The sequence below is a fragment of the Diadema setosum genome, chromosome 19 (assembly GCF_964275005.1).
Source record: "Diadema setosum chromosome 19, eeDiaSeto1, whole genome shotgun sequence".
In the NCBI taxonomy this organism is placed as follows: domain Eukaryota; kingdom Metazoa; phylum Echinodermata; class Echinoidea; order Diadematoida; family Diadematidae; genus Diadema; species Diadema setosum.
In genome coordinates this window covers 28,506,349-28,650,527 of record NC_092703.1, presented here as the reverse complement: position 1 = coordinate 28,650,527, position 144,179 = coordinate 28,506,349, and the positions used below count along the sequence as shown (strand labels likewise).

The 144,179-nt window shown below is 38.9% G+C and overlaps 5 protein-coding genes and 1 pseudogene across 6 annotated transcripts in view; 1 reads left to right on the top strand and 5 right to left on the bottom strand.

Moving 5' to 3' along the window:
• Positions 1-9,597, bottom strand: part of LOC140242681 (sorbitol dehydrogenase-like) — a 15,261-nt gene extending 5,664 nt beyond the window's left edge. Inside the window, exons 1-8 of one of the 2 annotated variants that reach the window (XM_072322439.1) lie at positions 9,464-9,597; positions 8,623-8,733; positions 7,616-7,649; positions 6,346-6,510; positions 3,558-3,717; positions 2,601-2,719; positions 1,111-1,176; positions 46-221 (exon numbers count right to left, since the gene is read on the bottom strand). In XM_072322439.1, the coding sequence (XP_072178540.1) occupies positions 46-221; positions 1,111-1,176; positions 2,601-2,719; positions 3,558-3,717; positions 6,346-6,510; positions 7,616-7,649; positions 8,623-8,682 (780 nt within the window). In that variant the 5' untranslated portion in view covers positions 8,683-8,733; positions 9,464-9,597. Of the gene's footprint in view, positions 1-45; positions 222-1,110; positions 1,177-2,600; positions 2,720-3,557; positions 3,718-6,345; positions 6,511-7,615; positions 7,650-8,622; positions 8,745-9,463 lie in introns of both variants that reach the window. The other variant, XM_072322440.1, reaches the window with a different exon arrangement.
• A 24,242-nt stretch (positions 9,598-33,839) lies between these two features.
• LOC140242397 (uncharacterized) lies at positions 33,840-39,381 on the bottom strand (annotated as a pseudogene).
• Positions 39,382-51,483: 12,102 nt separating this feature from the next.
• On the bottom strand, positions 51,484-74,529 carry LOC140242756 (xaa-Pro aminopeptidase 1-like). Its single transcript, XM_072322514.1, has 21 exons — positions 74,455-74,529; positions 73,139-73,202; positions 72,262-72,366; positions 70,796-70,939; positions 70,150-70,419; positions 69,083-69,223; positions 68,364-68,445; positions 67,473-67,567; positions 66,740-66,891; positions 65,820-65,906; positions 64,948-65,013; positions 64,428-64,498; positions 57,843-57,920; positions 57,283-57,354; positions 56,719-56,845; positions 55,872-55,941; positions 55,090-55,194; positions 53,949-54,020; positions 53,441-53,538; positions 52,541-52,657; positions 51,484-51,947 (listed from the first exon to the last, which is right to left on the bottom strand). Exons 1-21 carry the CDS (start codon positions 74,512-74,514, stop codon positions 51,738-51,740), a joined length of 2,286 nt encoding a protein of 761 aa, XP_072178615.1. The 5' UTR covers positions 74,515-74,529; the 3' UTR covers positions 51,484-51,737.
• Positions 74,530-81,749: 7,220 nt separating this feature from the next.
• LOC140243121 (uncharacterized) lies at positions 81,750-100,460 on the top strand. Its single transcript, XM_072322850.1, has 14 exons — positions 81,750-81,858; positions 85,421-85,525; positions 86,139-86,252; positions 87,381-87,497; positions 88,948-89,098; positions 89,863-89,963; positions 90,379-90,578; positions 91,285-91,399; positions 92,311-92,450; positions 94,064-94,225; positions 95,208-95,360; positions 95,831-96,001; positions 96,927-97,104; positions 98,460-100,460. The coding sequence occupies exons 1-14, from the start codon at positions 81,846-81,848 to the stop codon at positions 98,600-98,602; spliced, it is 1,863 nt and encodes a 620-aa protein (XP_072178951.1). The 5' UTR covers positions 81,750-81,845; the 3' UTR covers positions 98,603-100,460.
• Positions 100,461-101,655: 1,195 nt separating this feature from the next.
• Positions 101,656-140,554, bottom strand: LOC140242630 (tubulin alpha-3 chain-like). The gene is made up of 4 exons (XM_072322383.1): positions 140,398-140,554; positions 110,923-111,145; positions 104,764-104,912; positions 101,656-104,583 (listed from the first exon to the last, which is right to left on the bottom strand). The coding sequence occupies exons 1-4, from the start codon at positions 140,398-140,400 to the stop codon at positions 103,600-103,602; spliced, it is 1,359 nt and encodes a 452-aa protein (XP_072178484.1). The 5' UTR covers positions 140,401-140,554; the 3' UTR covers positions 101,656-103,599.
• Positions 140,555-143,711: 3,157 nt separating this feature from the next.
• Positions 143,712-144,179, bottom strand: part of LOC140242636 (tubulin alpha-1 chain-like) — an 8,714-nt gene continuing 8,246 nt past the window's right edge. The window contains exon 4 of the mRNA XM_072322391.1: positions 143,712-144,179. This exon is cut by the window's right edge and continues 1,052 nt beyond it. The gene's annotated coding sequence lies outside the window, so the exon portion shown is untranslated.

Sequence of the window (144,179 nt, the reverse complement as noted above, 5' to 3'; positions counted from 1 at the left end):
GACTGGTGTTGATGGTACAGGTCAGTTACCACATGCAAAACTCACCATGATACAAGTAATGAGAGCTATGTCCGACCCACAGCATTCCATGCCACAGTGCGGTTGGAAGCCCAAGAGGTTGACGACCTTCTCGGCCGCATCCTCGCTACTAAGTCCCATGACATTGAGCGTGAAGTCGGCGCCGTACTGCTGGGCGACTTCCAGTCTGTGGTCGTCGATGTCTGTGAGAACACGGGCACCAGCAGAAAGAAATAGGTTTTCAGTTTTCAGTTTGAGTTTGTTTGTCCGCTTGTACAAATGCACAGAATGCGTTTTATAGATTAACACCAAATTAGGAATGAAAATGACAAAACCTGAGACTTCTAAAAACCTTACAACATAATTTAGAAACACAGGTACATACTAGTGAGCAAACATTGGACGGCACTGGTATACATCTCTAAAACCAAAGACGTTGTACTGTCCTCTGTGCATATAAATTGTGGTGAAATGCTGGTAATCGCTTTTCAAGGATCAGGGTCTGTTTTATGTGTCTAGGACCCCCTACAAACAGTAAAGTAAACCCTTTGTGGATAAGGCACTAATAGCTATAACACACACTTCTCACAGACATTTCTCCAAGTTCACTCATGACTAGTCTTAAACAAGTTAACCCATTCCATACGGGAACCTCGTGGCCTGCGTATTAAGTCTATGGGCATTTCAGAATTCAGTATGGACCAGATTAACTCTGCACCTTCGGAATGTAATCATTCCAAAAAGAATTAGTGGAATAGTACATGAAATACCCAGTTAGTATTGTCAGAGAGTTTAAATGGAAACACATGCTGTAACATTTACAATCCCAATTAAACATAGCTGAAAAGCAAGGTTGGACACTGTAAAATGTTATCATAGAAATAATGCTTCAAAATGAGTTATATACATTGCTGAAATGCAAGTTCAGACATTGCCAAATGTTACAATATCAAACAAGTGGTGCTTCAAAATGAAGTGTATATTATTAGCAAGTTGTGTACGCTGTGGGCACTGTAAGCAGTTATTGGGTGGTGTGTTATCTTAGAGGTACAATTACATGTAGTTTTCCAAATCGTTTTGCTTTGGCCTTACCTGTGATGATGACTTGGCTGGCACCCATGGATTTTGCCGTTAGCATTGTGAGTATGCCCACAGGACCTGGATTGAAAAATGAAAGAATTCTTTCTTTTTTTAGTGCAAAACAGGATGATTTGTCAATATTCTTTGACATTTACCCCATACTTTGCTCATAATATTCAACAAGGGTTAGCCATGATTGGATGGTATAAATATCTTCCCCCATGCACATCTGGTAAAACTCAAAATCACTGATGAGAACAAGCCATCAAAGCCACATGACTTGGGAAACTACTTCAAAGTACCCCAATAGCTATTCCATAGTCACATACTGTAAAACCAGAAAAGTTTACAGCAGGAAACTTTTGCAAATTGGAGCCAACAGCCTTTTTTTTTTTTTTTTTTTTTTTGATACAGCTTTCGTGAATAAGGGAGTTCATGATTAGCGCATGTCTCATTTGACCCCTACACCACAGACTTTCAAATAACATGGAAAGGACCTGTGACAGAGCATTTGTGACCCACTACAACAAAAGGATCCTAAAGTCGCTGACGGGCGAGCCAAGCATGGCCCAGACAAATGCTATTTTCAGGCCTTTCCTTTGATCATTTAGCTTCGAAATTTCGGCAGATAATAGAAGTTACATTAGACTACAAAATTATGTAAAACAGAAATCCGAACGTTTTGACAGATTTTGGTGATCTGACTTCAAACTCGATTTTTTCGGCTCACCCGTCAGTGACTTTAGGATCCTTTTGCTGTAGCGGGTCACATTTTTTGTTGAAGCATGCCACCTTTGTAATTAATGTCAATGAAAAGCTATTATGCGCATTTTACTTTTGCTAATCTTGGCTTCTTCTGCAATTTTCAAAAGTTTCAAGTGCATGAAAATTTCTAGTTTTACACTTATAGTATCCTTTGTTTGTCTTTGCTAATATTTGCATTGTTCCTGCAATTGTACACTTTTGTAGTTAGTTAACTTCACTGACCGCCATCAGAAACACAGAGCTCGTTCATCATATCTATCATCCCACAGGAACAATAATACAAAAATACAGGCAGAAACTTGCCTATGTTGGCCATTTGCCTATGAATGCAGAGTGAAGTTATTACAATTCCTACATCAACCAGTTGCCTAGCAAGAAACATTAGCAAGCTTTAGATCTGATATGGAAACTAGACAAAAAAAGTTATTTGCAATTGTTCAGTAATTAATGTCTTGATTCTGCGGAATAAAAAATTTTACCCATCTAGCCAAGCATGGAAAATTGCTCATGCAAATATATGCTTTTACAGTAGGCTACGTACCTGTCCGTATACCTTACAGTATTATTTCACATGATAGTCATCTTGTTGACAGGACTGACCATGCACTTAACCTGTTGAGGACTGTTTGATTTTGCTACAACACGCATTTTCCATATACACCTGCCTGAGTATACTCAGGACTTGTCCTCAACGGGTTAAGCCACTGGTATGCACATTATCTGCAGAGTGAACTCACCACTTCCACATATAAGGACCTTTGACCCCAATGTGACGTTGGCTCTACTGCAGGTGTAGAGAGCCACTGCGAGGGGTTCCACGAGGGCGCCCTCATCAAAGCTCACATTGGACGGAAGCCTGCGATTAATGAGAAGAAAATACGAACACATCAGCATAAGTGCTAAGTACCAGATAACAGTTCCTATCACTTAAAACATTCTGTGATAGAATTGTGACTAAAATCATGATACATAATTCCAAGCAACTGACTGCATTATGAAAAAAACAAAACAAAAACAAACATAGAAAGCCCCAACTTTTACAAATAACATAGCCCTGACTAAGACAGGGTTTTTCATGAAATACATTTTGCAGTATGTGGTCTTTATTTCAACAGTATAACCTTCACCATTTCCAACACTCTTGTATGAGTATGGCATCATTACTGTTCGGTTGTATACAGGTGCAGGATTTTGCTTTAAAAAAACCCCAAACAAATGATAGAGCCAAGCACAGCACTGATACTAAATGAACGGCAATACAAACATTACCTATACACTACAACTGCTGCTTAAATACTAGTACTTCTCATCTATGACAGTGCCCAAGAACAACAATAAAACTTACTTATCACCAAGATATCAACTCTATTTACTTCTAAAAATAATCATAATAAGAAAACACTAATAGAGATAATTATAATGATAATAATAGAAGTTGTAGTAGTAGTAGTAGTAGTAGTGGTAGTAGTAGTAGTAGAAGTAGAAGTTGTAGTAGTAGTAGTAGTAGTAGTAGTAGTAGTAGCAGTAATAATAATTATAATAATCACAATAATAATACTAATAATAAATGATGATGATGATGATAACAATAATACATAGAATAACGGCATTGAAGATAATGTGATAATGAATCAATGAAGATGATGACAACATGAATTTTGCTACTTCTGTCGTCAAGCCCAGATCAGTCTCACTTGAAGCAGAAGTCTGCAGGATGTAGGTAGTATTGGCACAGGTTGCCGTCCACCGGAGGAGTGGCACAGAACTGGACGTCCTTGCACAGGTTGTATTTTCCCTCTCGGCACAGACTGCACATCCTGCATGGTACGCCAGGCTCTATGGCAACGCGATCACCTGGGATTGAGAGAGAGAGTGGAAGATGTTATAAATGTTATAAATGTTGTGATATGTTACAAATGTTTACATGTTATATACTAGATATGTTATAGTAGGCCCCACTCACAAGCTGAGCTTCTTGGGAACTATGCTTGGTTTGGTTTTCAATGAATTGAATTGAATTGATCTGAATGTTAACCCGTTGAGGATGAGTCACAAGTATACTCGAGCAAGCGTCTATGAGAAATGCGTGTTGTAGCAAAACCAAACCACCCTCAATGAGTTATATATGGAGTAAGAGTCACATAAAAATCTTAATCACTCAATGTAATACATGGCAATAATTTACAAATGTAAATATATCACTGTTTGGGGGACAAAACTTGTATCTAAAAAATGTCGTATGTTCGGGAGAGTGAAAAAGACATGTCAGCCAAAGCACTCTAACAAATGGGATTGCCTTTCCTTTGAAGTGCTTTGGTGGCTCCATTTTAGGGGTAAGACAAGTAGGATTTGGACAGAATATCACTTAACTGATACAAAAAAAAAAAACTAATACAAAAAGTAATTTTCACCAAAATATGAAATACAAGGTCTTGTCACCCCATCAAAGATATTAACATACATTTCCACGTATTGGCTATCAATTCATTCACTTCACAGGTTGCAATGCATTACAAAGTCCCCCCACCCCCCCCCCAAAAAAAAGGAAACACTGGGTTTTCATGCATTGCAACCTGTGAACAACTAGATAGATGGCTATACAGATTATATGACATTAACAATTTGTTACACAAAAATGGGCAACTATGGACCACTCTATGTAAATGCACATTCATCTCATTTGTTAGTCACAAGTATTAAACAAAAATGATGTTTTCAAACCAACTATCAGTCAAAATAGTGGCTGATTTTGTTTGTAGCCTCCTCAAAAAAAAAAAATCAAAACCACAAAAGAAATAAACAAAATGTTCTTTCATTTTACTTTCCATGCATTTTGTTTTGTTTTGTGTTTGTTGATTTTTTTTTTTTTTTGGGGGGGGGGGGGGGGGGTTGGAGGGGGGGGGGGGGGGGGGGTGGCAAGTAGGCACCATAGGGATGGGCATAAGTTCAGATAGTATTTCAGATACAGCCAAGCTCCAAATGTAGCAATTGTGTATAATCATCTTGTTACAAGTTTGAGGGACTGAAAAGTTAGCTAAAGGGTGAATTGTCTGTGAAGACATATGACATGGCAGCTAAAATCCTTAAAGGACAAGTCCACCTTCATGTACATGTGGATTGAGTGAATGCAACATTATGAATAGAACACATCAGTGAAAGTTTGGGGAAAATCAGACAATCCATTCAAAAGTTATGAGTTATTAAAGTATCTGTACAGTCACTGCGGGATGAGAAGACTACTACAGTGTATGATGTCACATGCGTACAACGATATAAGGAAAATATAAAGAGAATTTCACAAAATTTTACTTTTTGAAAAAAGTGCACATTTCCTTGACTCGTCACTGATGTATGTTAAAGGTAATATTATTCCCACTTGCCTTCTGAAAGAGGGAAGTCAAGTGTTCTTTTATTATGTGAGAAAAGTGGAAATATCTTGAATTTTCTTAGTTGTACAGTTTTATCACAAGCTGTAGCAGTCTTCTCATCAAGCAGTGACTAAGCAGACACTTCAAAAATTTGTAACTTTTACATGGATTGTCCGATTTTCCTCAAACTCTTGCTGATGTGTAGATATTAATGTTGCTGCATTCACTCAATCCACATGTCTATGAAGGTGAACTTGTCCTTTAATACTGTAGACATGCACGGGGTCAACGTCGTATACATTCCATTCCAGCACAGAAGACTAACAGTGAATTGCCACTAATGATGATTTTATGGAATTCATAGGGCAAAATTGCAATAAAATTCGACTTTTGAATGGAAAATAAGTAGCAACAAACAATACAGCCTCACAATCAACCCTAAATTGGAGTTTATAAAGATTGCTGTGAGAACAAAGTACATGTTGTGAACTGTGAACCATCAAATAAGTTTATCAATGAATCGCAATGTCAATAAATGAAGAGATGAGTTTGGCCCAAGAGATTGAGTTGAAAAGGAGAGGAAAAAAATACCACTATTCTTTCTCAACTTGGTTGTCTGTCTGCCTGTCTGTCCATTTCCCAGATGTATAATATTCATCAGCTTCTTGTGTTAACACTCTGTTTCGCACAATCCTTCTTACTAAACCTCTCTGTCTGTAAACTGTTTCTCTCTGTATAATATTCATTTCTTTCCATTTCACTTCCCCCAGAAAAGAACACGAACCAAAACTATCTTACATTTGACTTCTAATAGTAAATTGCTCATTTAAACTTAAATTCCTGCTCAATTACTTAGGAACTTAAAATTTGAATAGTACCCTTTGGTCATGAAATTGAAGAAGTAAAAAGAAGAAAAGAAAAAGAAAAGGGAACTGAAATTCTTAAACATTTCCTAGAACACTAAATTTGAATACAGGTTGAGGCTGAACAACTATTTGAACCAACCCATATAATGAGCATGCCAAATTCTTTTCAGAATGACTCACAATGCACTCTCTAATGTTGTGCTTACCACCACAAGGCATTTCACATCTGCCCACCATTCCAAACTCACCTACAGCTAGATGTTTCACCCCTGGGCCAATGGCAGCCACTGTCCCACTGGCCTCGTGGCCAATGACCATGGGTCCGGTCATCTTGAAGCGGCCGCAGTATCCGTGTGACCAGTACTTGAGGTCTGATCCACAGATCCCCACAGAGTTGACGGCAAGCAAAACCTCTGAAACACAGAATGTCGCGGGCAGGATTAAATCGAGAACTTGAATCAGTGCAGTGGGTCAAATCCCATTCCGTCAACTTTTTATTTTTTACTTTTAGTGGAAAAATGAGCAAAGAAAATAGGATTCCATCGGGATTCGAACCCGAGACCTTCGGACTGCTAGCCTGGTGCTCTACCGACTGAGCTATAGAAAGCCCTAGTTCAGTGTTTGTCCCAGAAACCCTCAATTCTCAATGCTTGTATGGTCACAAGCTATAGCAGTGTGCTTGTGTGTGACACACACGCACACACTTAAATCTGGCAAAAACCCGAAGGATGATTCAACTTGGAGATAAATGCGAGGGATCACCGAAGTGACGCAACTTTTTGAGTGTGTAACAAACACAAACAGAAGTAAACTGACCAGAAATGAATATAATTTATTTAGTGAAAAAATGAGCAAAGAAATTGGAATGCCATCGGGATTCGAACCTGAAACCTCCGTTATGCTAGCCTGGTTTTGTCACAATTACACATTTGATTTGGTAATCAGTATGATGTGATAATTTCACTGTAGAAACTAAATTCATGAGGAGTTTGGATCATAATGTTGGGATCTGTGGGAATATGAGACTCCATATACACCTGTATATAACATGTTTGTTAAAAGAAATTGTATACATGTCAGAAATATATACTAATGCTACTACAGTCCCTACACTCTAATTTGTATTGTAACAAGAAACTCAGGCAAACATTGGATTTTTTTTTATCATTAAGTTGAACATAAAGTGTGAAAACTGGAAGAGGCACGTGTTGAATTAATTTTAGACATCTTACACACCAGCAGTCTCAAAATACATGTACCACTTTAATAGCATATATTCTCTTCCCCACACCTTGGATGAATTTGAGGAGACATCACAAAAACAAACAAACAAACAAACAAACAAACAGCTCCCCCACCCCAAATCCCTGCTATAAAATGCTATAAAGATCCAAACACAGAAAGAGCAACTATGAGGCAACTACGAGGTTACTGGAGGAACCTAAAATATAACTATTTCATGAAAAGACTAACAGAAAAAAAAAATGTTGTATCTCCAAAATTTTTTTGCTTCCTTACCATTTTGTCCGGGTGGAGGTACAGTCCGATTTTCCTACAGGGAAAGGAAAGTATCAAATGAATCACTATAAGTTTTATGATGCTGCTGGAAGTCAATTACATACATATAGTATCCTAGTAGGGATGATGCTAAAAGTTCAGAATCTTAAGAATGATTTTTTTTTTTTGCTCTATTGTCAGCTTCTATGCTCACAGGCTACCAGTAAATTTGGTTCCTTTTGCTCATCCGAGAATAAAACGCGATGATCAGTTCTAACAAAATGGTATCTTATTGATTTCTCTCCTTTTTTGTTGTTGTTGTTGCATGATTACTCATGGCACTGTATACAAGTCAACACAAAATTGATGATGAAAACTTCGCCAAAGGAAGAGAAAATTCCAGAGCTGCAGCTATAGAATTATTACATGTTATTTGATTCATGACAAAAAAAATTAAAATCAATTAAATTCATCAACATGAGCTTGCATTTGGACTGGAGGGGTGGTGTCGTCTGTTTGTGTAATGCACTACTACCATTGTGAGATGAATGTGACCCAAAACAGTAGGCTATGATGAATATCCACTTTTCAACACTTCTGCATCAGGTTAGACAGTGGCAGCTGACAATTGAGAAGAATCACATCAGCACGTACTGCCAGTGATGTGATTACTGGCAGGCCATTTAAGTAAGAGCATTTGAAAATATTCATAAAATACTGTATACGCCATATATTTTGCGAGTCTAAATTTTCACGAATCGAGAATCCCCGACGATTTCGCGAGTGGTTCAATTCGCAATCGTGGATTTCTGTACTGAATGGAGAAATGTACACACCGTACGTCACATTCACATCAGGATCAGAGTCAATAATACCACACTTTTTCATGTCTATAAATTCACGAACAGCTCCTGACTCGCGGAATTCGCGAAAATAAAAACCTTGCGAAATATTTGGCGTATACAGTAGTACACACAGTTCAACAGCTTTTCTCATTTCAAAAGTAAAGAGAGTATCAGTGCACTCACAACTTTGATCTCCTTTATACCGCATAACACAGCGCATTGGCTTTCACTTGGTAGCTCCATAGTTTGTTTTTGTTTTTGTTTTTCTCCGTCATATATCCGGTCGTCCTAGACCTGATGGTGAACTAATAAGTGAGAGGAATGAAAGAAGAAAAGAAATCACCAAGAAAATGTAAGACAAAACATTTTCGTCCTTATTTAAAATTGATATCTTTAATTGTTTTATAAATGAAGATTTAAATGCAGTGTCCTGAAAACTGCTGCCGTCGGCTTTGGCCTTATAAGCTCACAGAATTTGACATTATTATTATCATTATTTATTTTTTTTTATTTCTTGTTTTTGTTTTTGCAAGAAGAGACATAGATGGTCTGTAGAGAAAGTGATCGCAGCTTTTAGAATCAATCACAGGCAAGCAAAAGGTATTAGACTCTACACAACTTCACAAGTTCAGGAATATGAAACCTTCGACCTGGACTAGCTAAGCCCGGTAAGGCCATTTAAACCCATACCGTACTAAAGTATTACTAATTATGTTGTGGCGAAAGGCGAAAGGCGGTATTTCGAAAGAAAAAAAAAAAACAAAAGCAAGTTTTAATCAACATAGGCAGGATCTACGGTTGTGTTTAGTAGAGTATCATTAGACTCACAGACGCACAGGCTTAGATTCTAGACGCCGGCGGTGCTGTGCGGCCTGCGGCGCGGTGACGCCGGTTTTGGCAGACCCGCCCAACAAAGTACATTACATTTGCACTAACAAATTTAACAACGGATGGGACTGAGATTAAGCACCTTTCCGAGTTTGTGCTATCGCGACTCATGGAAATTCTGAATGACAGTACTCACCAGAGTTTAATACTTGTTGTGACTTCAGCTGTCAAAAAGGGGTAAACTCTTCGTGACCATGAATCGAGTAAAACACGAGATTAGCTAGGTGAGCTAAGTTTACAGGTGGCGCAGGACGAACCACAGAAATCGTCCAGAACCTCTGCGTTGAACTACCGATTTATAAGATCAATCCACCCCGGCCTAGCCTCGGCCCCTAAACTAGCTATGTAGCCGAGCCGGCGGCCAGGGTCGTCCCGCGCCCTCGCCCGACTGCGCTGCGGCTGTGGCCCAGCGAGGGCCAATGAAGGGGAGAGTGGACGGGGTATCCCCCTGCCACGCGAGAGACCCCCCCCCCCCCCCCCCCCCTTTTTCCCTCCGAACGACCTGAGTGCTCATATTGGTGGATTGTTTGCAAGTATTTTTTTTTCAATGAAAAGGTAGGAATATGTGTATTTATGGACAATGTGAATTGATATTACTGTAGTACCACTTTTTTTTTTTCTTCAGTTCAGTTTCAGTTTTATTACACCAAATAACGTGAGCGAATATTTGGTTAAAAAAAAAATGAACCGAAATGAATATTTGGACGTAACACTTGATTTATATCCGCGTGTGAGTCTTCATTGTGTGCCATGGAGGTGGACGAATAATGTTCTAAGCTTTTGCTTTATTTCATAGAATTGAAATTCGACGATCTGGTGCAAAGAGTTACAAAAAAAATCATACAAAATATAAATAAATGTTAAGCTTTACAAATTAAGGGGGTGATCCCCTGGAGTTTTCCAAGGGGGGCATTTTAAAAAAGACCATAACGGTACAACCATTATAAATCCATTTGGTAGATATGAAGACACTGGCTAAGATAAGAAATAATTACTGAGGAAACAGAAAGCTGGTAGGCCTATACTGAGCTAGGCTAAACAGTAAATCAAACAGTAGAATACTAAAGTACGCCTAGATTGGTTTACTTACTTAGGCGCCAAAGTAAGCAGAGAAATGAGGGGGGGGGGCGATTGTATGAGCAACATAATCAAGCCGATGATATATTATAAGTAACGTCATCAAAGTGAAGGTCATTCCGCTGATGAAAGGTGGACATAGCGTTGACAGCTGAAAGTTCCGGAGGTAATAATTCGTATTGAGATCAAAGGTCGTCCTGACACAAATATCAATTCTACTGAAGATTTCGGCATTACATGGTAGCAAAAACCACACACAAAAACAAACAAACAAACAAACAACAAACATAAAAAGCAAAAGCAAAACAAAACAAAAACAAAACAAAAACAACCGCAAACAAGTAAACATCAACTAAGTAAGAACAAAACCACCTCAACAAAAAATGAATAGAATACAAAAACACCCTGAAAGCCCTTTTAAATCATCAAAGTTGCACGTAGCGGCATTCACTATTAAACGAATAATGAACAAACAACTCTTGAACTTATCAACGTCATGCTTTCATGTAATGCTTATGAGATTTATGAGTGCCTGGCGACTTTCCAGGTCGGATGCGAATGTAAAAATAATTACAGAATACCAAGAAGTGGTCGTCGTGAAGGCACGCGCACACACGTAAGTAAAATACGCATTTATCTTTCGGGGTTGATACGACATTTTGCACCTGCAACAGAATTGCTTCGGCCTAATTTACTCCAAGGACTTAAAGAGGAAATCCAGTCAAAATATAAGTTAGGCTGATAAAAAAAATAAAATCTTACGAGTTCAATATTATTGACTGAAAGCGGATGAAAATAAGGAAGTTATGACATTTTGAAGTTTTGCTAATTTCTCACAATTTTCCATAGATTGTGTACAAAAAAAAAAATGACGAAAATTCAATGTTTCTGTCATTGAAGTCTGAAGCATGATAATATATTCCTGGTTGAATAAATTTAGAATAGCGATCAGTTAGATATAGGCTACGAGGATTTGAGCTTCGGGCATAATCAATAATTGCGTTTGAATGAAAAACTGGAAATTTCAAAGTGTTATGCATACAAACTGTAATGTTGTGAGGGAATGACATGCTCACTTTGCCATTAGCATATTCATAAATTGACATTTCAAGATCTGTTTTTCCCCCAAAATGGCCAAACTTCAAAATGTCATAACTTCCCCATTCATCTGATTTCGATCAAAATTATACTGTTGAACTCGTAATATTTTATTCTTTCTTCATTTATTTTAATTTCGTTTATTTCATTTCCAACAATGCAAAACATTTTCATGCACAAAACACTAGTAACACAATATCAACACAATTTAGTAACAAAGAAAAATCAGACTAACTTATGTTTGGACTGGATTTCCCCTTTAAAAGTTAGGGTTAGGGTTGTGACATAGGGTTTAGGTTTAGTTTTTATGTGAGGGTTAGGATGAGGATTAGGGTTATGTTTGTGGGTAGAATTCGTTTTGCTCAGAGTGCAGCTGACTCGGGAGTCTCGGGAGTCGGCTAAAAAAAATGGAATAAAAAATGCTTCTCATAACGTGAAGTGAACGTGTTTTAGGTCAGTACATCAATAGGACTGTGGTGCTTTCAGTGCTAAACGAAATGAAAGAAAGCGTGTTGTATGATATGGACAATCTACTCTAGAAGGTAGATCTCCTCGTTGAAAAAACAAACAAACAAACAAACCAAAAAGCAAAAACACCCCCCAACTTTATGCTTGTATAATAGCCACTGCATGCCGTTAGACGGAAATTGACTTCGGATTAACTGGGAAGGCTATGGACGATACCAAATACTATTATGCACAGAGCAACCAGATGAACAAAGATAATGACGAATCTGTAGCAAAGGCATTGGACGCCGCTCTCTTCGTGCAGTCATTTCTTCTCTGTTGCATGAATTGACACTGATAATGACAAATCATTTCGAAAATGTGAAACGGAAAGTGCTAAGTAGTGACCTAAATAAAATTGGCTTGTAAAACTCATTCCAGTGTGAAACATCTTTACAAACTTTTACTTGGCATAAAAAAAAGCTCCAATAATGGCATTTTCAAGAATTTTTGCATTCACACTGATTCAGGTCTATTGAATGGTGTGCACATGCTGGCACGATATTGGTAGTGAAGAACAGATGCCCTGTGATGTGTGTCTTGGTACAGGCCCTCTTGATCAGACTTTAATCCCAGAGCTGGGATCGGTCTTGGGTTGGATCGATTTCCCATGTTAGTGGAACAGGCCCCAGGCCCCATAAACTCACATATAAACAACACTTTCTATAGGAGTGAGCTTTTTCTCCACCGTGGGGTTGTATATTGATAACCGAAAATCTATTAATAAAAGCTAGAGCGCGGTACGTCCTGCGTCTATAGACATATATAATATTTGTCGTATTTTTAAAAATGTTTTTAAATGTTTTTCATTGATATTTTCAATTTTATAACTTTTACAGCGCATGTTTTTATTGTGTATCATTGTATAATGTTTGCACTTTCACTGTGTATAAAAAAAACCATTTGTTACTCGATATAATATCGATCTATAAGCACTGATAAGGTTCCACAGTTATTCTAGTCTTTTCATACAATGTTTTGTTCACCTTATTCGCTGTTACCAAAGAAAGTGAATTTTCATGTGTTTGTCGAAAAATGAAATAAACTTTTGAGTTGAATTAAAACATGGTCTTGCTGAAAAAAACAACTGTTTAACTGAAATCAGGATTTGACCCCTTGTATCAAAACTTATGCAACTCAACTCAACTCAACTCAACTCAACTCAACTCAAGTCGAATCAACTCAACTCGACTCGACTCGAATCAACTCTACTCAACTCAACTCAACTCAACTCAAGTCAACTCAACTCAATTCAAGTCATCTCAACATCACTGAAAGCCATATTACACGTCGCCAGTGAAATCAAAAGTTCAAGACAAGCAATATGCAGAAACAGAAGAGAAATGTTTTTATTATTCCCATGTGTCAGATACCTACAATGTATACTTGAATCAACCGGACTTAGCTTCAATAGAATGTCACTGTTATGATATTCACGAAACATTGTACCTGCTCTTTCTCTCACGTGATTTCTAACGTAATAAGCCAAACAGAAAACAAAAAGTTTAAAAAGAAGGTATTTGTTTAATTAATCAGTGTTGTAGCGCAAGAAACAATAATATTCTTTGTATCAGTTATGTACTTTTTTGTTTATTTCATCATGTAGTTGTGGAAGAAATAATCAATTGTTTAAATCAAGATTTAATTAGCCAATTTGATATCTGACTCTTAAACTTTTATTAAAATTTGGCTGAAATTTATATCTCTTTTTGCGTGTGACTCACTTAATTGATTTTGATAGCAATTAACATAATGTACTATTGCACTTTTAGTTTACAGTGTCGTTAAAGTGCATGTATTAATATTCGATGCGATAGATCTGGAGTATAACTATACACAAGGACTTTTCAGTACATGTAAATACAAAATCTCTTCCACTGAGACTAACAACAGTGTGCAATAATCATAACGTTTCGAGTATAATATAAAACTAGAAATTCAAATTCATGAAATTCTTCCGTCGAGATGCTTTCATTGCAACTGATTGTCAATCAGTTGCAATGAAAACTAGAAGTGTCGCTATGGCGACTGATGCCTCCGCCATAATGCATGATTCCCCCAATAGGCGTATAGTACAATGTCTTCACAATGTGTAATCCATGACAGTTTCACATAACTGGCAAAATATTGAAATGACAGGTTTGTCAGAAATGTCTTGAACTGGGTTTGCTATAATTTTCTAAGAGTGCAGGTACACATGTTTGGGGAATTTTGGGGAAGTTTATGCATTGAGTAATTTCCAAGGTACGAAGAAAGAGTGTGATGACGACACAAAATAGATTTTTTTTTTTGCTTTTTTTTTGAGGGGGGGGGGGCATTGAAACCTGGCCTTTGACCCTTAACCTTTGACCTTTGACCTTCTGGCTGGAAATTTCCCGGAGAATCTCCATTAGGTAATGCATGTACTAAGTTTTGAAACTAATAATGCAAGCATTGCATATGAGGGAAATAGTAAAATTTTGAGGAGTTGACCTTGACATTTGACCCCTGACTATTGACCCATGACCCCTAAATTCCCTAGATAATCCCTGCCAGACAGTACATGCATATGTACAAAGCTCCACGAAGATACATTGAACCATTTGCGAGAAAAGTAATATTGCAACATTTTCACCTAACCTTTGATCTTTTGACCTTTGACCTTATGACATGAAACTTTCTCTGGAGAATCTTTACGCAGTAGTACATGTCCACACCAAGTTTCAAGAAAATACCTTCGGGCATTGCATAGATATGGGGGAAATTGCAACATTTGTAGCATTTGACCTTGACCTTTTGACCTTTGACCTCGTGCCAATGTCAATAAAATCTACTCAACTAATTGTCCCATCATACATCATCCTTGGACCAAGTTTGGTGAAAGCTGCTTCATCCAGTTTTGAGTTATCACGTAAACAGATAAATTTTAGGATTTGACCTTGATCTTTGACCTTTGACCTCTATCCGATTTCACTGAAAAACTAATCAAGTAATTTTCCCATCATACATCATCCTCCAAGAAAGTTTGGTGAAATTTGCTCCATCCAGTCTTGAGTTATCGCGTAAACCGATACAATTTCATGATTTGACCTTTCACCTTTAGCCGATTTCACCCAAAATCTAATCAAATAATTGCCCCATCATACTTCATACTTGGACCAAGTTTAGTAAAATTCCGGTAAATATTACTTAAGTTATCGCGTAAACGAAAGCGGACGGACGGACGTACGGATGTACGGACGTACGGACGGACGGACAATCTGAAAACATAATGCCTCCGGCACCACTTCGTGGCGGAGGCATAAAAAATACACAAGACAGTCTTTCGCAGACATGAATTATATACATTACATAACATGAATCAATGATGATATCTGACACATAGTAGTTCTTAAAATTGGATTAATCAATGCGACAGAAATAGGAAATGCATGCATCGCACTTATGTCTAGAATGATATCCACGTACAGTCTGACCTATCTGCCACGTGGATTTACTGGTATACCGCTTTGCAAGTCAGAAGCTCGATACCCACGAGTTAGACAATCACGTAGAGCAGGCCCACGAATTGTGCGTTTCACGAGCTATAGACACTATGCAAATCAGGCCCATGAGGGTCGACACTATAGGCAAGAAGGCCCACGAACTCGACATTAAACACCAACATTGTTAACATTGTGATAGGCAAATAGGCCTATACAAGCAAAGTTCGATAGTTAGACAGCTACCATGGCTATACGCGCGTCACTAGACCAACACCCACGAGTCAAACAGCCCATGAGTTATGTTCAGCCTACAAGTCATATACAGCCAACTACAACCCTCTTGCAGCCCACGAGTTCGACACTCATAAGTGAACGAAGCCCACCGTACGAGTTCGACATCAAGTGAAATAGACCCACGAGTTACACTGCGTACGACGTCAGATATGGCACAAGGGTGTATCTAGCTCCGCACGGGGAGGAATACACTGTACAGTACAGTCGAGAAAAATCGCGCTTAAAGTTTGGGCATTTACTCTTGCTCTAAAAGCCATATAAATGGATGCTTGATGATGGAGTTTGTCCTAGGGTTGTTTTTTTTTATACCTCGAAGTTTTTTTTTTTTCAACATTTCTTATCTTAATAAAGTCTTCATCACCACAACTGGAGACAGTTTAATCTAGATACATCTTTCTGCTTATAGAGTCTGGACACTGCCGTAGCAGTCTTTACTTGGCAAAAGGGTTATCTAAAGACACACTACACAAATCCCTTCTCTCGGCAGCTTCCCATATGGCAAAATGGTGTGTCTAGAGATACACTTTTGCAAACAGAATCTAGGGAGTGTTGTATTGGTTCTAATATGGCAAAAGGGGTGTATCTATTGAGAGTTACACTATACCAGTTCCTTCCGTCTGTTTATTGCCAAAGATGTATCTATATAGGCAGGTTAACAAGAGACTCAGACAACCCTCACTTGTCGCGTGACAGCTTTCCAGTTCATCGCGAGGCGTTAGCACAGTGTCATAGTCAAAGCATACAAACCCCAGTGACAGCATACTGTAATTACTAGTAATACGTATAGCACGGGCTGCTGGGTCTGAGGTATTTGTAAAGATTCAGATTAATCAAAAAGATGCATCCGCGTAAACATCATTTTTTTCCTTGAAATGTATTACGGTTTGAAGAGATTTATGAACACAAACTATAAATCGACGATGTATCGCTGCTTTACCAAACCGACACTATATAGGCGAAATCAGCCCACGAGTTCGACAGATAGAACACGGGGTTTAATGTCTCGGTCTCGTGAGCCTTGTTTGCTTAGTGTCGAACTCATGGGCTGTGACCCGTGGGCTGTATAACTCGTAGGCTGTATGACTCGTGGGCGTCGGTCTCGTGACGTGCACCCATACTTGTAGTTGGCACAGACAACGCTGTTCATCTTGTCGATCTCGTGGGCCTTATTTGCCTAGTGTCGAGCTCATGGACCTTTATTTCGCCTATTGCCGAGCTCACGTGCCTGTTTTAATACTTTTAGTGTGTATAATTCGTGGACCTGTTTATTTGATATCGAACTCGTGGGCCGTGTGGCTCGTGATGGGTGTCAAGCTCTTGAGATGATTAATTATCGACTTCTCGAGACAATAAAGGGTAAAGGGAAAATAATTGTCAATGCTTGTACTGCACTAATTATTCATACGGATACACTAGACTAAATTACAACTATATTTACAAATATTAGACAATGATGAATATAACGCTTCAAGTTCTATAACCAGACAGAGGTATTATTAATGGCCGATACACACGTAGCCATACGAATATCCACAAACTATGTGTTGACATGAATGGTATCGTCTTCCAAAGAGTGGACATGATAAACTTTCCCATTCAGATACTTCAACACAACATCGACTTTTCATGGCAAGATAGTCCACCTCTTTCTAAAAGGCTTCAACAGAAATTTTCATTAGGTTGATGATGGAAATGTCATTTAAGAACATGAAGAAAATAAAAGACGACAGATTAGGTTAAGCTTTGACTTCATCAGAAAATTAATTAACAAAAGATATAGATCCTGTATATAGGACAACTAATAATGATTAACATGATAATATATGGACTTGCCTCCATGTATCCATAATTATATATAGAGTCACATCTGCCTGTAAGGACAAGACTGCCTTTAACGATCAAAACAACAACTCAAGAAGAAAACGTATAATTTAATAATATATATATCCGCGTACAAGACGCTGAAATACTCCAGGAACAATCTTACAATTTATCCAAGTCGATTAATTTTTCAGCTCGACTGGGTGATGCTGTGAGGTTTCACAATTAAAAAGTATTGTTGAAATATCCTTGTTCATACCGTGTCATGGTCGAACAAGGAAAAACTAGAGGAAGTATATAGAAACATATTTTATAGAGGGAACGCCGGAACGTATTCAATATAATTATACACCTGTACACCTCCTAATCAGCGCCTTGTCAGAGGCCCCCTGCAAGAACCCACCCCATCAGTGTATCCTGGCTTCTACCAACACTTCAGAACTACAGGACACATTTTTACCAAATGCAGACACTGAAGTCAAAATTCGTCCGCTTAAAAAAAAAAAAAAGCAACCGCCACATATCTTTATTTGTTAGAAAAGTTATATACCGTCCTTTGATTACACAAAGTAGGCCCTATAGGTCCCTGCAATATAATGTCTGTCCAGCAAAGTAACCCAAAGGTCATAATAGGTCATGATAGGTCATGATACATGAACGAGGAGCTCACATATTACCTGCCAGAGTGACCCCTTTAGGCTGGACGTTCATTCACTGATATTCACTGCGGACTCACGATTCACTGATTCCACCAATACAAGGAGAACTAGACTCGGAATTTGTCAAGACTGACAAATTAGGTGATCCGATTTTTTTAAATCAATGATTCGAGTTTTCACCTGAGATTAGGGACATTGGTCTCATTATGAAAAGGGAGTCAGACCTGCCATCTTGGGTACCGAATTCCGTATACACTATCAAAGATGCAGAATGAAGTATATTTGACCTTTGACCCCACTTTGCACCCCAAGATGGCATCTGAGCAAAAAGTGGTTATTTTGTGAAATGATTCTTGTAACATGGTCTTTGCGTGTGCAAAATATGGGAAAGATAAGACATGTATTCACCAAAATAAAGGTTGAAACATTTATGACCTTTGACCCTAATTTATATACCCAAGATGGTGTCTGATCAAGTAGTTTTTATTTTATGAAATAATGTACGTAACATGAACTAAACATGCGCAAAATATGGGGATGATAGGGGCTGTTTTTCTTGAGTATTTGCAAAGAAAGTTGCAGAAAGAAAGAAATATCTCAATACACCGAAGATAAGTTTGATTTCAACCAAGTTTTTTGACTTGATCTCGGCGTCGTATGAAAAAATGGAAAGAACACAGACGATAGCCCAAAGTCTCAGCTACAACATAATAAAATCTGGGAGAAATTCACCAAAGAGTAAGTGAGCTAGTGCTCGATAAAGACCGTCATGTCAATTTTCATTTCCAGAAAAATTCCCTCCCATAGAGATAACACGTAAACTGGTTAAATTTGACAAGGTTACATTATATCCATTTTCACGAGGTGAAGACATCATCCGATTAAAACTTTGATAGACAAAACTTAAAGACTATTAAATTTGCTACAACATACTAAAATCTGGAAGAAATTCACCGAAGGGTAAATGAGCTAGTCGTCGATAAAGACAATCAGGTCAATTTTCACATCTAGAAAAATTCCCTCCCATAGAGATAACACGTCATAACGAAGATACAGGAAGAAGTACATATGACCTTAGACCCCACTTTGCATAGACAAGATGGCCTCTAAGCCAAAAATGGTTATTTTGTGAAATGATCCTTGTAACATGGTCTTTACGTGTGCAAAATATGGGAAAGATAGGACATGTATTAACCAAGATACAGGATAAAACATTTATGACCTTTGACCCTAATTTACATACCCAAGATGGTGTCTGATCAAGTAGTTGTTATTTTGTGAAATAATGTACGTGACATTAACTATACATGTGCAAAATATGGTGGTGATAGGAGATGTTTGTCTTGAGTTCTTGCAAAGAAAGTTGCAGAAAGGAAGAAATATTTCAATACATCGAAGATAAGCTTTAATTTCAACCAAGTTTTTGGATGTGATGCCGACTCCGTATGAAAAAACGAAGAGCACAGGCACGATAGCCCAAAGTCTCAGTTACAACATACTAAAATCTGGGAGAAATTCACCGAAGCATAAGTGAGCTAGTGCTCGATAAAGATAGTCATGTCAGTTTTCATTTCCAGAAAAACTGCACTCCCATAGAGATAACACGTAAACTGGTCAAATTTGACAATGTTACTTTTAATCCATTTTTACGAGGTGATGCCGTCATCCAATCAAAATGTTGTTATCATATGACTGAAAGACCATTTATTAAGCTACAACATATTGAAATTTGGACGAAAATCAACAAAGAATAAGTGAGATACGCTTGAGTAAACTTAAAATTTGATGACGTCATTTTGAAAATTTGCTTTTTTTTACTTTATTAAGAAATTTGATATCCTTTCATCATTTCTCCAGCATCGCCAACCCATGAAATAACATGTACAACTCATCAGCTTTCAGAATATGTAAAGAAAATTAGGGGTCACCGTCCATCCTGACGAGTAAATTCGGATTTAAAATTGGCGGTTTTTTGGCATTGTTGCACTGTATATCGCCATTGACGCGCGCGCGGAATTTCAACTTTGACGGGCCCGTATGACGTCATATTGAGTCGGATTGACTTGAAACTTGGTAGAAATATTCCTTGACATTTCAGACATCCGATCCGTGTAAAAAAAATTGGAAATTTCTATTGCATATGAGCTGTGCGTGCGTATATGCGTGCGCGCGTACGCGTCCGTCCGATTTTTTGAATTTTTCAAAAAATGCTCCAAATGGTCTGAAACGTGTGCAAACAAAAATTCAGCTCGATTTGAGCATACAAATATTTCAACGCGCGCGTACGCGCACGTTTTAAGAGAAAATATGAATTTTGATAATATGAGTAGAATGCGCATATATTGAAATATATGTGACGTAAATTTCATTGAAAAATTCCATTCCATTAATGAGATATGAATGAAAATAAGTTTTCATATAATGACGTCATAGTGACGTCACGGTCGACTGATCACTATGATTTTATTTCACCCGTTGTCTTTGGGACATGATACATTGATGGTATAATTTTGACGTTGATAGAAAGAACACTTTCTGAGCTAATCGATACACAAATTTTGTCCAGAAATAAAGAAAGAAGAAGAACCAACAAAGAATCCGTACAGATACAGAAGGTGATCCGAGAGGATACTCGGATCACCTAATAAAAGTAAAATTTTAAGGCTACTGGCGTCACACTCTCCCGAAATTGACACACTATGGTCTTACGAATAAGGAATTTTGGAGGAATTTAGGCCCAAACTCGCTTTAACAAAAGCACATCAAAAGCGAAAGCAAGTACTATCTTTTGTTTATAGTCTGAGAAACTTCACCGTCCCGTTAGTCAAGATGCCCTCGCGATCATGAATAAGCCGATGTGTATACGATCAGAGTCGAACAATCCTTCATCGCGTGTCCATCATTGCCCAATTCGGGACACCCGCGTCTGCATAGATATGTGTAATCTCCTAATCATTCACTCTAAAAAAAAAATCCGAGTCAGAACTGACCCGGAACTGGGTCCGTTGGGGTCACTTGGAATTAATTTTGGTCATGAAGACCCGGAATGGTGTCACCCTGACCCAATTCATGACTGGATGGGGTCATATCTGACCCTATTCCTCGTCATTTCTGACCAGGAACGGTGTGTGACCCCAACGGACCCAGTCAGTTCTGACCCGGAATTTTTTAGAGTGTTCCATGCATCATTTTTGACTTGCTATGACAACTATGCTTTGTGAAATGTTGACCTTAAATAAGTATTGAGAGAGACCTTAAAAACAGTGAAATCTCTTTCCATCTTCGTTTCGGCTGAAACAATATAATTTGAGCCTCTTTTGTCTTGTTTGTCACGATGCGATAATGGAAATCATAGGGTAACTGCCAAACTTTAAAGATTGTTAAACATCAAATTTATCATTCACATGAGGGGATTATGAAAGCGTATCTCAACATGTTTAAATTCACTTTAACGCTACCATATGTAGGGTGCGGACTGTACGGAATCCTCCCAATCAAGTCGTCATCGGCCAAACCACCAATGAACAGCGTGCGGCATGAGACGGGCAGGTCGACCGGATACGCGATGTGCTGGAGAATTACTCTCCCAAACCACGATAACCTTGTTGTTTTGATGCGCATGGTTTCGTTACCAAAGGCAGGAGCGATGAAGAAGAACAAATGCACTGTCGTGGGGTGTCACAAAGTAGAAACAATATATTGACAATAATTATGACAAAAACAAAATTATCACCCACAAGTGCACACATACACGCATGCACACACACGCGATCCGACAAACAACGTTATAAAAATAAAAAACTTCACACACATAGTTTACTAGTATACCTTCCAAACAATATTCCTTATACACACACACTTGCACACGCACACACATACACGATACTGCGCGTCAGCCTCTTTGCCATGTTCGAAGGTTGATCGAAATAAAGCAGACGAAACTTTAATTTTACTGAAGTTGAGAAGTAATCATTCAGTATGCATAGAATGACAAGCGAAAAATCTTTGACTCGGATTCTGAGAACAACGTACATCAGCCCTGGTGGTTAAAGGGACATTCCGGACGATTTTCATAATTTCACATCATGTAGTACATAAATCAACAGCTTCATGTATAGATTTGTAGAATTTATTGTGGTTCTTGAGCAGAGAAACGGTACTTTCAAAAACCTTAAACAAATTACACTGAACAAAGATAATGACATAGGAGCCTCACATACTCTATCTCAGAAAATGTAGCAGTGTCATTCCATTACAATACCGCATGCTTGCAAGCTCACCTGTGTGTAATCTATGTATGCCTTCTTCTTTTGTGCTGCTTCCTTGAGCCACATCTCATGCATTCTTATGGTGAGGCTGCCATGTCATCATCCTTGCTCATTGCAATTTGTTCTAAACTTCGAAAACATTCTGATTTTTCATCCCAATCATTATAAATCCTGAAACTCTGTACCCAGTATAACTAATTTATATATGTTCAAATGTAAAAATTTGAAAATCATCCGGAGGTCTCCTTTAGTGCCAATCTTGAAAGGATTCGGTTTGTACCTCAAATGAGCAGGAAGAATCCCACTTGTAAGAGCGAGTTGAAGAATTTTCGATCTTAAGCTCATTTTGATTATGCTTGATTATAATTTAGCATGGTGATGTGATTATTGCAGTGCTCATTGGTCGAAAGGGAGGGGGTGGAGGGGTGGCGTGGGTGTATAAGCTCTGTCAATCATCGTTCGTTGTTCGCGGTATTTGCTGCATTCTAATGTGGTTTCATACGGTAAAAACAATTTTACTATACGGAATATGATGGACAACTGAAGAAGGGCAAGAACCATGATAACACAGCAAGGTAATAAAAACTACAGGCCTACCCTTTTCATGAGATGAAAGACCAGGACTTTCTCTTTTGTTCTAAATTTCTTGATGTTAATTTTAGTATTATCGTTGTTGCGGTAAATGATTTCAACTGAATAATTTACAGAAGAATACACAGGTACCTAGATTTTCTCCTCCACATTCTTGATGATATATATAATATGCATATATATATGCATATATAGATATATATGTATGGATTATGGAATCCGATTTCATTTCTGGATTATCAAACCTTAACAATAGCGAGCCTCTTTCATGTTCGGATTTACTAACTGTATTTCATTTACGGATTCAAAAACATCTGTGAACGCATACGGAAATAATGTATGCATTTCGGAATATCGAACCTTCGGAAAATGATCCTTTTTTCATTTCCAGAGTAAAATGCCTTCGCAATATCGAGTACACAAGTCCGTGATTTTCATACCTTCACGTTCAGTGCCGATGCTTCTGAGTCGAAACGAATTCGAGGGACCCTTTATCCCGAACTCGGATGAGGTGTCATCTTGACGAAACATTGCATCAAGTTGTGACCAGTAGATGTACCTGTGAAGCGGAAGATAGATTCAAATTTATATACACAACGCAACCTTTAACCAACATTACAAGTCGGTGATTCGGAAAATTCCTCGACGTACAGGCGACAAAGGCAGTAACAAGCGCGCCGGAACACTTCTGGTTTTTTTGGGGGGCAAATAAATAATCTCAACGGGGGCATATTTATGTGACGATGTGAGATCCTCGGCGCGGGAGCGAAGCGAGCGGGGGCGGGGTGGAAAGGGGGATCCCCCCACTGTAGGGAGCTTTTGTAAAACAGAGTACAAAAGTCGCGTTTATGACCATTAAAGGCAAATTTCTAAGGAATTAGACATAGTGAAAAATAATCAGTGCGAAGGACTATGATTATTACATACGGGAGTACACAATAATGTGATGGTGTGAGATCCTCGGCGAGGGAGCGAAGCGACCGAGCGGGGGGAGGGTGTGGGAGGGGGATACCCCCTCCCTTGGTAGGGACTTTTTGTAAAAACAGAGTATAAAAGTCTCGTTTAGAGAGAATTTAAAGCAAATTTCTAGGGAATTAACATATTAAAAAAATCAGTTGGAAGGACTATGATCATAACATACGGGAGTACATTAATAATGTGATGGTGCGAGATCCTCGGCGAGGGTGTGGGAGGGGGGATACCCTCTCCCACGGTAGGGACTTTTTGTAAAAACAGAGTATAAAAGTCGCGTACTTTATAGAACATTTAAAAGCAAATTTCTAGGGAATTAACATATTGAAAAAAAAAAATCAGTTGGAAGGACTATGATCTTAACATACGGGGGGTATATTATGTGATGGTGTGAGATCCTCTTCGAGGGGCGAAGCGACCGAGCGGGGGAGGGTGTGGGAGGGAAATACTCCCTCCCACGGTAGGGACTTTTTTTTTTTGTAAAAAGAGAGTATAAAAGTCGCTTTTATAGAGCATTCTAAATTAGATTTCTGAGGAATCAAACATAGTAAAAGAAATCACTGCGAAGGACTATGATGATAACTTATGAAAACTTTTCATTTTACTGTAAGTTTGTATAAGTACGGGCAGAACGAGCGAGCCACTTTCACTTTGCAATTTATCTGAAATGTACTCATTAAAAGCTTAAACGTGATCGCATCGTTCGAATAATAAAAAATATTCTTATACTGCTACAAAGCAAAGAAGAAAATGAAGAATGTAAGGTTTACTAAAGGTATGTTTCAGCGGGCACACTCGAGGACACGAGGCTAACATCTATACACTAAATTTACTCATAAGTTACTATTAGTGTATAGATACAACAATGTATGTTGTTAGTGTATTATAATTTTCTTTTGCATTTTCAGTTATGAAATTACAACATTTACATTTTTTTTTCTTTTTTTTGTTTGTTTGTTGTTGTTGTTGTTTTTTTTTTGGGGGGGGGGGGACATGCCACCCCTGCCCCCCCCCCCCCCCCCCACTTCCGGCGCCCTTGGGCAGTAACATGGCCTATTCACCCATCATGATGCTCGCCAGCCAGAATGGCCAGACAGGGCTTAAGAAGTGACTCGGACGAGTCACGAAACTGTTCTCTCCGTGTTTTTCACAAGTATGTCCAGTCGAACAGATTTAATTTACACGCTTTGTTTTCATTGTTACTAACAATGCTTCAGGAATGATAAAACTGTGGAGAGATTATGCAGGTAACATAAAGCTAGAATGGGGAAACTATACTCGTACCTTTCATCGCCGTCAACTGTAATACTCCAGGGCTCCAGAAGAGTGAAGTTCCGAACATAAGCGAAAGTGACGGTCACGGTAGGAAAAATGTCACTTGGGAAAGAAGTATGCATGAAGGTGACAAGAGTTGGGTAAGTAATTCTAAGTTTATATCTGCCGTCATCTGCGAAGAGAGAAAAGGCGGGGGGGGGGGGGGGGAGAGGGGGGGGGGGAGTCACACGGTGAAAGACAGTAAATGTCATTGTTGACTTTTCACGCACATTGCATTTGCTCATTTCAAGTAAAATTCCCCACCATGCTGTAGTTTAATTTAATAACGTAAAAACCATTAAAAGAAATTAAAACGTTTCATCATTACTGGGCGTAAATGGAAATTTTCTATGTTTTGATAATACCCCCCCCCCAAAAAAAAAAAAAAGAGAGAGAGAGAGAAGAAAATACGATATCGGTTCCCGCCACGTACTATCTTATCAATATGCTCTTTGGTTTAAAATTAGCCTAAAAAATCATCAGATCATTAGATAATGTGCACTTTTCACGATGTTAATACAAAATCCACTTTATTTCAACATAGCATACTGATCTAAGTGTTCTTAGATATGCGATATCGACTCATGTCGGAGATTTATAGATTTAATCCTTAACAACATGATTAATACGTTATGACTTTTAAAATCAGAGACAGTGGGTTACTGGAGCCCCCATTATAGTTGAAGTCGATCGGCCCAACTGGTAACCATGGTAATCGTATATGAATGCGCATTCCACAACATCTGAAGTTGACTTTATAGAACAAAATCTGCGTGAGAGAACTGGAAAAGTAGCACCTCAGAATTCTCCCATCAGACACAAATACATTATACATTTTGGGCTACTCTCAAAATCATGTTTCTTGGACGCGCATTTAGCAGCTGCATCCTCTCTCTATAACTAATTGTCATTGTCGAAATGTCATTTTTAAGACAATACGAATTGAAACAGATGATGCATGTCATACTTTTTTCGAAGTGAATTAACCATACGGAAATGTAGGGAAGATTTCTGTTACCCCAGCAAATACAAGACAACCGTTGATTCATCATGGAAACATGTCAAAGTTTACTTACGAACAAGGGCAGCTCCTTAAGAAAGAATGATTAAACAATCCTACAGTTCGTCCTGAGTAATCAGATAGCTTCTTATGGTGTGGGTGATAACCGTCAAACATAAAAAAAAAAAAATCACGTTCTGTCACCTCAAGTTCTGTTATTGTCATGGCAAGTCATGTTCTGTCTTTGAGTGCAATGTTATGGTATGTTGTGTTCGGAAATTTCATACCTTTTGGCTTTTTCCCTTTGGGCCGACAAGTGACAAGTTGAAGAAAGGGCGGGACAGTCATGCGCTTTATGACGGGTTCCATACTACTACAGTCTGCGCACATCAGAGCTTGGCAAGATACAGAACCCGCATCGAGATACCGCACACTCGCTGTGTATCCAAAATAAAATCATGTGGATCATTGGTAGTGGAAAGAAAGAAAAAAATCAACATACAGTCAATCAAGGAAACGAAAGCGCTTACCCCTAACTTGACCTTTGGGATGAATTCGAAGTTTGTGCGTCGTCTCGTCACGAGACCGATACCCACGAGTCAAACAGCCCACGAGTTCGACATTGGAAAAAAAAAAAGGTCCATGAGCATTACAGCCCACGAGTTTGGCACTAGGCATATAAGGCCCGTGAGATCAGAAACAGAAACAGCAAATTGCCCATTCGACATCACGACACGGGGCCTATGTGTTGGTCTCATCATGGGCCTTGTTTGCATAGAGTCGAACTCATTGGCTGTGACTTGTACAGCTCGTGGGCTGTATATCTAACTCGTGGGCTGTATGACTCGCGGGCTGTATGACTCGAGGGTGTCTGTCGCGTAACGTGCACCCTCTGTAACTGGTAGACCTACAGGTATTTTCAGCATCTCTGCACATATCAACATTTACCAAAGTAAGTCTGCTTGCGTGTATAGTGCATGAAACATTCAATCGGTAGAGATAAGAGGTAATGGTCAGGGGCGGATCCAGGAATTCCGTAAAGAGGGGGCGTGTTTACAAAATTAAAGGGGGGGGGGGGCGTGCGCCGGTTGCGGTCCTCCCTGGATCCGCCCCTGATGGTAGAGTAAACTTTAAAGTGAGAAAAAGCGTCATTATACAAATGCTGCACAGGCCTATTTCGTGGATCGGTGAGAATTGGATGCGCGAGTATAACTTTGGAACTGTTTAAACCCACTCGCTGCGCTCGTGGGTTTTAGACTGTTCCAAAGTTAAACAACAGGGCGTGGAATTTCAACATATCAAATCTGGTGACGTCACACTTCCGGTCTTAAGGTCGTATGACCGGTCGGATCGTATTATGTGCGGCGGTCTCAAGACAACTGGATTATGATTAAGGGGAGGGGTGATGGGGAGGGGTGGAGGTATAGGAACTCACCCAAGGTGTAGATCATCACAAGATAGATTGTCGATCTCATGGTTGGGCTGGTCGTAACATAAACCAGCACACTGTTAGAATGGGAAAACAAGGAACATTTCAACTAATATATCTTACCGTAATTCCGTGCATCCAGTAACGTATTAGAAGGAGAGGTGTTGCCTTTTCAATCAATTAATATCCTTGATAAAGTTATATCCACAAAAGTTAATATTGTATTTAGAAAGTCGTTTCTTTTACTGCTGCTTTCTCTCTCTCTCTCTCTCTCTCTCTCTATTTTTTTTTTGGCGAATATCGGTAAAAAATCATTAAAGTTGGTTAACGATATAGAAAAAGAAACGATGAAAAACTGTTCATGGAGAAACTATTACCTCAGCGTTGGCATATAATGGCACAGACGTTATTCCCTGCTTGAGTTAAAAACAACAACAGTAACAACAACACTGACATATACTTTTGCATAGCAAAAACATTCAACATTTCGTAAGCTCTGTATAATCAAAATCAAATTTCAGAGTGCATTTATCCAACTTACTCAGTGACTTTTGCGTCAAATGAAACAAAGAAATCCACAACAAGTGGAGTCAGATTTTTCGGACCTCTGATGGTAGCTTTTACAAGCATCCTCCACCGTGGGTGAATGTATCGAGATTAGATTTAAGAAAAAAAGAATTCATGTTGAGCTCATTTAGACCAAAACTCATAGAATCCTGTACTTATCTTGGAAGTCTCATTTAATGCATACAAAGCAGGGCACTGAGCTCAATTACCGAGTTTTCTTAAAGCATGTAACTTAAAGGGGATAGAACAGAAACATAATCATTTATATCAAATCAATCATAATTGCCGTTATTGATACATCATTCCAGACATTTCCCGGTAATAAGAGCTTTGATATTATGGAAAATATTCTCTTCCCTATCGTTGACGCTGGTTGAGGCTAATTTTCCATCCAACGGATACAATTATGAAAATCTAACAAGATTTTTTTTTTTTTTTCGGGAGAATAGGATTTATTCTCTCTTTTTTTTTTGTCAAGGAGACAACCTACCTCTGAGCTGATTGCTGTCATCGGCGCTTTCCTTCAACACTGATCGCAAAATTCGCTGCCAGACTTTAAATGCACCCGATGACCTGAGCTACTTGCCAACAGTTCCAATGCCATGTTTTGTTTTGTTTCGTTTTGTTTAGTTTCATAGTATAAAAAATGTTTGCTTGCCCGTTACGACAACACGATTTCGTTGTGCATATTTTTATATTCATAATATGCCATTAGCAGCCTACCGAGAGACAAGACATTTTTTTATTGATATATGTGTACGTGCCTTAACCACCGTTTACGATGACCACGTCTTAGTTTTCATAATTATTTTTTACATTCGCGTCCGGGTGCTGTCGCCAGGCACTTCTCATGAGCATTTCATGAGGTCAAAAGTTTCTATACGTTACGTGATTCTTTGGTGGTTAGGCCAAAGGGCTTTTGGAGTTTTCTTGCGCATTTTGTTTTTGTGTGTTTATTCAAGTTATTTTTATTTTGCTAGCATTTCGTGCTGAGAAATCCTAAACATGACAGGTATTTTACCATAAAATGGCGTTTGCAGCTATAATTCAGATTATTTTAGACATTTACCACCATTTTATCGAAGATCATTCTTTATAGTTTGAGAACATAATCAATAGAATACTTACGTAAATCCGCAGTACTCATATCAAGTTTAAAGCGTCGGTTAATGCATGAGTTACACCACAACCGAACTCTCCCGAATAAATCTGGACCGATTCTGCCCGAATATGGCCTGAAGCGGATGGATTCGGTGGATTCGGAACCTATTCGTCTCTGATTCGGGGAGCTCCCCGAAACAGAGAGAAATAGGTTCTGAATAGGTCCCGAATCAGAGCAGAATTGCCCAGAATTAATTTGCCCGAATCAATTTTGGGCATCCCGAATAAAGCCGAATGCCAACCAGAATAGCGGCCAGAATCGAGTCAAATGTGGCCAGAATCGAGCCAGATATCACGAATAGAGCCGAATCTGCCCAGAATGCCCCGAATACCTTCCCGAATTCATCGGAATTATTACCCACATACAGAGCCGAATAGGCCATAATATGGCCGAATAGGTGGAATGAGCGGCCAGAATGACCCGAATAGCCTCACAAATATAGCCAGATTGGCTATACGTGTGCAGAGAGGCCTCTGCTTCATTCCGCCTGTAGCACCCGACGGGAAATATTGTGGCGTATTCGGCGCGTTTGCCATATTCGTCCCGATTCGGGTCGACATTCGGGTCGTTATTCGGCTATATTCGGCCGTAATCGGGGCATCCGGGCCACATTCGGCTCGATTCTGGCCACTATTTTGGTTGGTATTCGGCTTTATTTGGGATGCCCAAAATTGATTCGGGTCAATTCTTGGCGATTCTCCTCTCATTCAGGACCTATTTGAAACCTATTCGTCTCTGACTCGGAATGCCCCTGAATGCCTCAGTGAACTCATCTAGCCATATCATTCAGGTCGTTATCAATGTTCAGAATTAAAGAATCTCCTGTACGTCTGAAATAAGTGTCAAACCTAGACATTTTGTAGGCCCTATTGTGATAGCGTGGGCGGCTTTCGGGATTTTGGCGGATCGGTGTTAACGACGCCGCTTGTGGAGGTGGTGGTGTCGAAATGTCGTCGGGATCTGGTGACGGGTTGTCGACGGATTCCGCGGATTCTTCGCATCAGATGATAGAGTCGTTCATGTCTCCTTTCCCACCACAGCCCTCCCAGCTGTCCACGAGTCAAAGAGGGAACACGAGGACGACCGAGGGGGGAGTGCTTTTTCACAAGTTCGAAGAACGTGTGGTGAAACGTTCCTCGATGCCGACCTGTTCCTTCACACGATTTCTGCGAGGTGGGCCTCAAAGTTGGTCTTGCTGGTGCCATTTGTCTTCTTGGAATGGACCTTTGCATGCTTCCACGCCCCCTCTAGATCCTGTTCGTATGATGATGATGATGGTCCACAGCATTTGTATGGCGCCATATGTCTGTTATAGAAACATTCAAAGGCGCAGACTCCTCCAAGACAGTTAGAAATTGAATGCCCGGTGAAAATGTGAGTTTTGAGTGAGGATTTGAAGTGATCCAGTTTGTCAATTTCACGGAGAAAAGATGGGAGGGAGTTCCATAGGCGAGGAGCGATAGAGGAAAATGCCCGGTCTCCGTATCCCTTGAGATGTGTGATGGGCACCTGGAGAGTAAGGCCAGATGAACGAAGGCCAGGGCGATTAGGGAAGACATGTATTCTGGGGCCAGACCATGAATGGCCTTAAAAGTGAGCAGTAAGATCTCGAAATCAATTCTGTTCTTGATGGGAAGCCAATGCAGCTCAGCCAGGACAGGGGTGATGTGATCATACTTCCCCAGCCCGGTGAGCAAGCGTGCAACTGCATTCTGTACTGCTTGTAGTCTGTTCAAGGTTGCAGATGGAAGGCCAGCTACGTAGAATGCTGTTACAAAAATCCAGTCTTGATGTTACGAGTGAATGGATGATGGTTTCTGCTGTCGTCCTTGTAAGCAGAGGTCTAATAGTTGCGATGCTACGAAGCTGGAAGTAAGCAGTCTGACATACCTGCGAAACATGCCTATCCATCCTCATAGACTGGTCAAAGTAGACCCCAAGGTTACGGACGCTATCTGCAGGAGAGACAGACACATTGCCCACCTGAAAATCCATGGAGACAATCTTGTTTCTCATTTGTGGAGAAGAAATGATGAGGCATTCAGTCTTGTCGTCATTGAGTTTCATGAAGTTCTTCACTATCCATTGTCGGATATCTGACAGGCATGCAGTCATCCTCGTAGCTGCTGCTGTTTCTTCAGCTGCCACTCTTGGATCGAATGTCACATAAAGTTGAGTGTCATCTGCATAGAAGTGGGGTACTAAACCATGTTGACGTGCTATGTTCCCAAGGGGGAAAGTGTACAGTGTAAAGAGTAAAGGTCTGAGGACTGAACCTTGTGGGATGCCACAGGTCAGTAAGGCCTCCTCTGACACAGTTCCATTGATGTTCACAGACTGTCTTCGGCAATGGAGATAAGATCTGAACCATTTAAGGGCAGTGGCGCCAACTTTGAAATCCTGCTGCAGCCTGTGGATGAGGACTTTGTGATCAATTGTGTCAAATGCAGCTGATAGATCCAAGAGAAGTACCATGGCTGCTTTCTTGTTGTCAACTGCTCGCAACATGTCATCAGCTATTTTCAGAAGAGCTGTCTCTACGCTGTGATGTCTCTTATAAGCAGACTGCATCGGCTCATAGAGGTTGCAGTCCTGGAGATGTGACATTAGTCTTCCGGCAACTACTTTCTCGAGGACTTTGGAAAGGAACGGCAAGTTAGATATAGGTCGGTAGCTGCTCATCTCATCCGGATCAAAGGGTGTCTTCTTCAGTACAGGAGTGACTTGGGCCAGCTTCAACTCATCTGGAAACATTTCTTCCTGTAAGGAAGCATTGATTATCCTGGAGATAGGAACGGCCATTAGTTCATAACTTTCTTTAACAATCGAGGTTGGGATTGGATCCAGGGGCATGACTTGGTAGGAGAGCTGCGGATGACTCTCTGTATTTCTGCCGGAGTTGTGGGCTCGAATGTAGTCCGATGCTCATCACATGAGGTTGGGTCACTGCCTGACTCTGGCTCTACAGTAAAAGACATGTCCGACCGTAAATTGCATCTTAAAGGTAGGGGATACCTTTTACAGACCTCCCAAAATGCAGCAAAACATTAAATATGAACCTCAGAGGACTTGTTTAGGCCACTGCTGAGAAATTTGGAAGTCAACATTTATCTACAATTTGAATAATGCACAAAACTCATCTACTCAGTAGTTCTGTGTGTCAGCCACACTTTTTGTTGCAGTCTTCTGTATCTTTTATCTATAAACACAAATCTAAAAGTATAAGAGCTGATGTAATAACATATAGAGTGTGTGGCAAGAATGTATATAGAAATGTTTGTAAGTTTGGATGAACTTTCTTCACAAAATGTACATGATGGACACACATGCAGTGCATGGGTCTGCAAAGGTAGCCTACGTTGTAGTAATGTACTGGAATTTACGGTGAGCCCCGAAAAAAATTCAATTCAAAATCTAACGGTCAATAAAAATGTACTAAATGTTACCTTCCACAAATACTTTATGGGAGTTTCTAAAATGATACTCTCTTCAACATACCACTGTATTTATACAACTCTTCATTTAAGGCATGCAAATGGGATTCCCTACCTTTAATTATAGACTCAATCTTACCAATAAAGTACCTTGAGAATTCAGAGGCTTCACGACCAGGAGAGGAATGATGCCGTAGTGTCATAGCCGATTCTGTCTTCCTCAGTACAGAAGTTTGTTGATGATGGAATAGAGTGCTTTTTGATCAGATCCACAATCAGCTACATGTATAAGTTATTTGTAGTAGGCAGCTTTGGCACACAATAAAAAAGTCATGAACAACTGCAGCAGCTTAACTCGATTTCTCTGCTCTTTGAAGAGTTGTTTATCAGATGGGGCACGAGTCCGCCTCCATCGGCGTTCAAACTGTCGCCGCGTGCGTTTTGCATTAGCGATAACCTCATTGTACCAGGGGACAGCCGGCTGTTCCACAACTACACACGTCTGCACCTTGATCACTTCGCCGCTTAGTATTATTGCTGGTTGGGTGTCACTCACATGCAAATTGTACTCACATGCAAAGAAATTACTCCGAATTCACAAGCGCGTATTAAGAATACGATTTGCGGTACAAGCTCCAAGACAGAACTGCTTCGAACGCGTGGGGTGTTATTTCGACGCTCTCAGTTGCGCCGTAATTTTGAAACCGACACGGTCCCTCTATTAACAATTATACGTGTGAAATCCACGTAATGCCTTTCCAATATGCATTCATATTTTACGGTATCATTATCTTCCGGTTGATGTTGTTTATTATCGTTTTTTCAGTAATATTTGGACATCTTCAAAAGCCAGAATCAGAGTTCTCGGCTCCTATTGAACCTGCATCTCCTACCAAAGAAGCTTTCCTCAAACTCGATCTCTCCACGGAATTTTTCAATCTCTTTGTAATGCAGATCATGAATGAACTTTTTGCAGAAGTCTCTCATATTGTTCGCCCAATTTATAGACGACACCGAATATCCCACTCACGACATGTTTCAGACTTGCCTCAGGTTGGGATTGAAATAGCGACAGCCGCGTGAAAAGGAGGATGTCTCGAACGTCGAAGTGAGTGTGAGTGAGTTCAAAGAATGAGTTCTTCGTAACGCAGTATCAAACATGGTCCCTCGGCCTCTCCTTCCTGCACTTCCACACATGGCCTAGCCTGCTCAGGTCCCTTCTTCTATTGAGTATGGTAGGTGTCCAACACTGGAAACCGACACCCCTCTATAGTGCGCGTACGCAAAGAAGGAAAATGCACGTATGAGACAACGCCAGCCAGTGGCGTATCTAGGGAAAACGGCGCCCGGGGCAAGCACGAAAATTGCGCCCCTAATTTTTGAAAAAGTGTTCAACCCCAACACCATCCCAGTAGGGACTTTAAACAAAGTCCACATGATGCTTTTTCAAGCACTTAAAAGGGATCTTTTGAGGGTGATTTAAATGTAATGAATTTTGATAGATTTTGGCGAGCGAGCGCAGCGAGCGAGCCGAAAATTTTTGTATTTCAGCATAAAAACATGGAATTCTTGTAATTTTTTGCTTACCAAATCTTAAAATTCTAATCAAGATATAGTGACGGCCTTATAGATAACGATTTATACCAAAAAAAAAAAAAAAAAACGAGGACTTTAAAAAATACTCTAAATTAGTGCGCGCGAGTGAGCTGACATTTGTATATGTCCTCGTCATCATAACGTATTGTTCTTATCTTTTTTTTATATAAATTTTGGCGAGCGAGCGCAGCGAGCGAGCCGAAAATTTTTGTATTTCAGCTTACAAAACATGGAATTCTTGTCATTTTTTTGCTTATTAAATCTCACAATTATAGTGACGACCTTATAGATAACGATTTATACCAACAAACTGAGGACTTGAAAAAATACTCTAAATTAGTACGAGCGAGTGAGCCGAAATTTGTATATTTCTGCGTCATCATTACGTTTTTTTCTCATCTTTTTTTTGATTTTTTTTGCGCCCCCCTCCCCCGTATGTTCGAAACCGTTGGCGAGTCCTCTTTTGATCCAATCGGTGATCGCTTCAGAACGAATGAAATTGCAGTCGCTGCTCCGTCTAACATTTTTCCTGCTAAATATAAAATGACATGAATGAACACAATAGACATTATCATTTTGTCCGCGTCATCGTCACGTTTTGTTCTTATCTTCTTCTCTTTTTTTTTAATACAAATTTTGGCGAGCGAGCGCAGCGAGCGAGCCGAAATTTTTTGTATTTCAGCTTACAAATCATGAAACTCTTGTCATTTTTTGCTTATTAAATCTTACAATTCTAATCGAGATATAGTGACGGCCTTATAGATAACGATTTATACCAACAAAATGAGGACCTGAAAAAAATACTCTAAATTAGTACGAGCGAGTGAGCCGAAATTTGTATATTTCCGCGTCATCATTACGTTTTGTTGTTATCTTGTTTAATTCGGGGTTTTTTGCGCCCCCCTCCCCCGTATGTTCGTGAAACATTTTGCCTGCTAAATATAAAATGACATGTGTGAACACAATACACACTGTCATTTTTTCATCATCACGTTTTGTTCTTACCTTCTTTTTTATATAAATTTTGGCGAGCGAGCGCAGCGAGCGAGCCGAAAATTTTTGTATTTCAGCTCACAGAACATGGAATTTTTGTGTGAACACAATTAACATTGTCATTTTGTCCGCGTCATCATCATGTTTTGTTTTTATCTTGTTTGATTTGATTTTCTGTCCCCCCCCCCCCCACCATTCTCCCTCCCCCCTTCCGGGCGAGTTTTTTTTTTTTCCTTCTTCTTCTCCTTTTCTTTTTTTTTTCTTATTCTTCGTTTTTTTTTCCTTCTTCTTCTTCGGTTTTTTTTTTCGTTTTTTTTTTTGCGCCCCCAAGGAGTGGCGCCCGGGGCACGTGCCCCCCTTACCCCCCCCCCCCCCTAGATACGCCACTGACGCCCGCGCAGTCGTTTGATCTATTCTTCACTGGGGATTTGAAAATATCCAAATATTAGGTTCCCCCCGCAGAAAAAAACAAACAATCATGATAATAAACCATAGCAACAGCCGACATGGTATCATTGTTTTGCTGCAAAAAATGATACCATGTCATATTACGAATACACGATGGAAAAGCATTACGTGCACTTTACACGTGTTGGCAATTTAGAGGGTAGGGGTGTCGGCTTCAAAGTATAGAGTGCGGGAAAATAACACCCACACGTTCTAGCGAGTATCTCTAATCGCATTTTCAACACGCTCGTGAATTCGAAATATTTTCTCCACGTGAGTAAAAGTTCAGGCAAATTGTGTGATATTCTTCTTCTTATTTTAATAGAAAAACGCAAGGGTGTCGGTGTATTAGACACCCAACCCTGTATACAGCTTTGCCCCAAAACTAAGCAGATCATTGACCTCGCTATAACAAGGCCATTATCCCTCAGCCACTCCCATATCTGTTCCTCTTCTAACAAGCCAAGTAATCCAAAGAAATTCCATGGATTTGAAAAATCCGAAAACGTGCTGGTATATAGGATCACCCAACAGCTTACTGAAAGCCAATGTTAGGGAATGACTATAACTCAACTCATTTGAAAGAATAAACGAATATAAAATGCAATACAATTTTCGAATAACTATACAAAATAAATCACTACCAACCTTTATATTTGCGTCATTAAGGGGCAAGACAGATCTCATCAGGAGAGCATGGTCTTGAGGACATCTCTTCATCTCATGAACGCATCGTTTCGATAGCGCATCTTCATGTCTTCCAAAAGCACTGGATCTTGCATTCTCAGCATGCTCAGTGCAGCTTGATAAACCAAAACTAGGTATCGCGCTCCATCGGTGTCCTTGATAACTTAACCCGTCTCTCTTTTATTATCATACTCATACTTTATTACCCCACCCCCCCCCCATTTATATAAGTGCGGTAATCAGTACGTATAATTCAAACCCTGTTTTCTGTTTTTTCAATTCAAGCCGCACTAACCATCTTCCCGCGAATTCAGCTTGATAGCTATCCAAAAAGTCTCTCTCTTTGCATTATACTCATACTTTATATCCCTACTCGTAATATAAAATTGATTATTAGTGCAGTAATCTTCTCCTTCTTTTTCCTTTTTGTTTTTGTTTTTGTTTTTTCTTTTTCTTCTTCTTCTGGCTAAAAGTCTGCCCTTTCAGTACTCTCATATAAGCACGTATAATTCATAAACCCCGTTTCACCCAGTTTCAAGCGGCACTAACAGTCTTCCTAATACGAATTCAGCTTGATATAGATCTGTGTATCCTCGTCTTTCTTATTATACTCATACTTTATGTCCCCCATATCTATTATTAGTGCATGTATATGATGTAGCCGTGGCACGTATAATTCATAAACTCCGTTTCCCCGTCTTTTTTTTTTTAATTCAAGCCGCCCTAGCCGTCTTCCTAACACGAATTTGGCTTGATTGCTAATCTCGTTTTATCTCACAATTGCAATCATGTTTAATTTACCTTGATGAATATATATCTTCGTCTCTCTTATTATACTCATACTTTATATCCCCACCTCCTCCCAGACCAAAGAAGATTCGCAGGGCACGAATACCGCGCACTTAAACTTTTGGAAGCTAATAATAAGACTTTGTGTGCATATATCCTTGATATATAGCTTCATCTCTTTTACAATCTTACTTTGTGCTCATCCCCCCCCCCCCAAAGATCAAGAGACTTTTTCTTGGTTTTACGTGCCGGAACTATTTTCCCACAACCACATCAGCAAGTAAAGTTTTTTATCTCTTTATTTTTTATTTAATTATTTATTGTTCTTTTTGTCGTGGTGAGTTGGGGGAACGTAAATATATGAGAATGCCTGATTGTAATCTATTGAGAAGTGCAAAGCGAAAGGTAGAGTGAATATTTCAGTTTTTTAATGGCACAAAATGTATTTACATACAGTCATGACAGTAATCATCTAGGGCACCTATTATTCTCCTGTTACATCTCTGTCAATGTCGTTTATTCACATTACTTGGCTTACAATATCTTGATTGATTTTGCAGACTCACTCTGAGTTTGAGGTATGTATTTGTTCAGTAATAACCTATCGTGGCGTGCATGAAAATTTCGTGATCTAGAGTAGATAGTAAAATTGCATAAGAGTGATGTCGGCCAAAACTATAGTCTCAACTCATGTGAAAGTTCGGATGCTATGTTATATTATTATGGCCCCCTTAAAACTTGAATTTATTGTTTGACGACTATAATGTCTTTTCAAAGTTATGCTCGGGCAAATCAAATAAGCAGTCAATGGAGCTTTCGTGGATTTTGTATTGTGATAGCGCGTCCCCAGAGAGCATTCACTTCAAAAAGTCGGGTGTCAAATATGAAACACCGAGCTGGCGTCAAATCTCCGGTGCTCATTTGTGGTGTTGAATTAACACCTCCGCCTGTCACTTCAAAATATAAAACTTTTTTTTCATAGGTAATTGTTCTTCTTGTTGATTTTGAACTTAAACAAGACGAACAAGAACCTTCTGGTAAAGTACAAATTGTACTTGTGAATTTTGAAAATAAGTTGTGAACACATTTGCACTACAGTAACACCAGTCGGTGTGGACTCCTATTGACATTGTGATTGGGTGAGTGTTATACCATTGACATTAACACCGGCAATATCAAATCAACGCCATGTAGTGTCATTGAATCAACACCAGTGCTGTGTCAAAAAGTGCAGTGTATGATGTCACATGCGTACAACAATATAAGGAAAATATAAAGAGAATTTAACAAAATTTCATCTTTTGAAAAAAGTGCACATTCTCTTGACTCGTTACTGACATATGTTATGGGTAATATTATTCCCATTATCTTTAGAAAGAGGCAAGTCAAGTGTTCTTTTATTATGCGAAAAAAAGTGAGAATTATTATGTTGAATTTTCTTTACATTTTCTTTACACTGTTGTATTCATATGACATCACGAACCTTAGTAGTCTCCTCATCCTGCGGTTCCAACACAAAAATGTTAAAAATTCATAACTTTTGAAACGATTGTCCAATTTTCCTCAAACTTTCACTGATGTGTTCTACTAATATTGCTGCATTCTCTCAATCCTTATGTTTATGAAGGTGAACTTGTCCTTTAACGGCACAGATACGGAAGCGACAATTCGCTGACGGCGTTCTATTGACACTGTATCGACATCACCATTGAGTTCAGCTCCAACACTAGAAAAGCTTGGAGCAATAGAAGGTGAAATTTTGATCGTCGTGGTCGTTTATAGGTGTTTTCTTTGCGGCGGGATCGAACTCTGCTGAGATATTCACTTTTTCGCCTGGCATTTCGATGAGTTCGTCGTCGGAGCAGGGCTGGACACATCTTGTCATTATCGTCATAACGCGTACAGGGAAAGGAGTCCAGATCCTATAGTACTACTCTATTGTAGACTAGTAGTATTATAGTCACTGGTATAGTTAAGTACAACTTCCGATCTTATTTAAATTCATGAAATTCTTCCGTCGAGATGCTTTCATTGCAACTGATTGACAAATTGCCCTGCATCGACGTAAATAAGCACTGAATTGATCAGTGTTTTAGTAGTACCCATGGCATGATAAAAAATCATGGGCGTACATACTCGAGCGGGATTCGAACCCACGACCTCCTGATCTTTACGTCGATGCAGGGCAATTTGTCAATCAGTTGCAACTTCCGATCTCTTTACCGAGGCAAGCTGGGCCGTAGGCACCTATGTCATTGATGTTGGAGCACCTTTTCCGTCAATCATCCTCTGATTAACGCAGTCCGCGCGCATTGTATGATTTCTGTATGAATGCTTACCGAACGTATCCTCTCCTAATTTTGTGGAAACCTATTACAGAAGTAGCTTCACTCCCGACCACCTGCAATAACCTAAGTGAATTGTTGGACGTCTTGACTCTAATTCTTGATTGACAGTCTTTTAAAAAACTTTCAGACTTTCAGACTCTCTGAGGTAATAACAGAGTGGCGATCTTTCGCTATAGAAGTAGACCACTCTGACCCCCTAACTCTTTAACTTGAATTTTCGTCCAGTTGTAAATCTGTTAATCTTTTTTTTTAAATCCACTTGTAAACAAATGCATGCTTGAACCAAAGAAAAAATGAACGTGATCACGATGAAGTGTTGAATTTTCTGTGATAGATTTCTAGTGGTAAATAGAGCGAAAGGGAAAGGTATACTTTGTGTTGATTTGTGTACCTTTTTGTGTCTTGTTTTAGCTTTAAATTGTAATTATTGTTTTATCTAATTTATATTGGACACATAAATTCTTAATAGAGAACTAATTTCAAACCGTTATTTTGTGCCAAGGAAACTGCTATACGTATCTTCCACTCCTAACTACACGTATCTACCATGACAAGTCATTTCTATCATATCTTTTCACACGCCTACTTTCTCCAAAATCTGCTTGACCAGGACGAGGGAAAGTAGAGCTGATTCTTTTTATGTTGGGGCATCACAACAAATCATACAATTACGTCATTAGGACTTGAAGACTGCTTGCTTTCTAGACTCTCGATATATATATATATATATATATATATATATATATATATATACATATATATATATATATATACATATATATATATATATATATATAATTATATATATATGTGTGTGTGTGTGTGTGATATGAGAAAGGAAGGAGAAATCGGTGCGTAGCTTTGACGTCATTATTCCTCTTACTTTTCCTCCTTTTTGGAAAAGCGCAAGAGTTGAATATATATGTATGTGTGTGTGTATATATATATATATATATATATACATTATATATGTTGAGAATTCTTGTCACAAATGTACACACTAGTAGTTATGTACATGTTTAATTTATCAAGGCTGTATGCATGGTTGTTTAATGTGTACATTGTATGTACACAGGGTGACCAGATTAATGGAGAACATTCTATATGATATAGATATAGTACATACAGGCTGACCAGATCAGTGGAGAATTTTCTGCGTGGTATACAATGTAGCTACAGTACCAGGTACAGATGTATGCATGTGACAGGAAATACATTATAGCTCACTCAATCTAGAATGATTTCACCCATTCCAGAAAATTCTAGGAAGTGCTGGCTGAGTGAGGCACTGCCCTTGTAGCCCAATGTGATTGGTAGTTAATTTTGGCAATTATGTTATGCACATAGTTAGACAGTGAGTCATCCAGGATTCCTGGAATTTGGACTTGCTAGTATGTTCAGGTATGTGGCCCCAGGTTGGAGAAAATTACAGAATGTACTAGAAAGGGGTGAATGGATAGTATATAAGCTGAAGAAAGTCTGAGGTAGGCAGAGTACCCAACACCTCTGCTCTGAGAGTTACGTCACTTCTGGCTCTGAAACGACTTGTTATAGTCAGTCCTGTGTTACCTGCTGACCTGCTATACAAACTGTGTTTGTGGAGATAAGGCCTGGGAGACATTTTGCCTGCAGAGAATTAATTTGCCTACGTTGGAGATAGACTCCATATTTTAGTGTCAACGGACATTATTACGGCAAAGCTGTGACGGGCTGGATTCCTCGTTGGACATTATAAGGTGAATCATCATTCAACGCCGCAACTGGACGTGGTCGTCATAACGTTTGGATTCTACACGTTTTGCTGTGGACATCTATCGTGGATTTTACCCCGGATTTATACTGTGGATTAATGCAACCTGTGCCTTTGGAGTTACGTCGGAGGAATCATTCATCGGTGCGTCAAGGATCATTCATCGGTGCATCGAACATCGTATCTGAACATTTTCAAAGGACTACTTGATAACATAATATGTAAGTGATTCTATTACCGATTTGTAATTGTTTCTATTGATCATTATTGTACTGATGTGAAAGCCGATTACGAGTCTGTACCCACAATATCACTGTTAATAAACCGCCTGAACATTAGTTGATTGTTTCTTTTGTGCGATCATTCTCAGAGTGATTGTGGTCGTAACAAAATTGGGGGCTTGTCCGGGAAATGAATTTAAAGCCAAAACTTAGAATTTGGAATGTTCCGGAACCTAGAATATTGGTACAGACAAAATACCAGTGAGTTGATTGTTCAATTGCATATTGTGTGTAATACATTGTGACAATGTCAATCAGTACAATGGATGTTCAGGCATTTGTTCAAAGGACAGATTTGTCCCTCAAAGATTTGCAAAGGTTACGCAAATGTGATTTGACTGCTATTGCGCAGCATTTAAATGTTGATGTTCCACAAGGTGTAAGAAAGGCAGAGATTCTTGACTTGGTAGCTGGTCACATGGAGCTCAAAGAAGAAATTGACTCTCCAGATCAAGCTCAAATTTCTGACCAAACACGGCTTGAGCTTGCTAAATTGCAAATGAAGGAGAGAGAAATGGAAATGAAGGAAAGGGAAAAACAAAGAGAAATGGAAATGGAGAAAGAGAAGATGAGATTGGAAATGAAGGAAAGGGAAAGAGAAAGAGAAATTGAAATGAAGAAACTTGAAATTGAAGAGAAGAAAATGGAGCAACAAGTGAAATTGCGTGAGATGGAATTGACTCATGCACAGACTGTTGGAAATCGTGAAAGGGCTCCCTCTGAATTTGATTTGGCTAAGAACGTTCGATTGGTGCCAAAGTTTGAAGAAAACAGAGTTGATGCATATTTTGTGTCATTTGAGAAGGTGGCTAACAGTTTGAAATGGCCACAGGAATTTTGGCCCATGCTCCTTCAAAGTGTGTTTGTCGGCAAAGCCGCCGATGTGTACTCATCTATCTCTGAAGAGCAATCACGTGACTATGCTACAGTCAAGAAAGCAGTGTTGAATGCTTATGAGTTGGTGCCAGAGGCGTATAGACATAAGTTCAGAAATTCGTACCGCAAACCAGGCCAGACACATGTTGAGTTTGCTCGTGAAAAAGAAATGATGTTTGATAGGTGGTACAGATCCCTGAAAGTGGATCAGGATTTTGATAACCTACGTGAGGTTGTTCTTTTGGAAGAATTCAAAAAGAGTGTTGCTTTCAGTGTGCGGTCACATTTGGATGATCACAAAGTGACAAGTTTGCATAAAGCAGCCTTGATGGCTGATGAGTATGAGCTGACCCACAGAAATGACAACAGACCACCTTTCAGGAATTTCTCTGGAAATAAGAGAGACAAAAATCAGTCAAGCAATCCAAAGAATGCTGGTTCTGAAAAAGGCACGAGTTCTGAAACTTCATCGGCACCAAAGCCTCAATCTGACAAAGGGTCCAGTACAAGTGCAAATGTCATCAAATGTTTTCACTGTAACAAGACAGGGCATGTAAAGTCACAGTGTTGGAAGTTGCAAAACAAAACAAAGAAGGACATGGGATTTGTCATGTCAAAAAGTGTCCTACCCGAAAATAGTGTCCCGTTCAGTGAAACACAGGCCATTGAAAGTCGATCTCCCAAATTCAAAAATAGGATGAAGCAGGTGGATGAGAGCTATCGTAGCTTTTTGTTTGATGGTGAGGTGACCCCATGTACTTCTGGTGAGGCAGGTAAACCAGTAGTCATCCTGCGGGATACGGGGGCCTCTCAGTCGTTGATGGTGGATGGTGGTATGACTTTTCCACCAGATAGTGCAGTGAATGCAAAAGTCTTGATTCAGACTGTTGATGGCAGTTATATGTCAGTTCCACTGTATAGAGTGGATTTGAAGTGTGATCTAGTTTCTGGTCCTGTCACTGTTGGAGTTGTTCCTGAGTTGCCCATGGTAGGCATTGACTTCTTGTTGGGGAATGACTTGGCTGGGGATAAGGTGGTTGCGTCTCCAGTTGTTTCGGATAAACCAGTGGTGGTAGCTGAAACTGAGCAGTGGCAGGAGGAGTTTCCTGGGATTTTCCCAGATTGTGTTGTGACTAGGTCTCAGGCTCGTAGAGCTGTTCAAGATGATGCGGATTCTGTTGATGTGGAGGAGAATTCCGGTGTTTGGTTGGCAGAAACCTTTTTCAAGGATTTGAATGATGGGGTGGCTGTATTAGGCTCCGAGGCTATCAGTGATGGGCTGTTTAGCAAGTCTTCCTTGGTTGAAGCACAGCAGGAAGACTCTGAGTTGAAAGGCTTGTCTCAGACGGCGTGTTCTGAGGCTGAGGCTGAAAAGGTCCCTGAGTGCTATTATGTCAAAGATGGCATTTTGATGAGGAAGTGGAGACCTCCCCATAGGCCAGCTGATGAGGATTGGACGGTGGTCCGTCAAGTTGTTGTCCCTCCCTGTTACCGCGGTGAGATCTTGAGGATTGCTCACGAGTTACCTGTTGGCGGCCATTTAGGCGTCAGAAAGACAAAGGATCGGATCATGAGGCATTTCTATTGGCCAGGGTTGAATGTGGATGTGGCTGAGTTTTGCAAGACTTGTCACACATGTCAGGTGGCTGGTAAACCACAGCATTCAGTGAAGCCGGCACCATTGATTCCGATACCTGCGTTTGATGAACCATTCAGTCGGGTTTTAATCGACTGTGTTGGACCTTTACCTAGGACTAGGTCGGGTCATAAGTACCTCTTGACAATCATGGATATGTCTACACGGTTTCCAGAGGCCATCCCATTGCGAAATATCACTGCTAAGACTGTGGTAGATGCTCTAGTGCAGTTTTTCACTAGGTATGGGCTGCCCAAGGAAGTGCAGTCTGACCAAGGGTCAAATTTCATGTCAGGCATATTTCAAGAGGTGATGTATCGTTTGGGTGTGAAGCAGCTGAAGTCGTCGGCTTATCATCCCCAATCCCAAGGTGCATTGGAGCGCTACCACCAGACCCTAAAGACAATGATTAGGGCATTTTGTGAGGAGTATCCCGAGGATTGGGATAAGGGTATCCCTTTCCTGCTGTTCGCAACGAGGGACTCCCCAAATGAGTCGACGGGTTTCAGCCCATTTGAGTTGGTGTACGGTCATGAAGTTAGGGGCCCACTGAAGCTCATGAAAGAGAATTCATGACTGAGGATGATGAGGTCCACCTACTTGACTATGTGTCAAAGTTTCGTGAAAGGCTTTCAAAGGCTTGTGAGGTAGCTAGGGCACACTTGAAAGTGCCACAAGACTCGATGAAGAGAAAGGCAGACAAAAATACCAAAGCCCGAACCTTCAAACCAGGTGACAAAGTTCTTGTACTGCTGCCCATACAAGGTGAACCACTGAAAGCCAAGTTCAGTGGCCCATACTGTGTCAAAAAGAAACTCAATGATGTGAACTATGTGATCAGCACACCAGACAGATGCAAAGAACAGAGAATGTGTCATGTCAATATGTTGAAAGAGTGCTATGACAGGAAGTCAGTTGGTGTGACATAGGTAGTGGAGAGCACAGTAGAAGCTAAGGGTGAAAAGTTTTCACCGCATATCACTTACAGTGTATGTGTTTAGCATATCCATTAATGTATGCAAAACAGTTTGACATGATTGTATAAATTTCGAGAATCCAAGCAATATCAATGTAAATGGTATCCATGAAAAGAGAACATGGAATTAATGCAGCCATTCAAAGGGCATGTGATAGTATGTGATTATTGTTGCTTGACTTGGATTGTACCTCACATTCATTGTAAATAACAATGACAAATTGTGAAGGTAAAAGAAACCCTTGCTACGGCAAGGCTTTCTTTTTCCCATGGGGGATGGTGTCACAAATGTACACACTAGTAGTTATGTACATGTTTAATGTATCAAGGCTGTATGCATGGTTGTTTAATGTGTACATTGTATGTACACAGGGTGACCAGATTAATGGAGAACATTCTATATGATATAGATATAGTACATACAGGCTGACCAGATCAGTGGAGAATTTTCTGCGTGGTATACAATGTAGCTACAGTACCAGGTACAGATGTATGCATGTGACAGGAAATACATTATAGCTCACTCAATCTAGAATGATTTCACCCATTCCAGAAAATTCTAGGAAGTGCTGGCTGAGTGAGGCACTGCCCTTGTAGCCCAATGTGATTGGTAGTTAATTTTGGCAATTATGTTATGCACATAGTTAGACAGTGAGTCATCCAGGATTCCTGGAATTTGGACTTGCTAGTATGTTCAGGTATGTGGCCCCAGGTTGGAGAAAATTACAGAATGTACTAGAAAGGGGTGAATGGATAGTATATAAGCTGGAGAAAGTCTGAGGTAGGCAGAGTACCCAACACCTCTGCTCTGAGAGTTACGTCACTTCTGGCTCTGAAACGACTTGTTATAGTCAGTCCTGTGTTACCTGCTGACCTGCTATACAAACTGTGTTTGTGGAGATAAGGCCTGGGAGACATTTTGCCTGCAGAGAATTAATTTGCCTACGTTGGAGATAGACTCCATATTTTAGTGTCAACGGACATTATTACGGCAAAGCTGTGACGGGCTGGATTCCTCGTTGGACATTATAAAGTGAATCATCATTCAACGCCGCAACTGGACGTGGTCGTCATAACGTTTGGATTCTACACGTTTTGCTGTGGACATCTATCGTGGATTTTACCCCGGATTTATACTGTGGATTAATGCAACCTGTGCCTTTGGAGTTACGTCGGAGGAATCATTCATCGGTGCGTCAAGGATCATTCATCGGTGCATCGAACATCGTATCTGAACATTTTCAAAGGACTACTTGATAACATAATATGTAAGTGATTCTATTACCGATTTGTAATTGTTTCTATTGATCATTATTGTACTGATGTGAAAGCCGATTACGAGTCTGTACCCACAATATCACTGTTAATAAACCGCCTGAACATTAGCTGATTGTTTCTTTTGTGCGATCATTCTCAGAGTGATTGTGGTTGTAACATTCTCGTATTGGCTCCAATATAACGAAGAATCAAGAAATAAACCGGTAATGCATATTTTTGCCAATAAAGTATGAGTTTATTCGACTCAAGAAGAAGGTGGAGGCCACCGAAAATTCGAGTGGAATAAACTCATTCTTTATTGCAAAAAAAAAAAAAAAAACCAAACCCAAAAAACATTACCGGTTATTTCTTGATTCTTCGTTTAATATATATATATATATATATATATATATATATATATCTATATCTATATATCTATATATATATATATATACATACATATATATATATATATATATACATGTATATATATATATATATATATACTTGTATATATATATATATTATATATATATATATATATATATCATGATATTGCTGTATATCGTATGCTACTTTGCCTTTTGCCTTAGGCACTGTCGTATAGAAAAATGTGTAGGTAGTTTGTTACTACAGTATATGTATATTACATGTTTATGTAAAAACTTGGCATTTTCGTTTAATTCATCAGAATTGACTGCTCACACAAGAATGACCCCGTTCTTGGTGAGATCACAGGCTCGACAGGGTTATTCCAAAATAACCCCACAAGTCATGCGGTCATTCGACAGTCAGATTACGATTTAGCGAGCTGATTAGGGATGCAGCCTTGAATAAAGAATAAATAAGACGCAAACATCATCCGTATAACGGGACATTCAATTGAATTTATTTACTCTTAAAACAGTACAGCAACCAGTACATTGAATTCAAAATGACGCATCAACTCTTTGTGCTTCTTCAAAAAAAAAAAAAAAAGATAAGAAAAGAAAACAAAGAGAATACCCTGGAGAGCCACTGATTGAAACAAAGATGTTGCGCATTTTTGCACTTAAGCAAAATGTGAACTTACTTTTGTCGATAAGCATCATTCGATCTATTATTGAACATTCAACGGTTGATGTAGGTAATGCTTTTATGTATTCTTCCAACATTCTCTGCTATCACTTAAAATTTCCAGCACCCTGCTATGACTCACTGCCGTATTTTCTGGAGATCGGCCATATCTTCTTCAACAAAACTCGTAGCTGACCAAAATGAAGTATACCGTCTACGTAGAAGAAATATCTATAAGATGATAAAGAGTCACACATGGGACTTTCATTTACCATCGATTACAACAACCTTTTGACGACACAGTTACAATACATGCCGATGTCAACCGTAGAAACAATGATGCTATCGACACTAAGGATTAGATGCTGCGATGTTAAGTAAGCAAATTCACATTTGTCAATACAATCTTGGGAAAGCAAGCGCACGTCTTTACCTATCAATAACTTATTAACAAGTTGTTTTATAAATCTGTTGGTCTGTGTTATATATGTCTTTTCTTGTATACATGAATATACATGATTTCGCGTTTATTTTGGAACTAGAATGCAGAAATCAAATCACATCAAAGCAAATCAAAATAAATATTCAAGACAAAATATTTCCCTCAATCTACAAGTTACGACATGACCGTAATGCCGACAGAAAAAAAAAAAGTACTGGACTGGGAAATTAACGAGATATAATTATACTACATGAACATTAGAGTACATTGTAACTGCATTATCACCCTTGAGCGTCATAATAGCTTTAGATCTGCGATGCGAACGCTAAGACGCCGCTATTGGGAAAAAAAAATGTGTTCTGTGCATGCGCGAGACAGCTGTTTCCATTGTCCAACCTGGAAGGAGGAGCGTCGTGAACATTTGCGTCGCAGATCAATAATGCTCGCTGATGTTGCTGCTGTGAACAAAGCTGTCTTAAATGCGTAGCCAATAGTAGACAATTAAATGCATAAGAAAAAAAAATCACACACATTGTCATCATTTCGTTATATTAGCCACAAACAAAAAGAGACATAAGATTGACAATAATTATATGAGATGACTGATGAGAGGAACTATATCTGGTCATGAAGATGATACGTCTTAAAACAAGACCACGAGGTTGTTATGTATGTAATTTGTCATTAGTTCGATACAAACTCGAACTACATGTAAGTATTACAGGGAGAGCCACAAAGAAGTAGTACTAGCTTCAATGCTGTTTTCCATCCGAAAACAGACTGGTCCCGTTTACATCCCCGTGTTGTTATGTACTTATTGAAAATCAAGCAATGATGTATTCACAGCACAATCAGCTTCAACAGTAAGACGTTTACATTTTTTTTTTAATGTCTCAAAGATCTCGGAGGTAATTATCTAACAGGGGTATCTTGTCAGCCAGTAAAGGATAATTCAGTGCACGACATGCACACTTCCCTGTAGAAAATTCTCACACGCGCAATCACGCACACGCACTCACGCACACGCACATACACATACTACTATACCACTTACATATGAATACACAAACATACACACACGTATACACAAATACATGAAATGTAGTGACCTATACATTGGCACAATTGCTTGAAGAGTTAGAATAAGTATATTGATAGGAAAGTAAAAAATTCACACGTTTTTGGAACAAACAAAGAATCACTGGTATAGTGACGTCTATGACCACAAAATTAATATTCTACCGACAGCATAAAGTATCCTGGTAATGTTTCTGTTACACACAATTACTGAATTACAAATGAATTTCTGAAATCAATCCAAACGCAGTCGCTTTTGCAACTAAGATGGAACATCAAAACCGATAGGTTACGGTGGCGAGGTATCATTGGCAGAGTATACCAGAGCTCAGAACTCCAAATATGGTGAGAACTGAAACCTTGGAAGCACTTGTCAATATCCATGGTGACGTGATTATTTCAGTGTTATGAACATCAAATCAGATGCCAATTACACGTGATTTTGTTTCATAGTTCTTGGGTGAACTGAGGAAGGAAAACCTCGAAAGAAGGAAAACCTTGAAAGAACGAAAAGTTAAACGTAATTGTCCTCAGTGGCACTAAAATATCGAATCCATTTGAATCAATTTGCTAAGGCAAGATGAAACAACCACACACGTACCCGAAACAGAAAATATCTGTGAATTCTTAAAAAAAAAGATAATGGAAGTCCATGCATTCAATAGAATAAATCCAACTGAATAGATTAAATCATGACATTAAAAAAAAAATAAATCATAACTTGTCACTTCAACTAATGGTCTATCATTTTTGTTGTCATTAAAAAGGGGTAGCATTTACTATTGAAAAAGCAAACCAGGAATGTTTTGTCAGTTAGCATTTTTAATGTCTAATATAGGGATATATAATTCACGAGGCAACACACACATTATACATGTACCACGTGATCAAGCCTCCTCAACCAACAGCAACTTCACTGTATAGCACTAAAGAAAAAGATTTTGACTGTAATGACAGCTAAAATGCGAAAAAAATCATGTAACTCAGCCTATAGTTCGAATAGATCACGTTTGCTCAATACACGATTGCCATCAAAGAAACCTTGATATTAATCTAACAATCATTCATTTGTGACTCCTTCTCTACAGGATTCCTAATATACTAGATCTCTGAATGAGCACCATAATCGCATCCAACCGGAATCCATGGTATACATTCGAAAAAAAAATGAAATTAACCACGCTTTTTTCCCCTCTTTTCAAAGGGCTAATGCTATAGATAGAAGCCATAAAATACACCCTGTGCGTGTTTTAATCAAATTCAATGATTTAGCAGCATCACAGCAAAATTCAAGTGTTCATAGCAAGGTGAGCTACCATCATGACCTTGTATCGTTTGCCTTATTGTTCCCCCTACCAACTTGCAGCATGGCTTATGTATGGCTATTATGTGCACGTATTCAATATAGGGAGTACTCACAGGCGGAATACCAACCTAGCCTGTGGATCTTGACTCGTCAGACAAATTTATCATGAACTGCACTAACTGCACTTCCATGGTAAAAGCTGAGCAACAACGAATCAGCTCTGAGAATTCCAAGTCTTCATTGAGGTAATTTCACTAATCATCTATTAAACAAAAATACTGGAGCTAAGAGCCAAGTTGAATACAATTCACAACAACAGGATAAAAATTTATATTATCATTATGGCAACCACAGCCGAAGTCTTTGGTCATCAAAAATGCACCCCGCGAGATGTTTTTGTTCTACCATATGCAGGGGCGGATCCAGGAATTCCGTAAAGAGGGGGAGCCTTTACAAAATTAAAAGGGGGGGGGGGCGCTCCCCTGGATCCGCCACTGATATAAAACAAGTCTAATTACAGACATTGTGAGCTCACAGCTACAAGCATGAAAAGAACGAACTTACTTCGTATTCAAAATACCTCTACGGATTCACATGAACGTAAAAAGTGCAATTATAGTACAACACATTAATCACATCATAAAAACAACAGTCTGTATCTTCTATATACAGAAAGCTAAAAGCTAAGTTACCGATTATTCACGACAATTTGAATTTCACTGTACGATGAGAAAAATCTGACAAAAGTCAGGACTAATATTTTGTTCATACTCTCTTTCTGAATAACCAATTGAAGATGTAAAAAAGGCACAGCCTTTTTATGTGCACATGACTAGGCCATGATGCAGATATTGCATCAGAAAACTATAGGCCTGCAAGAATAATAAAAAAAAAAATCATCAGGCGTATACGTGTAAGAGTACTGAGAAATCATTACTACAGTGCACATCAATTTTCTGTCCAATAAAGCACATTGGTCCCATGAAACTGATTTTCAAAAAGTAAAATGCCACATGGAATAATGGGAAAGACAGACAAGTGCATAATATACAAATCACACCATTTTCCATGTCACTAAAAAATCTCATTATTCTAAGAGGGGACAGCCACCTTGATTTTGTAGTCTTTTTTTTTTTTTTCTGGCTGTGTTGGATTTATCTTCTGTAGGACCATGGCTAGGTGATTTAAAGACATTACGTAAGAAAGTCTATAAAATATGCAGCCAAATAGAGATTACTAAATTCTTGACACTATAGACGCTACGATGGTGCAGACGGTCACGATAATTGCAGTCGTTGTCATGGAGACGGATGGAGCGCCCCCAATGTACTCCCACTTGTATTTCTGGAAGCGTGTTCTTCGCTCCAGCCACCGTCGCGCTGTGCCGGAGAGACGATTGCCCAACTCGTTATTAATCTTCTTGTTGTACTCATTGTACCACGTCAACTGCAGAGAGAATAAACAGAAGGAAAGAAGACTAATGCACAAGAATTCAATGACGGAAGTTGAAGGAAACTTTGCTTAAAGTGAACGAGACCTCCCCCCCCCCCCCAAGTTGGCCTTTGATAATCACCTTTGATGGGCCCAACTGAAATAACAGGAAATGACAGATTACTGTCATGACGGTAAAGGATAGAGACTACACAATTGATTGATTGATTAATCAATTGATTAATTACAATAATTGATCGATTAACTGATTGATTGATTGATTGATTAATTGATTGATGACTACTATCTCGATGGTTCCTTCCATAAAAAGGAGGACTCAGTTTCATTTACTTTATATTCTATACTACTTTCTATTATATTACTTTATATTTATACTTACGGGTCATACAGTTAGTGTACTTACACATAGGAAACACCACACGCAAGTATACGTATGGTAACGTAGCATGCACTATATTGAACGGAGACAACAACAAAACCTTTATGTATTTTTCCTTATCAAAAGTAGATGTAATGAATTGTGCACACTGTACACGTGAATTGCACTGAAAAATGGCGGAGAAGTCAACTGGCGTTTCACTCTTTACCTGTTTTCGAGTAAAGTACTCGAACTTGATCAGCCTTGGTTCAAAGGGGACCAGGGAGACGGTCTCGAACTTGAGGTACTGCACGTCATCATCCTCGTCCTCATTCAGCTCTTCGTACTGAATAGAATAAAATAGAACAAAAGAAAGACAATGCGTTTAACGTGGTTATTCACCTCTTTCAATGGTGATGTAATTTCACACGTTGGTTTCAACGATTGATACAATTAAGTATCTCTATGGTTTGTGTAAAGGGAACAAAAAAACAAAAAACAAATCCCCTTTGAGTTCCATTACAGTAAATACCGGGAGGAAAAAGCATAACATGCAAGCAGCTGTTCACCTCTCTATTTTCATTCAGAAATAACTTCTAGGGTCGTAGTCAAACCCGAAGCAGGATTCCTGGGGCTTGAGTGAAACTGATCTTTCAAAAAGGCGAGTCATAAGTGCAAGCTCATCGCAAATTACAGTCAGAAATTTTAATCTAAAGTCGACGCGGTAAATAACATTAGCGACTGGAAGGAAGACACGGTTAATTTGGAATTTAGAAGGGTTTTCATCCTCTTGGCAAGACTACAAAGACAGAATATAAGGTGAGACAATAACTATGCCGTTCTCTTATACCACGTCATTCAGCCGTTGAAGACTATATTCCTGGGTTATACTCGGGCAGGTGTCTATAATATGGGAAATACATGTTCATCGGTAGCAAAAATCAGCTCGTCCTCAACAGGTTAAGGAATAAGATTATTGGAAATTCTTAAGGAATGACTGACTGAGAAAGAAGACGACCTACTGCAAAATTTTATGCTGCAAGATAGAGAATTTTTTTCTTGGCATATAAATTATTTCTTCGTGGTGTAACGATCACTGCAGGGTACACAGAGTACATATTACACCTACCTGCGGATCTATTCTCACGACCTGTAGCACGTTAGTGACCCGAACGCCGAAGTCGTTTTCTCGATTCCCATCGGGGTCGCGGTAGTAATACCCGGGACCTGAGGGAGACGGGAGCAAAAAATAACAAAAAATCACGATGTAATAATACATGCATCTCGACAGCAAAATGAGTGAACCTCAAAATGCGATTCCACGGCTTAGGTTGATTGCAATAGGTGTTGTAGAATGGAACACACGGAAAGAAATTAAAAACTATCCAAAACTTTCTTATTTCATGATTGGTTTTCATAAAACATCTAACATTTCGTACAATTGATCTGATTTTTTCTATCAACTTCAACAGTGCATTGACATTAAACTCTAACTGCTCATAAAACCCATTCCACGCCTCTTAAGTTAATGGGTCACACATGAAGCCTTATCGTTATTTTAATCCTTTTTGATACTCCCTTTCTTTTGTATTCTTGATTTTCCTCGCTAAGTTTGAATGGATGTGAATGGCACGTACCAACAGACACAAACATGCTCCGGTTGAATGGTTGCTCGTCCAGAGTGTACCCCATATCGATGAAAACCGGACCTGTGGGAGAACGACAATCAACAGAGTGATTTAGAAAAGGATACACTTCAATAAGAAGAAAGTTTACCTGTGACATGCTATACTCTTATGCATCATTCAGACAAATACTTCCCAGGATATATCATTTCGGGAAAGTTTATTTCATTTTGAAGAAAGCCGTGCACAACAAGAAACTGCTAAAAGAAAATTGCTAAATTCACATAAAATAATCACGCATCTATCTTGCGAAGAGAACAAGTGCCACGGCCAAGATCGAACCCCGGATCCTCCTGCTAAAAGTATAGTCTGAAATCCCTTAAATCTACCATCGTATAATGGTATGCCATAAAAGAGCAATTTATTGATATAACGTATGTTTTCAAATGCTGTTTTATTCTGTGCATATAACATTAAAACAAAGATCGTTCCTGATAGATACACTAACTGAGACAAGTTTGCCAAAGTATAAACGATGTAGCAGTAACAAATGCATGCAAGCCGTATTCCAAGTTTTGAAATGAAATCGGAACAAGTGTCTGTATGGGGCAGGTCGTATGTGTGGCCGAAAGTAAAAATAAATCCTTGACTTTCAAAACAATACTAAACGTGCCTTAAAGGGACTGTACAGTACTGGTGGAGGTGGAGATTCATGTTTTGAACATTCTTAAGAGAGATAATGAGAAACCTCTTATGAAATATGAAAGAGCATGTAATTTTAAGAAGGATTCAACGTTTATTTGATGAAAATTGGTTTTCAAATGGCTGAGATATCCAAAAAAGTGATAATAATAAAAGGCGACAGGCAACAACTTTATTAGGATCTCTTTGTTTCACCTTGTTTTTGGATATCTCAGCCATTTCAAAACCGATTTTCATCAAATAAACTTTTGATACCACTTAGAATTGCATCCACTTAGAATTGCATGCTCTTTGACATCTCATAGAGTGGTTTCTGAATATCTCGCAAAAGGATAAAAGCTAAATCCTCACCTCGACCAGAACTGTACACACCCTTTAAGTTACATGACTGCACAATGGCAAGAGGTAGTTACTTATCCCAAGATGTAGAAGAGAAATACTCAGTACATACCTTCGTGAACGTTGAGGTACTGCCCGACGCCGTACCCAGTCGGGTGGAAATAGTCGAGGCCAACCTGCCAGAGATACTGGCGCGCCACCGCGTCCAAATCCCGACCTAGTAAGTCATGGGAGAACGGTATAAACAGAAGGGCGATAATGCTAGCTTTCAGAGAATAACCTTGTTAATTAGTCGTATCTTCTACCATCCTTCGTGTAGCAAATAATCTTAAAAATACACTTGTATTGGTACACAAAAGTGGTTTAGGCACAGAGATACATAATACAAAATGCATAGTACAAAAAGTAATCAGGTGAAAAACAGGACACATGGCTTTCAACACTAGTCAATATTGCTAACTTATTATTAACGATAATACTATATTCGTTTGCATGTGAAATTACGTATCACAAACTGGGAGAAAATATTAAACAAGAGGGCGTAAATCACTACCCTAATTTGAGTTGCAAAAGGCAATAAGTTTTATACCGACATAACACCGACATTTCGGTACTAAAATAACCGAATCTGTATTCAACTGCAGAAACTTTGTGAAGTTGATGTGTTGATGCATGGATATTCATTGCATGAATGGGATATTCTAGGGTCAAATCTCCTTTTCATTTTGACAAAATTAATGTACTGTACAAGAAGCCAGTCTTCACAAATACTATGACTACTATTGACTATATATGTACGACAAGTAGACGAATATTAACAGTCAACAAAATATTAAAAGAAAAAGATAAAGAGGACAGAAATGTAAGTATAGACGGACTAAACTTGGTCATTACCATAGACATTTGACTGGAAAGTAGTGTTGGACAGATCAATCAGCCCCATCACAACTCGAGTGTAGACTTCCTGTGAGGGCACAGAAGAGAGACAGAGAAGGGGGGAGGGGAGGGGAGGGGAGACAAAAAGAAGTATGAGGGCAGGGTAATGATTGGGTAAAAGAAAGTGAAACACACACACACACACACACACACACACACACACACACACATGGACGAGTCGTAACCGGGTACGACAAGACGGAGCGGGAAATATGAGGAATGACATAAATATGATATACAAGGGCGACATTGTAAAATTTCGTAATTGAGCTCAAATTTCATCGCCTTTACGATATCATGTGTGTGTTAGTGTTTTTATTTAGCAAATCATCATTTTATCACTTCCTGTAATTTTGACTGCCTGATTATCAGCACAGCGCTACACACTTCATGGCAACATTACCATCAAAGCAAGACATCCCAAATCTCAAATTATTCCAAAATATTACTATCGATCGAGGTGATACATGTATGAGTTAATTGGAATCAAATAATTTGCTTCATATAGATATACGCTATAACTTCATTGCAGTGGATATAACAATCATTGTTCACCACCTCCCAACCACACACTCCACAAACACAACGGCAGCATTAACTCTCAATCTTTCTTTAAACTCAATCAATGAAATGTCAGTCAAGACATTTCAAAAGAAAAGGAGCAGTTATGCAATTCAATGCACTCTCTCTGCTTTTTTATAACTCATGGCAATAACATCATTGTTTGCGTGGTGTCATCATGGGTGTCATCTTTCATCATTATTGCGATCGATATACGACTTTCCCTAATATCTTGATTTCTCACCTTTTGGAAGTCCGTGGGAACGGAGGGATCGTAGGCTCGGTCGTAGTTATATCGATTTTCGTTCTCATTATTGCGATACTTTTCGATGGCGAAGTAGAACGTTCTGGATAGAGTAGTCGTTCCTTCCCTGAAACACAAGAGGAAAAAAAAAAGAGATTCAAGTGATCACGTGGTATGCTTTGGTGGCGTGTTTGAATCAGTAGCTCACTCTATGCACTAGTATGCAGCATTTCATTAATTCGTGAGAGTCTCTTTACATGCAGCCGAAACATGTGGGTTGGAAGCATCAATTTCCTCAATGAAGAAATTTGAAAATAGAAAGAACTAGTCTCTCATAAAGATGAATGTGAGTGTAACGTTTTCGTATCCTCCACGAGATATATTACCACTTTACTTATTTGACCTCTGCTGGTTAATCTTATACCACTACATCAGCAACCCCTTCTACTCTTGTTACCACTTTCCCCACCACTATTTCTTCTACTTAACTACTTCAATAGCTTCTCATTATCCATCATAAAATGCCACAAATGATTATCATAAATGAAATAATGTATCGCATACCTGTACTGCCCTCCGATGTCGTAAAGAAACATCTTGCCAGTGGGCACGGCAACGCGTGCTTCTTCGATGGGACTGAGAGAAGGAAATGCAGTGAAATTAAAAAAAAAAGAACAGGTTTAAACCAACCATTATACCTTTCCTTAATCCAGAACAGTCAGTACATGAGATTCTATGCACAGCACGCTGGCAGTCAAAGATTACGTATCTCGAAATGAGGGGGTTATCAAGTTGATACTAATGAAATGAAATGTTCATTCGAGGGCATCTAGAAACATAACACTTCAGTTTTCAAAATGAGATTACAATCTAAACAAATAAAGATCCTGTTGTTTGGAGCACTGTTAGCGGGTGCTTTATTCTCTCATTACTCTAAAATACTCTTATTTGAGAGCAATGACATGCATCCAAATATTATTATCAATATCATACAAGCATGAATTGTATGCATATAGCAGTCGACATCATGGCCACGTAGACCGTGTAACATCATCCAATGTATTTAGGACATTTATAATTGTTGTATAAAACGGACAGACTGTTGCCACGGAAACTGAACTTACTGGTAGTAGTAGTCGGCACTGTTTGGTCCAACTGCTGAAATAGTCTCGTAGCTGGGATATTGGTATGTCGTGTGTCCTCTACATGATAGAACAAAAAGACACAGAACATAATTATGATGGCAATAAGCGGTTAAAATCAGCTATAATCAACGGAGCTTGTAATCCGTGATGAGTTCTATGCTATGACATAGAGCGGCCTGCTTCCGGGGGCGCTGGGTCTATTCTATGTATGGATTTAGTTCTCCCGGGAGTAAGCTCTTCATCTGTAGTTTGGAAGCAAACCGTTAGTCTACTGAGCGTATACTATCAGCAACACCATCTTGAGATTGGTGTTGGTATTGTAATCTGTTGGTTTTTTTATTTTTTATTTCCTATTTCTAGAACTCGGGTACATAAAATCAATTTGTGCTATTGCACGTTTGCATGCCAATGAATGCGTCTCAATTGCTTCCTACTCCATTCCCCCCCCCCCTCCCCCCACCCCCGTTTGATAGAGACGACCATTAAGGTCTACCCAGGTGCCATTCAGTTCCAAACACAATGTTTGACATGAATGAATGATTATTAGCTGAGCGCCTAGTTTGATCTGGGTCTAATGGTCATGCATTTACGTGTGAACCATGCATATATGAAACAATATTTCATTGGATTATACAATGTCCAGGTATATACTTGACATCAGCTCAAGAATGATATGTGAATCTACAAGTGTACTATATCACCAATTTTTCATCTAAGTAACCTCCTTTGTCTTTAGAGGCAATCCCTATACCTATTACAGCCTCATACATCACAATATTTTGCCTCTTTAGGTGAAAATTTTGTTGTAGTCTGCTAGAAAAGCAAGTTTCTAAATATTGTTTATTGGAACTCACCATGATTTTGCTGTTTTGTTTTTTTCTTCCTAGTAATGCTACTGTCCTCTCGTTTGATTGCATATTCTGGTTTGTCTGAATGCTAGTGATAAATAAGAGGTTAATAGATGTAGTTTGCTGCTTGGAAGAACGAATAAGCAACTGAGCGCTTAACACATGTATAAACAGCGCCACCATGCGGCTGGAGTATCTCCCGACGCCCGGATATGTTGAAAAAAAAAAATAGCTTTTGAATGTAAATAACATTATGCACGGGAAAAAAACCCCACATACCATATTTTTTACCTCTTTATCCCTGATAAAGGCGATTATTAATGTTTATCTATGTTGTATTTTCCTTCTAAACAAATTATTTGTTTTTAAAGGATAGTCCATAACTTTTAATACTCCTCTGATCTGAGTGTACGAATACTGGGCCTTTACCAGAGTATCCGCAGTCTTCCCTTGTGAGAAATGTACTAGTGTATAGAGCAGGAATTATGTAACCCTTTCGTATTTAGCATGTACGATGTCCAGGTTTATGTATAGAAAGGGTACACAGGTAGCACATTGATACACATCCTATGGAAATATACTAATGATAAGATTCCTGTACCACCAGTATTTCTGTCTTCTTTTTTTATTGCCTATGTGGATTTTCAAGACGCCATTGCCCGTTTCACTCGCAGTAAATTTGCTACCGATGTGTATACTAGTCATTTGTGTGTATATAGCTATGTTTTTATTACTTTTGTTAGGTCACTATGCCATAAATCTGGCTTTTTCAGTTTTCATACACTCATTTCTTTCTCTTCTATTATGCTCCGCCGAACTTTTTGTGTACGTTTATCTTTTTATTTTTTATCGGAAGCCCACCGAGACACTCGAATCTTCGCTCACCTGTCCTGTGTGTTCCTTGTTCTTCTCTCTCATCGTTACTGACCCTTCTAGCTCAACTTATCCTGTATTCTTTTATTCCCAGTTCCCTTCCTTCGCAACGATCCTCTATTTATTCAGGTCTTTATGTAACCCATGCACATTGCTATGTGCATCGATTATTTCCCGTGCTTTGTCACATTCCGTCTGCTGGTTATTCTCCCATTGCATAATAAATTGGCACTTCCCCATTACACCTATACTGTTAATGCAGGTCTATATTTTAGGCAATCTCGTCTTTTGTTATGGCTGATCTCTCAAATGCACCCTTTTATTCCGTGCCAAATGATGATTTTTTTGAATTGTGTAATAGGCTCACAACATCCGAATCCGACTCAGTTGATGAGGCACCAATTACTCTAACAACTCCTTATGACAACTTAGTTGCCGATAATCTTAATTCAGCGGTAAATGAACTGCCTTATGATTTAACTAATGATTTAAATTTGAATATGTCATGTAATTACGTAACAGTAAATCAATGTAAAGATATGTATTTTAGTTTCTCTAAAGACACATTTTCTTTGCTGCATTTAAACATAAGAAGTTTGAATAAGCATTTCGATGAGTTAAAGTTTTTATTAGAATCCGATGCTAGCCAATCACTTTCTGTCATTGGACTTAGCGAAACCTGGTTGACTTCCACTACGGAAGATTCCTTTGCAATTGACGGATACAATATGTATGTCAGTAATAGATCGGACAGAAGTGGAGGCGGTGTGGCATTTTACGTATCAAGTATTTACAAATGTATTGTTCATAACGACATTTCTAGAATGGATAACACTGTTGAATCTCTTTTTGTAGAAATTTATATCCCAGGATGTAGGAATGTGTTATTGGGCATAATATACAGACCTCCAAACTCAAATATTTTAGATTTTGTAACTTATCTTTCAGACGTGTTAAAAAACCCAGTTTTTCGAAATAAGGATTGTTTTCTTCTTGGTGATTATAATATTGATTTGCTAAAAGCTGGAGATGATCATATCCCCAACGAGTTTCTCGAAACACTTTTGTCTTCATCCTTTCTGCCACTCATTTCCAAACCGACTCGCATCACGGATCACTCCGCTACTTTAATTGACAATTTGTTTTGCAATATCTTACCCCTTCCCGAATCTTTTATAGTTCTTTCAGATGTGACCGACCATTATCCAATCATGACCCACTTTACTTTGAAAACTTTAGTCAATGACGCAAAACCTTCATCTCCTTTATTCAAACGCAAAATTTCATGTGAAAAATTAGCCAGTTTTGATGCTGCTCTTGAAAATGCTGATTGGTCACGAGTGTATGAAAGTGATGATGTTAATGAGTCTTTTGATAATTTTATGGAAATGTTTAATTTTCTTTTGGATGTTATTATTCCAAAGCAAAAAAGTAAAATGAATTATAAAAAGACACCTAGGTTACCATGGATTTCCAAATCAATTCTCCGTTCAATAAACAGAAAAAATCGATTGTATTATAAATACAAAATGGAAAAAACTGAACGAACAAAGAACAAATATACATCATATAAAAACACATTAACCAGGATTTTACGTTTGGAAAAGAAAAGGTATTATTCTCAGCAGCTGTTGAGATACAAGTCTGATATTAAGAATACCTGGAAAGTTTTAAAACAGGCTATGAATATTCCGAATAAAAAAGCAGAAATTAGTGAAATAAAGTGGGATGATGAAATAATTCAGGACCCTGTTGATATTGCAAATATTTTTAATTCTTATTTTTCAAAAATAGGTGAAACACTTGCTCATGGTATTCCGGCTACAGAACAGAATTTCACTGAATTTTTAGGCCAGAATAACCCAAATTCTATTTTTTTAACTCCAACAAATAGATATGAGATTATCGACATTGTATCCTCTTTAACAAACAAACGAAGTTCCGGTTATGATGATATAGATAATTGTATTCTTAAAGGTGTCATATCCTCAGTTGCAGATCCCTTGGCCCACATTTTTAATCTGTCAATTTCTAATGGTATTTTTCCTGATGAAATGAAATTGGCTAAAGTAATTCCAATATTTAAGAAAGGTAATAATCTGGATGTCAGCAATTATCGTCCAATCTCTTTATTATCTTCATTGTCGAAAGTTTTAGAAAAAATAATATACACCAGAATTATTAATTTTTTTAATGTGCACAAAATATTCACAAATTGCCAGTTTGGTTTTCGAGAGAGACACAGTACCATCCACGCAGTTCTTCATTTTATTGATAAAGTTGTTAATGCAACCGACAACCATTCTCATTTAATTAGTATATTCTTGGACTTCTCCAAGGCCTTCGATACGATTAATCATAACATTTTGCTCCAAAAGTTATCGCACTATGGAATACGCGGGAAGGCCTTGGAGTGGTTCAAGACTTATTTAGCTAACAGAAAACAGTTTGTTTCAATCAAAGATAATCATTCAGTTACAAGAGATGTTAAGTGTGGCGTTCCACAGGGAAGTCTTTTAGGGCCGCTGTTATTCATAATTTATATCAATGATTTCTCCTCTGTTTCAGAGCTACTTTCTTTTATACATTTTGCTGATGATACCAGTGTTTTTCTTGCCCATAACGATATCGATGTTCTTGTTCAACAAGTAAATACGGAATTGAAAAAAGTAACCAACTGGGTCAGAGCTAACAAGTTATCTTTGAATGTTCAAAAAACAAAATATATGCTTTTCAGCAATACTGTTGATTCTTTGAATTCAGAAATAGTTCTGAATGATTGTAATTTAGAGAGTGTGTCATGTTTTAAATTTCTTGGTATTTTTGTAGATAATAAACTTTCTTGGAAAATACATATTGATCATATCTGCAAAATTATTTCTCGTAATATAGGTGTTATGAATAGACTGAAATTCTATATTCCTGAAAAGACCCTATTAGTGTTATACTCCTCTTTGATACTCCCTTACCTTAATTACGGAATTTTAGCTTGGGGCAATACTCATCAGACACTGCTGAATAGAGTGTTATTATTGCAAAAGAAAGCCCTCCGTATTATTTCTAATTCTCCTACACGTTCACATACAAATGCATTGTTTGACTGTTATAAGCTATTAAAAATCAACGAATTATTCTTATTTAACTTAGGTCAATTTATGTATATGTATGATAACAATTTACTCCCACCTATCTTTGGTTCTATGTTTCAAAAAAATCAAACATTTCATAATTACCCCACCCGGCGTTCTAACGAGTTTCATTTACCACTTCTTCGAACGATTTTAGCAAAGAATACACTTATTTACACTGGACCAAATTATTGGAATTCCCTGAATCATGATTTAAAATCTGCTCCATCTATATACTCCTTTAAAAGGAGATTAAAGTCTTTTCTTTTACAATCTTATAATGACGACTCGCTGAATCAGATTAGTTAATAGGCTTACTTTGTTTCTTATCCGCAATATCGGCATTGCCGTTCGCTTTATTATTCTAGCTATTGCTGAAGCCTTGATTATAAGATTTTCTTTAACCTATACTTCGCAGTTGAAGGGTTTGTTCTATATTCTTTTTTCTTCTTCTCTTTCTTCCTCAAACCTCCGAGGATCGTTGTCTGTGTTGCATATTCCGTTCTATTCTGTTACCTCTTTATCACGCTATAGTCTTGTTTCCTCTTGTGTCGTCAAGTCTGTTTGTTTCTTGTTTTTCCTCCTACAAGTAGTCTTGTTGCTGTCCCAGTCCTGTTGCATGTTCATAACTCTGTTTGTTGTTGTTTTATGTATAACTGTTTATTCGTCTGTCTCTTAGTGGGCTCCCAAACTTTTTTGTGACGAACTTTTTGTACGGATTTTTTGCTGTTTTCAATTCAATTTTTACATCGGGCTTCTAATACAAGAGGGGCCCACACTCTACAAGCTCTGTCTTTTTAGTGGGTCCCTCCGTTTTTTTCACACAATGCATATATTGAAAACCATTTCACTTTCGTTATCTTAGCATCTATTGCAATGTATCGCTACTGTTGGTTTTTTTTTCCTATTATTGTTGCCTTCTCTGTACAATTGTATGCATTGTTTTTGTCACTTAAGAAAGTGAGATTTATGTTTGTATATTGTGGAAAAAACGAATAAATATGAACTTGAACTTGAAAAAAAAAAAAACGGTGATGGAGCTGACGGCTGGTACTGCGATTAGCACAGAGCCAATAAAGTCTTCTATATCCCCCTTTCTCCCCTATTCCTTGGCAGAATGATCCCATAAAAATGCAATTTCTCTCTGTAGATTCTTGTTTGCCTCTCGATGCATAACGATACATTCTGACAGGATATTTGGGGATTCTGTTGCATGATTTTACTCATCATTCTTGAGCTCAATATACATTCGATCCTGACACTTCGTTTTGGTCATTTCAGTTTTTGCCCTAACAATAAAACATAACTAAGTCCAGTGGATCTTTTGAAATATTACACTTGAGATTAATCGTCCAAAAATGTCACAGAAACCACAATGGCTGAGTGGGAACGAACATCGTTTCCAACGCGTCCCTCTTTATACGCACCCCTACCCCCGTCTTATTCACCCTATATCACGGGCCCTATATGGGAATGGCACTTTCACGACAAATAATATTAAGAAAACAGCTATATTCATGTGGTCCTGCCACCCTATCCTTCGTCTCTCTGTTGTTGATGTTGTTGTTGGTTTTTTTTTTTGCATCAAGTAATTTGGATGTCATCCCTAGCGAGCTTATTGAGGAAAAGAAGAAGAAGAAGAAGTAAAAGAAGAAGAGAAGAAGAAGAAGAAATGAATAATTAAGAGACCACTGATCAGATGAGGAGGTTCTTACTCTCGGAATGTTTCCGTCTTCTCGGCTACCATCCACTCGGTCAGTGACCTTTCATCTCCGACCTTTGGATCCTGGGAATGACAAAGAACAACAATAAAAATAAATTATATTCTATAATGGCAAAATCAAATCCATAGCACTATCGGTATTAGCGATATAGGTTTTAACGTTTAGCTTTCATTATTCAGAGAGATACAAATACAATCATTACATTCCCGAAATAATTGAAATGACCTGAACCGCAGCTGATGCAAGTGAAATGTTGAAAGCACGAATAGTTATTTATAAAGACATCCATAATAGTAAAACTGCAATTCAAATATTGCCTTCTTCAGTCCTTTCAAGCTTAGCAGTGTTAGTATTTGTTTTATCTGCTATATATAATCAACGCATTTCTTGATAGGGGATATATCCGTGTTCTTTTTAAGCCTGAACTGGCATAACGTCCGACACGTCTAGTCTGTAATGTAGGCCCTATACAATGTATTACTGGTATGATAAATCCTCCGCGGTTACGTACGATTTGATTCTGAAGAATGTCGTCCATCCAGGCGGCAACCTCTATCGCTGTTACAGAATCAGCAATCTGACGAGGAAATAATATGGCGGGACATTGAGGTTTGTAATAACGCGGATAACGATGATGAAAACAACGAGAACAGAAACTACAGCAATACTACGATTTTTAGTAGTAATAATGATGGGAACGATGATGATGATGATAATAATAATAATAACAATGATGACTACAATAATGATAATCATAACAACAATAATTATGATAAAATAACAGTAACAATAATTCATTTTTATTCATACTCAAAGCAAAATATCATAAAGAAAAGATTGAGAATCATAAGACTCATTCGGCACACGCCCATGCACGTCAAATTGTTAAAAATAATATACGCTCGGAGCCCTGTTGTGTAGGAAAATCCCAGCAATCATGAAAAAAAACCCCTCATCTTTTATGCTGGTTACTTGCAAAATGTACCTTCTGCTTATTTCCGGGTAATTATCACTTTTCTTTATATCTTGTGCTGAATAGAAAACCTTATCACACCCAAAGCGTCCCACCAGTGTAGATTATTGAGCAGCATAGAAGTGATATGCAAAACTACAAAAATATACGTATATCGGTGTTTTCTTGAGTTTTAGATAGTCACTGTTAAATCTATCTCTATATAGCTACAATTGTACGTGGTCTAGTCGTAAATTAGATCTGATTTAAACTGTCCAAGAAAATTAATTGATACTACATTACAAGCATATTACTTCTTTTAAACAAATCTAACAAGCTAGCAAACTCTAATCTCGCTGTATGGTGCTTCAAACGTATATGGAAAGAAAAGTGTACATCAAGTTTGAAGAGCTTATTTTTCACAGACTTACGAAAGCTTTCTTCATGGCCGCAATCTCCACGTCATTCTTTACTGCTTTCATGAGTAGGATTGGGGAGGGTTCAATCAGGTATCGCCTCTGCAGAAATAGAAATATAATAATATAATCATGCTCTTATAATATTGTAAAAATATGTTCTCATCCAGCCTTGTCCTCTTGACCGTTAGCACAGCTGCACTTCCAGATGGATCTGCAATCACAAGTATCCCAGTATCATCAGGTATATATACTCAGTCTAGATTCTAGGTGCACTCAATTCGCTCTAGTTCTTATTGTCAGAAGCCCAGAATAACAGGAATACTTTTAACTTCTTTATTCTAAAAAATACGTAAAACCATTGGTGTCAAAAGTGTCAAAGTCAAAAGAGCTCCACACAAACAATTACACATTTGTTTTGGGAGTGCGATGTTGCACAAAGATTTGTTTCTCAAATACAGGAGATTACGTTACAGAATCAAACTCATATTACTACAGAAAGTCTTGATGTGGGGTATACGCAAAGTACTTCATAATAAGTTTCTGATGAAAAAAGAGAGAAAAAACATAAGATTTTTTTCTAATCTTGTCAATTTTTAAAGCAAGCGAAGAAAGTATATGAATTTATGTCTGACAAAAACTAAAGGTTTTGTATCAAATATTAGCTCGAATCGTATTCATATTATTTAGACTGTTTGTATTTATAGCTGCCTTTCAAGTCGTATTATTCGTTTTATGTATCATAATGTGACCTTTATTTGTATCTGAATGTTGATAAGTAAATAAGATTTCTTTATAAAAAAAAAATGGTGTCAGAAGTCATTACGAAATGGCGCCACCAAATAGGTGCCAAAAGAGGCGGATGGAGAGAAAACTAAGTTAAGACATTTTTTTCTTGAACTTGCACTTGAACTTCTTATCTTTCTAACACTTACCCTGTCGCCGTTGACACGGGTGACGATGGCGTCGTAGACGTAGTAGTTGGTGGAGTTGCTGAACCAGATTTTGGAGCTGGAGTGAAGAGTCTTGAGGTCTTGTGGGAAGGAGGAGATGTCCCGGGCCGTCACACAGCTGGTCGGGGATGAGGCTGAAATGGGGGTAGAAAAAAAAGAAGAGAGTGAATCACTTAAAAGAGAAAGGAAGACTACTAATTTCCTTTTTCATTTTGTCAGGGAATGAAAAGGTCTTGAATGAATGGTATAGTTCTGGTTGAGATGAGACTTCAGGTTTCCAACTTTATTGTGAGATAATGAGAAGCCTCGTATGAAATATCTGTACGAAAGATCTTACAATTCTCAGAGAAAATGAAAATTGGTTTTGAAATGGCTGAGATATCAAAATCAAAGAGGTCCTACAATGTAATAAAAGGTGGGACCCACTTATTATTCGCAGCGTTGTTTACACTATAAAAGTGACACGGAAAAGGTTGAATTTTCGTTCAAATTGTAGCTCTAACAACATTTGCTACATAAAGTTTCAACCAGACGGGCAAGTTAATAAAGAACCCAATGCTGGCGAGAACATAATATCCTGATCGAAGGTGTACTCAAGACAGTTAGGCAGGAACCCTCGCTATATAGGAGCACCCCAACGCATAGATTTAATGTCAAAATGAAAACTATGAATTGTGACGTCATTTCAAGACTCGATATGAATAAGATTACGTACCTCCTTGACACCGCGAACTCTCTAACTCGAGGTGTTCCCTGATGTGTGGATACCGCTCTGCGTCAAGACGACGGTTGGCCTCGTACAGATACAGACTGCGAGAAAGGAAAACATGGAGAAGTGTGCATGGAAAAAAAAGTTGACTCGATGGAATGAAAGGTTCAGCTGAAATATCTTTTTTTTTTTTTTTTCTGATGAAAATCAACTATCTTGGATGAATACACATAAGTAACAACACTGCATGAAAACCCGGCATCACCTGCCATCCATCCCACAAACACACACGTACTGTGTGTACGGCCCGGCACACACACATAACCAATGTGACCAAAAGATAAAAACTCGCATAATGTCAATTACATCCCCCTTCTATGCTTGTATTTTTTTTTACAATGTTCGCATGGCAAGAAGTCAAGCAGAGAATATTATATTTAATCGTGATACAGAAGTTTGTGTAGTGTGCCTCTGTATGCTCATAATATATACGTTTCGCACAGAAGCTCATTTCAGAACGTTTCCCTGTGATTTCCCAATTTTTTTTTTCATGGGAAATGTCAATTCATAAAAATTAGATTCACATTTCATCTTCTTTGTCAACGTTTAGCGACTGTATAAAATGCATTGATGTAACTTGATGAAAAGAACGATAAAAAAGACAAAAAGATGAAAAAGAGAACGTGGAAAAGTTTGCAGAAAGTGGAAGTGAAAAGCTAACGTATGAACTGCTGACTGAGAAAATGCACGAAGTAACATATATCACTTCACGATATGGAAAATATCAATACTTTTGAGCAATTCCGTGTCCTCAGGTACAACAACTTTGCATATTACACAATAGGTTCGCAGGATGTCCAGGCCTCTTTCAAATCTTTTGACCTATATGGAACTCACTTGATGTAGGTTGTTCCGATGATGGCGTAAGAGATGAATAATGGGTTGTACGGGATATCTTCACCACGCAGGTTGAATAGCCCTGGACAGCAACATTGTTGAACACACAAAAAAAAACACGGTTTCAGGTAAATCAATGGCTCGCTTTCATTTTCATATGTTTCTCCAACATATCTCACCAGCGGTTTTCGGTTAAAGAAAAGTAAAAAAAAAAGAAAAAAAAAAAGGATATCATTCAAAATGAATGAATCGAACAATTTGTAACCAGGTAAAACAGTATAAAACCACGCGGTACGATAAACGCCAACCAACTACACTGTTGTCTCTTTTATTTTGAACATTCATCTTAATTTGGTTTGGTGGCATAATGATAGATACGGACAATACTTGAAGATAGTCGTTTCATTGAGGCATATGGTGACGTGTAACATTTTCATACAAACGATACTATTCTCAAGTTTGATGTTCAGCAGGTCTGGTTATAATTTCACAGTTGTAAAACACGAAAATGGGTTCGTGTCGATTTCAGAAAAGATGTTGCGATGAATTTTAGGGAAAGAAGAAATATATCAAGGTCGAATAATTATGTAAAACCAGCAAACATGCTAATCTCAGCCCAGATGTGGACAGGTTTATGCTCGCCGCATTGTGAACACTACAGTGCGACTGACGACTGACAGTCGTGATTTCTAATGATGTGATAAATACGTTGAACTTACACGCTATCTCATCCAGCTTGGTGATAACCAACATATCGACGTCTTTCTCAGACATGATTTCTCGCAGAGTTTTGAAATACAGGATGGGGCTTGTCACAGAAGTCTGTCGTCTTCTGAAAATCTTGTCCTGCCAGTAGTATCCTGTGGTGGAAAAAAAAAACGCACAAAAATCCAACCAAGTTTTGTTTTAATTCAATGGTGAAATAAATGTTTCCTTCCACAAAAGCTTGACGATTATGACTCAGTGATCTAATATGTCATGGTAAGACATAATGTCCGAAAGTTCAATCAAAATTCTTTTGCTATGCAAAACAAAATGTGTCAATAACGATGCGAATGAAGAAGTAACATCTTATATCTTGCACTGCTTTGTATAATTATATATCCTAATCTAAGGAACAAACATCCTTCAAGATTAAGGTCAAACATGGTTCATTGCAAGCTAATAATGAGTATCATGGAAAACTAGAAGAGCATGCGGTGACAATGTTGTCACCGCATGTGACAACATTGTACAGTCAACGAGGTATTGTGTACAGCAAAGCGTGTCAATGATAATTTCAAAATTGATGTGATAATACGTCTCTTCTCATTGCCACTACTATCTCCTAGTATATAGGCCTATTGAACACACCAATCTTTATTCCATCGTGGTTGGTTATTTTGTACAGCTTAGCTCTGTATCATATCTGTCATCAACGTCTCCTAGTCAAAACATCATTCAAAACTTCATGAAAACGTCCCCCTCCCCCACAACTGCTCGAGTGAAAAATGATTCCATTCAAAATGTGATAGCTTCCATCTTGTCCTATTAATATCATCCTGTCGTCTGGTGGTGAACATCATTACAATTTCAACCTCTGTTCAACATTTTCCAACACAATATAAATTCATAATGCAACAATGTCCACTAGTAACTAGTATGTGCACTAGTACCACAGATTTTGTTTCCTACTGCTCAAATATTTAGAAATTTAATAATAAGATAGTCAGTCTACTTCTGTAGAGGAAGACGCCTAGAAAAACAACAAGATAATACAACAACAACGACAACATCAAACATATACCGGCATATAATTCTCTGTCTTGGATGAAGAGCTCGACTCCAGGGTATTGCAGACCGTACGGGTCTCGCGGATTATTCCCGAAGGTTTCATCCGTGTTGGAGGGATCGGTCTGTAACCTTCCGGCCAGCTCTATCCGAGTCCTGTCCACCAGGTTGTACTGCAGCTGGTCACTGGTCAGTGTTTGGGACTCGGGGTTAGGCACCGGCGTAGCGGAGAGATCGATGCTTCGGGGTTCTAAAATGTTCGTTTCTTGTAGCTCATACCAGTAACCTGGAGAGATAAGAGCATGGACTTGCCTTTTAAGACACGAATTTGTTTGCATCTTTAAATATGTGCATTTTTCGACTTATTCAAAATTTTAGAATTTCATTTCTGTAAACACAATTGTGATTGAGGAATGCGCTAACATGTACACAATCAAGTACAAAGTCAGTGATAAATTTGTTTATAAGCACGTTCATAAACACAAATGCAAAACGAAATAGTTGAAGTTCCGATCCGTACAAACAGTTGTAGATACGAAGATGTGTCTCAACATCCAGCGTTAGAAAGAAAAAATAATTAAAAGTCACAAAAGACCTTCTATAAAATCATCTTATCAATCAAACGACTGTTTAGAAAAATTATTTTGACAACCATGGCATACCATAAGGCATAAGCAGCGGGTCGAATCCAACACGGGCGCCGTTCTCGAGCCCGGCTCCCCGGAGCTCTCCCGCCAACAGCTCCTGTTGATCGAGGTCATACTCCCTGAGAAGCCATTGCCACGGCGTCAAGTAATCATTGTCGTCTGCGTGGAAGACAGTGAAAAGAGGGGCCATGAAACCGGTGATTAAGTTGGAGACACGAGACACCTACTATCACTATCACACTACTACCGGAAGGTTACAATGTCATGTACCTTCGCAAGGTATGCATAACGTTTGGAGCGGATGTTTAAGCGTTCCATGATGGAAGAATGGCTACTATAAAGCTGCTGGCTTTGGGGGATATTCTCTGTTTTTTATTTATGTATTAGTGTATGATTACATTCTCTTTGTACACTATATTATTCTTATGATGTGAGTCAGAGATAAAAGCAGACAGATAAACTAACACACAAACAAACCGCCATCTAAAACGAATCGTCACAATGGCCAGGACGTTGGCAATATCGTGTACTATAATGGGGAATCTCAGTAGTCGCATCACCGCTCTTTCTATTATGAGGGACCTCACCTGTCATAAATATCACTCTAGTAGTCACAAGTACAAAGTAAAAATCCTGGGTCAAGAGGGAGGTGGCGAATAATTTTGGAACTCCAAATTCACGATGCAGAAATGTAACTCCAAATCAGAGCTTATGTAGGCATACAATTATACAGAATACTCACCCAGACACCATGAAGAGACTCCAAATTCACTTCTAAAATCTAGTACATAACACAATTAGGGTCTATATTGACTTTTTGTATTACTTTCAACAGCATTTACGATCTTGCAGCAAATGATTTTGCAATAAATGTTCGCAGTGAATGATCTACCTCATCAAAGACATGGTATCAAAATGAAATAGAACGCAACTCGGACCAAAGAATTTGAAAATTAAATGTGTAGTATATTGATTCCTTCTGACATCTGACAAGTTTCTAGTGTCTATCTGTTTCTCTCTGTTTCGATCTAACTAATCATATTCATTGAGTTCGGTTGCAAATATCTGAAGAGTTTGTTTGCAAAAACCGATAAGTCCATTTTTGAAGATTTTGAAGTACGATCTCTGTCATAAAGCACAAAATAATACCTTTTAAATGATATATCGGTCACTACATACAATGGTACATTTTTAAAGTTATGGTCAAAAGAAGCAATTTTTTTTTTCGATTATTCTCTTTATTTTTCTTGATCTTTAATCGCAAATATCTCCATTTGGCAAATATGGACTTATCGGTTTTTGCAATTTGCAAACAAACTCTCTCTTTGTAAATGTGTCGTCCTTGTTGCGAAATTCGTCTTCCTTTCCTCATAGTTGTTCAATCCATGCTCAGATCTTGATTTTACAAGCAAAGAGAGTTATGTTATCAGCTATATTATACTCCTGCCATTATTCTGAGATTTCTTCCCTGTTATACCTACCTAATACCATGACGTCCCAGTTACAATCGATCTGCTGTTTGGCCAATAGCTCGAATCTCTTCTCTGTCCAGACGGCAGCCCTTTCCATGGTTACTATGGCAACGCCTGATGAGGATCACATGACAAGTATGTAAACTTTCATAATGATAATCTGTAGTTCGCTCGTGAAAATTTGATAGGGTGCCACCAGGCGGTCTGCTGAAACAAGGAATGATATTAGCTGGTTGCCCTTTACCATATTTAGATTTGCGGATCGATGAGTCTTCGAATCACTGATATCCCATTCTTATATTGTCGATGTTATTATCTCGACTTCTCACAAACCCAAACTGCAACCACAGGTTGTCACACGTTAACACATGCTTTTTATTCATGTGAAATCATCACTATATATTATGATAGAACATTACGAATTAATCACAAAAGTTGCTCCCTGCGTAAATTCAGCGCTTTTTCTGAGGGAGACACTATCGTTTTATAGTGGCTATAATGCTTTATTAAGTGATAGGATTTTGTCCTCTAGCTAGTCTGTCACATAATATAATTGATATGATAATTAGTTTCAACACACATGCTCTTTATTTTCAATGGCAAAAGAGACCTGTCTATGTCAATACATGGACGTCTCAATAAAAATAGACCCCGAGGAAGATCAACACTATACATTAATATTTATTTCATAAAAATAACACAATAAAGCAAACCGAATTGAATAATATGCTTCTTCATTGGACGCCGAAAAAAAAAATAAGAAAAGAGGGCGCCCCACACTATACCCGCACGTTAAAGTTTCATAGTATATAGAGCAATAAAGTGAATAGAACTGAATGGGCTTTTTCACAGTCGGACGCCGAATAAAAGAACTGTGGTGACTTACCTCCTGTTCCATTGAAGCCAGTCATATACCAGATCCGTTTATCAGGGTCAGCTGGATACTCACTCTGAAATTATGAGACATACGCATAGAATTCACAGATATATCTAGGCAGTCCAACGTTACTATATCAAAATCTAATTTACCGTCAACTGCAACATCAATACACAACGATAAGTATAATGTTAAGGAATAATGACAACAACAATAAAGTATTTGTCAAGGGTAGCATTTTCAGTGTTTTCACTGTAACAACCAGAGGACCTTGTCATTTTTATCCAATTTACGTTATAAACCTAGCAGCTAATACTCATACATACGTAAATAATCATTGGTACAATATACTGTAACATCGTTGACATCGGTTAGATTCATAATAGGATCAAAATCGTCACCATATAGCTGATATCGAAGATTTCTGACCACATTCACTCTTCACCGTCATCGGAAACGCCTTGAAACATGAACAGCAGATGGAAAACAAACGTCTTCTTCATCAACGCCAACATCATTAACAACATCACATTAGCATCATCGTCGTCATAAAAACCATTGTCGTCATCATCACCGTCAATGTTACTACAGGAACTGTTGTCAATGACAAGTCAATGACACAATCAACCTCACTGACGACATCACGACGTTGTCGTCATCATAGTTTTTCACATCACATTCACTGACCTCTTCGTCCTCGTCATCTTCACCACCACCAAACGGCAACCACCAACACTATCACCGGCACCACCACCATCATCACCACCATCATCACCATCACCACTACCATCATCATCACCACTACCATCACCATCACCATCACCATCACCATCACCATCACCATCACCATCACCATCACCACCACCATCATCATCAACATCACCATCACCTTCACCACTACCATCATCCTCACTATCATCACCACCAACACCACCAACACCTCTTACAATCACCTCTGATACCACCACTACCACCAACTCACAGCCACCACATCACCGCCACCATCATCACCATTACCGCAGCACCACCATCTCCCCATTACCGCACCATCGACACTATACCACCGCCACTACTGCTACCACCACCTCACCGCCAAGACCATCACTATCAATTCAGCACCACTACCTCCCCACTACCTCACCATCAATACTATACCACCACCACCACCATCCATCAATCACCATTATCACTTTATAAGGTTACCACCATCTCTTAGATCGTCTACTCAACATTCTCGTCGCCATCTTCAAAATAACAATCCCTCTACATTATTGTACAAGGACAGAATTTTATGTTTTTCTTTCTCTGCCATACAGCCAGCTTACCCCGTGAGAGTCGTAACCTGGGATGATGTAGGCCTGGTAGTTGAATCGGCCGTTTCTCATCTGTCTCCTCAGCTCTGTGATCCGAGCTCTGTGATCCGCACATCTGAGAGGAAAGTGGTTCCTGGGTAGTCCTGTACGAGGTGGCGGGAGGGTGTGACGGCATAGATTAGTAATAATGATTATTTTTTAACGATGAAAATCGACACATGTAGTACATGCTCCAGTACCGTTGTATATAACGACTCCAATTTGGAGTGTAGTGTGATGTAGCCAAAGCAGGGCACACTACTTGTAATTAACAATGATAGAAACAATTGGGGCGGGGGGGGGGGGGGGGCTAATAACAGTTTGTGATTGACAAAGCAGCAAAAAAAAAAAAAAACAGAAACGAATACAACTTGTATGTAGAAACGCGATTTGAACAGAATCTGGCAAAATATCATGCAAGAAAGAAACAAGTAATTGCTAATAAAATGATAGATTTTGAGGATGTGAACGCGACTTTTATGATCAGGTCCGAGAAAAAAAAATCATACATAGAAATAACAAATTTGTCATGTTAAAATTATAGGGGTACAAAAACAAAAGGTGTCCAAATTTCACACGGTTGGCAATTTCAGCACTGTCGTCTATCGTATATCGAAATATTCAGAGTAGCGTTGCCTCACTCACCGGGGGGTAAACTTCGCAGTTTCTGACGGTCAAGGTGGAGGCCGTCTGCCGCTTGGACCTTGATTCCGCATGGGCTGCTGACCCATGTTGCACGGCGACTGGTTGGAATACAACATTAGCAGGAAAATTATCGTTCACTCGCATAAACCTTTAAGTCAGTCTTTTCATGTCAATTCTAACTATATGCAGAGGTAGGCCGTCTACTATATACAATGTAAGCTTGTACTTCTCTGTCTCAAAGTTATTGGCAGGTTTTTTTTTTTTTTTTTTTTTTTTTTTTGGTGCAATTCATCTAATTAGGCAATGTTAGGAACATAGACAATACATGAAATTCTTCCGTCGAGATGTCAAACAGTTTATGAAAACGGAGCCATCGTAGTACGATGTGGTGCAATTTGTCAATCAGTTGCAATAGACAATACAGTTGTCTACACTGTGAAAGGGCAAATAAAAATTATTTTGACGAGTTCTAAAACATAAATCCGTGCAAAAGGATATGTCTGATTTGCAATGGAAATATACCGGTACTACGATGGCTCCGTTTTCATAAACTGTTTGACACCGACCTACGGGAGCATAATTATGATTAATGGCACAAAAGAACAAAGCCACTTGTAGTGAGCTACAGCTGTAATAACAACACTCGTTCTAATGATAATTACTGCATCTGTACAGGAGGACTGACTGGGCAGAAGGGGTTTTAAAAAATGCGGTATTTCATATCGTACTTGTAGCACACTGAAAACATCAATCTCAACATATCAATATACAATCTTGCGAAAAGCTATTCGTGTGTGCGTGATGGTGGTGGTGGTGGTGATGTGTGGGGGTATACTAGTATACAAGTTGTAGGGATTGTGATGTGTAAGTGTGTGTATAGCCTTTAAGCTCAAATATTGATGTTGTCTTTTCGATGTTGTTTTGTGTTTTTTACATTGTATTTCTTTTTTTCGTATTATGTTCTTGTATGTTTCTGTATCATGTGTGTATCCAACTGTGTTTCAAGATGCATGGATCCTTGTGGAAGAACAGCCTGTGGCTGAAGCAAGTACCCACTTGGAAATGAAATGAAATGAAATGAATGAATGAATGAATGAATGAATGAATGAATGAATGAATGAATGAATGAACAGTGTTATGCGTAAATACGTATCAGGTTTTATACGGCATGAAACATGATGTACAGTGTATGTCACTCCTTCATAAGCCTTTTGTATTTTGTAGATCATGTAAACTCTGAGTGCCCAGTAAAATTACACCCATAATGAAGCTAAATTTAAGAAGATGTTAATTGTTTCATTGTGATACGCATACAAACGTATAGCACATGTTCAAACTGTAAATGCAACAAAAATACAATATAATACTGTACACTGCTTACTATATCAACATACAGTGTACAAACCATGGAAGGTACTGTAGTTACCTTGGTGTCTCCATAGGTTAAGAGTTGTTACATTGTATGTGTATAATTATCCCAAATGTTTCTCTTATTGTCTTTTTTTTCAAATTGTTGCCAATTGTGTGTAAATAATGTGATTTTAGTTTGATTTAATAAAACATATAAATAGACCAAAAAAAAAAAAAACAAAACAAAACAAAACAAAACCCAAAAAACACATACAAGTGTACAGTGTACAAAAACATGTACCGGTGTCAATTTACTAGTTATGAAATACTTGTAAGACTGTCTTTAACCCTCTGCATGGGTTCATATCTTCTCCATGGTTATACTGTATGCGCGTGGAATTTCTGCACATTGACTCAATTAGCACAGAAAGGATTAAACCTTTATTTTTGTTTATTTCCCCTTTTGTTCTGGTGAGTACAACCTGCTGTATACTCTATTTACATTGTTAACTGTATGATACGTACAGTATTTCTGTTACACAAATGTCAAATGCTCCTACTGTAACACGGCCGGCATGTCTTCATCGGCGTAAACATCATTCAGTACTGATATGTATTACATGCAAACACTACACAATATGACTGTATTTCACATCATTATGCCATACATGTACAGTTTGTATGCCATTACAACACTACATGTACATACGATAGTGTCATGACCCATTCTACGTGGAATTACAGTGGTGTATGTACAAGTACATTGTATACACTTGACATTGCATCATATCGGGGTTTTTTTCAAGTCAAATAACTGATGAATCATATATTACGAATTCAAACGAAAATAAATAAATCAAAATAAGAAAAAAAGAAATATGTGATATTGGACATTAGTATACAAAATAAATGTACACAGTGGTGGCTTGGTCGGTATGAGAGATTTCGTGATCAAAATACAGTGTATGTACTTTAAGGGAAATGCGTTGCAAACACAGCATACTTGCAGATGGATGAAATGTCGACAAAGCTCAACCTGTTGGTATGATTGCAATATAATGATTGTCGCCCTCTGACTAACATTTTTATATACAACGGATATTCAGTATGAAATGATGATGCTACGTACCACAAATGTGCCTTGTATCATATACATGTACAGAGTTTGTACATTTGATATAAATAAACAGAAGGTTGCAGGATATAAATTTATGGATATATAACTTTCCTTTCCGACACTGTTGCCGACACCCGATACAAGCTATTAACGTCGAGTAAACTCTGTAGATATCAAACTCAGAGTCAGGATTGTAATAGTGCAATATATCGAAATACACGCAAATCACTCAACTGCTTTCACCTACTGTATTTTGTATATGCACCTATAAGATATACCGTACAACTGTACATACGACGTGTATTCGGTATGGCAGGTTTCTACCATAACCAATTGCAATTTGAGTGACTAAATGATAAAATCCTCCTACCCTCCAACATGTCTGAATAATGCGAAACCAGTCTTACCAATCAAAATCCCGACCAGAACCCGACGTAGTAGATTATCCTAGCCATCGTCAGTTTATCTCCGCCGACGAAGCTGACTCGGAGCAAAATGGCGATCCAAAACACCCTATGAGGTTGTGAATACTGCAAAAATGCGAACTTTTCTCGAGCAATGTTCTTGCAGAATACAAGCTCTCCTCACGAAAATATATCGCCAAGGCAACTGAAGCCAGAGGCTGAGGTCAGACGTCGAACTCGAAACGGGATATATTCTGCGTTCGTCAGTATTTCACCCATTACACGGAGAACAAGTTTGACTTGCGGTAGATTATTTTAACCAGTGTATCGTGCAAGTGCCGATAAATTCACGTACGCATGAATCAACGGTTAGCTAGCATCAATTCTTCTCGCTTTAACAAAAGGCTTTTCAATTCTGTGTGCCTCTTTGCCATGGGGGGGGGGGGGGTGGGCTTGGTGTGTCCTGCTCACTGAAGCCTGAAATCAAAGACTAGGCGAAGCCCGTGTCAGGTACGACTTCTCGCTCGGGAGTGGTGAATCATCGGTCTCATTCTTTTAGCATGATTGGTAAGAGGAATAGAAAAACACCAAGTTTGACAGAACAATTTGGCTCTTATACCATCGATACACAGACAGGCCACTCGGACAAGTTCGGTTTTTATCAAATAATGAGGAAAGTAACAAAATGTACTAACTTTTTATCCCCCTTCAAGTCTCTCTAGTTATCAAGGCAAATATGTAAATGTTTGCCATTCGCGAGTCAGTATGTATTCCCCCAAAATCTTTTGTCAGTGAGAGAGAGATTCATATTTGCATTATGTTTCGTTTCGTGGTGCGCAAATAAAGACGTGAGGGTTTGGCAATGGAATACCTTGTAGTATTGTACCAATAGCAACGTTGCTTTTGACCATGGGGAAATTATCAAGAAAATAATTATCTGACAGCTGCTATCATTATTTTCATTTGGAAATGGAATATGCATATTATTCTGCAAGGTCGTATACGGTTATAATGATGTATGTTTCCTCCGGGAAATGATTTTTGATCTTCCTGCATCTTCATGACACTTTCGACACAGGTTTGACATCCACAAAATGACTCATGGAGGGGGTGCAAATTAACTACAATTTACAACAACGAATAAAGAAGGTGGGAATCGGCATGTATTATTTGTAGGCTCTTGATTTCTTTTGATCTTTACGTGTACAGAACATCACACATAATGTGTCTTGCAGAAAGACACTACACGCGGCGGAAAGTCTGCCCTGATCGCTGGAGGATCTTGTTCTTACGATCCCTTTTATTTCATCAGTATTCGGGATCGGGATCCATTTTATAAAAAAAGAAATAATAATGTTTGTCCTAGGATATACAGCAAAGAAGTGATTTCTAGCTTTTGTTGTTCCCTTTCGCTACAGAAGTAAAAGTAGTTCTTGCTTGCCTATGTTGCCTTAATCTCCTTAGCTCTTTTCCTAATATTGTCCATAAATATTTTCCCGTGTTGATGGCTAGCTTGCCTGTAATTTTAGAGTTCTGTCAATGCAATGCTCTGTAGACCACTCGCAATGTACCAATAGATAGAATTAAAGGTATAATATACCATTTGCAGATGAAACTAAAACCCAGCATTAGTGCTTTAAAATAGTTCTAAAATGTGAGTTAGGGATAGAAACAACCACGGTAAAAATTTGAATCCATATAATCTATGTTAAGTATTGTAAATACACAAAATGTGAACAATAGTTATAATAAGAATGCTTCCAGACTTAACCGTCTACAGTTATGGTTTATTGAGAAAAATACAGATATATCCTTATATTTTAGGATTTATTGCGAAAATTTTATACTTTAGGATGTTTTGTGATACAACAGATGTACACATATGCATCAAAGGTAATATCTTGAATTTTTTTTTAAATCACTGTTCCCAAAGGTAAACTGGATCTTTAAGGGATGAATAAGTGGATTGATTAATGGTACACAATAATTGAATTACAAAGTAAATAATGCATTCATAAACGGATAAGAAATAGATAGATGAATGATGTAGAGATAATAATGTACATAAATAAACAAAATAATGACTTTATTTATATTAAGAATTATAATACATAAATACAAAGCCCTAAAGAAAGAAAAAAAAAAGACACAGCTTTTTTTAATCAGACATTGAATGAAATCAGCATCAATGAAGGATAAACATTTATCGGGAGAATCGATTGCGAATATACCGACCAGCAGAATAGAGCCGCAGTAAGCCATCAACAGGCTCGAGTCAACATTCCTTTTGTGTTTCATTTTGTCTGCCATTGAAAAATTCTACTGAAGTTTTATTTTTCTTGTTCTCAGCGAGTCATTGCCACCTTACTTCAAGAGATGAAGAGACAGATTACAATTACATGGGGATGGAGAGTTAGATAGACAAATAGATCAGCGAAGGTAAATAATGAAATGAATTTGACTAAAAATCAATCAATCAATTATAATGAGAGCAAATCACAATATCAGGTATAGTGAAGAATGAAAGTTATTTATATCAATAATAATGATGATGATGATATTGATAATAATAATAATGATAATGATAATAATAATGATAAAAATAACAATAATGATAATGATAATAATAATAAGGATAACAATAATGGTAATGATAATAATAATAATAATAAGTCGCAGTAGTAATACTAGTAGCAGTAGTAGTTAATTGTAGTAGTAGAAGTAGTAAGTAGAAGTACTTAGTAGTAGTAGTAGTAGTAGTAGTAGTAGTAGTAGTAGTAGAAGTAGTAGTAGTAGTTAGTAGTAGTAGTAGTAGTAGTAGAAGTAGTAAGTAGTAGTAGTAGAAGTATATAGTAGAATGACATTGTTCCTCCTGTCTTTTTCTTTATGATCCTAGCTGCGATTTAAAGTGTACTTCAAAAGAATAATTTCCTCCAGAACACCACTTCAACATCGTTCATGATAATGTAATGTTTTATCGATTTACATTTGAGTCAAGAATGCATTACATTAATGGCCTTTTTGAAAAAACAATGAAAGACGAGGAGGAGGAAGAAGAGGGAAAATGGTTTTCACCTTTTTTTATTTTGTATTTATTTTGATGTCGCCTTATGTTACCATTCACAGCCGGATCGTAGGCCTAGTTATTAGGAGGTTTTGATAGGGCCTATTTTACGATTTTGATAACATAATGGCTATAAATTTTCTCATTCTAAACATTTGGCATACATTTGGCAGATATATGATGTTGGCTTTTTTGTTATTGCTGCACTTGATAAATGCTTGTTGAAGCAAATAAACAGAATATTGTGCCTTCTGACTTCTGCAAAATCGTCTTTTACCAAGTATGCTAGATTACTCGACCTGCAGTCCTTGTTGTAGACAAAGATAAACTGTAATAATGATTATCACAAAGTTTACAACTAGGACGATGGCGGTGACAATGAAAACAAAAACAATGAAAACTTATAAAAACAAATAGGCCTACATTGTATCTAGACAGACTGTGAGTGTGAGAAAGTGCACGAAGAGTTATTCAGTAATGATGGGTCCGATAATGAAAATACAATAAAAGGAACGAGTATAATTTCGGAATCATGGTTAGGTAGAGTTTCGTTCCTTTTATCACTAAACGGTCTAGCGCCACCTTCCATTCATCGACGCACAATGTCATGCAATGCATGCAATTTTGGTGTTTCGCTGTCTACACACACTACACGTGTACTAGTGTATACATATTACACATGTGGTTTCGGCCTTGTTGCAGTTCTCTTAGACGCCAGAAGTGGTTCCAGATACGACGAATTACTTTGATGCTAAATATCAGGTGACAACTCTGTTGAGTGTAAATGACAGCAACAGGTAAGATATCTATGAAGGCTTACGTTCTTTTTATATTTACAGTCTTGGTTGATATTCAAGCACGACTACAAGTTGCGTGAACCTTTGGGTTTTTGTGAAGCCAGGTGTTTTGCCATGGTCCCATGTATGGAAAATAATGTGTGTGAGAAACGCTGTAGTGCAGTGCGCCTCGTGCTCGACCCTTTAAAAATCAATAGAATCTAAACCCAGTGCGAATTTCTAATACACTAACAGGTTAGAGCCTACTGCTGCTTTGTGAAATGTATTCTGATGAATATTTGTACCGGGCTGCCAACATTGGAAACTAGTTGAGAGTGAGCTGAGACTCCCATTCTAGGCCAATACCAGTACCGTATTTTAGGAGTCAAAATAAGTGAGATCAATAGAAATGCTAGCCCGACCAGACACTGTTACGCTATGCGAAAACAGCGTCTGACGAGCACGGCATGCAGCCTCGAAGTGAGGAACCTCAACACAACTACAAAACTTAGGAACATGTATACTTTTCTCCTTTAAACAGAATACTTTACTCACGTTAAATGCATGTTTCTATTGTCAATTACAGAAGAATAGTTCGCCACACTGGGTCCATGGAGACCACTTGCGATAAGTCCGTGGAACAAATAAATGACACTTTCTGGCGCAATTCCTGACCGTCGGGCTTCGTCGTTGCAGGATTCAAAATGGCGCCTTGACTTATGCGCATGCGTGACCGGATGTGCTCCAGAGCGAGCGCGTGTGCGTTGAAAAAGCCCAGTACAGTTTATAGCTGTATACTAGTAACCGTGCGTACGCTGCTTGAGTGTAGCAGCACGGTCGACAGCACGACCTTTTGAAAGGGCATTCACATCACGTGACCACCCGATATCTAAGCTTGGCCTGGCGTGAAAGATTGTGTACGGTGTGGACATGCTGGATATGATGATCAATTTCGGTAAGTTTCATTACGTACATTTGAATATATATAGCATCAGATGTAGAGTAAATATTGAAGAGTATACTTGATGAGTTTGAGGTGACAAAAATGATCGTAAGTATCAAAAGTCAAAGCTATCGTGATACGATTACGTCGCTCTCCTAGTGATTGGTGGTCGCGCGCGTACAGCTTTGTCGCGACGTACCATGTACAGCGACTGGGCTGTGTATAGTTATAGAAATGCATGCAAATGAAATAAAGTTTTAGAGTGAGAAAGGACCAAAATGAGTGAGTCTCACTCTCAATGAGTGAGAGTTGGCAGCCCTGTTTGTAGCATGTTTCATGTTGTGTCCCTCTTTCTGGACGTGGATTATGTAGATCTAGACATTGTAGCATACTTGCCAACTCTACCGCTTTGGGCGGTAGACTACTGCTTTTTAGAGGTTTTGACCGGCTACCGATTTTCTCTTCTGATCTACCAATTTTGTAACAAACCTACCATAAAATGAAATGGAAGTCATATTTTCCCTTCATTGTGCGTTGATTCCCTAAAATAAGCTAGAATTTCAAGGAACTCGTTCCTCAAAAACGTCGTATTCAGCCTTCTAATATGCACACATGTATGCACACTGCAGTGGCGCACTATTATCTACGTGCGTGCAAGACTTACTGTACACGTGTACGTGTAGCTAGAACCACGCGTAAATGTTTTGGTAGCTCACGTTCTGCAAGAGTGAATGCTACGAATGGAAACCCTCCAAAACACTGCAGAAGAGAGCAAAATCTGCCACGTACAGGAATCTCACAGCCAGGTCATCTGCTAATTAATTTAGATTTGGTGAGGGCAACATTATGTCTTATTCATCAAACTAGCTCCACAATAGAAAAGACACTATATGTATAGGGGGATAAATTATTTGCCAATATGTTTGAATACTTTTTTCACATATATGCTTAGCCTACAAAAATTATTTACCAATATATCTGGTTTCATTTTTATATGCATAGTCTACAAAATAGTTCATAAATTTACATGAATTATATATTTCTTTATCAATACCAGGAACCCTTTAAAAAGGTTAAAAAGCATGCACCAAATCTCATATTTTGATATTGAAAAACAAAAAAAGTCCACACCGTGGGAGGGGGGACACCCCCCTCCCACACCCTCCCCCCCCCCCCCCCCTCACGCGCAAGCGCGCTCGGGCTTGGTCGCTTCGCTCCCTTGGCAAAATCTAGCTCTTCAGGATTTCAAAATGTTGGCAAGTATGTTGTAGACCCGGCCCAGTTAGCACTGCCACTGGAACTTGATTTCTAAATTGCTTCTTTATAATTTAAATCTTACATTTTTATTTGGATTCAAGGCCTAACGTTAAAGGCTAGGACCTAGGCTAAGGGCCTAGCTAGATCTAGGTAATATACTGAATAGACTGTACTACATGACTAAATTTTACAACTTGACTTGATACATTAAGGCATGCCATGATATGGCATCATCTAATCTACACTTGGAAGTTGTAAACGATACCATGCTGATGAGCAGAGACTAGGGAAAGACCTTTTGAGACAGCCACCCCAATCACACTAGTACTAAATAAGTGCAGATCTATACAACTCTACCTACAAATGTAACCTACCTTGCTTGCGATATGCACGGATGCACGCACTCACTTTTGGATGGCTGTCTCAAAAGGAACTCTTGCCGAGACTCGGTAGTAGAGTGCCTGCTGAGCATGCTGAGTTTGCTGAAACAGTTAATGGAAGATGAAACCCAAATAAGGTGTGGATTGGATTGAGTGAATGCAGCAAAACTAAGAAAACACATCACAGAAAGCTTGAGGAAAGTGGGACATTCTGATGAAAAGTTATGAAGTGTTAAAGTTTCAGTGCAACCATCACTGGATGAGAAGACTAGACTCTAGAATTCTTCTTGTACTACATAATCACATAATGTACAGTACATGTAGTTACAGGACATGATGTCATGTCATGTATGAAAAATTCTTTAAAAAAAAAAAAATTAAGTGAACAGATTATAGAAAAAAAAAACCCAACATTCTTCCATAGACTCCATAATGTCACAAGATATTTGACGGCAGCACCAAAGTTGAAAAAGTCATAATGTTTTAATGGATCGTGTGATTTTCCTAAAACCTTCAGTGATGTATTCTTCTACAAGGTATTGCTGCATTCCCTCAAGTCACATATAGACCGTCTATTTGGGTTTCATTTTCCTTAAGACAGACTGTAAAAAACATGTCTGTATACATGTGGTCAGATAACTGTAAAAGTGGAAATTTTCACGGTGTGGAAATTTTCACGCATTTCGCGCAACCAGACGTTAGCACGAAAATAAAAGCACGCAAATATATTTGCAAGCCATATGTCCCAGTGCAATGTAGTTAATGTCCTGATTTCACGGAATTAAAAACATGCAAAATCCATCTCACCTGACTGGGCGCAAAAAAATTACCGGTACTCGCGCCAAAATATCTTGTGCTCTGGTACAATGGTACACAATGTCAGACATGTTGGGAAGCTGATGTCATGAGAAATACTGTACATGTATGCTGCACAGTTTAACAACACCAGACTTTACTCATTAACTACAAATATATTTTTAAATGCTTTTTGTCCTCCCTCTAGACAACATGCATGAAGAAGAGATAGGTGATGCCTTGGGAACAAATCCTGCCACCACTCCACAACCATCAGTAAAAAAGAAGAAGAAAAAGAAGCAAAAATTGCAAGGTTTGTTTGCTTTCAGCCTTATTTTGCTGTCGTGTCATTCACAGTGCGTGATGTTTCATTCCGAAAGTCCAAAGTCAACTGTCAACTGTGTCCATGTTGCTTTGTAACTGACATATGTCAATAAGATCAGAGCCTTTAGAAGAATAAAAGAATTACGAAAGAGGAAATTTTCAACCAGTGTTCTGAAGTTCTCAATGCTGTACCAGTGCGAGACTTTAAAGAAGCAGAAGCTCTCATAAGCGATGCAAAGAAATTTTATGTGTTTTTTTTTTTTTTTTTCAATTGTTCATGTTTTGTCTGGAGAAACATGAATAATATAATTTTGTAATAACCTTTTACTGGCAAATATTTATATGGGGGAAAAGTATAAGATCTTGTAAATGCACATGTAATAGGCAGGCTACTGATATCTTTGTATGTACCTAATACATACAGGACTTTTCACACATTGGAGAAGTACAGTGTACATTACAATGTAGGTTACAGGGTTGCAACCTGAACGTTCAGACATTCCAGAAGTGTGTATATATATTGCTTTTTTGTTTGTGTGTTTGCTTGCTTGCTACCACACTGGCGGTTTATTAAATCTCCTCAATTCTGTGATACCATTCAGAGAATTCAGACACGGCCAAGGACGAGGTAAAAGAAGAGGAGCCTGTCTCACAAAGTGTCAAGAAGAAAAAGAAGAAGATGAAGAGGAAAGCTGAATCAGCAGCTGAACCTCAAGGTACAACTGTAATGTAATCATCAATCTGTTTTGTAGTGGACATGATTACATACCTAGTAATCTTAGTCATTTGCCAATACCTTCACAAGAGAGCGTTATCAAAGTCATTTGGCGTCTGCCATCCAACATGATTTGATTTCTTAATATCTTTCTGTACCTTTAATTTAAGTGAAAGTTGTAAAACTATCATTTTACGCTATTAAAAATGTCACCTTTATATAAGTAGTGACACAGGACAATATATTGACTTCTGGTTTGATTTGGAGATTAACTGTAATGAAGCTCAGAGATCAGAGTAATGCGTAGCAGTCAGCAATATTTCCATTATTACAAGAGTCCTATGCATTTATGTTTTAGAAGTTTGCAGAACATTGGTGTTATCATACCAAATGCTAATTATGGTTAGCTTGCAACACTGCTATCCCAAATAGCCTGTTAGGACACAAGTTTACTAAGTAATTTCAATGTTATATATCTAATGATGAAAAGAGAATGAACAAGTGTTGCCAAACTCAGCAGAGTTACTTTGAAGAAAATTAGGCATGGTATACAATCATGTATTTGCAGTCATGTCAGTCAACGCATTGTTACTAGTGACCTACATGTACACTTGACATTGAGTCATGATTTCATCAATAGTATGTCATTTTGTCCCAGGCAAACTATGCGTGTTACGTGTTTTATTACAATTTTACCAAGGCGGAACGTTTTTCAGTGTGGGGGGGCTGCGGGACCGGGGGGAGGGGGGGGGGGGGGGGTGGCAAGGTCAAGACCCCCCCCCCCCCCCCCCCCCCCCCCCCCCCGCTTAGACGGGAAGAATCTAAGGAATTGAAATTCATGAGTGTTGTGATTTTTTTCGATTTATTTTCCGATTTTTTTTTTTTTTTTTTTTTTTTTTTTTTAAACGAACCAAAAGTGTGGGGGGGCTGCAGCCCCCCCAGCCCCCCCGCTTCCGCGGCCCCTGCAAGTTAATGATAAGGCAATGCAAAATGACTTATTGTGTGATCTCTCTCAAATACGTTTTACATGTACCTATTTTACCATGAATAAAGGCAAAAAATAATGCTTAGAAGTCTGTTAATAGAGTGAAAGTTGATAAATCTGATGCAAGGTGTCAACTTTCTACAGATGCTGCAAAAATGAGGAAAACTGAGGAGTCCAGAGAAGCCCTGGATGATGGGGAAGAGAAGGAGAATGATGAGAATGACGATGACACTGAAGAAGACATTGCTGCAGAAGCAGAGTGTAAGGGTTTGCAATGAATTGGAAGGAGTAAAAATGAAATGGTGTTGTCATTGTGTACAAGCATTGCTTCAGCTTTCTCTGTTCAAATATTTAGAACTTTATGTTTAATGGAACTAAGGTACAATGAATGCTAACTGAGAGAGGAGTAAAATCCAAAGGTAAAAAGTAAAAAAAGCTGCTATTGAATTGATTCAGATATATTAAGACTCATAACTGATGTCAGAAAAGCTGAAGCAATCAGTACTGAGGAAGGATCTCAAACATTGCATGGTACATTTACCTTGTTTACTCATCCACATTTGATCATGTCTGTTAAGGGGAATACAGTACATTTGGGGCTTTATGCAGGTGAGCAGTGAAGTATTTTCAGCTTTTTGTCCCCGCCGAACGAGTTCGAGCAGGGGACTATGAAACGGGCTCCGTACGTGTGTGTGTCCGTCCGTCCGTCCGTCCGTGTGTCCATCCATGTGTGCGTCCGTGTGTGATCAAAATCTTCAATTTGCTACTTCTCTGTCATTTATGAGCCAATTTTGATTCTGTTTGCTGTATATGATAGCACTACATGGGAGCTTTGAAACTTCTACACAGAATTTCAGTCAACACCTTTGACCTTGACCTTTGACTTATATTGTACATTTTGCTACAAAATGCTACTCCTTCGCCATTTCTAACCCGATTTCGATTCCGTTTGCTTTATGTGATGGCACTAGGTGAGGGCTTCAAAACTTCTACACAGAATTTTGACCTTTGACTTCTTTGACCTTTGACCTTGATTTTTGACCTGTATTGTACATTTTGCTACAAAATGCTACTCCTTCGCCATTTCTTACCCGATTTCGATTCCGTTTACTTTATGTGATGGCACTAGGTGAGGGCTTCAAAACTTCTACACAGAATTTTGACCTTTGACTTCTTTGACCTTTGACCTTGATTTTTGACCTGTTTTGTACATTTTGCTACAAAATGCTACTCCTTCGCCATTTCTTACCCGATTTCGATTCTGTTTGCTTTATGTGATGGCACTAGGTGAGGGCTTCAAAACTTCTACACAGAATTTTGACCTTTGACTTCTTTGACCTTTGACCTTGATTTTTGACCTGTATTGTACATTTTGCTACAAAATGCTACTTCCGGCGGGGACATATATTACGCACCGCGTAATTTCTACTTTTCCTTGTTTACAGTTGATTTGGGTAAGCTTGACTACGAATATGGCCAGAGATTTTACCGTATTGTTTGACAGAATCCTGTCTTTCAAGCCTGAGGGATACTGCACCATAATATTTGATGTAATTGTAAGATCGGTTTTCTTGTTTCAGTTAAATTCTAGATTCTGTAGATGCCATCACTCAAGACAAATGTGAACGATATCCAAGAGCATGAACAGTAATCACATCAAAATTTGTATAGATTTAACAAATACAAGAATTATGGCATTGTGTTTTCCCAGTGCCAGGTACGAGCGCAGTATCGTCGGACCTCAGCTTTGCCTCGCTGGCCGACAGAGTCTCGGAGCTGACGCTGAGGGGCGTGGCCGACATGGGGTTCACCCACATGACAGAGATCCAGTCCAAGGCCATTCCACACATGCTGGAGGGAAAGTGAGTCTGCTCAGATCGATTGTGTAGATTGATTGCTGTCATGAGAGAGATTTTGTGATGACATAGATGTTCTATTTTGATCCTTCTCCTATGGCCATCCCTTTCTTATAAGCATGTCTCTTGACTCTCACCCCATCCAACCTGCAAAGGATGTAATATCACTGCCTAAAAAAAGAAGAAGACATTTTTATTTGATTAAGCTACATAGACATGTGCCAGTTTGCACATTTTCTAGATGCCACAGTCTCCATTTTTGTTTTTTCTCCCATCATTTTTTTTTTAATACCAAATTTGAAGCAACAAAGATTGTGTCATTATGTATACACACTGTGGATATTGCAGTGTAGATTATGGCAAGATATCAGTTCATGTGGGATTATGACATCTGTGCTGGCCATTTTATGTTATATGATTAATTCAATTCAATTCAATTCAATTCAATTCAATCATTTATTGTCTGATCTAAAAAAATACAGAAAATCTTCCTCCACTGGCAAGATAACAGCATAACACGACAAGAATAACAAACAGATCACATAAAAAAAAAAAATGACTGATAATCAAGTAACAATTCAACACATCATCAAACGATATATCGTAACTAATTAAACTGAAATACTAATGAAATGAAGAGGTATGTTTGAGACTATAAAAAATAGAACATTAAAATATACTATTGATGCATTGAATCTTTTAACAATGAGAGCATAACCTCAACCTAAACAATGAGAGCATAACCCTGATGATTGTACGCTTACTTACAGGGATATTCTGGCTGCTGCAAAGACAGGGAGTGGCAAGACACTAGCATTCCTCATACCTGCCATTGAACTCATGTACAAACTCAAATTTATGCCAAGAAATGGTAAGTAAAACCTCAGAAAACTCTCTCTGAACAGTATTGTTAATTCATGAACTCGATGCAGTGGCATACAGAGGGGGGTGCACCGGGTGTGCCCCCTCTTTATTTCTGGTTAAAACAAAAGAAATAAAAAGAAAAAATGGCGGGGGGGGGGGGGTGCTTGCACCCCCCTTTAATTTTGCAAAGGTATCTCCCCTTTACAGAATTCCTGTATCCGCCCCTGCATTGTATCATAGACAGGTTTACCCTTTAACAAGTGGCATTTGATATAAGAAACCTTGATTTTAAAGTTAAAAAAGTATTGCCTGTCATTCCATTAAGATAACTACATAGCAAAAGGCCAGTAGTCTGTGCTTCTACTCAGTACTCATTCACATACTCCATGTCAAACCAGTTTTGATTCTTGTTGGACCCGCAGGAACGGGCGTGATCATCGTTTCGCCCACGAGGGAGCTGTCCATGCAGACCTATGGAGTGCTGAAGGAGCTGCTGGAGCACCACTACCACACCTTTGGGCTCAGCATGGGGGGCACAGACCGCGCCACCGAGGCCAAAAAGCTGGGCAAGGGGATCAACATCCTGGTAGCCACGCCGGGGCGTCTCCTGGACCACCTGCAGGTGAGGGGTGCAAAGACTAACGGATGTGTCCTGCTCTGGTTGGAATTGACTCCAGAACCCTGCTTTGTTGGCATTTTGGCCTCAGATGCTTCTAAAAGTCAGCATGAGGCATCCTAGTCATGCAGTCCTTAGAATATCATTGCATGATTTTCAGGTACCATTGCAATAAACAAACTGATAGACATTGCAAATTTAATATTAACAAGTTTGACATACTTCGGTGACTCAAGTTCATTAGATATTGTGCTGTAATGTGACAAGCTAGTGTTGTGGTACCTGTTGCCAGGGTAGCCGTATTTCTTTTTTCGCACTTGACAGTTATTGAATGGAAACAAAGCAGTACATCAGACAAGACAAAGGTGAGAAGTGATGCAATTTGTCACTGGCAAACTTGACAGTTTGAGGTAGCATGTGGATGATCCAAGTGAGGGAAGAGCTCTCAGCAGCTGAATTCACTCATGTGAACACAGTGACAAACAGGAGCCACTGTCTTTTGAATGAGCCTCTCTCCTTCCCCTTTCCCCCCATACACCCCTACCAAAAAAAAAAAGAAAAAGAAAAATAAAGGAAGGAGGATTTCCTTTCTCCCCATCTCTCTTCTGTTTTCTCTTTCCCTCAAATCTCTCTGTATATGTACGTAGATAGGTATACAATTGTATGTCTGTACAAAATTTGACAAGATAATCTTGATCCTTTTGTTTTGCAGAACACACCTCAATTTATGTACAAGAACCTCCAGTGCCTGATTATCGATGAGGCCGACCGGATCCTGGATGTTGGTTTTGAGGAGGAGATGAAACAGATCATCAAACTCTTGCCAAGTGAGTGTCAAGTTTAAATGTGTCATCCCACAGGTTCCTTGATGTAGTTCCGTTCTTGTCTCCATGGCAACAAGTGACAAGGTGATGCAGGTTGCTGTAGCTTGACCTCTGATATATGACCACTGCAAAACATGAAATTTTAGTGGCATTGAATTTTCTTGAATTGGAGCCGACAGTCTCATTCACGGCATGAACTTTTCGTGAAGTGCCTCTGGCATTCAATGCATATAGTGAAGACAAGAGCCTTCGCTTGCATTTTAATTTTGCAAATCTTGGCTCTTGCGAAATTCGCGAAATTAAGATGCTCACAAACATTCCTCATTTTGCAGTATATATGTACAGATCTGTGTATTAGATTTCATAGTATGACCATTCAGGGGAGGGCACTCCTGAGGGAGGGTACACCGGGGGGAGGGGCTGGCTGTTTGAAATCTTGGTTCTCACAAGTCTGAGTGGAGTTTTGAGGAGACCGATGCTTATGCAGTGACGTTGATAATCCAAGTGATAAGAGATGAATGAATTCATGAGACTTGACTAGACTCGATACTGTTTTTAGTTTTCTGCTCCAGGTTTCCCAGGTTCTGGGGTAGGCAGCAGACGGCTACACATAGGATGTCTGATGCAAATGTCCTTCCCCTTATTTATCGATGAAATGTTATATCACTAAAATGATGAAATAAAATTTGCATCATTTAGGCCATTAAAAAAAAAAAAATGTTTCTTCCAGTTGCTCAAGTTTTCGTGTAGGCAAGGACTCAATTTTATTGCTTGCCCACCATTGAGTCTTGATTGCCCTGGATATATAGGCAAGGGGATTAGTAAGAGTCCTGTTCTTTATAATCGGTCTTGAAGCCATCTAGCAGCACAGATTCTCAGTCATGCCAACGTCACTATGTTCACACACCTCACAGAGAGGCGGCAAACGGCGCTGTTCTCTGCGACCCAGACGCGCAAGACGGAAGACCTGGCCAGGATCTCGCTCAAGAAGGAGCCGGTCTATGTTGGCGTCGACGACCACAAGGAGACGGCCACTGTCGACGGCTTGGAACAGGTATGACAGGGAAGCACATGGCCTGATGACTGTGGAAATAATCATGGGTGTATGATGCACATTACTTGTCCCACAGACTGAATCTTACTTAGATAAAGCTGTGATTCAGAAATGACAAATGAAAATGATGTTTGTAGATATCAAATACTACACTGCCAAATGATGTATACATGTATGCTGGTAATTTGCATATGATTAAAACATGTTGGCTGATTTCCAATGCCATAATCCTTTAACCCTATTCTAACTGGGGGGGGGGTCAAATTGACCCCCCCCTCGACGTTTCGCGCCACGATTTCGCAACGCGCAAAGATTTTGCCGCGTCGTTTCACGACTTTTTTCATTGAAGTCTCCCGCATATTTTGAGACCAAATTCGCGACGTCCGGGTACACCGTTTTGAAGTTACGTAATGTTCTGCATATGCATGTCAACCAAAAAACAGCTCAAATTCATGATATCGTGTGCAAATCCAATGCAAATTGTGTTTTTTGGTTAAACTGATATAAATTAGATTATTTCAACTTTTAACCATTAAAACTAATCAATTCTAGTGTAGATAAGCCTGAAAAAGTGCCTGCAACAAATTTTGGCCAAAAAACAATAGAAATCAAAAGGTCGAAAAAACAATAAAATAAATAAGAAATTAACAAAACAATAAAAAACAAAAGAAATTGATTTCGATTGTGCTATTTTTTCACATGCAAATTGTTTGATGTGTCTTGAGGAATTCTGACACAAAAATTTAGCAATCCTCCAGTCTTTTTAATGGAGTTATAGGTGAAAATATGATTTCATGCACAAATTTGCATAATTAATTTATTAAAAATAGAAAGGCAATATTTTTCTACTGTATGACCATGTAATCTTGTAGTTGACATCCAGCTCTATCTTCAGGCAAAATTTTGCGGTGATCGCGCGATTGGCGGCCGAGATCTGAAGGGGGGGTCAAATTGACCCCCCCTCAGTAAAAACTTGGTCTCAAATAGCCCAGTTAGAATAGGGTTAATGATGAGTGTAATTCTTTTACAGTGCCTTGATCGTGAGTTGTATGAAGAATGCTCCCTTTTGTGTGTACATTCCACATTGCTAGACAGTGTGTAACACTGAATGTACATTCTGTGAGGAGTGCTTTGAATTTGGGGATCATTACATTAGGAATTTAGGTCTCTCCATATATCTAATCTTGTTGTAATGAGGTTCCACTATATGACCTTCAACACTGCAGGTAATTACAAAAAGGTGTTTTTTGCTGGTTCCCTCATATGGCTAAATCTTGCATGCGACAATCTCTTCCTGCCCCCTTCAGAATTACCTGTAAATCAGCAGAAGACAGCGTATATGCCAAATATTTTGCAAGGTTTTTATTTTTTGCAAATTTCACTAGTCGGGTGCTATTCGCAAATTTAAAGACACGCAAAAGTAAAGACTATGATCCCAAAATGAATGTGACATGAATAGACATGCACATAAAATACCTTTCTCCATTCAGTAATGTACTCCATGATCATTGGGAAGTCCCGATTCGCAAAAATTTAGACTCGCTAAATATATAGCGTATATAGAGTAACGCATCATCGCTCATGTCATCTCGCCCCCACGTTTCCGTTTCCAGGGTTACGTGGTTTGTCCGTCGGAGAAACGCTTCCTCCTCCTCTTCACCTTCCTGAAGAAGAATCGGAACAAGAAGGTCATGGTCTTCTTTTCCTCCTGTATGTCGGTCAAGTACCACAGCGAGCTGCTCAACTACATCGACCTTCCGGTCATGGCTATTCATGTGAGTAGTCATGTGATCCTCCACCACACTTAACGTACAGTGCACTCCCGTTATAATGAAGTCCTCAGGACCAGCAGCATTCTTTCATTGTATCGAAATCTTGTTATAGTCAAACAGTTAAGTACTACTGTACTGTAGTACATGTTTGGTTTTATAGTGGCATTTGTGATGTTACTGTCGGTGTTTTCTTCACCTTTTTCTCCCTCTTGTTCATTTGATTTTGTGTTTTTCTGTCTCCTCCACATCTTTGATGTAATCATTTACATTTATTATGCTTAGTGGTAGTAATATTAGTGTTATTCCAAGTTACAGTCAACCTTGCCTTTAAAGTTGAATCTTCGACCTACAAGGAATTAAAATCAATACAATATAAAGAGAAGAGGACTTGAAAAGACTTTCGACTTGGGCGAATATATTTGATCTATGCAAGTTTTAATTAAGCAAGGTTGATTGTATTATAATATTGATGATGATAAATGTGATGATGTTGTTGTTGTTGTTGTTCATTTTCCATCTGTGAAGATGGCTGGATAGCCCATATTCAGCTACACTAAGCTGGTCTTCCATGGGGTCCAGTTGGATGTGGGGTGGGACCACTTCACCGGGTTAGACACCCTGCTCTTTGCGGTGAATGAATGAAGCGGGATCTTTTACGTGCATGAGCTGTGACTCTCTCATACACGGGACCTCCATTTTATGTCCTATCCGAGGGACAAAGTGTTTTGCCTCTTGCTAGAGGGGACGGTATGTTTACACACAACATTGCTCAGTCCAGACTCGGGTTCGAACCCGGGCCGCGTGATCGTTAGGCAGATGCACTACCGACTGAGCCAACTCACCGCCCTGGTGAGTTGGCTCAGTTGGTGGTGATGATGATGGTAGTGATGATGATGATGATGATGATCAGTAGTATCATTGACATTATTATTCCTACAATTTCTATGCTGTTATTATTGAGTTTTGATGTTGTTTCTGACAACAGGGGAAACAGAAGCAGAGCAAGCGGACGCAGACCTTTTTCCGCTTCTGCAACGCAGAGACGGCCATCTTGCTCTGCACAGATGTGGCTGCCAGGGGGCTGGACATTCCAGCGGTCGACTGGATCGTCCAGTACGACCCTCCAGATGACCCAAAGGTGAGGGGTCAATGGCATCTCCCCAATCACTGACAGTTAGCTAAAATATACTTTGCCTATATTTTACAGATTTTGTATAACTACTTAGATGCCAGTTTTCAAAGATTCTATACAAGCAAAATATTTTCAATTTTAAAGAAAATTTTAAAGAGGGGAAAAACACCTACATATCCACTTTTTCTGAGAGCATATCACTGTTGCCACTTCAGCAACACACCATTTGAAGAGAGCCTACTTTTAGTATCAGTTGTTGTCAGGCTGTGTGATAAATTCTTGTCCCAATTGTGCATTGAGTTTCTTTGTATTTTGACAATTGGAATTGTGGTGATATCAGAATGAATCTATGCAGTGTCTAGTACCCCGCTACCAGTGCACATTCATTCTGAGTATGTTCAGCACATTTGTATAATGCCTAGTTGTGGCAATGGGAACTTCAATTATTTTTGTGTGTTGCGTATGTGTGTCTACAGGAGTACATCCACAGAGTTGGTCGGACTGCCCGGGGGTTAAAGGGCAAAGGTCACGCCCTCCTGATCCTGCGACCCGAGGAGCTTGGATTCATCCGATACCTGAAGCATGCCAAGGTGCCCCTCAACGAGTTTGAGTTCAGCTGGAGCAAAGTATCCAACATCCAGTCTCAGGTAGGATATTCCATCCGTCAACCACAATGGTTAACTAAATTTTTCCCACATTGTAGAAATATTTGGCCTTCACAGAGTATATAATTTAACCCATTGAGGACGGGCTGATTTTGCTACAACAGGCATTTCCCATAGACACTTGCCGGAGTATACTTGGGACTCGTCCTCGCGTCTCTGCGAGCCTCCAACCCCCCTCCCATTGTCACGCGGAGGTGGAGTGGATAGGGCTTTAGACTTTTTCTTTGAAGATCATGGGTTCAAACTCACACCCAGAGAGAATAAGGTGTCAAATGTTGTATGTATCCCTTTTCACTCAGGTGAATGAATTCGTCCCCGGCAATGCAGGGGTAATGGCAATGGCAGAACATGCTTGGAAGTTTACTGTATATGCTATATACACCTTGTGAATGTAATATTCTGCAAATTTGAACCAGTAAGAACAATAATTTGAGAGGTTGAATTCGCAATCGTAAACCATGCACATTGAATGAGAAATATGCGTTATCCATTTTCAGCAGAAAAATTTGTGATTTTTCACCTTGATGATTATATGCAGACAATGCTTTTATGAGTTGTTGATTTCGTGAATATCAATTGACTTTCTGTGTTTATGAAAGTGTAAACACTGATTATTATACCGTGTTATTAGTGCTGACGTCACGGGGCTGCCCTTACATGTATAATGGTGACCCCTTTGCTATTACACCCCTTTTGAAAAGGTGAGCATCAAAGCGTCATCCTTTTTTTCCCATTTTTTATTTGGTATCATTCTTATTTGCAGATCTGATTGAAGAGGCATGTATCAAATTGCTCATTTGTAAATTGTTTTTCTTTTTCTAAATTGGAGGGAGAGAGAAAGAGAGAAAGAAAGCATAAGAAGAGGCTGTTTCTGATTTTAACTAATTCCTGGCTTTCTTTCCGGCAGTTGGAGAAGCTGATTGAGAAGAACTACTTCCTGCATCGGTCGGCCCAAGAGGCCTACAAGGGCTACGTCCGCTCCTACGACGCCCACAGCCTGAAGAAGATCTACGACATCAACACGCTGGACCTGCAGAAGGTTGCGAGGTCATTTGGGTTCAAAGTGCCTCCCAGTGTAGACCTGAGTATCCTTTGACTTTAGTAGAGAGAATTTTATTTTATGCATTCATTCAGACATTCATTCATTTATTCATTTATTTATTCATTCATTCATTCACCCGTGTATCCATTCATCCATGTATCCATCCATCCACCTACCTATCCATCCATCCATCCATCCATTCATCCATCCATCCATCCATTCATTCATTCATTCATTCATTCATTCATCCATCCATCCATCTATCCGTCCTTTTGTTCATTCATTCATTCATTCATTCATTCATTCATTCATTCATTCATTTATTCATTTATTCATTCATCCATTCATCCATCCATCCATCCATCCACCTACCTATCCATCCATCCATCCATCCATTCATCCATCCATCCATCCATCCATTCATTCATTCATTCATCCATCCATCCATCTATCCGTCCTTTTGTTCATTCATTCATTCATTCATTCATTCATCCATCCATTCGTCCATTCATTCATTTATTCATTCATTCATTCATCCATTCATCCATCCATCCATCCATCCATCCATTCATTCATTCATTTATTCATTCATTCATTCATTCATTCATTCATTCATTCATTCATTCATCCATCCATCTATCCATTCATCTATCCATCCTTTTGTTCATTCATTCGTTCGTTCATTCATTCATTCATTCATTCATTCATTCATTCATTCATTCATTCATTCATTCATTCATTCATTCATATTCATTCATTCATTCATTCATTCATTCATATTCATTCATTCATTCATTGGTTCATTTGATGAGTAGAGGAAAAAGAATCATAGTCTGGCCAAGCTTGTAGAATAAAGTGCTTATTTCCACTTTGCCATTAGATCCTGATCTCCTTGAAGAAGCCTTGTGATGTATTTCAGTGTTTTCTACATCTCAGGGTCTTCATGAAATATTCTAGAAGCCAGGGTGGCAATTTTTTTTTTTAGAATAAGTTGTTACTAGGCGGGGTGCAATAGAGTGAAGTGATGGCAGATATGTGGGGTAAACTTGTTGTGTAATGTGGTCTTACAGAACAACAGACCTCCAAAAACATAGTGTGTCAATGTACTGTAAAACGAGAAATGTTCGCGTGCATTTTAATTTCGCGAATTTCGCGAGCGCCAAGATTCGCGAAATTAAAATGCACGCGAAATTTCTTATCTACATTATATGCATTGAACGCAAGAGGCAATTCGCGAAAATTTCTTGCCGCGAAAAAGGCCGTCGGCTCCAATTCGCGAAAATTTCGTGCCGCGAATATTTCATGTTTTACAGTATATTCTCTTGCACTAAACACAAAGAGTGAGGTAACTTCCTTGACCCCGACCTTTTTCCCTCTTCCTCATTGTCGCCGCACCAGTGGTGAACTCCAGCAAGAAGCCGCAGAAGATGGCGAAGCGGAAGTTCAGCTACGCCGAGCTCAACCAGAAGATGGCGCAGAAGACCAAGATCTATCGCCCGATGCCCTCCAAGGGCAAGGACAGGAGGCAGTTCTCCAGATAACGCCTGCGGAGGTTCCGTTGATACATAGCAACCTCCCTCCCCCCCCCCCCCCCCCAACGTATGCATTCACGGACAGCTTGAAACTACGGTACTTTCCACACCCAGAGAGAGACCACAGGACCGCTGGATCAAAAAGAAAAAGAAATGCATGCCTCGGTGGTGGCGCACTCTTGTAACGTGGGCTTGGAAGTGACAGGGGATGATTTGATATTTAATTCTTTTCATTGATATCTAGGGAGAACAAACGGCTCTTCTGAAATGTCACTTAAAAGTATCTCATGCGAGCCTACCCATCTCCTACCCCAGCCCCCACCTGTGATGACTTGGACTAGATTGGTATACCCATACACTTACATCAAGTTGTATGTTTATCCTAATAGCCAGCAAAGGCTGATAGTGACAAACAGTAGGCTTTTCCAAAGGCTTTTCCTGGTGTAGCAAAAATAAATGTGTGCAAGCTGTGTGGAAGTATTTCATCAAAACGACTGAATTGATTATTTCTATTCTGCATTTCTACCCAATCAAAAAAAGAATAATTCAGCGAAATTGAAAATATTACTGAATCGGTCTCTTCGGTAAAAGAGCAAAAGCATAAAAATATGATTATTAATATTAGCACTATACATTGGCTGCATTATTTTTTCCCATCTAAGGTCAGAGATTATCTTTGGACGCAAAATTGCATTCAAACAAATTTAGCTACTTTTTTTCTTTGTGATTTTTCGTAACCCATAGAGTTAATAATAATAATAAGAACAACAACAACATGTGTAAAGTCCATTTTTTCCCAAAGATGCTTATATGTACAACCATGACCTGCATGATAAATGTCAGGTACATGTATTTGTTGTCCTGAAGGTTTAGAAGTTAGTTCAAAATTTTTACAGGTATGTAATATTTTATGATGTAATGTGATACCATATGATCATCGGTCACATGATGATAAAAGTATGGTGCATTGTCATTCCTAATTTGCTCTAGCATGGTGTTGTCCTCCAACTTTCCTTGGCCTGTAAGATGATCAGTATGTATTTATAATTGTCATTAGGGGGTAATAAAATTGATGGTTTGCTATTTGCTTACCATAACTAGTCAGTGGCATGCATCAAGTTTCTCAGGAATTGTAACTTTTTATCAATATTGATTTCTTCAAGAACTGCTTCAATATACTTTTCTAATCTAAAAGAAATAAATATATATAGAGAGAGAGTTTAGAAAAAGGTCATCGGTCAGTTCGCAGAGTGTTTGTGGAGCATCCAGTTCCTGTTTTGTAGTTCTGCAGCCTCCCACAGCCCCTGGGCTCCCCAACCCCTGTCCATGTTCCCTAGCAACACACAAAACCTGCAGAAATATATTTCTACTTCACCTGCGGCCATTTAATGTCACTGTAGCTGTCTTTTAAAAACTTAAACTGTTTGGTCAGAGTTCCGTCTCCATGGAAAATACAGTATGAAAAGTATAGTTATCTTTTCGTTTTGATATAATGTAATTTCATATTATATTTCATTCATGTGACAAAATATTGACCCTTCACGGCAGGCTTGAAATTAAGAAGTACTGCATCAGAAGGAAAAATTTTCATAGACGTAATTGTGTACAGACTTCTTTAATGGAACAATGCCGTCTCTGAGACAAGGCTCAAGTTTGTGAGCAGGAAACCTGTCACCTTTGCTCTGAAAGTAAGAAAATAGGATGTCTTGATGTGGTGATTATTCTGTACCGCATCCAAGCTGCTTTGCCATAATCTGAACTTGTCAGACAGCTTGAACTAAAAACAAAAATATCCTCAACTAACTGGTGGTATTGTGTACAAAAACCACATTTTCATATGAATAAATAGTCATAAATTTGCGCCATACATGTAATTGATTGTTGTTGCTTTGGGATTATAATCCATTTTTATGGCGACTGATGTTCATGATGATAACTGATGATTCAGTGAAAGTTTAGCATTGAGGATGACTCTATTACTCCGATGATACTGATAAGTGGAGTGTGAGGATCGTGGTTGAATAAGGAGGGAGATATCAGTGAAAGAGGAAAAAAAAAAGGAAAGGGGATAATGGATGATCAATGACGTTGATGTTCAGTGATGGCGGTAGTGGAAAAGGGGAGATTACGTGCAGATGCCAAGATGATTGGCAGATATTATTTCCTGTAGAGCTGATGATGATGATGATGCTAGTGATGATGACGACGAAGGTGGTGATGGTGATGGTGATGGTGATGGTGATGGTGATGGTGATGACGATGGTGATGGTGATGGTGATGGTGATGGTGATGGTTGTGGTGGTGGTGGTGGTGGTGATGGTGATGGTGATGGTGATGGTTATGGTTATGGTGATGGTGATGGTTGTGATGGTGGTGGTGATGGTGATGGTGATGGTGATGGTGATGGTGATGGTGATGGTGATGGTTATGGTGATGGTGATGATGATGGCAATGGTGATGATGATGGTGATGATAATGTTGATGGTGATGGTGATGATGATGAATGATGATGATGATGGGGGTGGTGATGCCGATGGTGGTGGTGATGATGGTTATAGTGATGGTATATCTAGTGAAATGTGCTACTTTGACGGTAGTTTTAGCTCATGTACAAGCGATATCAGATTTCTCCCTTTGAGTATTATCACTCCGCTATTGGTTACTGTAATAGAGGATTGCGCGTTTCAGTCACCGCACTCTTTTAAAATGAGGGAACACTTGCGTTTCCTGTTCTATATGCACACTGAAGTTTTGTTATTTCTCATTAGGGCACAATTATATGGACAAAGTGTGAAGAAATATAGGGTATTTAGCCAGGGGAATGCTTAAAAATAAAAGGATCAGAGTATCTTACGGTGAAGATAAGTGAGAGTAAACTCGGGAAGGATTGTGGGGTTTATGTCGAGATCTGCAAGAACGTTTTTCGACAAGAGTATGGTAGAATGATTAAAAGTAAGCATTTCATTTTTAAATGCACAATCCGTAGATTGTCGTTCATGCACATATCAATCACACATTGAAACGAAAGCACGAAAAAAAAACACCAATGTGACGAGGGCAAATTTGACTTAAAATGAATAATTTAATCAGCAACTCTATAAGCAAATGTCACTTACACATAAAATCTATTTCAGGCACAGCGTAGCCGTCAAGTACTCTATAACACATCCAGTCTGCACAACCGATGTACCAACCCCTTTGTAATCCTTTCATATAGCATTAAGCATATTTTACATCCGCAACATACTTTCACACCTGTACAAACGGCCTTATCTTCGGATCTGATTCTTTCTGCTCGTACGAAAGGAAGTTATGCCAAGCCCTCAGAAATTGGTTGAAAAACCAGGAGATAAAAATCCCGACACTGAAAATCTATCTCTACGTTGTTGGCCGGAAGTGTAAATGAGTCATACTTATCACCCATAGCACTTTTAATACTAAAGCATATTTCACACAGCCACGCGTTATTGCTCACACACCGTTCGCTCACACCGCACAACACGTACACGCTACCAAGCATCCATATCAAAAATTAGCGCGCGCAATTCAAACTAACTTCTCAAGATCATGGCGCTTTGGCGATCATTGGTCAACCAGTAGCATTGCATACGAATGAAGAACATGAAGAAAGGAGTTTCCGGTCATCCTGTTTCACGGATCATAATGTATCTTCATTTCCGTAATATTCTATAAAGCACTCCGCACGGCCGAATGGAAGCTATTTTTTTTTTTTTTTCAATAGAGAAGGCAGCATTGCCGCCATTTTGTCTCAGAGTTTGACAGGAGTGTGTGTCTCTGTAACCTCCTCGCGAAAATGTACATAATCATAACGTAAACAACAATAGCTCATCGCTGTTTAGACCAAACGAAGTGAGTAAATGCATCCATAATACAATACTTTGCAAAAAGGCACCCAAGATAATTATGTACATTCATACCAAGATGAAATGGCGAGTTTGCAAGATTATGACATCTTTCTTCATGGAGAGGACATTGATAGATATAGCGACAAAAAGCGCGAGCATCGGTAACAAATTTGAATCGCTGAAATGAAATTTCGGAGGAGTAACAATTTATCAGCACAACCTACAATTACAGCGTGAATGTTTCAGCTACTCACAGTACGTAGAAATTATTGTCTCAGAGCGAGCATTCATCGTATTTATTTGCATGAGAAGTAAATTACACTGTTATCTACCAGCGTAATTTTCGGTGCCACAAAACGTTTCAAAAAGAAAATAAAGAAGAATGAGAGTTCACGACCTTTCCATGACTCCAGGAATAAATATCATATTTCAAGTACTATCATAGATGGAATGAAATTCAATCCTCGATGAAATGATTATAGATTATCAATACTGAATGTTGGATTAAAAGATAATGAAGAATTCTTGCTAATGTACTGTCGACATACAAAGGTGAAAATTAATGTAATGCCCACCACGTGAGCTTGGTCATGAGGTGAAACAGCGACAGTTTTGTTTTTTCTTTAAAGTAAGATTGCATGATAATTTATTTGAAAAAAAAAAGATTGCATGATAATTTGTCATAGAAAAGGTGAGACATCGTACAATTCAAACATCATATGACACAATATCAACAATATTTAACCAAAAAGTTTGCATCAACAAAATGTGTATTAGTTAACGTCCGCCAAACATTACAATCAACATAATCAAGTCGAATGTATGATAAGCAGCAAAATAATTACCGTAAACCTAATTTGAACCTACGCATCAGACGTGAGTTCATCACAAACACCTTTAAAAATGAACATGATTGTCAAAATCTAAAAAAGCTCTTAAACAGCAAATTGATTAGTAACCCTATTGATGATTGCAACGATCAATTTACTGAATGTAGTTTTAGCTGATAAAGTGCAAACTATGATCCATCTGAGACGCAGCGATAGTCCCAAGAGCCAAACGATTTCAAAATGTAACTTTTTACACATCAAAAAAAAAAAAAGAAGAAAAAAAGAATGAATCACAAGTTCTTTTCAAGTTTTAGTATTCTTCGTTCTCCCCTTCATCAGCGGCGTCATCCGCCGAATCGAGTCCGACTTCTTCGTAGTCCCTTTCGAGGGCGGCCAGATCTTCCCTAGCCTCGGCAAACTCTCCCTCCTCCATACCCTCTCCCACGTACCAGTGGACGAAGGCACGCTTGGCGTACATCAGGTCGAACTTGTGGTCCAGTCGAGCCCAGGCCTCAGCGATGGCCGTAGTGTTGCTCAGCATGCACACGGCACGCTGGACCTTGGCCAGATCGCCTCCGGGCACGACGGTTGGTGGCTGGTAGTTGATGCCGACCTTGAAACCAGTTGGGCACCAGTCGACGAACTGGATGGTGCGCTTGGTCTTGATGGTAGCGATGGCGGCGTTGACATCCTTGGGGACGACGTCACCACGGTACAGGAGACAGCAGGCCATGTACTTGCCGTGACGAGGATCGCACTTCACCATCTGGTTAACAGGCTCAAACAAAGAATTTGTAATCTCGGCGACACTTAGCTGCTCATGGTACGCTTTCTCGGCAGAGATGACGGGAGCGTAGGTGGCCAGAGGGAAGTGGATACGTGGGTACGGCACCAAGTTGGTCTGGAACTCTGTCAGGTCGACATTGAGAGCGCCGTCGAATCGAAGCGAAGCAGTAATGGAAGAAACGATCTGCCCAATGAGACGATTCAGGTTGGTGTAGGTGGGGCGCTCGATGTCGAGATTGCGACGGCAGATGTCGTAGATGGCCTCGTTGTCGACCATGAAGGCACAGTCGGAGTGCTCAAGAGTGGTGTGCGTGGTCAAGACAGAGTTGTATGGCTCGACCACTGCTGTGGAGACCTGAGGGGCTGGGTAGATGGCGAACTCAAGCTTGGACTTCTTCCCGTAGTCCACGGAGAGACGCTCCATGAGCAGGGATGAGAAGCCGGATCCGGTGCCACCGCCGAAGCTGTGGAAGATGAGGAATCCCTGAAGACCGGTGCACTGGTCAGCCTATTGTTAGAAGAACAAGGGGAACAGCAGATTGAGTACCAGAATATTTCTCCAACAGAAGCATTGCATATTGCTACAAGACGTGCTGTGAACGCTAAACGTTATCTTTTTATAAACATTTTTATTTTACTTCCATGACGCCAGCCCGAAGGGGGTTCGTACCAATAAAGACCAACTCACCAACTTCCTGATCTTGTCCAGGACTTGGTCAACGATCTCCTTGCCGACGGTGTAGTGACCACGGGCGTAGTTGTTGGCGGCATCCTCCTTGCCAGTGATCAGCTGCTCCGGATGGAAGAGCTGGCGGTAGGCCCCCGTTCGAACCTCATCTAGGGAAAATGGAAGCAATGTTTATATGGTTAGAGTGACCTATTCGTCACGCAATTACTAGTGTGACGAAAACACACACAGAGACACAGATACAAGGACATGCGAACAGACAAACATATTCACATACACGATGACATCCTGTCAACATACAAAAACAAAACTTGATGTCACGGATTTAGATGTCTCCTCATAATCGCTGTTCCATATGACACTTACCTCCTCCCTTTTTATATCATGCCAATTGGCTTGGGGTCATTGCTTCTCGGGGTCATCGCTGCTCATTTGAGCAGAGCTATAGATGAGAGGTTAGAAAGGAGATTAACTTAATACTTAATTATGCAGCGTCGACATCACATGTTTGTCTACACTTACACTCCCTGGTCAAAAGTCATGGATTTGGAAAGAGGTTTTACACGACGGGGTGGCTTATTAGTTCAACAGCATTATGACACTGTATCCATTGTGCCTTCTCAATAGCTTTTTAGATAGGAACTTCTCACATAAGTGTCATTGTACTTAGTTTATTTGCATTGGACTTGGTTAGATTCATTCACGGAGAGGCACGAATGAGCTCACATGGCAATGGCATTTTGATTATATGGCTTTAATTACCTCAAGTCAGTTTAATACAATATTATTCATTTCTTGATGTATATTACCGCCCTAACAACAGCAGTTCAAAACTTTTTACCGCGTCCGACGCCGTTCAGATTTTCCCCCGCGTCCTGCCACGTCTATAAATCGACCGTAGCTCGTCTTAAACTCGACAGCAACGCGAACAACATCGTCTGCTTCACGGGAGACCTCTTTTTGACGTGTTTTGGCCGTGATTAAGCCGTAAAGCGCTGTGTGACCGGGCTTTAAGACTGATATGCCGAGCTAGACCGTTAACGCTAGTATGCACAAATCATGCAACGCTTGAAGTGAAGGATCATCTCCACGCTCACGTTGACTGTACGAGTGTTTTGACAACAGCGAAGGAGCAGACAGTCTCCTCTATGTAAATGTGACTATGTTGTCGTGGCCGCGCGATCGGGCGTAGTCTCCCAGTAGTATCCCATTCTTGCGCGTACATAATTTATTTTCACTAAGCTATACTTTCATATATACGTATGAATTCATGAGACAAAATTTATCTCTTTCGGCTCATACTGTTCAAGAGTTGTAATGACTTGGCATTGGTAAGGGTGAAAATAACTTAACTGACGACAAGAAGATTGTCAAGATATTACTTATCATTTATGTCTTGGTAATATGAAATTTATGTGTTCAAATTTATGGTACAGCTGTGAGGAATTTTATATTGCCAGTTTATTCAATTTGCATATGCATTTTTTTTTTTTTTGCATATTTTGAAAGGAAGACAAGTAATGGGATTCCATCATTTTCGAGTAATTGTTTGACTTATTGAATTATTGCCAGCTGGTTACTGCTTTGTTTTATTTGCGATCTTTCTCAAAATTAACTCTTATCATGGGCAAAGTTTCCTCTGAAATATGGATTTCAAAATCACAAATTGTTCTCACCATGCATATCATAGCGAATGCAAGGCAGGGACAAATGTGCATAAAGCTGTACTATATTTGGCCAATTCTATTCGTGTATTCACAATTATTTTTCACCATACTGTATGTCTCGACAACAATGAAACGATCACAATAGTCACGGATTTCGCGTGAGGAGAATATACTTTCTGTTAAAGAAACGTGAGTTCGTGTTTTGTTTTTGGTACAACAGTAATTTTGAAGGATTGTAGCTGAACAGTATTGGAAATTAACCGAAGATTTATTATGTGTGACGCATTGTCAGGATGCAGTGAATGGGAATACACGAATTTAGTAATGATCAGTGGTTATAGAGTAGATAACGTGATGTTCTTTTATTTTTTCCACGTGGAAACAGATAAGGAAAACCCGTTAATTCAAAGTCTAGAAACAAAGAGTGATAAAATAGAAATGATAGTGGTAATAATGACAACAATGATGAAAATAAGAATGAGAAGAAGAATAGGAAGAATAAAAACAACAAACAACAACAACAACAACAACAATAACAAAAACAATAGCAAAATAAAAACCGACAACAAAAGACACAAATTCTAGTTTCCCAACTCTGTTTGTCTTAACCTTTAATTGTATAATGTAACACATAGAGCTGGTGATATTTAAAGTAAGTGCATGTGTCTATAACAAAGACTACGCCAGCTTGTTTTATGCTCAGTGGGATACTCTGCGGGATTAGCCTCAATCTAGAGAAAATAGTCTTCATTATAGCTTGATTTGAACGCTAATTGGTTTAAAGGAGTTGGTAAGTAGGAACGTAACACCCACTGTCGATATAAGGCAAGGCAAGGAAAGTGGTGACTGCAACCTTATATTGGACTGTAAAGAGACCGTACGTCCAGACATAAGTTGTTTGTCTCGCCTTCACTGCATGAGTGACAGATCTTCTGTGTCGATACCATACGGATTTGGAAAAGGTGTATGTTACACTTCCTGAGTTACAGGAAATAGACTATGGAGATTGTTTTTTCTTTATTGTTCGTGCTTCAGTTGTCTCTGTAAACAACGCCGTCCATTTAAATGGGGAGTCTCCCAAACATATACATGGATTAAACAAGTTTACTAATGCAGAAAATGTAGTGAAACACTCAAAGTCGGATATGTATGACACACCAAGTGATGTGGATGGACCAGTAATACTATATAGTGAGAGTTAGAACTTACAGCGAACCCCCTTTTTTCACCCCCAAAGGAAACCCGGAAGAGCCTCTCACGTGCATGAATGAATGTTTGGAGTGATGCGATCATCATCTCATCTTCGCTATTAATCATGATCAAGCTAGAGAGGAGGACCGGTCGGGAGAAATACGACCAGCGCCCGGAACATAATTTCACCCCATACATGCCATAGACCAGCAACATAACATGCCTTTACCAGAATTGCATTATATTCGGGCTGTTATTGACCTTGACGAATCTGTTATCTCATATTCGTTCGGCAGACGATCACATTTCGCGTTCCTGTCTCGTGGAAAAAATAAAGCTGCCCCTCTCTAATCATCATCGGCAAAATGATTTCGACCTCAGATATCACCTATCAAGCTATAACCGGCTGAAGAGCTGATATAGTCATCGCTTAAGAAGTATTAATGAAGGCCGCTATATAGTCGCTCCGATGTATATCTAACTAGTCACCATGTTCCGATTCGGTCTGTAGATGCTGGTGCAAATGCAAATGATTCTCTTCTTTAATAACTTCGCAGTTAAGGGGCGTACTGAGGTCCGTGTGCTTATGGGAGGGGTTGTCACTTCAGCATTAGTGTGAATATCATTCTCTCGGATAGCGGCCTCAGCGGTCTAACTCGAGGTTTACTCCATCTTGTACAGTTCAAACCATGCATAACGTGAATGTTCCTCCCCCATCCTGTTTGCCGTGATTGAAAATTATCGTAGTTACCACTTATTCAACTTAAATCACTCAAACAGAACGAGAGACCGTCATTTATACACTCGGGACTCGCACGAACAAAGTTTCACCCGTTTTCCACCACTTCTAACTTTGATGAAGATAATTTATGTAAAGTTTCATCCTACCAAAGTTCACAGACCTCTTGGTATAGTAACCGGAAGTCATGGGAATTGCAAACTCGGTAAACACTAAAATTTCAAACCTCACAGCTATAGAAACATAAATTGTTGTGAGCCATATTGTCACAAAACAATGTGCTTTTCCTCCAAGATAGTCACGTGGATCTTGTGCAAACTTGGCCCTTTAAATACTCGTGATTGTTTCATGAGTGCGATGACTGCGAAAATAATTATCGCTCAGGATGTGGCGTAATCTACATAGAAAACACAGAAATGTGGGAATGAAGGTTGAAGCTATTATGTAGGCATCCTCATCAACGTAGGGGCGCAATAGCTCCTCCCGAACGTTAAAGGCGGCTCCTCGAAATTAAAGTTAATTGTACAAAGTTCTGAAGAGTGGAATTTTACAGAATGAGTAACCACAGATCTGGTACGCGGTATCAGGTATTCTTTCATTTCTATTTCTCAGATGTGGTCATGACAAATAAAACGCGGTGACACATGGTTTGGGGGCACATCGCAAGAAAAAGTTTTAGATGTCACGAGGAGGATCGGGCAGGAGGGGTGTAAGGAGTCTACCCATTACCCCAGTCATCCTCGGCGCACGGTCGGGTTCTTGGTGATGAAGTGCATTGGTATGCTAAGAATCCAGGAGCACTACACCAGCCTGGACAACGACGGGGAGACACGCGATGTATTTTATAACGACTGATTATCCCCATGGCACGCGTCGGGCATCAATTATCATTTTGAGTTCTCATTTTTTGTTTCATTTTGTTTTCATTTGGCGAGTCTGGCTCTGTTTTTCACCCTCCATTTCATATCTGATAAGATAGTGCCGACTGTTGGGAGACCAAAATGACTTCATTGAATGGTGTTTACTTCGAATTTGGACGGGCGATCGCTCTCCTTTCGCGGAGAAAAGCAATAAAGTTATTCCCCAACCCCACTTTTTTCCTCGTATGGTGGATAAGATCTGCTCACTTGTCAAACAGTGTCTGCCTGTCCCTCTCCCTGTCCCTCTCCCTCCCTGCCCTTTCTCCCTCCTTTTTTCTTTCCGTCTCAAACTGCACTGCCTTTGATGAGTCTCAAAGAGAGTTGTCTATATGTTGCTCTGGACGATTCATATCGTCCCCTCTTTTTCTTTGTCGCGCGCGCACGATTAAACTCCTCATCTTCTTTTTATACCACAACAAGGATGTGTTTCTCCACCATTTGGAATATTATCTCTTCTCCATCAATATCATGGATCGGCAACTCTCTCCTCCTTGTCCTCTTCCGTCTCCTTGGCTTTTCTACCAACATCTTTTTCTTCTTATGCATCTACCTATACTTTGGTATCTCTTCTCCTTCTTCTTCTTCTTCTTCTTCTCCTCCTCCTCCTCCTCCTCCTTCTTCTTCATCTTCATTGCCATCCGTTTTCGGGTTTTTTTCTTCTGTTCTCCTTCCTCATCCTTGCGTTCCTATAATACCTCAAAGTCAAATTCCAAATAAATGTATAATATGTCATCTGCATGTTATCTACAATGTCATCAGCGCATTTCGCTCCAGCAGTACCTGTCGTCATCAAGAAGTTAGACAGTTCCTCAGACCGGGGTTTCATTATCGAATGTCGGAGGGAAGTTGTAAGGATAAAATAGTGCGGAGGATATCCGGTGGTCTGTACTGATATGGATAGTAGAGCATTGCTTAGCGTGGCGTTTCCGCCCCTCGCATGTTATGCCGAGCGACGAATCCTGAGCAGTAATATGGATTATTCACATTGCTCTTCCCTCTACGGGTTTAAAGGGTATCACGCTATTAAGATTATGAAAGGAATGTCATCGTATGGTTTACTACAACCAGACGGGCAAAAACATATTTCTCTAAGCTTTTGAGGGTGCATAAAAGCGCTAGTATCCTGTATCTATGAACATTCGCAGGGAATTTCAGTAATTGATCTGGAAAATATGATAAACCATCACATCACTATCTCATTAGTTTTGCTGATGTTTTCAGTTAGATTATGGACTCGGCTGGTTGCTGTTTAAGTCACTTAGTGTATGGATAAGATGTAGCAACAACTACCAAAACGGTACGTCATAATGTGTATCACTTATTTTTTTTTTTCATCAATTGTACAGATAATTCGCGAGATAATCATAATTGTTTCGGTTTTGTAGCTACAACAAGATTAAGCTTTCAGAATCATGCATTATGTAAGAAAAATCACGATATAAAACTTCATATTGTATTATGTTTGATTTCATCATAGATTGCTTGTTTTATAAATAATTGAAGGAAAAATAGATAGAGATGGATATAATATAACAAATACATTAGGTATACCCAAAGTATAGAAGTCAATTAGAAAAACAATCTTAACATCAACTTAGAACATTGATGTAAGCGTTGAGGGCGTTTTTTTTTCTCATCTCACCTATGACAGTGGGTTCGAGGTCGACGAAGATGGCACGCGGCACGTGCTTCCCGGACCCGGTCTCACTGAAGAAAGTACAGAAGGCCTCGTCCGGAGCCTTCACGCCTTTGTCCGTCGGGAGGTAGCCGTCAGGCTGGATGCCGTGCTCCAGACAGTACAGCTCCCAGCAGGCGTTGCCAATTTGGCATCCGGCCTGGCCCACGTGGACGGAGATGCATTCACGCTGTGAGAAGGAAAGATTGACGTAGAGATAATTTGTATCAGAAAACAAGAACAAAAGTTAACCATGAAAAACAACGAATGACTGCGGAGGAGGGCAGAAAGAGAGAGAGAGAGAGAGAGAGAGAGAGAGAGAGAGAAAGTAGGGATCTCAATACAAGCTCTCACTCGTGCGAGAAACGGAAAACCTCACTGTATACAAACAGACAAACAAATAAATAATAAAAGAAAAATACTTTAAAATCTGTATTGTAATTCGTTCTATGTGACTGCGTTGGAAGCAATGAATACACGTAAGACAGCATTACAGGACCTAATGACTTTAAGTCACTTCCGAAGTACTATAGGCAATAAGGAAAAAGTGCCACAAGGGGCATGATAAAGGGGAACAATAACCGCAGCCAGCTACGGGACTCGAACTGCGCACCTCGATTAGATTATTGTCCTATGTCCACTGAGCCACAGCACCTCGCGATCCACTTATCAAATATAAACAACAACCTGGTTTATACAATCTTTGTAAGGAAATCAAAGCAGCTATATAGCACAAACACATATACCCGCGTACGTAAGCATTAATATTATTCAACAAGCCTCGTGACTTGGTAGCGTGTACTTTTGTTGTTGCAATACCCTGGACAGCTTGTAGTAATTGTATTCTGCAGCAATTTCTTGGAAAGGGATTATTATCTACTACTACAATGTCTGAAAATAAAATCGAGGTAGCGTAAGCAGACAGTGTGTAATTGAGGCATTTCAAGTATGTTCGGTAAGTGCCTAGACCATTTTCAGTCGTGCACATCAAAACCGACTGGTCACATCCTGGTTTGAGGTCTTTGCCTTAGTTTCATTTCTAGGACCAGTCCAAAGCTTTCTAAGATGTTTGTGAAAGGAGAAAAAAGAAAATTTTGGACTTATTCCAAACTATTTTTTTTTTTTAATTCAGTGCGGGAAAAATCACATGAAAGCATTATAATCCATAACTTCCCTTTTCTCACACATACAAACTAAAATGATACTCTGTGCACGTAACAGTACAACAAACTCACGTAGCCTATACCTTGTATTCTGACCTTTTGATGTTAAAGAAAACTTCAAACTTCAAAGCTCCTCAGTTTAAAAACGTAAACTTGAACTTGTACTCAAGCACTTCCGCAGAATTCAGAGCCATTACCCCATACACTATACACAGAGCTTGCGACAAACTTGTAGGTTTTTGGCCTAAATGGTTCCCAGAACATTATTACAACTTCATTTTCATATATATATATATATATATATATATATATATATATATATATATTTTTTTTTTTTTTTTTTTTTTTTTTGGGGGGGGGGGTAAATGTTTGCATGTCAAAATTGTGAGTTGGTTGAGTTTAAATAGTTCAAGAACATTACTTTAGCCACTGACTCTCAAAAGTCGACTTGTTTTGTTTGTACTTCTCGTTAAAGGACAAGTTTACCTTCATTAATATAAGGATTGAGAGAATGCAGCAATATTAGTAGAACACATCAGTGAAAGTTTGAGGAAAATTGGACAATCGATGCAAAAGTTATGAATTTTTAAAATTTTTGTGTAGGAACCGCTGGATGAGGAGACTACTAAGGCTCGTGATGTCATATGAGTATAACAGTATAAGGAAAATGTAAAGAAAATTCAAAATATTTTCACTTTTTTCGCATAATAAAAGAGCACTTGACTTGCCTCTTTCTAAAGGTAATGGGAATAATATTACCCATAACATACGTCAGTATCGAGTCAAGGGAATGTGTACTTTTTTCAAAAGATGAAATTTTATGAAATTCTCTTTATATTTTCCTTATATTGTTGTACGCATGTGACATCATACACTGCAGTAGTCTTCTCATCCAGGGGTGACTGCACAAAAACTTCAAAAATTCATAAATTTTGAACGGATTGTCCGATTTTCCTCAAACTTTCAATGATGTGTTCTACTAATACTGCTACATTCTCTCAATCTTTATGTTAATGAAGGTGAACTTGTCCTTTAATGCTAGTAATTTGAGTAGGCCTGCTTTGTCTTAAGATAATATTCAAAAAGACATATTGAGACTTCGTAGTGGAATATCACAATTTCAATATCGTCATTTCAAGTGCTGAACAGTTCTGAAGTCTGTGTTGGAATAGGCTGGAATCGAGATGAAGTTCAGGACTGAAGAATGAGCTGCATGCAACTCGTCAAACTGAGATGAGTTGGCATCTAGTCAAACGTGGTATTGTTTTCACGATTTGGTGCGGCTTTTACAAAGAAAAAAATGCTTTAACAAATTCAGCTGTCCTTTTCGATCGTCTAGTTCCTGTAACAGCTCTTGCCTTTTTACTCGCATATGTTTTATCTGTAAAGTAATTTACATAACTAAGTCCTTGCCGGACGCAATATTTTTTTTCCAGGATGGGAAAGTCACTAGTGTGTGTAAAGTCTATGGCAGTCTACTGACAAAAAACGTCTGAAACTAAGAATATAGGGAGACAAATTGTGTTTGCATACTTCAAAAGCCCAATGATCACCAATCTCCTCGCTGTGGCACGATGTGTTAGTGCTCTGATCATGGAGTTATCAGTGCTTAAAAGATGGACGGTGGTTCGAATCCTAGGCTGGGTTTTGCTGACCATCTTGTTTCCATTTTTGCTCTTAATTTGTAAAGTATAATAAGTTTGTAACGGTTTATTCCGTCAGGCTTATAGAGAGTAATAAAGTCAAAGACTTGATAGTTATTCTCTATCCAAGTCACCAAGACAAATAAATGCCTTTCCCATCCTGGGAAAAAAAAATATCGCTTGCCGGACGCGCTCCCCAGTGAAAAAGAAGAGGAAGAAAAAAAAGCTATTGCGTGTATCAACAGACTTTCGATAAATGTTGATAAAACTTTTCTCAATGAAAATCAAGATGTGACTACGGTTACATTGGTATGAGCCATAGAAATGGCATAGTTTCCCCAAACTTTAACCAAGTGTTTGTTTGTTTGTTTCGCGTGATCTTCTGTTGTTGCATGCTTTTGTAATCTCTCGGTCAACTGGTATGGCTTAATGGCTCATATTAAAGTATAATGTAACTAATTTCGGGTTCGATGATTGGAACGGGTCCTCGCCTTCCATTGTAAGGGCAATTGATTGCCATAGCGGCAAATATTCACTGCGGCAGTTTTTTGTTCTTTTAGGTGCCTTGCAAACTCATTAAAATACTTATAGGACTGACAGATGAATGATATCAAAACAATTTAGGTCCCTATTCAAGCCACATTGACCTCCTGTCTGACAGAGATGGCGAAGACATTGACAAAATTAGTGTTAATGACACATACAAATAATTGTCATAGCATGTGACTGAACATCAGTACTTTAATGTAGCAGGAAGAAAAGACAGAGCTGATTGGTGCTTAATTGCAAAAAAATAGACTTTAACATCTACATTAGATGTAGATGTAGCGGAGCTACGAATTCTTTGGTAGATGCCTTATTACAACGCCTTGCGGTAGACATCCTTGAAACAACACAATGTGCCGTCTTTTCCAGTGTCGTTTTTAACTGACAGCTGATTTTGATCAAAGGCTTGCCCGTCACTGGACGTAAGACAAAGTTAGGTCGTATCTTGTAACAGAAATCTAGGTTAAAAGATAAAAACGAAAAAAAAAAGTATTAATGTCAAACACAAATTAAAAGTGTCTGAAGCCCTTGATCCATCACCAAATGTTAACAATAAATTAACTGAGATGACGATTGGTTTGTCGTCTTCTCTGACATATATTATATCTGGAATGTATTTTGGTATATCAACACCTAAGATGCTACTCTGGGTAAAGAAGACTATGTTATCATCATCATAATTGTATACATTCCATATGTGAAGAGTTTGGTCCAAAATGGTTGAGCGCCATTTTGAAGCAATTCAAAATAAGTCCAGCATCAATAAGAGCGAAATATATTCTTTCCAGTGCCACCTCACTTCTTACACATCAGCTGGGCCTATCCCAGTTCCCTGTATGTCTTCAGTCCACCTCTTTTCTCCTTTCTCTCCCAGTTATTCTGACAGCCAGCGTATTCTCTCTTTAAACATCCTTGACTCCACTTTGACCCTCCATTCCTCTAATCAACGTTAAACTTTATTGACAGAGTATCGTGTTTTTATTGTTAACGATTTATTATGCTCGTCATGTGCTCTCAGAGTTATTGAAGCAATTAGACAAAGCCCAGGTGTGGCCGATACTGCCACGATCAAGGGTTTGAGTCAAAATCAAATGAGCGTGAACTGATATTAACTCGTTCACTCCCAGTTGAAAAGACATTAGTTTGACGAATGAAAAAACACAAGGAGAATTATAAGATATTACGTTAGTAATAGCCTGTTGACTGATGTAAAACTTTCACAATATTTAGTCCAAAATTTACAGAATTGATATTTAAAACTAAAGCGTACCGAACTAGCGTTTAGTACTAAAACGCTTAAAGAGTAAAGAACAAGCAAACAATGAAATAGTTGTGGCGGAATTTTGAAAGCCATTTACACATGATTGATATACTGCACACTTTCGCATCTAATTATAAGCTATGGAAAAAATGTGGCCAGTCCTTCAATCAAAGAGTTTGGCACATCATCGTCGATTCCTTACCGGATGCCCAACTTTCATTTTGAGTTGACACACAGCAGGGCGATATGGAAAACGACAAGATATCAAGACTGGCAGCGCTGACTCGTTGCGGTTATACCCGTAGGGGAACAATACTGTGTTCAAGATGTCGAAATGAAAAAAAAAAATCAAATCCTGACAGCGCTGTACAACTTGTCAATTACTCCCTGTCAAAGGCGTCATGTGTCACGAAAGGTCAGAGCCGTGTCAGAAATCAGGTCATCAAAATGAGCGACAGTCGATGACCATCAGGAAAATAATTCACCAGTCCGATATGGTTTCTCGGCATGTCGATCCACTTGAGATGCGTCCTATCGTGCAGCTGCAATGGTCCTAAATCATGGAGTTACAGCATATGAAGCAGCTATGGTCCTATCAAACGCAGTCGATCGAGAATCATAACCTCCCGTGTGTTGAAAATATGAAAGACACTCCCCCATCAATTTTCCCTCTCTGTTGTTGTTAGTGTTTTTTTTTTTACATGGTAGTATAGAGTCTATTCTTATCCTATGGATATTCGGATGGGGTGAGTATTAAAGTTTTTTTTTTTACATGGTAGTATAGAGTCTATTCTTATCCTATGGATATTCGGATGGGGTGAGTATTAAAGTATGGGGAAAAACGAAAACGCCTTCCTCACACCGGGGTGTCACGCTCATAAACCGAGCCACCTGGGTCCGTACGAATTAATCGACCGTTCTGGTTTAATCACGGATGTTGAACAGAATAAGCAGAATCTTGGTGGCGGATAAAGAGAAGGGATAGATGATAGATGAAATATGAAAGGCAGCAATAAGTGAGGTTAACGTGTTTTCCAGAAATGAATTTCACAGTTCTGTGACTTTGGAGAGGGTTAGGCCCTTTCGTCCTTATGTTCCATAAACCTAATTGGTGCTTCTCTTTTCGATTATATTTAAATTATCATAATCAATGCATCCAGTTTTTATTGAATATTAGGAGAATAATACTTGCTATATTCGCAACAGTATTTGCACTCTTTGCAGAAGGCCGTTATCTGTTTGCCTGAAAATGAAAACAGTTTTTTTTAATCTCTTTGTTATCTCCGTCTTAGAATAATTAATCTCGTCATATCTCATCTAAACAAATGTAAAACCGAAATGATTCAACGAATGACAACATCAAGATAGTAGAGATTACTAAATGACCAAGTTGTAATATTGCAAATGACGCGGACACATTTACACACATAACATACACAACACATGCACACACACACATAAACATCATTATTGAAACGACTTTGCTAGAAAACACAAATTTTATCACATCGAGCCATATAAATGGCGTCACATTTCTCATTCCTTCTAATTTGCAAATAAGGCTGACAAGCTGGGTTATTTCAGAGAAATTGAATATTTACGCCAAGTATCGATTAAGAATAGCTGTGAAGTCCTTAAAAAAAGAGTAACATCTAAATTACCTCTTTCAGTAAGTTCAGAGTAAACAATTAGTATGGCCTATGTCCCTGTGAAGAAAGGGAGGGGGAATATTGGAGTAATTTGCTTTAGTGACCACACAGTCTTATCATCCAATAGTTTGCTTTCCATAAACCATTTTGAGAGTGTACGATGTTACTCGCGTCGGTTCACTGGGCGTGTTTCCGTTGTGAACACAATTATCTTGTCCCGGATGGCCCTCTACACCTGTGTTACCTTTGGGTCGGTGCATCACTCGGCCCGGTTTTATTAAAGACGGAAGCCTCTAACACCCCGTCTGGGGGCAATGCGAGAATCCAATAATTGATGCTGCTATACCTGTCTACCAGCTGGATGCGAAGTGCCGCGTAATTGGCAGCGGGCGTCCTCTTCTGGGACGGGGAAGGAGGTGTGAACGCGTAAGTGCACGAGTTGTCGTGTTTCGCGAGATTTCGAAGTATCTGAACTATAGCATTAAAGTACATTCTGTTAAACAAGTTTAAGGGAAATTCCGAACCGGTGTAGGGTTTAGCCTGATAAGAAATGACATAGTTGTATACTCACAAAAGTGGAAAATTTGATCAAAATCAGAGACAACTTAAAGAGATATAAAATTGTATATGTTTCGCAAATTTTTGCAAAATATATCTCGAACAGTTGATGTGATTATGCAAATGAGTGATCAGATGATGTCATTACTTCAAAAGTTTTAATCGATCGTATTAGAAAAGAAAAAAAAAACACACAAAACAAAATAAAACAAATAATAAGTATTTATATTATCAAAGAGTAAAGTATTATACATATCCTGGCTGAATAAGTTCAAAAGGATCAGTCAGATATAATGGGATTAGATACTGGGGAAGGGGGCCTGGGGCTCCCTACTCAACTTGTCATCGTTGTTATCAAATTTGCATTAACAGAAAAAAACAAAACAAAACAAAACAAAACAAAACAAAACAAAACAAAACAAAACAAAACAAAACAAAACAAAACAAAACAAAACAAAACAAAACAAAACAAAACAAAACAAAACAAACAAGCAGAAGAGCCCTCCCTGTTTCATTTCTTCACATAAATACATATTGTTATTGTCATCAGTCGTCATTTGTCGTTCTTAGTGCATCACTCAGCATACGAACAGGCATCGAACGCGGATGCATGCTATCCTTTCGCGCCCGGTATGAAGTGACCCATTTTATCGTCAACAAACCCGTGGTGAGGAGAAAGTAAAAAGATCCGTAACGCATCAGTGACGGATGGCTTTGCGCGTGTTGTGTGCGTCATCTCGCCATTACGATACATACACGCGTCTGTTCCGCTTCGTCACGGAGGGGAAGAGCACGCTGCGACTCGACGAAAGAAAAGCGAAGCCTAAACTTGCGGCGACCCACCCTGGAGCAATACGGGACCACGTGACTACATCGGGTAAGCGCAATGGATACGATGATACCATGTACAAGTATTTCAGTACAACGATTTGATGATGACGCCATTTGCATGGAAAGGCATTAGGGTCTCTACTTATGACTCAGAGTTCGCATTGATAAAAAAACAATAATACTTTTAACCGGTTATCATCCGATGTTAGGTCAGAGCTCGGAGGAGGTCATTTTGTCAAGGTTTCTGGGCTGGTACAAGGGGGTTGCCGAGAAGCGGGGGATATTAGGGGTGGGGCGTCAGCAATTCATACTTGTATTGGATTTCACATGGTTTCATTTTTCTACCTGTGTCTCTCTCGTTTTTAATTACCAGCTATGAATCCTCACTTTTCCCCAATGATATCTTTTGCATATCATAATAATTGTTATCGTGTTTACACTCCCTATACTTTAAGAGCGACAAACAAAAGGGTGCTATTTGATATGCTCTTATTGTGAAAACAAGTGAAATAAGAGGAAATCGATATCGCTGAAAGACACGAGTAGCTCATTTCGCTGGTTCACAAAGTTTGCAACCCTATATATGATCATTGGGAGCTGCAGATGGTATATCGGCGTCAGAATATTACACCCGGTGCAATGCTTGGCTCTCATGATATCAGAGGTTATAGCCAAAACGATTGTGACATGAAAACATTCCCAATCTTATTCTCATTCTCTCCCTCCCTCTCATTTGTTTCTCTCATTCTCTCTCTCTATATATATATTTCTCTTTCTCTTTCCCTCTCTTTAATGTAATCCCTCGTTCCATAATAAATGCCAAATTTGATAAGTAATGAACATGATGATGACATCTACATGACCTCAAAATGATTGCTACCGGATATACCATCCGTGCACATGATATCATATAGCTTTGTTAAATTAGTACATTGTTTTGGTAATAAAAATAAAATCATACAGGAAGACTGCTTTGACATGAAGGTTATGAACGACAAAACGTGAAGGTATTAACATCGACAGCAATTAAGTCTGCGATCACCATTTGCAACCTAGCTGTATGCAATGTATATGGGATATTCAATTGTCGTCTTGGTGTCGAGGGGGTTAAAGCGACGCAGGGTTGTCGAACGGAAACGCACACAAATTAATCGTTGGCATGCTGGCAGCTTCCATTTTGGCATCTTGTAAGACATGTGAAATTATTTGTTGATAGTCATAACTCGAAATAATGAGATGATGACGATTGCATTTGATAATCAATTCTTTTTATCATTATCATTCATTTCATCAACATATTTCCTGAAAATCTTTATAGTAAACGAGAATTTGGTTACGACTTTCACTTTGATTAAGTGTCAAAATTGAAGGTTGATTTGTCCATGACTGTCTCTGTTAACTCTATTATACTGCATGATGCTCATTGCAGGTTAGTGATGGTAAATCACGGTGTTTTCTGCGTTTTTAAGGGAAAAATGTTACCATGAGCAAAACGCAATTCAATTACCACAACAAGACGAAACACAAAGAAATTTGCATTATATTGTACATGATGAATTATCTGGTGAGACCGCCCCTTGAAATTCGCCCTGCCAGCTCGATCAGCAAGTATTTTATCGCAGCAGGTGTACAGAGAATCCCGTCATAATGAGCAGAGACACAGTCAAAATCCACTTAAAAATAGCATTAGCCTCCCCATATCATAAGGACTTTTGCGTTAGCGTTGATAATGCGTTTTAGATTTCGAGACATAAACATGTACGTAAGTACCATTCGACAAACAGAACAGATAAAATGTATTCACACACACACAAAAAAAACACACCAAATAAACACATACGCACATTAATTGATATGCAGTATGCCCTCCCAACCGGAAAGTACGCAGTGTCCCATATAGTGTGTTCACATAGTGTATTCATATAGTAAAATATGTGAAAACGCTCGAATTTAACAGTGTGAAGATGATTTCACACTGTGGTGTGGTTTTCACAGTGTTCACATAGTAATGCTTTGTTTCACACCACTGTGAATATTGATGATTCACATTGTGTTCACACTGTTAAAACGCTCGAGTTTAACAGTGTGAAGAGATTTCAAACTGTATTCACAATGTGTTCACAATGGGTTCACTCTGTGTTTCTCACACTGTGGGACAGTGTCCTTTCCAGCAGGGCTATACAGTCTATAATATATATAAACATAAATATGCAGGTAAATAACTTGAATGCAAAAACTGTAAACGTCATTTTCAAATTTGTTTAAGTGAAGTCGTCATCATACCCCGTTCCCACTGCCGATCAGATCAACTCGATCAAGCGAGATCAATCTCACCCATTTTTACCAGAGCAATCCCGACCAAATGCTCGATCGTCCTTCAACACGATCCCTTCCCGACCGCTATTCGATCTTTTACGATCCACATCCGACCATTCTCGACATCTCCACAATCTCTCCTCGACAACCACACAGATCTCTGCTCGAACATCCCGATCTACACACAATCAATACACGATCGCTACACGGTCAATACTCGATTTTTACTAGACTTCTTAGACCAGCTTGACATGACTCGATCTGTGTAAATCTAGCATCGAACGGGTCGGCAGTGATCGAGTGAAAGAAGAATTGGTTATTCGTTTGGTTATATGAGACAACTCAGTATTTATACCTGCATTCGGCGTGGCCCAAAAGAGTGCTATAAAACTGACAACATGTATTAATTGCAAAAGCATAAATGAACGAAAGAAATCATTATCTTAAGTATAGGTTTTACTGGTCAATTTCGCACTATTGTCAGTCCATTTGATAAAAGGTTCATTCAATTCAGAGAAAATCCTCATCACCGCACATTCTGTCATTTAAAATTGCAAGTTCGTTCAATTTAGTATTCCGATCGATGAGATTTGCACATTTGCCTTTCGAATTCGTGAAACGGGCATTCAAATTGGCACGTGCTCTTCAGTCATTCAAATTCGCCTGCACTGGTGAAAGGGGGTATTTCAGTCATTCAATTTCGCGTATGGGCAGTCAAATTCCTAACATGTTCATTGAAATTAACGTCATGTTATTTCATTTTTGAAAAGGTGATAACATTTAAACGCGCATTTCTATGTGACTTATTGTTTCATCCACGCACTGTTAAACAGTAAAAATATTGTATTTTTGACCATGTTATATAACTCGAGTTTGCTGTTCTGTAACGCCCCTTTTCTTTCATACATGACATTCAGGCCTACATGTACCAATACTCTAGTTTATCTTCTTACAGTCATGACGGCACAATATAGATACAGACGTATTTCTCAAGGGGATAGAAAAAGAATTATAGGAATATTTGATGATCATAACCTTGACTTCCTACAACTGGCCGACACACGGAATAAAGCGCTCAAAGGCGAGATAAGTTGTGGCCATGCACATGTTGCATCTTCGGACTTGAAGAGTCACTAAGCACATTAAAGAAAAAAAAAATGTTGCCAAAATCTTTGAAATGAGTACAAAAATATGAAATGTAATGACGCTTGGAAAACAATACCTATGTTAAGAAAATGAAGAAAGAAGCAAACCATAAACATGCGTGCTAAATTGACTGCAAAAGATGTTAAATTGATTGCCAAAAAATGAATTGGAATGAACGAGAGCCGCATGTCCGTGATCACGTGACTATATCATTCTAAACTGAATGAACGAATAACCAAATGGTGCTTGTTTTACGAATTTCAACATGTCATCTATGGTATATTTTGCTATATTGAATGCAGCAATTAGGAATTGGACTGACAAAAGTGCGAAATTGGCCGAGAAAACCTATAGTTGATAGAAGAACACTTCCTATTTTGAAACCACAATCATCAATTCTCGTGCAGGCGTTTCGATTCTAATAGTCATTTCTCCTGAAAAAAAAAAACAATGACAAAGACTGATCACTACTGTTTGTGAGCCACTCAAAAAGGTACAAAAAATGCATTCGGTTGTATTCATTCATTCTATCCGTTTTCAGTAGCTAATTTTGACGCTTTCGCTATCAGTTTTTACGGCTTCACTATCGCTCAGTCAAGTAGGATATCAGTGCCCAAAGTTACAGATTTTGTAAATCACAAATTTCCATGGAGATCAAAGCGCCTGCACGAAGATTGATTATCATTGTGTCAAATAAAATTTGAGGTGTTCTTTCTATTGAATAATGTAACGATTTCATTCAGTCGCTCATATCTTTTTAAATAAGAGACAGTTTTGTAGCACTCTGTCTGCCAGGACACCATGTATAATATAGGTTTCCCGCCCAATTTCTTCAGATTTGCATTCGAATTAATGACAAGGCGTTCAAATTTAAGGAATTTTTGTCACTGCTCTACTCTCACGGTTCATTTTAACTCTTTTAGTATTCAGTTTCATTTCATGTCATTCCTTTTAGATTTTATTTCATTTAATTTAGAGAGACATTCATTCAATTTAATGGCACAAAGCTGGCATTCAATTTCGCGCCAGCTGGATAGACGTTCAAATTCGCACCAAATACCAGTTTCAATTTCATTTGTGCGCACACAACTTCGATCATTGAACTTTCAAATTCAATCAGCATAACCTAATCCTGTCATTCTATGCAATTCCTACGAATATTCTTACGTTGATGAATGACAAATTCATCAACGTTCAGTGTTATCATTTCAATTTCGACATCTCGTTTTCATTTTTTGTTTGAATTCGGCTAGTTTCACATTATATACCAATCAAAGTGGATATCACATTATTTTACAGAACGGTTAAACTCTGACTTTGCTTACATAATGAGAGATCACAATCCCATGAAAACATCGATATGTCAAGTGTGATTACAGTCGTATTACAGATTTTGTTTTCAGTCACGTTAAGGTTTGAAATGTGCGTGAGATACACTGCATTGGGATATTCTTTTCATTCATATAATTATTCATAATTTCGATGTTCAGAGTCTCAGTCTCTTCAGTCGTTGATCTGTTAACGTGCCAGATACCTTGGCATGTACGTCTGAGAGTGGTTGTACCTGGGTTATTCAAACAGATGGAGAATTTACAAAGAACATGAGCAGCAACGAAAAGCGCTGCCCAGATGCTGTAAATATTTGCCTATTCGTTAATTTGAATTCCTTAATGTTCATTGCAGCTGTGCTGGTGTGAATTTGAATGCGCTTCATGTGCATTTTTAATTTGAACGCGCTGTTTACACGTTTATGTGACTGAGGAAATTAAACTGAATAAACTAGCATACTTTGCTTTTTGAATGTTGATCTCGGTGATCATTCAAATTCGCTCGAAAAGGAATGCTCGCATCATTAAATCGAATGCAAATCTGATGAAATTAGGCGGGAAAACCTATATAATAGGTTCGTTCATATGCATTCGATATTTGCAGTGGATGTGAAAAATAGCAAATCTAAGTTTGATGTCTCATTAAAAAAAAAAAAAAACAAAAAAAAAAAACACCGCCACGTTTCGTAAGTGCATTACAAATAGGTGGGCTGAAATTAATTTGGTCTAAAATGAAACATAGGCCTACATGCCCATAAATGCACCATTATATAGAGGTGAAAAAAAAAAAACCTGACTGTACTACAACCCTAATGAGTCGTGTTATCTTTGTCATGATTGTTCTCATTATTAAAGAATAAAAAAGTGAATGAAAAATATGTATATATTCATTGATAAAGTATAGGCCCAAGAGTGTGTAAAGAAAATACATGTATCATATTGATTTCTAAATTCATGAAGTGTGCTGATATGTGGAACAGATTACATTATTATGAAAATGAAACAATATAACATTTTACACTGGCAAAACATGATGAAAATCTTGGTTGTTTATTTTTTTGTCAACTCATCCTAGCCAATCGATATCAAGGTGGACTTCAAGCAATGCACATACAACTCTCAATAAAAAAAGCCTTATTAAGTGAAGAAAAAGTGTAACATCTACATAAATAAAAGTAAAGTAAGTCACTGAGCATTTATGAATCTACGTTACAACTACTGTTTTAACACGTCAGCGGAAGAAATAGATTTTATATCAACGTAACCAACTTCAAATTTGAAACAGACAAGCTGGCAAAAGAATTCAAGGAACATTTCTCAGTTTACAAGTAAAGTAAATAAGCTAGAAAATTTCCTTTCACGTAACAGTCATATTGCCACAATACCGAATTTTTCTCAGTTTAAGTTGTGTTTCCTTTCTTTCTTCTGGTTTTTTGTCTGGAGAGTCTAATTCTGCCATGTGTGCTGTTTAAGGTTTGTTGTCTTTTCTCTCTTCTTGGCCCTTTTCTTTTCTTCAATGGGCCAGGAGTGGCTGAAGATACTGACGACATTTAACTTTTCAACGTGACCAAGGACTGCATATATTTTTTTCTTAATACCTGAACAATAAATGAGTGCTAAGAAAGTACGTCTGCACCTGCTGCAAACACTGTCAAAAAGTGCTCGGTATTTGATCGAGTGCCGGTCGAAGCATGATCGAATTTAGTCGAGTATCAATCGATAGCAGTCCTGTATCGGTCGTGTAGCGGTCGAGTTATTCATGAAACTGATGAATCCTGGATCGAGATGATCTGAAATCAATCGTGTAGCATTCGAGTATAACTCGAGATGATCGGGAACTGAGCTCGGGGAAAAATCCGTCCCGACCACACTAGATTTCCGTACGACCGATTCCCGATCAGCTCGATCTCTTCTCGATCACTACCCGAGCTGTTGGTGTTCGGGCTTCCTACTCGAATATTTTGGACATGTCCAAAATTATCGTGAAGGAAGCAGGAGCGATGCCGATCAAGGTAGATCGACCCCGAATACCAATGCCGAGCGAGCCCGACCAGGCTAAAAAAGCTTGATCGGGATTGATCGAGTTGATCTGATCGGCAGTGGGAACGTACCATCAAACACAGAAAAATGAATTCGATCAATAAAATTGCACTCATACATACGTATACATATATCCATAATTGTAAGGATAGTTTCACGCAAGTGTATATCAACATCATTTTCATCTGTTGGGGAAAAGTCCTTTCCTTATTAGGAAAGTTAGCAATCTTGATTGTACCAGTAGACATACCACAACGAGATATATTTGCCTATAAAATATTTCGTCGGGCGAGCATTCTTTATACCGCCTCATCTGAAGAGAATGCGGGATACCAACAAGAAAAAAGACATAAGTATCTACATCAGGTTTGCTTACGGATGAGAGAGGGGGAGAGAGTGCGAGGGAGGGAGAGAGAAAAATCTTTTTCGCTGCGTCCAAATAAGGTCGCGACGCGTGTACCGGAATACGCGTCACAAAGCGCCGTCAATCATCAGCGAAAAGATACGAAGTCAAACATGCTATCACGAAATCGTTTTGTGCCGATTTCATATAGATGTCCTCAGCACAAAGCAAGACTGCTCGTGTATAGAAAACATACCAACTATTCCAGGCATGTGGTGTTTGTGTAGCTGTGTTTCCGACAGCAAATGTTATGGTGTAGAGACATATAAAAGCTGCGAATTGTTATAGGGTTGTTCTCTGGGTTTTCTCTGGTGCTTTTTTTTTTCAGACTAGGAGTGAAACAAAGAATCTCGCCTTGCTTTTTGACTGAAAGAGACTGTTCTGAAAGATGAGAGCAAGAGACGATATTTTTTTTTCAGTTCTTTTTAAAGCTTTACATCAAAAAGTCGACCGACAGTCTGCTCGCCACTACTTTTGCATGCATTTCCTTATTTGTCTGTCACTTTTTTTTTCTTTTAATTTTGCTTTTGTCTAAATTTCCGGATTACATTTGTTCAACTCTCTTTTTTTTCATAGCATTTCATTGCATCGATCTCAAAGTTGTCCATCAAGCAAAGGTGTTTGCTCAATATGAAATGGCACCATGATAATATATGAAGTTGCTACCTATACTTTTTTTTTCTTTTATCAAACTTTCGGCCTGTTATGGGCTTCATCAGGATCTACCAAGAGAACACATGGTGCCAAGTATCTTCGATAGTAGCTATAAATGGAAGATATCTCTTTGATTGCAGATAAGTATCTCGCTCAGTCCCAAGTAAGGCTAGGACAATCAAGGAGGTACCACCACAGGCTCGCCTAGTACCTCCTTGGGACAACTATGTGTTCCAAACTTTCCTTTGCAGATCCTCCCTTTACAAAGGAAGGTCCAAGGAAAGTAGACGGCAACGCACTCTCCAGGCGTGGTTGCTCTGTTTGGCGGCGTGAGCTCATGCATCCACCGCGCAGGACTATCCCCTCTCTTCTTTTTTGTTTCTCGTCCCCCTCCCCCTGTACACCTTACTCCCAATGTCTGTCGTACTTCGTGCTAACTTTTTCGCCAGCTTTAAAGTGAGCTTTCCCCAGTCTCGATAATTACCCCTCATGGATCCAAAACGAGCTGCCCCTGCATCCATCATGGTGTCGCTTCCACAGAAGAGATAATTGGCTCACTTCACGCCGCATTGCCTCAACTTTCTCCGTGATTCCCTCTTACTCTTGTTGTCGTTGTTGCTGACGTTGTTGCTGCTTGACTGCCCCCTACGACATTTATGGCAAGAGGTATCCTCTCAATTTATCCTCCTTAATCTATAACGAGAGACTCTTGTAGCCCAAAGGAGCATCCAACCCTCATTATTTAAGGAGCGTGGCGTTTTTACAAAGTGTGGGCCATTCATCTTTCGGGAAGAGCAAACTTCCACGAAACTTGGAATTGGCTTCTTATGGTCATGTTCCACGCGTGCTTTGGTTGTGTCAGTGCATGTGGCGGCATTCTTGTGATTTTTTCACCATCTTCTTAAGACAAGACATATCGCCAACAGGCAGTCGTAGGACATTTTTTTTTCTGCATCACTAATAGCTTATTATTAATCAGGAGTATACTGCAGAGCAAATCATTTCAAGATTCAAGATTCAAATTTATTTTCACATCCATCAAATAAACAAAGAAAATAATACTATGTATATGCACAGGATATTAATTGTAATAATTGCAGAATGCGATTTAACTAAGTACATATGAAAATGAGTAGCAGATGAACAAAAAACCCCATAATTGTATCTTTTTTAATATATACATTAAGCATAAATACAAGTTTACTAAGGATGGGGATGGAAATGGAGGGTCCCACTAAGAAGCAAAGCTTGTACGATATGGGACCCTCATGAAATACACAAGACAGCAATATAAAACAAAATAAACGAACCAATGTCGACTGACATGAAATTATGAAATGGTACGAATGTGTATGGGGACTGTAATATAGTAAACATCTGGCAAACTTATATGGTTAGGATGATGAAGATACAAGCACGTATATCCAGCAGTACGGTATTCAATGTCACGCCACTGCGTCATCATTCATTGTAGTATTATAAAATTTGATATCCGACCCTCAACTATACTCCCTCTTTCTCATATTTCATTCTCATCACTTTTTCAAGTCTTATCATCAATATTGTAGTCATATCGCTCTCGTTACCCTCCACTGGTCTATCTTAGTCCTCACGTGAGTTCATTTTCTAGAGTCAAAGAGTAAAACCCATCTATACCCTGTCCTCCCCTCTCTGCCCCTCCTCTCGCCCCCTCTCATTCTCTCTCACCCTCTCTCTTTCTCTGTCTGTCTGTCTGTCTGTCTGTTTGTATGTCTGTCTTTCTATCTATATGTCTGTCGATTTATGTATGTACCGTGTATGTTTTAATCTATCCATCCATCCATATCAATCATATCTTTATCTGTATCTATTTGTCATTCTATATCTATCTATATAGCTATCTCTATTTCTATCTATCTATCTATCTATCTATCTATCTATCTATCTATCTATCTATCTATCTGTCTATCTCTTTCATCCCCTTCCCATCGTCTGTCCCTCTCTTTCCTTCGCCAATGTCTCTGACGCGTCATCCGTGAACGATGATTCAACTCCGCGGCGGAAATATCGGTATCCATGAAATCGCCTGCGGGAAACATCAGGGTATGACATGGATTGCGTGGCATCTAAATGTCTCATCCATTCAGACCTCCGTTTGAGCGGCTATCCAGATGTCTTCGCGCTTTAATTTTGGCCCTACTAAACAAATCTTTGACCCTGAAGGGAAGACAGTCATGAACACTAGGTCACTTACGACCCCACTATATACAACGACACTGGGTAGCTTTCACTTTTGTAATCCCCATTTATTCTCATACAATCACAAGCAGACACAAAAGACACACAGAAATATATAGTGCAGAGAGAGAGAGAGAGAGAGAGAGAAATAAAGAGGGATCATAGATAGATAGATAGATAGATAGATAGATAGATAGATAGATAGATAGACTGATATTGACTGATCAACTTTGACATTTTCCAAGAACCGTAGAAATTGAGACGTGTCTTACTTTTTCCCTTCCAATGACAATCAATGGCAAACATTATCAATAATATCAATTTCCCTTACGGCCTGATATTGAATAAGATTTTTGTCCTAAATAAGATTCACCACCCCCCCCCCCCCCAAGACTAACCACTCATTATGCCTTTCGGGGCATCATCGTATGTAGAGGATCAGCGGTCCCTGCTTCATGTTATCTCAAATCAGTTTGTACACAGAGCATTTGATACCCATGCAGTGTGCACGCTATTTCAATGTGCTGAATGTTATGTCTACATTGGATATGAACTGTCTGCCTATACGCATAGCTTGATGTGGCTCCCGGCTTCTTCACAGAAGGGGTTGGGCTATAGGTTGCGGAGTGCGTGATGTCATAGATGGCTTCTCCTTCTCTCTCTCCCTCCCTCTCTCCCTCTCCCCCCTCTCTCTCTCTCTCTCTTAAGTTTATACTACACTAATATCTCAGTGTTATTTGGGCCCCCATCTACAAGCACTTCTTCTCGTGCGGTTACAGCACTACCAAGTTCACCTCTTCATTCTTTGTTTTAATAATACTTTGTGCATAACTGCGTATTTTCGTATGTCTTCTTTAATCGTACTGAAATGATGGGTAATGAATTGGATTGTATTGAATTGCTAAATGAGAGTGTAATTTGAAGAAAATCAATGTCTGTGTGGTTTGAATGATTGCTGTAGTTAAGCAAACCGAGGAAGGAAGTTCAGTATTTGTTAAGCCACTCGTGAACACATTAAGATATTTACTGAAAAAAGGAATTAATGGAAAAAAAAACCCAAGAGGAAAAAACCACGTACGTACGCATGTGGCGAGATGGACATCGTTATGTTCAGGAAAGCATATTGATAGTTTCAATTCCGCAAAGAAAATTGATGTTACATTCCTTCTGTCTCTGTCTACAAAATGTATCGATGAGGTTTCTTGATTTATGACACCTCAATAATGTCTCTTTCAATATCACTGTAGAACGAAAATGATATTGTTTTCTTCAAGGCGTACCAGAACATCTGGACAGACTTCAAAGGAGAAATTTCTTTTCTAGGAGAAATTTACAGCTGTCTGTTCCGCCATAGCACAGCAGTGATAAAACTCCAAAACAAAGCATCAGTGATGAAATAATGATTTAATTTTGGAAGAAAAAAAGGTGAGGCGGTATAACATTTGTTATATTCTACTTTTATGTACGGCTCTCGTTGCCGCTCATTAAAACTTCTATGATGGACTTTTTCCCCTTTTCGTTGGTGAGCATTAAGTCACCAAGCTCCTCAAACGTTTCCGTCTGGAGGCCGACTATTCATGAGTCTGGTCGATTAATTCAACTATGACACATGAATGCCACCTCACCTGCAAAATACATTACGGGGGAAACGACGGCTGAACTTCTGAGCCCCCGGTAAGAAACGAGTTGCCATGGCAACTGAATGTTCAAGCCCGAATAATGTTAAGCATGTCTACAAATACCCGTTGATTATGTGCACTGGTCTGCTGGTGAGCTGGCTCTCGGCAGTACAATATCAGTACAATGTATATTCGGCGGCTTGCTCATCTTTCTATTCCTCTTCCTCAGTAGACAGACAGATAGACAAACGGACACACACACACATACACATTCCTCTCTTTTCACTCTCTCTCCCTCTGTCTTTCTCTCTTTCTGGCTATCTCTCATATATTTTTCTACATCTGTGTCTTTCTTCTGCTTCGGCTCCTCCTCTTTCTTCTTCTTCTTCTTCTTTTTCCTCCTCCTCCTCCTCTTCTTCTTCATCATCTTCTACTTCCTCTTCATCTTCTCCTTAATTCTTCTCCTACTCCTTCATTTTCTTCTTTTTCTTCTTCTTCTCCTTAATTCTTCTTCTTCCTCCTCCTCCTCTTCTCCTTCGTCGTCATCATCATCATCATCATCATCACCACCATCATCATCACCATCATCTTTTCTTCATATTTTCTGTCTCCCTGTCTTTATGCAATGGTATTTCTCTCTCTCTGACTTCTGTCTATCTATCTCCTTCTCTGTTCCCCATCCCCCCTCTCTCTTCTCTTTCTATATCTATGTCTGCTACTCTGCCTCCCCCTACCCCCCCCTTCTCCGTTTGCCTCAAAGCCGCTAAAATAGAAGGTACAGTGGAATTACTACATGGCATACTGTGGATCGATGCGATTAGGCAGACGACTTGTCTGTCTAGACAAAATGAGTCGGAGATTGACGAAATATAGTTGAATAATGCATATAATATGTCGCATGTACTCGTGTGTGGATATTATTATCATATCATGTGCGTGTGTTTATATTCAACTGTCGCCGTTTGTGCATCGGTCTTTTTCCTCCTTTTTTCTCTTTTATAAGGGACTCTAAAATATGTGATAGTGGCTTTTTAGTAGTTCCGTACACGCTCATGCACACGCATAAAAAAGAAATACGTTCTGTCGAACTACACAGACACATTGAATTGTTCATTCTCCCCGGTTCATATGCATTATACCTATATATACCTCCCAGACTATGGCCTTTGCGTAGTCAGATGGTAGCATGTTCGCTTATTTTTATACAGTTGGTGCTTTGTATAGATCATTTTATGCATTATTGTGTCCAAAACTTGCATGTGTTCAGTTTGTGTCTGATCATATGTGAGAAACGTGGATATAAATTATATTCTTAAACGAGAGGAAAAGAAAATCACACGTTGTTTATTCGTAGTATGTATACTTTATTTTCGATTCCGCTGCACGCTATCTGTTGTTCTTTATCATCTCATACTGCTCAGGATCGAAAAAAAAAATCACTGTGCTGTCGGCCCTCTTGTATGCAGCACTACAAAAGGTGATTAAGAAAACAGCACACACACACACACAAAGAAAGAATTTACCGGCAGAATATGCCTTTATTTCAAAAAGAAGTGTGTGTACTACCCGGTAATTCAAAAGTACTTTCGATCTGTTTTTGTGCATGTACATTTTGGTCGCAGCCATAGCCCACCGCTCTTACTTATAATGTTGGTATCGATGTGTAGTGTTCGTTTTGTGCCGTTGGGGAGGGGTGTGTTGTCTTTCGCAGTCTGCACGCGACTTGGGTGTTGTGTCTGGGACAATGCAGATGAGCGTGTCCTATTAAATGTTCCATGCATTGTTTCACTTATACGTCGCGTCAGTTCAGCACGTGTCAGCTATCTGCCTATGTATCTGATATCCAATCGCAATACCTAATTGCGTGAACAATTTGTTTCAAATGTTTGCTTTGGCATATCCTCAATGACACATGATCATAGCAATTATAATATTGGCACCTTGGTTGTTTGTTTGTTTGTTTGTTTTTGCACAAATTACTTACATATAGGCCTATTTACTATACTATTCATCGTAACTTTTGCACGAGGTAGAAAAAAAGCCCCTCTGTTTAATATTTGAGCCCATTCTTGGTCACAAACAATTAATTATTCAGTGCGGTTGCAAAATTGATCCTTAAATTGGCAACATATTTTAAAGACTACAGTTCATACTGTTCTCTCATATTGGCAAATCTTTCTTTTGATTCTATGCAGACTTGATGGATTTATTTGGTCCCATCTTGTCTTTCTCCATTATATGATTCACGCATAAGATTTCAGAGTTGCCAATTTAATGAGACATTAAAATCTAATGATCCTTCTTCAGCAGAATGACATTCCGACTTGCTGGGTTCAACTGTGGTGAGACAACACCATTCTTTCTGAGAACCCCATGCTGAGGGTGCCTTTAATCTTGAGACACTCTTTACTGCCAAGAAATTATTATTATTTTTCCCAATTCTTTCTTTTTATATACCTGTATTCACATACGCCTTCCATCGGCTGTTCTGCCATTGCAAACATTAGCTTGCGAACAAATAAAATGTCAACAACTACAACAGATGGTATCACGCCAGCAAAAACATTATTGGATTCACGCATCAGATTTCAGAGTTGCCAATTTAATGAGTGCATAATGATCCTTCTGCAGCAGAATAACATTCCGACTTGCTGGGTTCAATTGTCGTGAGACAACACCATTCTTTCTGACTACTGTCTGAGAACCCAATGTTGACGTTGCTTTTAATCTTGAAACACTCTTTACTACTAAGAAATTATGATTATTTTTCCCAATTCTTTCTTTTTATTTACCTGCATTTACATACGCCCTCCATCGGCTGTTCTGCCATTGCAAACACTTGCGAACAAATAAAATGCCAATAACTACAGCAGATGCTATCACGCCAGCAAAAACACGCTGCGATAAACATAAAAGAGGAGAGCGCCTGATACAAAGGAATATATTCATTGTAACAAAGAATGATCAAGGCGAAGGAAAACTTACCCGGTTAACTAAAGCAACGTACTTCTCCTTTGTTTCTAAAGGCACATCTCAAAAAAAGGACTTGTTATCGAAAGCCAACGCCGGTGTCCTTTCATAAGTTTTATCAAGTTTTTGTCACTCCTCATCTATAACGGAAAATCGTCTTTTTAAAGACATTTACGTCCTTCTTCTGTTAATGATTGTAAAAGGTCAACAAGGATATGTGTAGAAGTAACGGCCGTAGAGTAATGTAATTGTATAAAGAAAGGGCCCCATCCAAGTCAAGCTCTGCTTTCGTATGATGGCGAAGGAATCTTTTTCATATATTTTTGCTATAGATTGCTCATACGCAGCCATTATGGCGTGTTGAATAATATGGCTCGAGGTACTGTGTTTACAGGTCACTAAAAGTAATCATAATCTAAAATGTTGGTCCTATAACAAGATGAACCATTGCCAGTTTATCGAGACGTGGTGTGCGTTGCAATAGCAACGAAACTCGGCCGACGCATGGAACACGACACGAAAATGCCAATGGCGAATACCATAACACACAGACACACACACAAACATACATAAAATACGGGGGGGGGGGGGGGGGGGTGCTAAAATATTATTATTGGTATGACCAGTGAAGTGTCTACGTGCATGCAGGTAGGCTTTAGGACTTCTTTTGCTCCTAACGCCAATGGTAAAATGATATTACAGTTACTGTCGCTATGCTGCAACAACGAATGCATTGCTGTATCCATCCACTTACAGGCCTACTCTCGACATCTCAAGTATTGAGTCCCCCCCCCCCCCCCCACCCCATCCTCTCTGGTTAACGTCTGTCTCAAGAACTGTAGGAATTTTATATCGACTGAAAAACTTCATTTCTCAAAATTCCCTGACTATTCTATATAATGCATTGATCTTACCACATATCACATACTGCAATATCGTTTGGGGAAACTGTGGCTCAACTAAAATTAATCCAATTCTTACCCTCCAAAAACGTGCTGTACGTGTGATTACCAATTCCCGTTACTTATCCCCATCCAATCCCCTATTTCGTCAACTAAAAACATTGAAAATTGAGGATCTTCACACTTTTCAAACTGCTGTTTTTATGTATAAATATACATTTAATTGTCTTCCAAACTTTTTTGATGGTTTCTTCACTCCAAATTCCACCGTTCATTCATATCCAACACGTCAGTCGTCCGATTACCATCTCGAAAACCCCAGAATCATTTTAGCTCAAAAATCATTAAAACATAATGGACCAGATATTTGGAATTCTTTACCCCCTAATTTAAAACAATGTACGTCGTTGAACATTTTCAAACGAGAACTAAAAAAACACCCTCATAATCCTGTATACTTCTGACATTTAAATATTCATACCACCTGGTCAACAAACACCCTAAACAATTAGTTCACGGCCATAACTGAAGTAACATTCACCTCATCACACTGATACACAAAATAACACTCAACGTACAAACCAAGATTCATCCCAACACAATGCACACCGCACTGCACCGCACGTCCTTCACACAATACTTCCCACTCAGTGAGTGGCAAGATTTTCTTTATGTATCTCTTTATTGTGCCCTTCGCACAATTACCCCCCACTCAGTGAGTGGCAAGATTTTCTTTATGTATCTCTTTACCTGTGGCCATCTTCCTCATCAAGCTTAGCTTATGATGATGGTCCCCTGCATTTCATTTTTATCATTTCCTATTGCTTCCTTTCATATATGATATTCGTTCTTGAAAAAAAGAAAATGTATGTAAGATCCAAACGTTACGAATATTAGCTGTGTAAATGACTATGTAAGTATTTTGTTGATTTGTTGATTTGTATTGATTTTGAAATGCAGAAATAAAAACTGAACTGAACCCTTTCTCGACCATCAATTCAAAATGCTCCTGATTTTGCGCACAACACGTCGGCAGCGGTATACACTGAGATCACAATCCGATTCTCTTTCTACTTTTGGATGGCAATAAAGCACTGGTTCAGACTGTAAAGTAATATCGTATGAAATCACTCACCATGCGCAGTGATAGAATAAAGCTGCCGTGGCAGTGTTATGCGACAGTTGTGAAACGACTCCCCGCTGAAGTCATTAGCATTTGAATTTAGAAGAGTAGATATACATAGCAAGCCAATGTTGATGGGTTATGAATCAAACTTTATTAATTTTATCTCATCTCATTTCGTTTATGTGGTTAAAATGTCGCTTTCTCAAAATGATATCCACTATGTGTCCCTTCTGACACTGCAAAGTATATACCAGGGATCTATACATCGTTGTATATTCATGGATATTCCATCGTTGCATATTGAGGGATATAATCTATCGTATATAATATTCGCGGGGGAAAGAAAAGATGGATGGGTCTTGGTGTGCAGAAACTTGATAAAGAAACTAACCATATTGCTAACGTACCTACATGTAGTTTTGTGCACACAACTGGAAACTTACACGGGAGTGACGTTTCAGTCATGTGACCAAAAGGGCTCTTTTTACGTCACCATCGGACGCAATTCATACGGCTTGCTGGTCAATGACTCTTCATGTAAATCTCTTGCTATATTTGCTCAGAAATTTGCACGAACACTGGCTAATCCTTAGCTTAGAATTCATCGACTTCAGTTACAGCAATTGACATGATTAATCTACGTACGGAAATTCTTTTAAATAGCATTTTGCACTCACACATCGCGTGGGAGAGTCTCTCCACCAATAGGGAGATAGAACAATATGTAGAAAGTCATTGTTTCAGCCACAGAGTCCTTCAAAATAGATATCGAGTTTCCCGGGATATTAGTAGGAACTACGATGATAAGAGCTACGATATAATAATTATTCTGTGTATAATACAAACAGTTTACGTCGACTATCACTACACAGTTATATCAATGATTTTGTTGTCGACGCCGTTTGTGTGTCAGATTACATTATAAGGACGCTTTTTGAATGGTATACTCAGGTAAACTGACTCCTCGGTATATTACATTAGAGTTAAACACGTACACACACACACACACATACACACACACACACACACACACACACACACACACACACGTATTGAATGGGCATAAATAATTTGAGGAGGAAGATTGGAAAAGGGTTGAACTAAAATATTCAATGACGTTTTCCCATCTTCGTCATCTTACAGTGTGAACTCCGTTGGTACCTCGCGACGGCTACTTCCAGTACCTTGAGATGTGCTGTGACGTCACATACGTATATCACCTCTGTGTGTTCTTCAACATTTTACCATGTATATAATCGATTATACTGAGTATCGTTAACCCGTTCCGTACGGGAACTTGGTGATCTGTGTATTAAGTCTATGGGGATTTCAAAATTCAGTGTCAGTTGTCTTCTCTATCGCTTGTAGGACCGACTTGATTTTTCTCACAGGAAGGATTATGTACTATAACGCAATATCCTTCGCAAATTATCTCGCTCATGGTAGTCATCACATGAAATAATCTTTGTTTTGAGAAGATTTGCAAACCAGCCAGGGACGTTTTTCATGGGAATAAATCGTGGAGATTAATTACAAGGAGAACTCACGATCACGTGGCATTGGTCAGCCATCTTTCGGAGGCCGTAGTGTGTAAGCTAATGGCTGTAAGTCTACCGTTATTTTTTGCCATATTGATTCAACGGTTTGTTTGTTTGTTTGTTTGTTCATTTTCCATCTGAGAAGATGGCTGGATAGCCCATATTCAGCTACGTTAAGCTGGTATTCCATGGGGTCCAGTTGGATGTGAGGTTACATCAATAATAAGCACAAATGCCTTCAAAACAGCTCTACAAAAAAACGGTCACATATCAGCATCTTTTTTTGAAATTCTCATCGTTACGCGAGTTTGTCCGTGATATCAAACATTTTTATTCAATGAAGAGACAGTTTCTCTCTTACAAAAACAGTCATTATGATCAATCATTACAACTCTACAGTAACTCAAATACGATGGATATGCTTTTGATTCATTAAGAGAGAGAGAGAGAGAGAGAGAGAGAGAGAGAGAGAGCGAGAGAGAGGGAAAGAGAGAGAGAGAGAGAAAGGGGGCAGAGGGAGAGACGAACTTTACAGAAGATATTTATGCAACCCTACTAGACATGCTAGATGCTAGAGCTCCACAGGGATCTGGATCTGGATCTGGATTTGGATCTGTTAGTCTGAAAAGCTCAGGTTGAGCATCATTTAGAACGTGACTGTGAATGGAGTGCCGCTAAGTCCAAATGCAAGTGCTTTTGTAGAGCTGTTTTGAAGGCATTTGTGCTTATTATTGATGTAAGCTCTTTATTAATTATTGATTAATTCCACTCTCTTGCCATTTGGGGAAAATATGAGAATAGGTGAGATTGAGCGTTGGATCGTAGAATAACCAGTTGATCGGGTTTCGTTTACCTGCTTCTAGTTCTTGTCTGGTAGGATGGAGTTTTGTAGACTCAAAAAAAGCATTAATATCGAAGTCCATGGAAAGGGATGTGAAGGAATGTGAAGTCGTCATGACATTTGCTTCTATGATTGTGATAGATATATTTTTTTTTTCTTGAAGACGCCTGGAAATTTCTTCTTAATCCGTGTCCGACTTCAGTGAAAATTTCTCTGTTCCGTTATAAAGGGCTTATACCCTCTGTATCAAATTGAACTGAAACAAGGAGAAAATATTTTCTTTAATCCTGTGCTTTGAGTGCCGGTTGGCACAGAAAACCCCATAGCGTTGTATACACAGCCGAAAGTTTCTGGCACAGTTAGGATTAAGCGAGTCTTCTTGCGAGCTATACAGGTTCTAACCCCACCCATCCATTTTTTTTTTTAATGGAAATAATAATAACAGCATACAAAAGTACGTGTGAAATGTTAAGGAGTTTGACCTTTCTCCATGACATTGCACAAATTTCTGACAATGCATTTATTCAGGTATTATAGTACAACGTAATGATTTCAGACGCCCGACGAATCCAATAGACATGTGACCAATGTTTGCTGAAGCATCATCATTGTGACGTCAGAGTGTGGAACACGACATGGACATCGGACGCGTCCTCAAGCGGGTCACTTTAACATTACACACTATTATTAAATGGTGGCCATGTCTCGCCAGTGGAAGACCGGTATTAAAGAGACGCGCTATCGCGAAGAAAATCGCAACCTCACCTCCAGGTGAGTCAGAGAGTTTACAAACACGTGACACCAAGGTGCGATCCAGACAATCAACAAATCATACACCACTGTCAACATTGACATCAACTTAATCCTTTCATAAACATCGTCGACCATGCTGCGTTTGCATTCGATGCGTGGATTCTTCAACGAACCTTTCGCTCATGAGGGATTGTCATGTCTCCTCAATACCTAAACAGTTACTATGTGTGTACGTTGAGTGATACACAATAATATTCTTGATACATTGAATCTATTTGAGTATCAACAGCTCTTGAGCAGACATTATAGGGAATTGGTCCACCAAAAATACCGCCCTAAAAATGGCGTGGAGCCTGGTGGAGTCATTCGGTCCACGATCGCAGAGCTGCCAACGTTCCCTGAAGCACTTTTGCACATCATTTTCCGCCTATGGATAAAGAATTCTCTTGATGAAGGAATTCCAGTACAACCAATAACAATCAAAGTGAGTTCCCTGAAACTTAAGTCAGACCAATAAGTGGAAGAGAAAAGATTCTCGACATTCTGAGCTTAAATATAATGATCGAGTCAAACTATAGGTATTTTTGTTAAGGGTCACTTAAAGGGGATGGCTAGTACCTGATCAGTGGGAATCAGTGGGAATGCTGGGGGATGATTGTTCCAATCCTTGTGGGATCATTTAAGAGTACATTATTCGTCAACAGCCCGTTAACGCCCCCCCCCCCCCGTCACTGTACAGGCATGCTAACCTGGAAACATTGAATTGCGCATAACTTGAATATGAGACCATTCTGAAGCAAATAATTTTCACACAACAATAGATATATAATGTATTCTTATATGAATCCCACAAGGATTTGAACAATCATCCCCCAGCATTCCCACTGTTTCCCACTGATCAGGTACTACCCATCCCCTTTAAATCGGGTTAATTGCGTTTGATCAGGATATTTAATCAAACACTAGATATTCTTTTTTTTTTCCTGAATATGCTTCCTTTGCATTTTTAAGCTAGCTCTTCCCTGAACTTATTTCCCCTATAACCTCTCAAAAATCCCGGTGAAATGATAGAAATCTCTTTTCTGCTTTGCTTCTTCCCTATCCAAACACGGAAGAAACATGCAAATAAGAGTCGTAATTTGATACATTTGTGGCGTCGGATTCATGCTCCGAGGGACTTACCAACTGAAAAAGACAAACAAACAGTACTTGTGTTCAAGGAAGAATACTCTTCAAATTTGTGTTGCATTTTATTTATTTTAATGCATTTACAATGAAAATGATTTCGTAGATTCTGTCTGTGTTTGAAGTTGTTTGTGTGCGTAACATTATACAATTGTATTAGTATTAAGTTAACTTATAACATTACCATATTCAGTGTTTTCTTGATCAATATTGCCTTATACAGCTATATATAAAGGTGAACAACCTGACGCCACAATATAAGCTTTAATATACTCTTCCTGTTCATACTCTTTACAATTTATCGTTAGGTCATTACACAAACAGAAAGCAAACCTCTAAGAAATTGATGACGGCTTTGAGGAAAAGAAGACAAAAATATTATCTCAAAACTACCATGTGTGTGTAGCTGCAGACAATTACCAACCACAATCAAGATTGATGATAATGGAGAGTAATGAAGACGCCATTTCAACAATCCTATTGATCAGAAAGAAGAATCTGCTCTAAAAAACGATTTCTAGAGCCTGATATCCTGCTTGGAAGCAGGATGGTGACGGCTGAGAAATACACAATCGTGTATCAAAGTTTCATGAATGAGTGTTCATCTTTACTGAAGCGTTTTAAAGTTCATATCGGATGAATGATCACTGCACATGCGCCTCACTTCAGAACTGACAAAGCGACAAATTCAATCATGGCAACAACGGGGGAAAACAATCCGGTAGAACAAAAATAATGCTCAAATCTACTCACCATTATGTCACTACCTCGTAATCAATTTGCTGAGAAGGAAGAAGAAATCGGTAGACTGACGATCGATGCAACTTTGTCTCAGGATGCCGTGATTCAGTGATTCAATTTTGGCCCGAGAGATAAAAAAATCCCAGCTCGATCCAATAGAGTAAAAATGATGATATTAGTGCACGCGGATATATTTCTGACTCTCTTTTCTCTTCCTTTCTCTCTCTCCCCTTCTCTCTCCTTGTTCCGTGGCTGCGATAAAGAACGGCAACGGACTTTGCAGAGGTAAATGAATCGAGAGTCGCAGTTGCGAAGACTTTTTATCTGCTGTTCCGTGAAGAGTGCGGTCCTTTCATGATTGGAAGGAAGTTTAGTCTTCGTAGTCAGACATCATTTCCGCCATTCCCGGCAGATGTATCTAAACGTAGTCGATAGCAGATTGCCCGATAAGATTGGGATCAATGTCTGTCTAACTAATTATCTCTCGTACACTCTTGATATCTACATTTGATTATCTATTGCTGTATCTCTACATAATGGTAATCTTATCTCCCTCTTAGTTAAGATTATTTTGCTATCAATTACTTTCAGAAAACCCCGCAAAAGTGCAGAGTGACCATATATCCTTGTACTTACTTTACATTGCATTGCTGTAATAATCACATTGTGGCAGTGTTGAGATACTTATTTATTTAGGTATACGGTCGTATGAAGTTAGAAAGAATGAAAGATCTGGTTGAAAAATAATACATTTGATACAAAACAAAGAAATGTGTTGTAAAACACACATGAAAGGTCAATGCTTTTCATGTGTTTGTTATAGCTTCGCTGGTGTTTTCTGCCTGACGAAAGACTATTATCCACAACGTGCTCGGCTATTTCTGATTGGCTCGGAAAACACCCATGCATATGCAGTTTGCTGCTGTCAGTAGCCAAAGAGGGCGCTCTTGAGAATGGGGATCTCACCCACAGAGAGTTCTGTGATCTCACCTCGCATGAGTAATGCATCAACCACGTTCAGTGACGTTCCAGCTGGAAGTGCGACCAGTCAGGCCTGATTCAATTTGAAGGTATTGCTGAGCGCGGCATGATCTCACCAACGCGAATGAGATCAGAGGACAGGCATCCCTAGCCTAACAAATGGGGATAGCTCTTATATCTGAATAGAATTAGTCCGAGATGACCAGCGGGTGTTGACGACCGACCATTACCGCAACCAGCCCTGGCGATGTCGTTAATCGGTCGCGCGCTCGTCTACAAATCTAAATGACTCATAATTAACGTGTCATCATCTGAGCTGGTAGATAATTTTCGGGATCAGTGCTCTGAGAGCAGCTGATCCCATTTACAACCCTTCCTTATATTTGTTAATCGTTTGTAGATCAGTCAGGCTGATGTGGATCGCTTACAGAGAGTTCAGAATGCTGCCTCTAGACTAATGTACCATGTTCGTTCACGTTCTCATGCCACTCCTCTTATACGTCAACTCCACTGGCTGCCAGTCAAAGCAAGAATATCCTCCAAGCTTCTCCTACTGGTCTACAAAGTAGTCAACAATAGAGCTCCAGAGTACATTGGGAAGTGTCTGGTATGACACTCTCACTCTATGCGCACTCGTCTTTCATCATCCGTTACCTTCACTCAACCACACGCGAAAAAAGTAGCTGGCGATGCAGCTTTCTCTTCTTCTGCTCCTAGGCTGTGGAATAAGCTCCCTCCTCTTCTCAAATCATCACCAACACTTGATCACTCCAAACAAAACTTGAAGACTTACTTATTTTGATGTCCCTATATGTGCACTGGACTTGTACTGTCACTGCCTGGTAATTTGTTTATATTTTGTCTCCTATGGCGACCAGGGATGACATCTCATAGCGCTTTGTATCCAGTGGAAAAGGCGCTCTAAAAATGTATATTGTTATTATTATTATTATTATTATTATTATTATTATTATTATTATTATTATTATTATTATTATTGTTGTTGTTATTATTATTATTATTATTACTATTATTATTACTATTATTATTATTATTATTATTATTATTATTATTATTATTATTATTATTATTATTATTATTATTATTATTATTACTATTGTTATGGAGGGGGCTGGTATGCATAGTTTTACTTCCAATTAATGTTTGTTTAGGGTAGGGTGTCTGCCAAGAAATTTTGCTCTAAAATTTGACACTTAACCTTGGCAAGCTAGCATATCATCGAATGATGAGGTCATATGACGGTGTAGAAAAGACCAACCTTTTCAAATTGCAGTTCCCCTCGTTATTTTTCTTTGCCACGGGTTCAAACAATAGATTATCATCAGTCTACACGTATTTGAATGTCTCGTATCATCTGATAATCATCGTTGATATTCAGTCTCTTCGATGTAAAACCACGGAGGTATTAGGTACTCCCTTGGTATCGTCTTGGTAAAACATAATTTACCCAGCCCCATTTTCTACGGCTTACAGGTGTGAGATACCCCGGTACTCTTTGTCTTCACATTGAGCACAGAAAAAACAGTATAAGTTCTAATTTATCTCTCACTCCCCGCTCACTTTCTTACGTTCGTTCTTATTTCACTTTCTTTTTCTGTCTCTCTTCCCGTATTCTCTCTTTCTCCCTTTTCTCTCTTTGGAAATGACGCCATACTCTATTCAATCAATAAACTTTATAATTATGCTTCATATTTTTCTTCTTCTTTTGCTTCCTTTTTATGTCTATATATATATATATATATATATATATATATATATATATATATATATATATTATGCAATATAAATTATATTTGCCTCTCAATATAACTGGGAACATACATCACAAATTTGCATAGTACCAAGCTGTAGGCCCTACATTACAATCAACATTTATCTGTGATTTATGATATGATAGTAATCCTAATTTTGGAATCTAAATCTGCATCGCTTGAGAAAATTAGTAGATTGAAAATGTTGGTACCGGTAAGCCTTTATATATTGTGTTTATATAAACAAGAGACCCAGAGTATCAAATTCTTTATATATATATATATATATATATATATATATATATATATATATATATATATATATATATATATATATATATATATATCATATATCATATATCAATTGATTATATACAATATGCATACATGCATTCATACATGCATAAATGAGTATATTGTACGTATATATACACGTAAATATATAGATATGTGTGCCTGTGTGTGCTTGTGTCTGTGTCTGTGTATTAGTATCTGTGTTTACATTAATAAGGTTTTCTCATTATTTTCAAGGATCAGCGAAGGAAAATCACACGGCACCAGTGTCTTTCACAATACTTTATTGACTTTTGCCCATAACAGGACATCACGAAACACAGGTTGAGTCAACAGTTGCACAGGAGTTCAACATAACACAAATCATAATACTTGCATGGTCACAGTGTTTTTACACAGAATAATCATTATTATGTTATTGCATGATTTTCAAAATGCGATCTTACGGAACGTAGAGGGAGACCTCACAAACTCCGTGGAAAGTCATAACAGACTGCGCTGAGTTTGGGGGCCTCTAGGTTACTCGTAGAAAGACATTGGCAAGAATTACATAGCATTTCTTCTTCTTTCATTTTTTTTCTTCATGATTTACTGGACACTTAAGAACATCTAAACACGTGAAAACAAACAAATAATCAATGAGATGATCTGAAAAACGACTGGAGAGGCACAAACAAACATGCATATGTGACAAAGAATGATGTAATGACTTTGGTGCAGTATGGTTAATTGATTCAGTGCAGGTGA

What these genes read in the sequence shown, in the direction of transcription:
- LOC140242756 (XM_072322514.1), bottom strand. Translation starts at nt 74,514, where the DNA reads ATGAGAAACGGCCGATTCAACTACCAGGCCTACATCATCCCAGGTTAC. An exon ending in CTGGGACGTCATGGTATTAG is followed by an intron (nt 70,940 to 72,261) that starts GTAGGTATAACA and finishes TCTTCCACGCAG; the next exon opens with ACGACAATGATTACTTGACG. An exon ending in CCCGTGTCAACGGCGACAGG is followed by an intron (nt 65,907 to 66,739) that starts GTAAGTGTTAGA and finishes CTATTTCTGCAG; the next exon opens with AGGCGATACCTGATTGAACC.
- LOC140243121 (XM_072322850.1), top strand. An exon ending in AAAGAAGCAAAAATTGCAAG is followed by an intron (nt 85,526 to 86,138) that starts GTTTGTTTGCTT and finishes GATACCATTCAG; the next exon opens with AGAATTCAGACACGGCCAAG. An exon ending in ACCCTCCAGATGACCCAAAG is followed by an intron (nt 95,361 to 95,830) that starts GTGAGGGGTCAA and finishes GTGTGTCTACAG; the next exon opens with GAGTACATCCACAGAGTTGG.
- LOC140242630 (XM_072322383.1), bottom strand. An exon ending in CCTCGAACCCACTGTCATAG is followed by an intron (nt 104,913 to 110,922) that starts GTGAGATGAGAA and finishes CATTTTCCCTAG; the next exon opens with ATGAGGTTCGAACGGGGGCC. An exon ending in TGGACAAGATCAGGAAGTTG is followed by an intron (nt 104,584 to 104,763) that starts GTGAGTTGGTCT and finishes TTCTAACAATAG; the next exon opens with GCTGACCAGTGCACCGGTCT.